The 144179-nt window shown below is 45.7% G+C and overlaps 1 pseudogene; it reads right to left on the bottom strand.

Moving 5' to 3' along the window:
* Positions 1–47386: 47386 nt before the first annotated feature.
* Positions 47387–124067, bottom strand: LOC142574967 (uncharacterized; annotated as a pseudogene).
* Between the last annotated feature and the right edge of the window lie 20112 nt (positions 124068–144179).

Raw genomic sequence — 144179 nt, 5'->3', positions numbered from 1 at the left:
AACAAGAAATAAGACTGGATCCAACACAGACCCTTGTGGAACACCCGATGTGACGTCTAATAATTCTGATTTGGAGCCATTAATTTCTACGTACTGGGTTCTGCCTGTTAGGTATGCACGAATCCATTGTGTTACATTGTAGTTTATGCCAAGATGAACCAACTTATCAATGAGTTCTGAATGAGGGACTCTGTCGAAGGCTTTGGACATGTCAAGACAAATACAGTCAATTTGCCCCTTGTTATCCAAAGCCCTCGCAAAATCATCAATTGTTTCAACCAGTTGCGTCACTGTCGAAAGATTTCGCCTAAAACCATGCTGATTGGAATATAGAAGTTTTTTCTCTTCCAGGTAGATGTATATTGATTTGATATTACATGCTCGAGAAGTTTACAGCATACACAAGATAAGGAAATGGGACGGTAATTTTCAATTTTTTGCCGGTCTCCTGATTTGAAAACTGGGGCAACCTTGGTCATTAACCAGTCATTTGGACGCGTTTTTGTTCAAGTGACGCTTTAAAAATGATCGTAAGATAGTGTCCAATCCATTCCGCATATCTACGTAAAAAAGCATTTGGTATATCGTCGGGACCATTAGATTTCTTTATGTTAATGTTTAGCAGGAGGGAAACGACGCCTTCGTACGTTACGTTTACGTCCGGCATTTCCGAAGAACGATGACCAGGCATCTGATATTGCGACGCATCACCACCAGACCGCGGGGAAAAAACAGACTGAAAAAACGTGTTGTAATGTGACGCTATCGTTCCGTGACCGTGCAGAACCGAACCGTTCATGATAATGCTATGTGGGTTATTTTCGGGCTCTGATAAGTGACGCCAAAAACGGTGTGGGGAGGAGACCATAAAGTTGGACAAGGTTTCGGTGTAATACTTTTCTTTGGCTGTGTAAAGCTTAGTTCGTAATTGCCGTGATAACAGAGCTATTTTTTCGTGGTTCCTTTTTCTCTTCAGTCTTTGGCGGGCGATCTGTCTCTTTAAATGAATTATTTCTCTGGTTACCCGTGGATTTTGTTTCTTTTGTCTTTGTTTTCGCAACGGTACAAACGTTGAGATACAATACGAGACAATATCTTTAAACCGCAGCCACAAGTCATTGACGTCACTTTCCGCACTGAAACTGTCCAACGTAAATGATAAGTAGTCGATAATGCTCGTGTCATCGGCTCTGTCATACTGGCGAACAAATGTGGTCTTTTCTTTAATTCGGGCAGAAGTTAGATCGGTTTTAAGTTCAACAGAAATAAGTTTGTGATCAGATAGTCCACTTTGAATTTGTACTTTGTAATTATCCAAACATGCATCAAGAAAAACTAAGTCAAGCGTAGACTGTGCTGATCCTGCTATACGTGTGTTTTCACGAACAACCTGCGTCAAATCATGATTGAAGGCGATATCAAGAAGAACTTCGCAAGAAGCCCGCTCTTTTGCATCAATTGTCAAATTGTTCCAGTCAATACCCCCGAGGTTAAAATCACCCGCGACAATCAGCTTACATTTCGAGGGTTTAAGTCCCTCCAAGTGGCGTTGTAAATCTTCTAAATATGATACGTGCGCGCTTGGTGGCCTGTACAACGCTCCAATAATAAATGACGAATTTTCGAAGTTTATTTGACACCAAACACTCTCGTGATTCGGAATGCCTTGCATCTGTAGGCACTGAATATTTTCTTTCACTATGATGGCTACACCTCCTCCTCGCGGTTCTCGATCATTGCGAAATATTTTGTAGCCGGGGGGTATAATTTCATCATCTTTTATTTCGGGACGAAGCAATGTTTCACTAATAGTGACAATATGCGGATCGTAGCTAGCCAGTAAGTATTCTAGATCAGTAATTTTATTCGTAAGGCTCCTAGCATTGAAGTTAATTAATCGAAAATCAGAATACTTTAGGCTCACATGGCTTCATTCCGAGCCTTCGGCCGGTGGAGGGTTATTTCGGCGTATTCGTACTCGGCGGTTCTTAGAGTAATCTCAGACAAACACTTCGCTGTTTATTGTTAACTTGTCATAATTAAGGTGGACTCGTTTGCCATCATCACGTTCCTGTTTTGCCGAATTCCAGAGCAGCTTGCGTTTCGCCAGTGTTTCCTTGGAAAAGTCATCGCCAATCGAAATGCTGCTTCCTTTAAGTTTTTTGCAGTTTTGGTACAGTTTTGATTTTTCTCTGCAGTCATAAAGTCTCAAGATCACTGGTCGAGGGTGCTTACTATTTTTCTTGCCAATTCTGTGGATTCTTTCCAATGTGTTCAACGTCACACCAAGTTTTTCTTCAAAAACTTCACTTAGAACGTTTGTGTTAAGGTCATCAGCGGATTCTTTTTCGCTTTCTTTGATTCCAAAGACCACGAGGTTGTTTCGCCGGCTTCCGTCCTCTAAATTTATCAACCTCTCCTGTTGCTTCACGACGGCCTCGTTTAGTTCTTTAACAGTTTTTGTTAACTTAACGATGCTATTTGCTTGATCCCTAACAATTTGAATGCTCTTTTCTACACACTCGAGCCGCTTGCCGAGGCTATCTAGATCCTTTTGAATTGCTCTTTGCCCATCGCAAAGCTCCTTCAACAAAACCTTAGTGTCAGGCCCTGGATTTAGCTCTATATCACCCGACAACAAGAGGCACATAGATGCAAATTCGGAAAAAAGCACACTCGGGCACGGCAGCACTACAACAAAACGGTTGTCGTTTCTGTAACCAAATTTGGTATAGTAACTGACCTGCTCGAGGAACAAAAATCGCTGATTAGACGGCATGGCGGTTGCGGTGCTGCCGTGCCCACTGAAGCCGACTCCCAAAGGTGACAGCTTTATAGGCTTGTCCCAGACAGTAGTAGTCGTTCCATGGCATCCGGGTTTGAGGCTGTCCAACGTTCCAACGCTGATACCGGCCGCGCCAGCAGCCGATCCGACGATGCACATGTCCGGTGCGCAATCGAGGCGCAAAGCAGCAGTACCTGCTCGAGGAACAAAAATCGCTGATTAGACGGCATGGCGGTTGCGGTGCTGCCGTGCCCATAATAACGACCTACCGTCTTCGTCAACGTCTCAATTTATTTGTTTGCCGACGATTGCGTGATACGTTGTCGACTAATTACTAACGACAGCACTAGTGTGCTTTGATTTGGCTTAACTATGTCATTGATTGGTGCAACACCTGGGTAATGAAGCTCAATATTATGAAATGTAAAGTTATGAGTGTGCACAGGGACACCAGTACGCTTCCTACTTACAAACGGAACAAATTTGCCCGAGAACGCGCTTATAGAAATACTTAAGTATTATTAGAATGCAAATATAACTCGTACTTTTGAGATTGCGTATATAATAAATAAAGCTGATATAACGTCCGGTTACGTAGGTCGCTATTTTTACAAGGCACCATTAGCTATAAAATTGATACTTGCAAGTCATTAGTTCAATCTAAGTTAGAGTACCCTGCAGCTTTATGGGACCTATACCATAAAACCATATTTTTTCACTCGAGCTTGTTTAAAATAGTTCAGTCTTTTGTATCGTAGCCCGAGCATGACATCAATAAAAGACAATCTATGCCTTCCATCACTTGCATATCGTGGAACAATAGCACGTTTGACTCTGGTTCACCAATGTTATCACCATTCCTCCTTTCACAGAGACATAATTTTTAGTCTCATTATCTGTCTAGCCGCATCGATCATCTCCATAAAGTTCGAATTCAAACAGGTCACACTGGCACTTTCAGTCATGTCTTTTTCCAAGATCTTCACAGCAATGAAGCTCCCTTCTCGGTGATATTACCGCTCTTGTCGATAACAAAAGTTCCCGCAATGCATTGGCTCACATTGTACAAATAAAAATTATTATTAGGAGATTTCATTTACTTGGCGTTCTATTATTGCAGACATTAACTAGCATTGCAAACTATTTGCAACTAAGTGGGCAAAACTAAGTGGGCTTTTTCGAAAGATTTGTCCGAAAGTTTGTTTTTCATGCATCTTTATTCTACACAACATGGCTTTTTGATATTTTTGGCTTTTTGTGCCACGCATGCACGGCTTTTTATCTTTGTCAAGTTGACCAGTGTCTTTAATATCCCTGTCTTCAAAAATAAACTTTAGTTGAGTTGAGCACATTGAATACTTAGGAATCACTACTTGATACATTGTTTAGTTTAGTTTTTGTATTTCATTTTTATGCTTCTCGTTCTACCACTCCTCTTTGTGATGGCCTCGGGCCGTCATGGTAACATATATAAAAAATTACAAAAAATATTGCAGTGAAGTTTTAATGTAATGAAATAATGTTGGCTCCCCCGTTAACCTAATAATAAAGAGGATTCATTGCATTGAACTGATAGAAGACCCCCTAAATTGTGAGGAAGCCTTGCTCACAAACGTAACTGTACCTAGGCATCTTGCGTGTGCTGACGGAGTAGTGTGATCACTGCGATTCAGTCTTTCTTTTCAGGCTGGATATCAAGCACCCGAGATACTGCCATGAAATGCAGTTACATTCTTGGCGATAACGAAAGCCTTGTCACTGAAGGCCAATGTGATGTTTAGAGGCTGTCATGTCCTCCGAAAGTATGCCAAAAAAATTACCGCCCCTTCCAGCCCATCAAGATGGTCGAACAGCGAAGCTGTGTTAATTAAAGCTAGTGTTACACCATGCAAGTCAAACTTCGCAAGCATATTGTAAATATTTTATTTCACCATTTTTTGGCTCATTTTCGCCTTTGCGTGCTTCGCGTGGTGAGCATGCTTTAGTAGCGCTGCAGTTTAAACTCGGCGTCTCTGAAGCGCAGCTCCGGGTTGGCCCTAGGACGACTAGCCCTTTCACGAGTCAACTCTCGCTGGCGTTCGTGCTAATGAGCTACCTCCTCAGGAGTACGCACTACTCGTGGTCTTCCCACAGTTGTAGCTGGGATGAAATGGGCGGAACCAGTAATCCAAAGCTTCATATATTGGGCGCTAGGCCCACCACACTAGATGCGGACACTACAGTAGTTTTGATGATTGGTTTGACGTTTGACGTTAGGCGTGGCGGCCGGCACGGCACTGCTGGGAAGCCACGCGCTGCTATTATCGCGTTTGAATCGCTGCACACTGTTCGTTCGCCCCAAACCGCCAGCATAACATTTCTTTCCTTCGTTTCAGGGTCGAATCAATCGTCGATAAATTCGATGCCTATCTAGCTCAGTCGCAGAAAATCCACCGTTTCACAACCATATAAGCTTCGCGTATGAGACAGCATTCTCAAATGGGTCACTCCAAACCCTTTCCCCGTATTCAGATGTTCTTTCCCTTTCCCGCTAGGTCACGTGGCCCCTTTTTAGTGGTGTCAAACAACCACGGCAATGGTCCGCATAAACATCTTCGCTGTAAATAAGTTGCTTGCCTATAGTCAAGCGACATTTTTAGTTTTGACATCATGCACATTCTGTTTTAGCCGCTTTTGAAATTGCATCGTTTGTTGATGCAAATGCAGTCGCAGATTCCACATGGTATGTATATATACCACGGCGTCGAAGTATTTCTTCTGGAGCCTGTCCCCCACATGCACCAGTGCATACTGCAACTTGCGAGTGGAAACTTGCGCCTAGATGAATTCATAGGTTTTCAAAACATGTGCGAAGACCTCACCAGTGCGACATAGTGAACAGTAACATCAAGGACGCGCGGCCAAGTGAGACTATTGGCCTTCCTGGACGAGGTTCTATGCAAGGAATGAAACTTTGGGGGTATCCGCACTCGGGAAGTTCGCGGCGTACTCTGATGTCCTGATTAGACCAAATTTTAGCGGTCATATCTCTGACCAAGAGTAAGCCCGAGAGAGCACAACCCAAAATTTTTATTCCTTCCATAGAATCTCGTTTAGGGAGTCCTGTGACCTCGCAATGCCACGCGCTCTCAAGGCCACGCCACCATTTGCAATCTCACTTAACTGAGTGATGCCTTGCCACAAGTTATGAAAACCTATGAAGTTAGGTAGCCCAGACTTGCACCCCTAGTTGCACTATAGACTGGAAGGTGTGAAGATCAAGAAGATGAAGACGCTGCCAGGCATTCTAAAAAAATTACGCTGTGCGAATGGCGACTAATTTACATGGGCGAAAACAATACTTTTGAAAGCGCTTGAGGCAACGTTTGTATGATGTCAAAGAGATGAATTAAAACTGAATTAGAAGCGCAAAATGAAGATTGTGTTTCCAATGGCCTTATCAACATCAACTTTGGTGACAGCCGCATTCAGCAGCTCGCCAATTCCCAGAACAGTAGTACCGAGGTCCTCATCAGCAAGCTTCGGTATTCTCTTAATGCAAACGTTACATTTGCGATTGTATTGTTGGGATGCAGTGATTCTCTGCTCTTGTTGGGACAAATTCTTTTTTCAAAACTTGACAGTCGGTTGCTAGCCTTCTATTTACGCTCCTGAGCGACATGTTATCTCCCACAACATAGGAATTATCTCCCCTTATTTTCTCAACTTCGTCATTTATAAAGCTCACACCGTGTATTAGGTCTCTTAGTTCCTGTATTAGTTCTCCCTCAATTGCAGATTTGAATTCAAACATCTCCTTGCTCATCTCTTCTATAAACATTCCTAAATCCCTCATGACTACAGAAATCTGTCAGACACGAGAGCTCCACTTTGGCAGCATAGAGGTAGCTATCCTAATGATTGTCGTGTAGTAACAAAAGGGATGCTAACCTGCAATGAACGCAAAGCGGCTTCTGACGGACGCTGTCCCTGCCCTCTTTGCTGTCAAATCTGATGGTTAAAGCATTATGCATTAATTAGGAATGAATCACATTGCGATAATACTGTATTTTTCTACTCGACTGAATACCTCAAAACGCATTTGTAATGCAGCTCAATGTGCAGATTCAGGCACAAAAGGAAAACCCTTGTGAGGAGGCTGAACCGGAATGGTGATAAAAACTCCGGATGTAACTATAGTGGTTAGCGGCGTTTTTTTCCGGATTAAACATTGCTGGAAGTGGCAGCCTGTGTGTGTGTATGGTCCTTCTCCGTCCACCGTCGCTGTCGCGCCTTCACCTCAAATCATCCGGCTGTAACATCCTGCGGAAAGACGGCCAGATACAAACCCGCGTGACTGCGCGCGACCTACTGCGATAAGATATATAACTGCGTATCGGTGTGCCTGAAACTAGCGTTCACACTAAATATTGCACAACTGCTCTACGAAAGCACATACCTTCTGTTACCTGCCGCTGTAGCTTATTGCCTGAGCATCGCGCTGCTCAGCTCGAGGTTGGGTCTGCGATTGGAGTGAAATGTAAAAAAAGCTCGTGTACTTGCATTGAAGTGCATGCTAGGAAACGCAGCGGTCACAAACGATCCGTAGTCTCCATGAACAGTGTTCCTGAGAATTAGATTGTGCTTTCGGCACTTAATACTAATGAATTTATTTTTCAGATTTTACATTTTCTGAATTACCGAGGTTATAGGCCTTGAGTCATGTGTGTAAGCTCACATACGCTTTGTCACTCAAGCCTAGCGCTACTTTTTACGTTTGCGTTGTGTATTATTTCCGTCAAATACGTAGAGACGCTATGACTCAAAAGACTGCGCAACTCAATTTGTGCAGCTAATGAGAACGTGCGCCTTGAAGGATAGGAAAATGAGGCACCGAAGGAAAGCAGGTGCATCTAAGTGTTATTCAAGTGCAGCTTCTGCGGCTGTTTAGGCTGTTAAACATCTAACAGTTGTTTACAGGAGTGGAAAGCTCCGAAACGTACGTTTTGTACTTTCATCCGAATAAGTGTCAGCACATAAACCTCCTAAAGGATTCCACAAGCGTTTTCTGGCCTTCTTAGCAACAAAAACAGTTTGACAAGACGTGCTTTACCCGTCTTTGATAGTTTCAGATGTTTTGCAATATTTGTCTTGTACAAGACGTCTTCAGAACGCCTTTCCTCAGGGGCACAGGAAGAGTCGGGCAGGGTTCACGAACGCATTAAGTTGTGCGGCTCCCAGGAGATGTGTCTCTGAGGTAGTTAGCTTCGGATATGGCTAAGTTATTCTCAGAACCGAGTGTCGAAGTTGAGCGCGATGTTGTGTCGGTGTATTTTTGAAAACGTGCGTGTGTATTTAGTGAATTATGTGCTCTTGGTGGCGAATGATAGACTCAACCTAGAAATCTCCATTCGTACGCAGTACAGCAAAGCCCGTCGGATATTTGGATCGCTCCATCACCGATCTGCGTTGTTGATGTTCAACGTCCACCTGGGGGACGTCAGGAAGAGATGCGGCGTCGACGCTTTCAGCGCCATTAGATGGATCTGCCATGACTTCTTAGGCCAGCTAAGTTGCGGCTGAAACGCCTTCCCATCGTCTCAGCTGCACCTAGTCCTCATTCCGATGTCGGCGGAGTGTAGAATAATGCAGTAATTTATTTTGTATTTCGTCACTAAAAGCAACTACTGCTTTTCGTTCTGAACGCTCAACTTACGTGGAGGTCATGCTTCTGAACCGAATAAAGAAATGGCCCTGATAACTAAGCGCCAGTGTAAATATAAGAAATATATGTCGTTCCATTGGCTCAGTTGTGGCGTTTCGCTGCGGGGCTAAAGGTCGTCACTCGAATAACCACTTTGCTGCGGCGAACGCATATTAGTCTTGGGGAAAGAAAAGAAAGCGTTCATCTGCTAATCTTTAGTGGCACCCTAAATAACCACTGGCAGTTAAATACGAAGCCATCTGCTCCGCCATCGCTCATATGAAGGCACCCCCCCCAACTTTGGGCCGTGCATTCCTCCCACACAAGCAAATAAGTCATTTTCGAGCATTCCAGCCATAGTACCCCAAGATGCCAAACACATATGCGCGTGTGCTTAGCACGCCCAACGAACTGTTAAGAGGCATGCCATACGATGGCTACTGCAGAAGGAAAGAATGCTTGTAAAATGCAATAATACTGTAGGGCTTCCCAATGTGGTTTCAATGTCTTCCTTACAGATGGAGCTCCAAACAAGACAAATTCCCAGAAAGACGGAGGCTTCAAATAAAAAGCAGTGGTCGAAGAAAAAGGAATGTCGTTTCAGCGGCCTTTCTTCTTTCACTATTACAGATAAACTCAGGAATTACAGATATTTCGTTGTTTCCTTTTTCTCGACCACGTGGCGTATCAACCTTAAAAAACTCGAAATTCGCCCCATGACGCATTCTAAGACGCGCAGCTAAACAAAGTTCAATCGAAAGTCGCACACACCGACGCTGTCACTTCACCTCGTCACCTGGAAACGAGAGTGCGTATGCATCGGCCTTTTCTTGAAGATGGCCAGCTACATGCTCGAATCGCATTGGTTCGATGATTTGGCTGGACATCTGACCATAAAATTGTCGGTATTGCGGATGAGATGTCTGGCGGAGATAAGCTTCCGGCAAATATTTGCTTTTCTTGAATTCCTTTATTTCGTATATCTGTGCCGCCGTATACACCATCGTTTCGATCATGGATTTCCTATAAAACTTGCATGAAGCGCTGCTTAGCAGGAAGCCTTAAGCTCGGGTATATCTCTCATTCCAGCTGCTCAGTGTATGTAAAACACAGTAATATTCTATATGAGAGCCGCTGAAGATTCTGGGATGAAATTTCTCGCATTTAAGACAAAGTTAAATTACAAGGACTGCAGCAAGCAAAATTTTGATTTAGGCCATGGAAGGTTTCACAAGACTTCGCGGAAATCGGTAAATCTGAAAAAAAAAATGGAGGCATGAAGTTTAGTCTATAGCTCACAATCAAAATAAAACATGGCATTTTTATCAATTGTATCCGTTAGAACATATAATGCGAAGAAAAAGTCTGTCTGAATTTCTGACCTATGTTTATTTCAGGTAATGTTTGCATGTAGTATTCACAAATTAGTAGTATATTTCTAGGAGCCGCATATTACAACATTTTTGTCCGGTTTAGCTGTAACATTTGGTACAGTTTACAGAATTGTATATCGCTTTTTTTAATCGTGCGATACAGAGATATATACTTGATTTCTTTTTCAGATGTTGCAATGTTTATCAACTTTTGTGAAAAGTTGACAGCCTAAAGAAATCGCTTTCTGAAATCACTGCATTGCAAGTTTTTCTTTTAATGAAACAAACTTTCTCAAATTTGGCGCAGTGTTTAAGCAGCAAAAGCATTGTCGATTTGCTATATATTGAGATAGGAGGCAGCTGAAGATTGAGTTAGCACACGATATTTGTCGGTAGGATATATTTGTAAAGTTGCGCAGAAATGGAGAGTAAATAAAGAATGGAGAAGGCAGGGTTGTTAAATAAATGAGCGACTGCTTGGGTAAAAATAATTAAATCGTTACTTCTATTATTCTATAACGGTTGGCGTAAATTATTTGCAAGATGTTAGAGCTGCGTGCACCGGGATATTTTAAGGCGTCTCAGTTGAATGCGCATTGCAGGAGTCATTTTGCGATGTAATACTGTTCATCAAGTGGCTGAAAAGTTATCAAGGTGTAACCTGACAATCTGAAGAATCCGAGGACCCCTAAATATTTCTTATAATTCGGTAATTGCGAGAGCAGTAATATCCAATTGAAAGTTGCTGACCGGTCGCTTGTGTAACAAAAACGGAAGACACTTTGTGGAGGCTAAAGTGTGAAACGGCGGAAGCCTGAAACCATTGCCAATGGCTATTTGTTGCGTCGGAAACACCATGGAGGCACACAAATCGTACACTGTAATGTGAATGTTTGTTTTGCTCAGTGGCTATGGTGTTGGGCTGCTGAGCACTTACGCTGACGACATAGCTGTTTTCTGTACCGATAGAGAAAGTGCAACAAATGCGATGAAAGATGCCACAGCTTTCTGTCAATACAAAGGGAGTAGAATAAACTGGAATAAATGTCAGGGTTGCTGGCATGGTGAATCGGATAGTGTACCAGTCACGTACGCCAACATTCAGTGGACGACTACTCCAAGTAAATACCTTGGCGTACCACTACAACATTACAAGGATACCCAAGAATACTGGAAAGAACAGACAGACAAGGCTCGAGAGAAAACACAAAAATGGGGAGGACGAGACCTATCAATTTTTTCCCGTGCCACAGTGTGTAACATTTTTATTATTGCTCGAGTATGGTATGTTTTGCAAGCGTTGCACATGTCGCGCATAACTATTCAACGACTGCATAGAGTGTTGGCTGTTTTCGTATGGAACTCATCATGGGAAAGGGTGAGCCGCACAAATTTGTTCCTTCCAGTGAGATCGGGAGGACTGGGTCTGATTCATTTGTTCGTGAGACAAATTGTCTCTGGGTTCGTATATTATCGCAATCAAAGAAATCCTTTTTTAAGAAGTGTTATGCAAGTGAGATTGGCGAACGCATTGCCAGATGTCATTGTGTCATCATGCGCCCATATGCAACGCAACGTCCGCGGATACATGCATGAAATTGTTGCAGCTGTCCAGTTTCTAAAAGTAAGATTTTCCATGGAATATCTCAGCGAGGTCAGGAGAAAACGCCTCTACAAAGACCTAATTGATGTGATGATGCCTGTTCCCTTGTATCGAAGGATGTACAATCCTGGGCCAGGCAGCAATGTGTTAAAAAGGGTTAAAAGTATGACTATCCGATCGTCAGTAAAAAATTTCTTTTTCATGCTCCATAGTGGCACACTTTCTACAATACCGTGGCTAAAGGAAAAATGGTTGCTGGTACCATGGTCGGTAGACTGTGTAATATGCAAAAGGCCTGAAACAATCGAGCACATGTTTATCGATTGTTGCGATGCCGTATTCTTATGGGGCATCTTGCAAAGAACCCTGAAAAAGGAACTGCCGCTTACACCCTACGGCATTTGTTTTCTTCCCGTCGAAAGCGAAGGTGTGCCGTACGATATGCTAATGATTCTAGTAATGCACAGTGTTTGGAAAACCAGAATGTCAGTGCGTAATGCGGACGTCAACGCGAGGTCAGCCAGGGACAACTTCAACGAAAGCATCGCATATTTACGAGATGTGTAGAAACAGAAGGAAGAAAAGCCAGATTGGTGTGTTTATCTGGATGAACTCCTGACCGTAAAGCGTTTTTTTACCCACTTATGCTAGCCAGACAAAAGCTAGCATTTTTAATGTGATGTTATGATGTTATTTTTTTCACTGTATTGTGCCAAATTGGCAATAAAGAAAAAAAAAGAGGTCCCGGGATCGAATCCCGGCCACGGCGGCCGCATTTAGATGGGGGCGAAATGCGAAAACACCCGTGTACTTAGATTTAGGTGCACGTTAAAGAACCCCAGGTGGTCGAAATTTCCGTAGCCCTCCACTACGGCGTGCCTCATAATCAGAAAGGGTTTTGGCACGTAAAACCCCAAAATTTAATTTTTTAAAATGTTTTTTTGTTTAATAAATGCCTGCAACGTCATTCTGCACGAAATGTCTGTTAAAGTAGTTTGTGGCCATCTGGAACTGTTGCAGCGTCGTTTCTGATTAAGGAGGAGACGCGTCTTCCCTGGCAGTGTCGGGGTGTAGTTGGCCATCCTCATCATCTGCTTCGCTCGATTGACTCGCATTTGCTTGGCTTGCCATGGCGCGGCAACATGACGGTCACGGCGCTTCCGAGCTTCATTTGCCTTGGTACCCGGAGTTGCAGCGAGTCGATTCAAACGCATTGCCTCTCTTGCGTTTGCCCGTCACGTCCCAGGACTTTGTGGTGTCGTACGCGCCTCGCCGCCCTGATGCATGCGACCTATACGCTCAGCCTCTCTTGAGCGCCGTTTGCGTTCAGCGGCTGCCGCCCGTTGCGTGTTGGGAGACACTGGTTTGGCGAGACGAGGCATCCTTCCCACACGATACCGCAAAGTAAATTGCCGCCACTGCCACGTCCACACCACACCCAAGCAGACGGTTGCCACGCGCGCCTCGCGACAGTAACGTCAGGCCACACAGCGCCCAATCGGGAGGCCACCTCAAGCGCCTGGCGATAGTAACGTGCGGGCGCACGGTCGAACACACGGCCGCCACGCGTGCCGATGTGATGAGACATCCCGCGCGGTGCTGAACGACCCCGACACCCGCGCTTGGCGACAGTGACGTCATGCACGCGAGCCAATCAGGAGGCGTACACCTGCGCCTAGCGACACTGACGCCACGACACAGAGGAGACCAATCAGGAGGCCGGAAAGCTGTGACAGTTAATGGCAGATGACCTTGACAATGCGCACCCCATTAAAGGATCCCGCCTTAATAAACTACTCGCGGGCAGGCGATCGCGTTTTGATTTGGCCTTACCGATGCGCAGTTCATACTGCGAGAACGAGGCTGACGTGACGTCGCGGCCATAACTTCTCCCGTGACGCAAAACCTGTCGCGTCAACGCTGCAGCAGGCGCTTCCTTTCTCCGGCTCTTCTCCGCCCAGGCGCGTTCGTGACGTGGCGTCGCGGCCAATGCTACTTTAGGCGCCTTTTCGCTGCTAGCGACGACAGACGCCGAATTTTTCGTTCAATGGGCCATTGACGCTTTCGCCGCAAGAACGCTCATTGTATTTGCGATTTTACAGAATTCGACACAACTTCCACCGATGGTGTTTCTGTCACGAAGTTGCAGTAGCAATTTTAATTGCTTGTAAAATTAACACAGTGTAAAACGTCGCCCCCATGCAATTTTTCAAGGTATACCCACTTCAGCCCCCTCTTCTTCACATTGAAAGGCAGTGTGAGGTCTCGTTCCCCAAAAATGCATCAAAACAGAAGTATAACGCTTGTATGAAATCTCAATTAACCGACACCAATGAAACCATGCACGCACATCTGACATGATGTACGCCATTTAGAAATGCACGAAGTCTTGTTCAGCTGACCGAGGACAATGGTGAAGCCTAATATATCCTGTATTGCACATTTACATAGAAATAAAGCAATATTAACTACTTATGTGCAGAGCTCCTGAATAACGCACTAAATGTCGCGTTGGTTCTGCAGGCAGCCAGCTGCTATTTCCTCTGCCGTGATGATGTCATCAGGACCCACCTTTTGAACCAATATCGATTGAGCGCGTAATTTAAACTTGAAAGGAGACAGAATTTTAAGTATCTCTGCTCATTTTCTTCTTTAAGAAACGAAGGAACATGCCAATGTGACGACTAATTGTCGAACGTAGTAAGTGCTAAAAACAGGTTTAAATTACGAAGTTTTTAATCATTCCGAACCCGTCAATTTTGATTAATTAGTGGAGTTCTCTGTGAGTATGATGCCGTAACTAATTGCTGTAGCAAATGCCTCGTGGAAATAAACGCCTAATAATGTATATTTATGTGCTTGTCTATATATATGTGAAATTTCTCGACGTACTTACTTGCCCAGACTGCGTTAGAACCTTTAGATTCGTATAAGTATTTAGGGGTTCATATTACCGCTATTCCACATGGTCAAGCTATAGTACCTCACAAAGAATGCGAATTAATATTTGGGTTTTTTGCCCCAGTACCTTTATACGGCACCATCACCTCTGATATTGCTACTAAACCAAACTGAAGTACAAAGGGAATTCGAATATCTATTCGCCGCATCAGATACCATTTAGCTTTAGCGTAATAAAACCTTCTCAATATTACTTGTTACTTGCTACTCTAACCGCACGTAGAAATAAGCTTGAATGTCTACGTCCGTATTGATATTGCCACGTAGTAGTGACGGTTAATAACAACGCGGCAAAACAGTGAATGACGAAACCAACTTTTTATTGGTTGAACTTCTGCCCACAAGAGCTAGTTCATGCTGAAAGAGCAGCGATAGCAGTGAATACGCTCGGCGATCGTCGGAATCTATTCAGCGGGTCAAGCGCGTCGGCTTTGACACATCACTCATCGAAGGTTCTAGAGTAATCGCATGGTTTCCAGAAACTATTACACAATTCGTGTCGCGCGTGAAATCTGATAATACAGTGTTAGCAGAGGACATACACAATAGATAGAATGAACGGCAACCTTCGCGTAACTTCAAAAACATGCAGGCGCGTCATGCGCTGAGCTATAACGTTCAACATTTGTTAGCCGGTGAACAGCGCTCACAGAAGACAGATAAACAAGTACATGTGTGAATATCTCATCGCAACAAACATCCCACCGCATCGATGAATTTTATAAAGCAGGCATCGAATCTTGTCACAATAATGTTTGTTAGCCTTTTTTACTCGCACACCCCTTGAATGGTACTTGTATGTTATCGACTTCACCCAGAAATCGCAAGCAGTATTTATAATTTTATGTTTCGTGGAACATTAACAACCATTGTGTAACCTGAATTTGTTGATGATAGAGTACGTTCTCTTTGAATACTTTTCAATTACAGGTAATACTGTAAATAAAATTGACTTCCTGTTGTGCACTGAAAATTTTTGGTAATTTCCCGCCAGCTAACAATGTATATTTAGAAAGTTACTTTTTTGCTGACTGTATCATTTATTTATCTTGTTCAACCCACTACCCTCGATAATATGTTTCAGCCCTGATGAGTAAGTAACTGAATATAAACTACAAAAGGCGTTTCCTGGAACTGGGGCGGTGACTTCCGACGTGTATAACAATCTGCGAAACATTTAAAGCTACACAGTTAAACTCTACATAGGTAAAATTATATTTCTTATTTCCAAGTTAACCAATAAAGTGTCGCTTTTCATCGTTTATTTTGCTTGCGGATGAAAGATTCTCGTATTCTTTCGGGGGGACCACGTTTCAGACTTGCATCGCACTTGCCAATTATCTGTGAAGATAAATACGTCATTTATTTTTAGTCAGATGTTTTAAAAAATATCGCGTGCCTTTTACAAATGCGGTGCATGAAGTGTTCTAACAAAAAAAGATGGGCAATATATTTCAGATTTTCACTTACTGCAATAGCCAGGAAGTTTATGCGCACAAACTTTTGAGTATTATTACATGAAGTGATGTAGTGCCAGTGATGGCGTAGAGGCAGAGCATCCGCCTCGCGTGCAAGAGGACCGTGGTTCATATCCCGGTGCCGCGCAATTTTCCACCTGATTAAAGAAAACAAATCTGCCTCTTGATAAAACTGCACGAACAGGCATGCAGTGCGGCTTGATCCCGGTGACCAGAACCGGTAACGCACTCCCTCACCAGAGCAGGATTGGCAGCCCTGGTTCAGTACTTGGCCAGAACCTCCTATGCGAATACAACAATCAAACGCCGGTCATCAGTCTCCAGCGGCTGCGAACCAACTGACCACGGAGGCGGTCGGAGCTGCGACCACACCAGACGGTGCTAGAGAGAGAGAGAGACAACTTCATGTAGTCGCCTGCAGAACGACACCATGACTAAATGGCGCCGTGACGCGGGCCCTGACGTCTTCTCAGCGGGTCGTCTCTACTCAACTCCAGCGCATGTTACTCCCGCGGTCGCTCGCCGTGAGGGGCAACGTTCCGTCGGTTTCGCTCGGCCTTTGTCGGTGCTAAGAATCTCTAGATCCGGACAGGCCGCCATTGGAATCTGAACCTAGCAGCGTTTCACGCTAGAACGTTATCTAGTGAGCCGAGTCTAGCTGTGCTTTTGGAGGAACTAGCGTGCAGTAAATGGGATATAATATGGCTCTGTGAGGTTAGGACGAAAAAAAAAGCATATATAGTGCTAAAAATCGGCCACGTCCTGTGCTACCGGGGCTTAGAGGAGAGATGAGAACTAGGAGTTGGATTCTTGATTAATAAGGATATGGCTGGTAACATACAGGAACACTATAGCATTAATGAGAGGGTGGCAGGTCTTGTGAAACTTAAGAGGTACAAATTGAAAGTCGTACAGGCCTACGCGCCTACATCCAGTCATGACAACCAGGAAGTCGAAAGCTTCTATGAAGACGTGGAATCTGCGATGGGTAAAGTCAAAACAAAATACACTATACTGATGGGCGACTTCAATGCCAAGGAAGGCGAGAAGCAGGCTGGAGACAAGTCAGCGGGGGAATGTGGCATGGGTTATAGTAATAGGAGGGGAGATATATTAGTAGAGTTTGCATAACGGAATAATTTGGGGATAATGAATACCTTCTTCCGAAAGCGGGATAGCCGAAAGTGGATGTGGAGGAGCCCGAATGGCGAGACTAGAAATGAAGTAGACTTTATACTCTGCGCTAACCCTGACACCATACAAGATGTGGACGTGTGCGGCAAGATGCGCTGCACTGACCATATCACGGTAAGAACTCGAATTAGCCTCGACTTGAGCAGATAACGGAAGAAACTGGTACATAAGAAGCCGACCAATGAGTTAGCGGTAAGAGGGAAAATCTAGAAATTCCGGATCTAGCTGCAGAACAGGTATTCGGCTTTAACTCTAGAAGACAAGAACTTATCCAAGTCCAAACTTTATTAATAAGCTATATCCGGAAAGAGAGGTACCAATCAATTGCGAGAAGTGTAATGGCATCATTACTCTGGACCACATGCTTCGGCAGTGTCCCGTGACTTTCACAGACTGTGACAAAGCGAGAGACTGGTGGCGGCGAGTCCTACACAGTGGAGTTCTTTTCGATCAATTACAGGCCGTTCAGAAGGCCCACGATACGGCGGTAAGGTTAAACCTTACTGTCCCGACGTGAGAGCCGCCTGCGTCAACCTAAGGGTTAATCTTCAGGACATTAAATAAAGTTCATCATACCATACCATACCTTAGTGTTGAAGCAATGAACGACAATCTTATGGGCATCATTAACGAGTGTGCAATAGAAGTCGGTGGTACCTTCATTAGACAAAATACCGGTAAGCTATCGCAGGATACGAAAGATCTTATTAAGAAACGCCAAAATAAGAAACCCTCTTACCCTACAACTGGGAGAACTTTCCAAGTTAATCAACAAGCGTAAAATACCTGACATGAGGACGTTTAATATGGATAGAATTGAGCATGGTCTCAGGAAAGGAGGAAGCCTAAAAGCAGAGATGAAGAAACTCTCAATAGGCAAGAATCACATGTATGCGTTAAGAAACAAAGCCGGCAATATCATTACTAATATAGATAAGATAGTTCAAGTGGCTGAGGAGTTGTATAGTGATTGATACAATACCTGTGGCACCCACGAAGATAATGGAAGCGGAAATAGTCTTGTGGAATTTGACATCCCAGAAGTAACGCCGGAAGAAGTAAAGAAAGCCTTGGGAGCTATGCAAAAGGGGACGACAGCTGGGCATAAGAAAGGCGACGCCAAAGACTTGAAAAATTGTAGACCGATTAGCTTACTGTCCGTTACCTACAAAGCTTCCCTGAACGGCCCTATCATGTCTGTCTTCCCGAAATCAGCTTATGTCACCGCGGCTAGGTACAGAAATTTCACTATATTTTAAAACTCTGCAATATCCATTCCAACACCGTCTTCTGATTTCCACCATCTTGGCTTCCCATGGAATACTAATTGGTGTCCTTCAAGGCAATTGGAAGTTTCTTTTACAAAATTGAGAGGTCGCATACCTCCTCTAAATGTTTACTTACACAGGTCTGGTCGCGCAATGTCCCCTCTATGTTCTTTTTGCAGTGAACCTGAAACAATCGAACATTACTTTCTCTCGTGCCGCCGCTTTCGAAGACAAAGAAAACTATTAAAATACTCATTTACCAAGCTTGGCCTCTCGCTAACCTCGCCAACCATCCTTTCTTTTGGGGCGACTTCACTGGGATCCAGCCACTTGAATGCTTTTCTGGCAGTTTACAATTTTATTAGAGACACAAAAAGAGTACCTTGCTGAATTTCTAAAAAAAACCCATAATTTAAATTATTTAATTTCTTTACGTTTACTTATTTTATCGGAATTCCTAACAATATTTAATTACACTTCTAAATTGCAGTACTATCGTCCCACGCTCCACTATACAGATCTAGTTTCCCTCTACTTCTAACCATGCGGAAAACCGCCTGCTTTTAGGCCAATCCCACATAGTGGGTAGGCGCCACTGTCTGGGACACAAGACAAGACAATACAAGCTGGGCAGGTTCAGGTAACAACAGATTTGTTGAAGGATGGTGGGCAGATTCTTCTAGAAATACTGGCCACTCTGTATAAGCAATGCCTCATCACTTCGAGTGTACCGGAATCTTGGAAGAACGCCAATATAATGTTAATCCATAAGAAAGGCGACGCCAAAGACTTGAAAAATTATAGACCGATCAGCTTACTGCCCGTAACCTACAAAGTATTTACTAAGTAAATCGCAAACACCTTAAACTTCAGTCAACCAAATGACCAGGTAGGATTCCGTAAAGGCTACTCAACAATAGACCATATTCACACTATCAATCAGGTGTCAGAGAAATGTGCGGAATATAGCCAACCCTTATATATAGCTTTCATTGATTACGAGAAAGCGTTTGATTCATTCGAAGCCTCAGCAGCCATGCAAGCATTACGGAATCAAGGTGTAGACGCGCCGCATGTAAAAATACTAAAAGATATCTATAGCGGCTCCACAGCCGCCGTAGTCCGCCATAAAGAAAGCAACAAAATCCCAATAAAGAGGCGCATCAGGCAGGGAGATACAATCTATCTAACGCTATTCAAAGCGCGTTTACAGGAAGTATTCGGAACCCTGGATTGGGAAGAATTGGGGATAAGAGTTAATGGAGAATACCTTAATAACTTGAGATTCGCTAATGATATTGCCTTGGTTAGTAACCCAAGGGACCAATTGCAATGCATGCTCACTAACCTGGACAGGCAAAGCAGAAGGGTGGGTGTAAAAATTAATCTGCAGAAAACTAATGTTTAACAATCTCCGAAGAGAACCGCAGTTTACGATAGGTTGCCAGGCGCTGGAATTAGTAATAGAATACATCTGCTTAGGGTAGGTAGTGACAGCGGATCCGGATCATCCGACTGAAATAATCAGAAGAATAAGAAAGGGCTAGGGTGCGTTTGACATGCATTCTTAGATCATGAACAGCAGGTTGCCATTATCCCTCAAGAGAAAAGTGTATAACAGTTGTGCCTTATCAGTACTCACATACGGGGCAGAAACCTGGAGGCTTACGAAAAGGGTTCTACTTAAATTCAGGACGACGCAACGAGCTATGGAAAGAAGAATGATGGGTGTAACGTTAAGGGGATAAGAAGAGAGCAGATCGCGAGAGGGAACAAAGGCGAGGTAATGACAGCTTAGTTGAAATCAAGGAAAGAAAATGGGCATGGGCAGGGCATGTAATGAGGAGGGAATATAACCGGGTCAGTAAGGGTTACGGACTGGATTCCAAGGAGGAGAAGCGTAGTAGGGGGTGGTAGAAAGTTAGGTGGGCGGTGAGATTAAGAAGCTTGCAGGGACATGGCCACAATTAGTACATGACCGGGGTAGTTGGAGAAGTATGGGAGAGGCCTTTGGCCTGCAGTGGGCATAACCAGGCTGATGATGATGATGACATCAAGTGCTCAATACATTTTCGCATGCGGATTAGCCAGTGCAAGAGTCGAATTATTAACAGTTCGACGCACTTAAGCTTTGACGATGTATGTGATGGAAATAAATGTGCATGACCAAAAGGAACACTAGTTGAGGACAATATTATGAATACTTGCAAAATTAAACCCTGTGTCGTCATCTAAACAGCGTAATTGTACTCTCGAGCAGATAATGATTTGAAATGGAGGAATCGCATGCATCCAAGCTTTCCTTTACAATAATGTTACGATTCATTGCGTACTAACAGGCCGTTAAAGGACCGCTTCGCTCCACGAAGAGAAAGAAGACGGTCCATGTCGCGGGAGATGCTGTCAGACATTCTGCGGTAGCAGCTGCCTGCAATTATTGTAATATACGATTTCGTCTCTTCCTCGTGTACTCGTAAATCCCAGTGACAATTTGGTGGAGCTGCACCGTACCAGAAATGACGACACATCGTGGTCACGTGAGGCGCCATTGCAACAGTTGGGTGTCATCGTCCAAACGCGATGACATTGCTAGCCGATCCGACAGCTACAGCCATCTTCAGCCCACTCAACTATACAACAGTCATAGGTTTCGCCGCTTCTAGTCTTTTGAGCCGTACAACGTCGATGCCACCTCTACTCCTCACAGGCGCTCCCCGTTGCCCGGAGGTCACCAGACCCATTCGTCGCTGGCGCGTCCTCCGTCATCTCCTTCGCCTCTATGACGACGCCCGACATTCCCACCGAACATCCGACAGGGAAACGAAGGGATGCAGCTCTTAAAGGTTACGCTGTATCATGGAATATTACCTTATGTCCTCTCCTCGTAATGCGGATTCGACGAAACTTGATCAACGCTGCCGTTGACGGCTTAACTGTTTCCGCACTCGTCGATACTGGGGCAGAAATCTCCGTGAGGAGTAATCAACTTCGTCGTTGCGTCAAGAAAGCACTTGCCCCACCACTAGTGGTATTATTCTCTTCACGGATCTCGGCACTTTTATCTCGGCAGAAGAGACTTTCCCCTTCCACACAAGAAGTTAAATATAGCGCAGGCATTGACCCTCAGATTATTGCAAACAGGCTTATATCCCAGCCCGGCTTTATTCCACAAACTTTATCCCGACACCTATGCCACTAGTTCTTACAGGCACTGTAATGACTTCGCTAGCCTAGACCATATGCTCTGGCGTTGCCCCTCGTTGCGAGTAAGGGAGCAAATCAATGAGGACAAGTGGCTCTCCGCTATCAAGAGCCCCCAGCCGGGGCGCAACTATGGGCTGTCCAGAGGGCCCACGATGCGCGGTCGGTCATGGCCTGACTCTCCCAACGTGAGAGCGGCCCGCAGCGCGCTGAGTCGCTTACCTCAGGACCTTCATAAAAGTTTTGCATCCATCCATCCATCAGAATGTACGCAGCGCGTATCTCCATCGCTGGTCACCATACACTTGTTTACTGTTATCGAGCAATGCCCCAACGACGTCATTATCGGACTCAATTTCTTGTCGGCGCGTGCCGCCCTCAATGAATGTGCAGCCGGAGTCCTTCTACTTGAGCTTCCGCCACTGCCTGATGTTGCACCTTCACCGTCACACCGCTTATGCTTTATGGATTACGTTCGGTTCTCACCCAAGGCGCCTTGTGTGTTGCCTGGACGACAACATCACAAGCCCCCGACGACGACTTCGTAGTACCTCCACTAGCTGACGTGATTTGGACCTGAAATATTGCTGTGCCTCCCACACTGTGAATGTTGTCGGCAAGCCCGTTCAGCTCTCGCTTCTCAGCTTCAGCATCTCGACCCAAGCTGCCCCTCAAGGCATCTCAGTGGCCAACGTGTCAGCTCTTGATGCATGCGACATCGCTACATTAGACTCTGAAACTTGTTCGTTTTTTTTTGTCGCAACCGGCTTGGCGAGTCCAGTCCCAGACGAAATTACCAAGATGATTGACCCTGACCTGCCGACTTGTCAAGCCGCGGAACTCCACCACCTCCTAGCGACCTACAGGGAAATAGTCGTCTTCGATGACCGCCCTCTGGGTCAAACGTATGTCGTAAGTGATCGAATGCATACCGGAGATGCTATTCCTATCAGGCGGCGACTATATCTTGTTTGCCATTCCAAACACCAGGTCACAGAGCCGCAGGCCGATAAGATGCTTTCCAAAGCCGTGAAAAAGGCTCCCTTCTTCCAGTCTGTGGGCAGCACCTGTCGTCTTAGTCAAAAATGGGATCGCAGCTGGAGATTTGGCGTCGACTATCGTCCCTTAAATAAAATAACGTGCAAAGACGTACACTCGCTGCCAAGAATCGATGGCGCCCTTCAATGTCCGAAGGGTGCGAGATACTTCCCATCCATAGACCTTCGCTCGGGTTACCGGCAGATTTCTGTTGACGACTTGGATTGAGAAAAACTGCCTTTGTCACAACGGACGCCATCTATCAATTCAAAGTTATGACCTTTGGGCTGTGCGAAGCCTCCGCAACCATCGAACGCATGATGGACTCTGTCCTTCGTGGTTACAAATGGTCCGCCCGTCTCTGCTGCCTAAACGACGTCATTGTTTTCCCCAAATGTTTGAAAGTCACCTTACTCGTTTAGGGACCATTCTACCTGTATTTCGTCGCGCGCGACTCCAGCTAATCTCCAAGAAATGTAATTTCGGCAGACAACAAATACCTGCACTTGGTCATCTTGTAAGGGCTACAGGTGTCCGACCTAATTATAAGAAGCTTAGTGCTGTCAAGAACTTCCTGGTGCCATCGTCTACTAAAGATGTTCGGAGTTCTATGGGAATATGTTCGTTCTTCTGCAGTTTTATATGTGATCTGGCCATCATAGCTTCCTTTTCCGGGTGTCTGCTATAGCACCGAAAAGCGCAACCGCGCTCGCCCGTTCGCCGCACCGTATTAGAAAGCGGTGATTGAACGCGACTAAATGCCTTTATTTCGATACTAATTACGAAAATCAAAAAGAAGGCTCCATAATATACAGTCGGCATGGCTTCAACCCAAGAAGCCAAGCACCCGTGCGTTCACTGACATGGTATGTGATAACGCTGCACAGAGTTGCAGGAGCGGTTTGAACGCCGCGCATAAACTGAATATCAGCTCCTTCAGCAGCCGCTACCGTCTAGGGTGCTGGTCTACCATGTGGTCGAGCGCCGACTGCGGAAAAAAGACGCGCTCCGTTCGCATAGGATGACTGTCGAGTGCACGCAGAACTATTTAGGCAGCCCTAAAAAGAAATACAGAAGGAATCCGTGGATACCTACACTTACGGCTTATAACAGAAAACTTCCCTACATCCAGACTTGAGAGTTTCGCTGCCAATCACACTTTGACATCGTATCAGCGCCCATTGCTTCTTCTTGGCTTCTCCACAACTGATAAAGCACGACGGTGCCTCGCACCAAGTTAGGAGTTTGTTTTGCAGGTTCAGCAGGCCGCATTAAGACAGAGGCCAAATGCACAAAGGCACGTGCACATCAATTTTGAATACCGGTAATAAATCGCAGGTCGGTGATGTCAGTGTCTGGAGATCCTGACTACACTGTCTGCCATAGCCCAAGTGGCACCTCAGAGAAATCAAGCTCATCTGTCAACATCAACACGATTCTCAGCGTCAACGTTGCCATAAATTTACCAGCCTCGTAAGAACACGTGCTCTAGCGCATGTCAGAAATACGGCCCAGCAACGTAGACGAAACACACAGCAGTTCAGCGTTATAGCTGATTTTGTATGAAATTGATTCAAGTCGTTCATCTTGCGACAGCGACGCAATTTGTTCAGGACCATCGCTGCACGTATAGTACGCGGCCAAGGTGGGTATGGTGTTATCCAAGCGCCGCTTGCCGCCGTTCTGTAACAATGCGAATGGGGCTTTGTAATTCAAAGCGAACTGCGACTGAAGAGCCACCGTCCTATTCAATTCTGGAAGAATTTCGCGTGCAGTAAAACGTCATCAGCGCCCTCTTGTATTCACTGCAGCACGAATCTCGCTCCCAGTGATCTCTAATTACCCATAACCTGTGCTAGCTTATTCCACCTATTGACTGCCAGTTTCGTGATTTCCTTACTCCAAGTAATTCACCACCGTCCACGACAGAGCTTTCTTTCTCCTTGCCCCACTCTGTAATTGTAGTACACGACTTAAAAATAAATGGGCATGGGCAGGGCATGTAATGACGAGGGAAGATAACCGGTGGTCATTGCGGGTTACGGAGTGGATTCGAAGTGAATGGAAGCGTAGCAGGGCGCGGCAGAAAGTCAGGTGGACAGATGGGATTAAGAAGTTTGCAGGGACAACATGGCCACAATTAGCACATGCCCAGGGTAATAGTTGCAGAAATATGGGAGAGGCCTTTGCCCTGCAGTGCACGTAGCGAGGCTGCTGCTGTTGCTGCCGCCGCCGCCACCGAGGATGATGATATCTGTCCTATGAATTACGTGGCCTGCCCAGTTCCTGTTCTTCCTCTTGATTTCAAATACATGCTACCCTCGCTTGCTCTCCGATCCACACCGGTCTCTTCCTCTCTCTTAAGGTTGGGCTTAAGGTTTTTTTGTACCAGCGCTTGTCTGAGCGGTCTTTCACTTATTCCCAAGCTTCATTGCCGACATCTAAGTTTCTGCCCCATATTATAGTAGTTGAAGAATGGAGTGATTGTACTCTTCTTTCCAACTACCGTTGTGAGCTCCCAGGGACTATTTTGTGATGCCCACGGTAGGCACTACCACCCATATTCGTTCTTCTGTAAATTTCCGTCTTATGATCACGGCTCCGTGTGTCTAACTGACCTCGGTGATCTTAGTCTTGTACAAACTCTAGAGGCTGATTGCAGATCGTGAATTCTTGTTCGCTTGAAAGGTTATGCAACGTTACCTTTGTTTTCTGCATATAATTCTTTAGCCCCATCATCCTACCCAACGCCTTTTTATTCGCACTGATAGCCAATATCCATGCTGCATGTTTTGCGACAACCGGCTACCTTGGCATATAAAGTCTACTTTAATGTCACTTGGATGCACACCCATCGCTATGTACAACCTTGCAGTGGAAACCTGGGCACCAAGGCATAGGGGGGAACTCCACAGCTCACGAGAGCACCCGCGTAGTTAGTTTTCCGGGTTCCTGCCTGCTTATGGTCCTCTGAATTCATTCCAAGGGAACACAGAAAGATTTTGCACAACAGACGCGCATCGCTCCTAAAATTACTTCGCGCCAGGGCCGTAGCCTTTATTACTCCTCTTGCTAACCTCTCGCGAGAAGACAGCGCTATTCTCTGAAGACTTCAAACAAACTCAAGAGTGACTCCTCTTTTCGGTCCCTATATTCAAGGCCCACCTGGGCGACCAAAATGCCCGAAATGCAGGGAATATCCGTCCCTAGAGCATTGCTCATGGCATTACCCTCACATTCAACCCAAGCTGCAGTCAACCTTCTCCACCATTCGCACTAACATCCAGGCACGGTCTTGAACGCACAGGCTCACTGCACCACTCCATGCAATTAACATTCATCGGCCGGTGCTTATCCAGCACGTCAAGTGCGTGTTGGGTCAGGACTCGTAGCTGACCCACCAGGGGTGAGCACCGGACGATGACGTTCAAAAAAAAAAGAGAAAACATTTTTTCTCCTTCGCTTTCGGCAAACGTGACCAAGGGCAGCTTGTACAAACATTTATTAGCGAATAGAATAACGAGCTTATGAATGCGGTCTTAAATGCCCCCTAGACAACCCCTAACCTAGACTAGAACTAGTTATTAGTTCTAGTACTAGCATTAGAACTAGTATTAGACTAGACTATTAGTACTAGTATTAGAACTAGTATTGACTAGAAATTAGTTGTTATTTTCCGGAATTCAATGTTCGTGCAAGCCGCCCAAGATCCCTGGCAACGCAGGCAGTGCGTGGGCCGGCCAGGCGAGACCACAAAGGCTAGCTCGCCACCAAACTGGTGATGGTGCGGCAGGTCGCAAACGTTTAGACCTGTCTTAAGCTTCAGGAGCGCGGTCCTGGGGGCAAACGCTTTGTCGCTGACGCCTTCGACCCGCCAGCGCTCGTCCATCGATGACCTTAACGAAACCAGCCAATGCGGTCGAAGTTTCCCCCCATGGCGCTGCCCCCTCCCCCCGATCAATGAAAAGGCAGTGGTGATTATGTACCTGAAGTTTCTTCAGATTAGCGAGCCTCTTCGTCGCCGCCGGGTAGCATCGTGTCACGTCCAGACGTGGTTAATTTGATGCGCCCCCAACTTCACGACATCTGGGAGCACACGAACCTTGCACAGGGCGTCTCAGAAATCTTTCACACGAAAGGGCCTCACGCGCAAATCTCCATGCCAAGATATCGCGTTAAAATCAACATGATCTGTTGGCAGATTCTGCAAAATAATCTCGTAATCCTCATCTTTTGCGTCAACAATCGTGTTTCCGCGTCTAAATGTCGTCGATGCCACTCAGACGAAGCTCGCAATTCCGTGATCGCCCATTTGCACAACCGGGAGTAATGTGCATTATGCCACGTTCGCATGGCTCCTTACCACCGTTAAGAATTTCTCGCGGGCAGACCAGCGCGTACAGCAGCTTTGCTGCTTTACATTCGGCCACCCCGATAGACCGAAGCGCTGAAATAATAGCGATCAGACTTGCGTGTAGTAAAGCAGAGATGATTAATTCTTTTATTGTGCTAAATTTCTTCGTAATCTTGTAATTTCACCTTTATATATTTCACCAGGTAGCACTCACTGTAATTCAGTTACATTTTTCAGTAACCAAATACATGTAATTCGTTACATTACTGGTGAGACAAGCTGCAACGGGTGATGCAATTTTGGAGACATGAATTTGGCGGGAACTATAGATTTAGAGACTTAATGTTCATGAATGCGCGTCTTCAAACAGACAAAGCCGGGAGCTCAATATTTGTTTCATCTCAACGGCTCCACCAGATGTTGACTGACCAATTGAACCAGTGCTAATATGCCTCGATAGCGAAGGCCACTTAGCATGGTTATGCCAAGATATAACTTAGGGCCCACTTTTAGCGATTTTCATTGGCAAAATGGAGGGTGTTTTTCAAAGTTCTAGCAACAATAAACACTAGGCTTTGCAGAGAAACCAGGCGCTGAGTAAGGACAATCTTGTGCGCAAAATTTACCTAAATTATAAAACCGTCCTGCTTCCGGTCCTGCCCATCAAGCAAGTTTTCAGTGTCGCTGCTGCTGTCTTCGCGATCGAAACGAGGGAAGATAACCGATGAAAATTTTTAAAGCAACAGGAAATATGGAATTTCTGGAAGTGCACTTATCGGCTCACCTTGTTTTATGTAACAACTATGGTGAACCTGGGGCTATGTGTTGGCTATATCTTCTTTCATATCATAAAAAGAAACAGTTACGAGGGGAAATACTAGGGATGCTCACGACCGGAGCCACGAGACTTTCAACATAGCTATTTATACCCCGATTACGGCTTTACCTAAGCAAGCGGTACCTTTAGGATATACATCGGCAATCGAGATTTTGACAAGTACAAATATTTTCTTTAATTTCCGATGCCTCACATTTATGAAATATTTGATAAGACAGGTGGGCTGCAGGACCCATGTGGGGGAGCGTTTTTTTTTTTTTTTGAAGCGAAGATACTCTTAGCGACATCACACGACTTTGGTATACGTGGAGTTTGAGTGTCTACATGGCATCATGGTAAGAAAACGGGTCTTTCGCACCTGCAGATTGTCGTAACTAATCGTAAATTGTCGCGAGATTGGGGGCTCATCAGGACAAGAAGGTGGAATTAGTCGCAGTATAGGTAACTTTAACACTACGGGAGTAATTAGCACCAATAAAGTAAAAAAATGTACCACTTTGTACCATAGACTGAGCTATACCCAGGATCAGCCTACTTTGTCTCTAGGTAAAAGAATTAAGCAAGGTGTGTCTCACAGCTGACGCGAAAGAACACAAGTTCTACATAGATGCGCTTAAATAAAGTCAATGAGAACAATTGACGTGAATAAAAATAAAGGGTCTCAAAAACTGCAATGTCTCACATTGTGACGTACAAAATATTGAGAATATATGGTGCCATTATCCAACATTTCATTACCTTTATTGCCACAGTTGCAGTACATATACATGCATATGCCACGTACGTCGACTTTCTGTTCTTTTGCATCGACTTAGGTTGACGTGCCGTTTTAGTGAAGTGCTGCTAAATATTTCAGCGTCCCCCAGGAGGTTCTTGACGTGAATTTTTCCTTGTAAAACAACATTTTATGTCTTTGAATTCAATAGTACTAAACTCATGATGATGAAGTAATTTGTGCGGCCTTTAGGGAACATTTGAAATCTGTTGTAATCTAGAACAACGATTTGTTCCCAAGCGGTCATGCATCGTATCATCCTTTCAATGATTTGTTATCGGCGAGAATGCTTATTTACCTGCTGCTGAAAGCTTAGTTAAAGAAATCTCAAGTCCGGAAGACATTCCCTACGCTTTTTTAGGTGCTATGCCGATTGGTGTCCTAACTACAATTGCGTAATATTTTATGAATCTCTATTTGCTTGCAAGATACCGAGCGACTGGAGAACTGCTATAGTAAAGCCACTTTACAGGAGTGGTGACAGAAAGTTGTTGATAACCATCGCCCAATGTCCCTAGCTTGAACACCACACAAATGATAGAGCCCATATTTCAAAAATCTTACTTTGTCCATCCTCAATCAATTGCGATATACTCAGTTCGTGCCAATGTGTTTTTAGAAAGTGCCTACGCTTATCACACAGTTTGGCCATACACTTCATAATTTCGCTATTAATTTAATGAAGTTACGCTGATTGACGCCGTTTTCATGGTCTTCATGACCCTGAAGACTCGCTCAACAAAGTGTCTTATGAACAAATGCCGTATTTATGAACTCGAAGTATTTAAAATAGATTGCAGCCCATCTACAAAGGGGCAACGGCACGTGTCATTTAATGAGCACAGATCAAACAAGCTTTCTGTTCGCTCTGGTATTATTTGGGGCTTCGTTTCGATCCCACAGTTTGTCCCCTGGGGATTGCTGAGATTGAACAATATTTTCTAATCTAAATTAAGCTGTATGCTGACGACTGCGTCCTCTATACACATATAACTTCAGTTTCAGATAAGATAATACTGAATAACTTCTTCAAAATGTCATAACATGGTGCGAGGTATGGCAAATGTCAGTAACATTCCACAACTAGTATGTTTGAGGATATCTATCAAACGGAGCCCTGTGTATTTCCAATCCCACAGTGGCACTATATGACTTTGAAATGGTGCACCCTAAAGAAACCTAGGCTTACGGATTTCTAATAACGCAAAATACGACAGACACATTGGTTCTGTCGTCGCCAAAGCCAACTGCGGACTCTTCTTCCTGAGAAGATCAATAAAACTTTCCACACGAGCTTTTCGTGTACTGGCATTTTTGACGAATATCACACCAAGATTCAATTACGCTGCAATAACTTGAGATCCATTTACTAAATCTAACATGCAGAAGACACACGGTAGCCACCTTTCTTTTCAATACATTTGACTGCCCCTTTGCAACTTATATCCAACGCTGACTTAAAACTACTTCAAGAAAGAAATCGCGTGACCTGCTGGAAATAATTATTTCAGCTAAATAAATGATAGTAACAGGTGGATATTTCCGATACCATATGATTTTCGAGTGGATAAGCAACACGCTTAGCGACATAACTTTGCGATTACTTCCGTTCAGACTAAAGAACATGCATAAAAAGCTCTTTTTTTCCTTGAGGACTATATCTGACATGAATGTGTTTACTTATGATGTTCTGTTGCCGCCAACGCTAAACCTACTTTTAGTAATCTCTATTAGTACTTTCGTGTTTTGTTCTGGTGTGCATTTTCTTGCAACGCTGCCAATCTGTTGAATCTAGTAGCTTCATGCTAAAATTGCCCTTAGGGATAGTAATATTCGCTGTACCGATTGATGTGCCATGCATCGCTTGCAGCGATACACTTTATTAATGTTATTAGGATTGTGAGGACAGTTCACATACTTTGCGGGGCATAACTGTCTATCTACCCATCTGTGTGTGTACCTTCATATATGTATGTATGTATGCATGTATGTATGTATGTATGTATGTATGTATGTATGTATGTATGTATGTATGTATGTATGTATGTATGTATGTATGTATGTATGTATGTATGTATGTATGTATGTATGTATGTATGTATGTCGCCAGCCATTTTCCCGGCGAGCTCATTTTCTCTGTAGTCCATTGTAAACCAGATAGCTTATCGGGCTACCATTCTGAGGGAACGGGGTTCGAAACGAGCCATCGGACCAGCATTGGCCACTGGACATGTGCCAGTGTGCACATACTAGCTGCTCTTCAACGAACATTTTTTCACGCTGGCATGAATCACCGTAGATGCGAGACGGAATAAGCACCGCTATTCGAAGAAACTCTTTGACGCCGATTGCGTATGCGCAACATGGCCGTGCTTATTTTCATTTAGCCTCTTAGGTGCCAACTTAAGTCACTGCGTATGCAATAGTTGATGAGGGACACTCTCCCCTTTGGCGCAAACGTCTGTTACTAAGTTGCTGCGACTGGGGATGTACGCCGCTCTACAATGACGAAACAGATCCCGTAAATTTATTACGATGCTTAGCGGATTCTATCTGACGTCACAAAGGTTCCTCAAGGACAGCCACCCGAAGCAGTTGTAGGCTGCGGCATGAATGAACTAGCCATATGGCGCGCTTCAATTGACCTCTCGCCAATTTGGGTGACTGAGTAAGTGCTGCTGTATGTGCGGCCATTGAGGGAACAATTCTCATCGTTAGCAGGCACCGGCCAGCTCGTCTCGGAGGCCATGCTAGAACTTCTCGACGGGGCCACCAGATGGCGAAGCATGTCGAGAAACAAGCGCGCCTGGTTTGTGCATGACGCGTTTCTCATCGTTCGCATGCACGGGCACGCCATGCATTTCGGACGTCACGCACAGGCTTTTGCGGTGGCGACGCTAGATGGCGCCGAGTGTCCTTAGGCAAGCACGAAATAGAAATTCCGCCGCAGTACACGCTTCATACATAAATCAACTTTTGCGGACAACTTAACTGTAACTGCATAAAGGTTACTCTCTGTAACCTATATTTGTAAGCCCACCCCTTATGTAATGCCCCCTAACCGGGGTCTTTAAGGTAATAAAATGGTGTGAAGTGAATCGTTTCGGTGGCGGCAATGCGTTGTGTCACTATATTGATGCAACGCTAAACGCATTACCGCGAACAATCATCGTGAGATGGATTCCACGACTTTGTGATGCGAACGTATATCTGATGGTGAGGCGAAAAATACGACAATGGCAGCGCGACCAAGCGACGGTACGAAAAGGCTACGAACTGTCGACCTTTGGTATTAATAAAGCAGAAGTTAATCAAGGCACAGTTACTAAATATAGTGTTAATTATGGCATTCGAACCACTACCCTTGGTGGCAGTCAAGCCACCAAGGGTAGTGGCTTAATTGGTAGTGCCTAAATAAAACCTTTGATTTTATTAAGACGATAATAATTAAGGCACAGGTAATTAAGATATAGGTATTTACGCACTCGAACGCACGACCTCTCGTGGGAGTCGTACCCACGATCTTTGGTGTTAAGTGGAAGTTAATTAAGGCACGGGTAATTAATGTAGAGAAAATTAAGGCGCTTCATCCGTCCAAATTTGCTGGCAGTCGAGCCCACGGCCTTGCGTTGTTCCATAATGACTAAGTACCGCGCAGTGGTCGCAATGCTTTCGCATTCATCGACTTAGATACGCTTAAGTGCCGCTTGAGTTTGTGGACGAAGACAAACCAACCAGCCCCGGTTAGCACGTTCAGAACGACACATACATTGACATACACCAAGCGACACAAGTTGGCGTCAAACAGGTTTACTTAGGAGCAGCACATACGCGGCGGCACATGCGGAGCAGTCAAGGCTGGCATGAAAAACTTTCATTGATGAGTGGCACATACCTACTCTCATTTACCCTTTGACATAAGCTGGTCCAGCGATTGGTTTCCCTCCTGATACTCTCAGCATAGCCACCCGGCGCTTGACGCATTAAAGCATGAGTTACTAAGTGACCCATGTTTGTGGGAAAGTTGGACAACCTGTCCCTAGTTTTACATATAATTTGCTACAAATAATTTTGGAAATGGTTATCACATTTGGCACTTGGCAAAAGCTTTTCGTTGCTTACAGATGTACGTATATCTTCTGAGCGTTTAGGATTTCTTCTGGGAAGTTATCGCTAAAGCGAAACAGCTAAAACCGCTCTTTGGGTTTCGAACCCACGTCCCTCACCGCAGCAAAGCGATGCTTTAATCACTAGATCATGCACTGTTCATTGATCCAAGTTGGCGGGAAAATGGTTAGAGACAGAGGCAGGCAAACCAAAGCAAGGCAAGGCAGGCAAGCAGGCACGCAAGGAAAGTGCGGGAACTACACTAATAATGATATTCGCATTAAAATCATGTGGGGATTTTAATGCAATTAGTATTATTACTGCATTATTGGCATTATTATGACTGTCACCGTCCTTAACATTATCGCTTACCACAATTATTGGCGCGAAAACAACAGAACACGCCGACTGGACGAAAGCCGACCTGTGTTCTTCTGACTGCGTCTTTCGATCTTTTCGCGCTGATTATTAAGTATGCATCCTTTCCAACTCACCCACCTATCTACATTACCGCATTAAAATGGGTGGCAACAAAGCTGAAACAATATTGACGGCACCAGACAGAGAAATGTAAGGATTAAAAAATATTCAGGCGAAGCGTGGTATCTCCTCACGAACGAACACAAGAGATCAGTGTAAAAAAAACCTAGTTGCACACGGGGCATTACAATGGTGTAACACTAGCCGTGTAACAATACTTCCTGAATTATCTGGACATGGCTAACTAACATACGTATTGTGTAGCTTTAAGACTTATGCTTTCATATATAAACTTTCTAAAATCAATTCTACAGTCTGTCAACATTGATTGAACAAAGTCACAAAGAAGTTGACCATCTGAGTTGAGTAACTGTTTCCGAAGAACTCAATCTGAGCAGATATGACTTCTTTCAGCACACATTTTGGACCATTCTTAGATGCGAGCGACTTTTTCTCGACACATTTTCTGAACTTGTGAGGATAAACAGTTTTTCAATAAGCAGTGTAAAGTCTCTCATCAATAAAAATAAATGTAACAATACAAGCTTGGTCGAGGACTACGTGAGAGTATTTGTTTCTGTTACGGCAACGTGGGCGGTTAGTGCTTGATGAGTGTACGATTTTGCAGGGAAATTTAAACAGTCACGGGTCTCTACGAGTTTGTCTCATAAATACGTCACGAAACGTGCATCTGTTTGCCGATGTCTAATCCAGCGATAATCAAATATTAATGATATAGTTTAAAATAATCAGGGTCCTCTGACGTGGTTCCATTGGTAAATTGAGTTATATAATGGTAGTTCTGAAGCGCCGATTAGGAACCGTTCTGCCCCAACTATTTTTCAAATTGGTTCTAAGTTATAATTCACTGCAGAAATTTAGATTTGGCGTTGCTTTGCTGCCAGGAGGTGACCTTCACGGCCTACATAAACCCCCGCTACCTTAGCCTGGGAAGCGTTCGCGAGCGACGCTCCTTGGCTGTTTTCTCTCGTAGAGGAGAGGCTGGACCGCTTCGCATTTGCGTCGCAAGCACATGCTCCATTCTGCCTCACCCACACCCCTGCCCACACAAGCCTGGTGGCTCAATATTGGTGAGGGGCCCTCCAAGGCGCGTGCCAGTGCATCTTGCATTCCGTGTGCGATTGTTCTTCGCATCTTCTGGTACTCACGCAATGCACACGCAAAAGACATACTTCAGCCCTAAAAAGGCCGCACAGTTTTGATACGTTCACTAAGATAATTTATTACAACGTCATTTAGGGAATTAGGTAACGGTGAAAACAAAATTTTACTCTGTATTGCACCGTTACGCGACTATGAAAAATATGTGCCGCTTCAAAGCCTCGCTCGAACACAATTCTTGCACACAGTAAAGTGAAATTGTACCGTCCACGTTATCCCCTTTATTTGACAGGTCTATAAGATTACCTAAGAAATTGCTCCAGACTACTATAGATCGGGGCACCTGCTGCACGTACACTTCATGTAACCTGCGAAGTTCTGTGATCTTTTCTGCGTAACCTGTCAATAGAATGAGCGCTCCGTATTAATCGATGAATAATTTCATCTCCGTAATCTCCGCTCCGTAATTTCCATTGATGAATATTTACAGCCTATATATTGGTTGCAGGTTTGCGCGACAAGAAAATATGTTGACAGAAGGGAGTAGCTCCTGAAGAGCCCGTATATTATATATGGCACATTTCTCACTACAAGCACGAAAAGGCACGTTGCCTTTGCCGAGTACCACACCAGCGTCCAGGACAATGTCAGTGGGCCAGCGCTGTGCTTAACCAAGGTTTCTGATGAGCAAATGTCATGTGCAGATCGCACACTCAAGCATGTGCGAGAACCTAGAGGTCTGTTTTCACGTTTCACAACGATGTGGAAAAGCAGACAAACAAAGGCTCAAAGAATTATGGCTACTACCTGAACGAGGAAAAAAGAAACCTGTACATAATTCTTCAAAATTTCCTCCACACCACACCTCCATAAGCAAGAACATAAATAGTTCAAGGGATCCAACCAAGCATTCTTGCTTTACCTCTGTGGTTTCCTTTTGTAGCCTACTGCTATAGTTTCATGGGTATCACCGTTCTTAACATGGCTTACTACAATATTTGTCTTGTCAGAAAAAAAATGAACTCTATCTGTATGCATTTTGCCAGCGTACGGTCGACTTCATATGATGCAATTGCCGATGCTGCATGCATACTCGTGGGTGCTTTACAACTTATAAATTATAAAAAAGACGCTACGCTAGGTGCCTATGCGAGTTACTCAGCCAATATGGAAATGAAAGCGAAAACGTCGATTGACTCGCCGCGCACGACTCCCTCCTCATAGATTGAGAGAACCGTCAAATTTCATCATTAAGCATGCAGCACATACCGGTTTTATATGACGCGCTGATTGTCTAATGAAACCTTATCGAGCGTATACACCCATTCAAAGTAATTTGGGTCCAAGCTTAGGAATCTAGAAAAATTGCCGGGTTTTGCGTGCCGAAATCACGATTTATTATAACGCTCGCCGTAGTGAGGTGCAGATGATTACTTTAAACCACCTGTGCTTCTTTAACGTGCCCTAAGTGCATGTTAGTTAGTTAGTTAAATGGGGTTTAATGGCGCAAAAGCAGCTAGGGCTATGCTGCGCTAAACACGAGGTATTTTAAAATCCAGTTTGTGAAGGAAAAGGCTTTGTTAATAACCTATATTTTATGTAAAAATCCAGTGTCGTGTAGAAATTTACGGACGTCACATAATGGGACTAGCGGATCATCACCTAAAATCAGAGCAGGGTGTAAAGGTATGTGTAGTTGATATAATTTGTGCAAAAGTGTTCGTCTGTGTGTTTCAGTCTGCGTACATGTGAGTAATATGTGCATAACTGTTAGTGGCTGTTGACATTTCTCGCATGTTGGTGCGTCTTCTTTCGTAAGTAAGTAATTGTGTGTGAGGCGTGTGTGCCCAATGCGTAGCCGGCATAAAACTACTTCGATGAACCGCTCTTGATGATAACACGACTTCCACTCGCCAACTATGGGTTTCGTGAGATGTAGCTTGTTGTCAGCACAATGGTCCCATTCGCGTTGCCATTTTACCCTGAAGGCTTTTCTAATTGCACGGATGCTATCACTATATGGGAGTGTCGTGTTTGTAATATATTTGTGCGCTGCCATCAATGCACATCTATCATCTGCTTCGTTACCTGGTATCCCAACATGGCTCGGGACCCAGCAGAAACGAATTGACCTCCCGTATTCGTTAAGCACCAACATGTTTAAAATGTCTCCTATCAGGGGTTCACACTCACATTTCAGATGTAGAGCCTTCAGTGTACTTAAGCAATCAGTGTATATGACTGTGTTTTTGTGCTTGCCAGTGATAATCTTTTTAACTGCAACCCATACAGCATAAACTTCAGCAGTGAAAACAGAAGCATGTATTGGTAGACGGACACTTGTTTCCCAATTTTCTGTTACGGCCCCTACACCCACGTGTTCTTTTGTTTTGGAGCCATCCGTGTAGAATTCCATGTGATTTTGACACTTGTCTTGAAGAGCACGGAATTCTTGCATGATGTGTTCGAGTGGAGTGTTTCTTTTCTTTAAATGTGTTAATGTCCAGTCACACAACTGCGTGAAATTGTACCATGGGGCCAACCGTTGTGGTTTCTTGGCGACCTGGAGGACTTCGTGGGGGATGTCATAATCCTGACAGTATTTCTCATACCGCAGGAGAAGTGGCCTAATCATGTTCGGTTTATTTGTGTGGTGTAAGCGTGAGTTGCACTGTGTGAGGATGTTGTAGCATATGTGTTGCGGTGATGACTGAATTCTGAGTAGGTAAGAGAATGTTAATAAGGCTCTGCGCTGCTGTAATGAGGGTTCATTACACTCAACATATAAACTTTGAATGGGTGACGTTCTGTAGGCACCACTTACCAGTCGCAATCCAAGGTTATGTACGGGATCAAGGAGTTGGACGTAGGACTGCCTGGCTGAGCCGTAAACCACGGAGCCGTAGTCTAAAAGGCTACGCACAAGAGACCGGTAAATACGTAAAAGACAGGTTCGGTCGGAACCCCAGTGCTTATGAGCCAGAACTTTTAGGATATTCAATGCTTTATTTGTATTAATTTTTAGTGTTTTAATGTGGGCTAGGAAGTTTAGTTTTTTATCAAAGATTACTCCCAAGAATTTACATTCCTGTTTTACCGGCAGTGCGACATCATTCAATTTTAGAAGCGGGTCTAAGTACAATCCTCGTTTATGCGAGAATAGCACTGTAACGGTTTTTCGAGCAGAGAAGCAGAAGCCATTTTTCTCAGCCCACTCGGTTAGTTTATTAATTGTTATCTGGAGCTGTCTTTCACATGTTTGTAAGTTTGAGGCGCGGCACGCTATTTGCAGATCATCCACATATATGGAGTGCATAACAGAGGGGGGGATTGCTTTGTTAACAGAGTTCACTTTTATTATAAAGAGTGTTGTACTTAGTACGCATCCTTGTGGCACTCCATTTTCCTGGATGAATATACGTGACAGCGCCGTTCCTAAACACACCTGGAATGTTCGGTCCGACATGAAATCGGCTAGACATTTGAGCATTCTACCTCGGATTCCTAAATCTGCTAAGTCTCTTAAGATACCAAACCTCCATGTTGTGTCGTAGGCCTTTTCTAAATCAAAGAAAACAGTGAGACAGTATTGTTTCTGTAGAAAGGCCGCACGTATCTCGTCTTCTAGCCGGACTAGGTGATCTGTTGTGGAGCAACCTTTCTTGTATCCACACTGATGGTTATCTAGCATGTTCTCTGTTTCAAGGATGTATGTCAGTCTTATGTTGATGATGGCTTCATAGGACTTTGCAAGACAACTTGTGAGTGCTATGGGTCTATAACTGGTTGCTGTTGTGGGAGGTTTTCCAGCTTTGAAGAACGGGATTATGATAGCTTTCTTCCACTCTTTCGGCATTTTTCCCGTTTCCCAGATTTTATTAAAGAAACGAAGCAAGGTTTCAACTGCATTAGGAGGTAGATGAGCGAGCATCGCGTAATGTACTCTGTCCGGACCAGGTGCTGTTTTTTTGTCAGTTGTTAGTACTCTATTGATTTCCGGTAGTGTTAGAGCGGCATTATACGGTCTTTCTGAACTTCCTTTGGTCGGAAGGTTTAGTTTTTCTGCTAATTGCTTATGTTTTAGAAATGCAGCTGAATAGTATACCGAGCTTGATATAGTATGGAAGTGTTGTCCTAATATGTCTGCTTGTTCGTCTATATTTGTTTGCGTGCCTGGAGGTGATAGTATGGGGATAGTGTAAGAAGCGTAGTCGCCTCTAAACTTACGAACCTGATCCCACATTCGTTTGGATGTTATTGAACTATTTATAGACGAGACATAATTTTTCCAGGACTGTCTTTCGGCTTGTCTGCGTGTGTACCTGGCTTTCGCTTTTGCTTTTTTGAAGGAGAGTAGATTGTCTTGTGTTGGGTATCGCCGGAAGATACCCCACGCTTTGTTTTGTAGTTTTTTTGTTTGTGTACATTCCTTCGTCCACCAGGCTTTCAGATTTTTTCTTAATAGGCCAGAGGATTGTGGGATTGTTTCTGCTGCTGCAGCAAGTATACAGGCGGTGATCTTATCATTCATTTCATTTATGGTTAGCGCATCTGATATGTTATCTAGACTGGGCTTTTCAGTAAAGAGAGGCCAGTCTGCTAGGTGGAGCTTCCAACGGGGTGGTCTTAATGGTATGGTAGGAGAAGGAGATTTTCTTTTAATAATAGCAGGCATATGGTCACTACCATAGGGGTTGTCAATAACACTCCATTGAAAATCGTCAAAGAGAGATGGAGAGCATAGTGCCAGATCTAAGCAACTCATAGCGCCTGTGCTTGGGGAGTAGTAAGTTGCCGCACCGGTGTTTAAAAGGCATATGTTATTTGTTAGGATAAAATCTTCAAGCGTTTGACCCCTGGTGTCAGTTGTTTGACTACCCCACAACGTGTTATGTGAATTAAAATCATCGGCTAATAAAAATGGTTCGGGTAGCTGGTTTAAAATTAACTCTAGGTCTCTTACGGTAAAATGTAAATGCGGCGGAATGTATACTGAACAAATGGTGATGGTTTTGTGAGCTAAAACGGTGACAGCAACGGCTTCTATGTGAGTGTTAATGGGAACTTCTCTGGCTGCTATACCACCTGGCAGGACAATGGCTACACCACCTGACAGCCGGTTCGCCTGAGTACGGTCGCGCCGTACAACAGTGAAACCTTTCAAAATGTTTTTGTGTTTTTTGCCTAGGTTTGTTTCCTGTAAACACAGGGCTACAGGAGAGAAGTTTATTAATATGTCTTTAATGTCACCTAAGTTGTGTAAAAGCCCTCTGCAATTCCAGTGGGTAATCAAAGCCATCTTAAAATGGAAAGATAAGAAATGGCATTACGGAAAAATTAAGAGGTGTGGTATAGGTGACATGGATTTAAAAAGGCTAATACAAATGAGCGATAACCTTTAGGTTAACGCTTTCTTATTTTGAGTTGTTATTGGGATTTTGTCCCTCTTACCGCGCTCGAGAGAGCGCTTATCCTTCGGTGTCAATGACACCGGAGTTTTTGTGTCGACCTCCATCGCTCTCTCTGAGGCGCCGGAGGACCGAGAGTTAGGCGCCGAGACACGTGCCTCGGGCCTTGGGATTCGTTTGATTTTAGGGCCCTGTGGGGCTGGTGTCTGCAGGGCCGTCGTAGAGGGTGGAGCAGTATTGACTGCTTCCACCACGGGGGCGGGAGGAGTCACTGCGGCACCACTGCGCGTGGGCTCGGAGGACTCCGGAGGCCTCTTTGATGCTGCCCCTGCCTGCGTCACTTCGGCATAACTTCTTCGGGGAAGGTACGACAGTCTTTTTCTGGCTTCGAATAACGAGATTTTTTCTTTAACAGTTAGTGTAATGACTTCTTTTTTCTTTTTTCCAGCAAGGGCAGGACCGCGAATAAGCTGGGTGATCTCCCTTGCAGTTAACACAATGTGGCGAAGAAGTGCAATTCTCTGATTGGTGATCGTTGGAGCTGCATTTAGCACAAGTTGTTTGTCCTCGGCATGCATGTGAAGCATGTCCAAACCTTTGGCACTTAAAACACCGTCTGGGATTCGGGATATACGGTCTCACATTGACTTTGACATAACCTGCTTCGAGTGAAGTAGGCATTACGCTTGTTCCGAAGGTGAGTATAACATGTTTGGTGGGGATTTCTTGATCGTCTCTTCGGATTACTATTCTTTGTACTTTGGTGACATTTTGTTCCTGGAAACCTTCCAGCAGTTCCTCGTCGCTTAAATCAATGAAGTCTTCTTCAGATATTACTCCCCTGCTTGTATTAAGTGTTCTGTGGACTGAAACAGTCACTGTCGCTTCGCCAATACTGGTAAGTTCAGAGAGCTTATCTGCTTGATCTTTGTTATTCAGTTCTAGGAGGAGGTCCCCGCTAGACATTTTGGATGCTTTGTATGTTGGTCCGATTTTGTCTTTCAGACACTTCGCTACCAGGAAAGGAGAGAGTTTCCTTACCGGAATGTTGCTTTCACTATGCACTACATAGTACTTTGGAAATGTTGGGGCGTTGCTTTGAAAGGAAAATTGAAATGGTACTTCGGTGCGGCATCTCTTCAGACGCCGATCATAAACAACAGAGGCTTGCGCTGCCATAGGAAAATGTGTATGTTCGGCAACAGCGCCGACCGCCCACCACGGAGCCCAACGAGGGGACGCGGCACAGCTTGTGTACAAGCCTGCACGACGCCAGCCGTACGCCATCACTATAACCGAATATGGAGTACCCAAGGTAGGATATCCACACAAGGTTAACCCTTGCCGCCGTGGAGAAAGGAAGTAAATGGAAGAGAGAAGAAGACAGGAAAGATGTAAAGTGAGACATAAAGACGAAGGTTTGAGAAGAGAGAGACAAGAAAAGGCGACTACCGATTTCCCCCGGGTGGGTCAGTCCGGGGGTGCCGTCTACGTGAAGCAGAGGCCAAAGAGGCGTGTTGCCTCCGCCGGGGGGCCTTAAAGGTCCGAACACCCGGCATCGGCTCAACCCCCAGGATCCCCCTTTCCCCGGACACGGCTAAGCCGCGCACGGCTACACGCGGGAGGGTCGAACCCTCGTGTGCTCGGGTACGTGGTGTCGCAACACACCAAACGCCTGCTGACGCAGACGCCCCTGCGGGGCTAAGTGCATGTAACAAGGCCATCGTTACATTTAAGCCCCATGTAAATGCGGCCTCCGCCACCGAGATTTAATCGCGCACCCTCGTGCTTATCCACGCAAAGGCAGAGCCACTACGGGACCAGGGCGGGTGGCTTATGAATGACGAAGGTTGCCTTTAAGCTGACGCTTCACTATCTCTTGCAATGCCGTTAGAATACATTGTTAGGCGATTATTGCGTTTATTCCTGGCAAAGAAAGTATTTTCCGGGGTACGTAGGAATCTGAGAGAATTAGCCGACGCAGGTAACTCAGGTGGATATCTCAGCATTTCAATGATGGCGCCGAACTCAATTGTCTCCTGAACTTTTTCTCCCATGCTCCATCTCGTCATTTGCATTGTTTTGGCTCGTTCGCACTGTAATTGTATTGGTGTCATTTACCTATATTTTTCCTAGTATCTCATTATATCTCCAAATGAAGTGCCCTTTTCTAAGGTTACTTGATCTTACAGTACACTGCCGCTTAAGTATTGCAAGATATCTATGGTATCTTAACTTGCTTTTAGCGGCAACGCGCTTACGTTAATCTGAACCTCTAATCTCTGAACTACATCTGGGCGCACGCACCAAGTAAAGGGTCTCCAGGCACTTACTCTCAAAGGAAGGAATGAATGTGTCAGTTCATTAATCACGTTACTAAGCGTTACCGTACACTCTTTTGCGTACTGTAGCCAAGCGAATGTGCTCGAATGTAGCCAAGCGAATTCGCTGTAGCCAAGCGAATGTGCTCAGTTGAGGTAGTACGAGGACTCACTCAAATGTATAGAGGCAGTTTGCTTTTACAAAAGATGTCCGAACTACAACTGTTTTTAGAGGGAACACTAAATGAGAACGCGCGGCGTTTAGTCGGGTCTGTTTTGTTACGAATGTTTCATTTAACGGAGCAGTACAGATTCGAGCATAGTAACCAACACCCCGGGAAGAGTATGCATCCATGGCTGAGTACTAACGGCTTTTACGAATCGAGGTAGACGTGGCAAAACCATTGAAAAAACGAGGTGAAATCCCCTTTGGAGTGAGCGCTAAATGTAGTGTCTGTTTGTTCCATGACGCCGGTGCTCATTAGTGGCAAATGCTGGACCTAACCGAGCAATTGCCGTTCTCACGCAGTATACTGCGGCCCGTAGGAAGTTTGGCTCCCTGCGTAAACAAGCGGCGTTTATGATCTTCAACGTGCACCTTGGGGACGTGAGGACGAAGTGCGGGACCGACGCTTTCACCATCTTAAAATGGATCTGCGAAGACTTCAGAGGTGTTAAGAAGTGCAACTGAGCCAGCGTCTTTAATAATAATAAATAATAATAATAATAAAAATTTAATAATAAATAAAATTTGTTTTTTACAATTGCAAGGTCCTGCTGCCTTTCTCTCTGAGTGTTCTCCAACACCAATGCTAACCGTAGAGCGTGTTTCTCAAGCGTGTGCGTAAATGACAGAACCGTGAGAGCGTGTATTACGAAATGTTATGGACCTGTTCGGTGGCTGAGCTGCAGCGGCGCCTTTATTTTCTTGCTCCGCATGAGGTCGCGGCATGAGAATAGTTCGACGGTGGCGAACACATATTGATGTGCGCGTTATATCACATCTGTCACAATGACACATTTATGGCGCGCTGAATAACCTAAGATTGCATGTACAGGAAACCATTTATTACGCATTACGCATTACGCAAAGTCAAAGGCATTATGAATCGACTCACTCGGACTAAGGATGACCAACACTTATTACTGGGTTTTACTGACTTTCACTGACTCTAAAGGGCGTGAAGTCGACAGTAGTTTGATCCCGTGAGTTGCACAAAGAACTGCATCACGCATCTAATAAACAAACTGCGACAGTGGTTGCAACTTATTAAAAATTACGAGCAAATCGCAACTAACCTAGATTTTATTAACTTTCCATCAAGTGGTACACTCGATGCGGGATGAAAATTATCTTATTATTGTGCATACCGAACTCACGATTAAACCAGAGTTTTGGTCACAGATCTGAGATATGTGTTGTCATAAGCAACAGTGTTTCAGAATACTTTGACGCGTACTCGGGAGTACCCCAAGGCTTGGTTTTATCACCCATTTGATTCCTTCTTTACGTCAATAACATAGAATTTTGCATTCAATCACCTATACAAAGACGTCTTTTTGCAGACGACTGTGTAGTGTACACAACTGTAAAGAATCGGGATCAGGAAATTAGACTTCAAAATTCCCTAATAAACATACAAGCATGGAGCTTGAAAGAGGCTTTACGCCAATAAAACAAACTGTTTTAAATTCGCCAATAAAACAGAATCCTAAAACTCCACTTACAACTGGACGGAACTGTAATCACCCTGTACGATGAGGTCATATATTTAGGAGTCACACTGAGAAGTAATCTGAACGGGGAACAACACATTACTTCAATTTGTGAGCGAGCTCTTAGAAAACTGTCCTTCCCTAAAAGACGACTGCGCAACGCACCGCCGTCAGTTAAACTGAATGCCTGCAAGACACTGGTAAGACTGGTATTAGAATTTACAGACATAATATGGGACCCATTTCAAAAATACTTCAGTGACGAAATCGAAAATATCCAGAAATTAGCAGCACGCTTCATGTACTTGGAATACTCGCGATACAGTAGCGCAACTAGCTTTGTGACGAGAGCAAATCTTCAACCATTCAGCAAGCGCACAACAATTTCGAAAGTTAAATTTATATACCTTCTCTACCATGGGCATTACAAATGCTTTGTTCTCGCTACTTGCAAAACCCCGTTAACCACTTGACCAGAACTAACCACTAAAACCATCCGACAACCATTTAGTAAACTCCATAAATATTAGTATTTTCCCTAGAGATATTTTATGGGAACAAATTATCGAGCATTGTAGTGAAATGCACGGCCCTTGATTAATTTCTAAGAAACACAGATACAATGGAATTTCTCGAGATTTAATAGTTTACATTCCCGACTGAGTGTTTCTTTCTCTCGTTTCTTTGTTGTATTAATACTACTTCTATCGCGTTTGCGTATTTAAAGTGATTGCTTTTCTTTTAACTAATCTTTATGCTTTGTGCTGTTTTCATACTCACTGATCTACCCACTCCTGCTTGGGCCCGGGAAGGGTCTACAGTATCTGTAAATAAAATAAAAAATATGCCAAGGAATAATAATAATAATATTTGGGGTTTTACGTGCCAAAACCACTTTCTGATTATGAGGCACGCCGTAGAGGAGGACTCCGGAAATTTTGACCACCTGGGGTTCTTTAACGTGCACGTAATTCTAAGCACACGGGTGTTTTCGCATTTCGCCCCCATCGAAATGCGGCCGCCGTGGCCGGGATTCGATCCCGCGACCTCGTGCTCAGCAGCCCAACACCTTATGCCAAGGAAAGCTCAAATATCAAATGCAATGCCCATAACCACGACTAAGATAACTGCAGCTCCTACTGCGCTGCTTAAATCGGGAAAAAAATAATCCAACATCTTTCAGATCGTTATCTATCTGGAACAATAGAATTATGCTTCTAATGTCAAGCCAAACATTTCATAAACAATCAAACAACTGCCACATATTGAAGACACTACCTATGCCGATGTTGCACGGAAAAAGGCAGTTCTACAGAGGTCTCAGGATTCTATCGGAGTCAAGCATTTCGCCCGCCCCCTCGATCGCTGATGAATAACTGCTCGCTCCCCTCGATGGCAGCGGCCACTGTTGCTCCGTCATCTTCAAACGTCACGCATATCTCTCTTTGCCAGTGCCGTAGCTAGCTCGAACACTGATGCCTCAGGCGGGTGTTTCAAATCCCAATTCGCAGGCGTTTAGCGCCTCTCGGATAGCGATTACCGTAGACGGGACAACACTGGCACCGACGACGCCAAAAAATCTAAGTAATTGACGAGCTGCTACCAACCGCAACCGTACGATAGATTGAACTGCAAAAAAATGGATCTGCTTTACAGCAAACGGGTTCGTAATTTGGGAAAGATCATATTGTGGTGAATAAAGAGCGGCCATTTCCGTAAAATAGACAGTCCACAAAATGCTAGTCACAATAAAGAGTACAAGTACTTTCGCACTTACAAAACGTGTGGCTCTTTGTTGTATTGTTACTATGCGGTCGAACGCTTAAAGTGCCTGCGCTTCGCGCATTCAGAAAACGGGAGACCATGATGAGTCTGTACTATACGCCCCAACCGGTAAAATGTAGGTGCTTCGCGTACTGAGAAAAGGGAAGAAACTCTATTCTGAATCTATACTATTCGGTCTTTTATTTACAACAGAGACGTTTGCCTTATTGCGCTTTACAGAGCATATTGTTACGGAACAGTCTTTACAATGACGAAGTGGCGAGCAGTCAAAAGACGACGACGACGATTAGAGGCTAGCGCGGGCTGTTGCCTCTTGGCGAAGTGCGGCGTAATCCCTTGTAGATATACGTGTATATAGCTTTTTGTATGCGTCTTCCCGCGTAGAGTTATCTGGTGGAGGTGGACGTTCCCTGAAACTCATCACGGAGCATCGCAATGGACGGTACGTCGATACCGTACAAAAATGACTGTTGATTAACCATTGATATATTGTTGGCCAATTGTTGAAACAACTGACTTCAACAAATTCTCATGAGCAATTGAGTTCACTCAACCTTTGCACATTAAAATTGCCGTTGACTGTTCACAATAAACAATTTATTGGGTGATTTGCGTTCATTTTTCAAGTTGTTTTTTTTTGTTGTGTAGCAGTTGAGTCCAGTACACAATAATTAGGACTCGCATATGAAGACATTCCAAAAGTTTATTGCGAAGCGTTCCAACCTCATTCCTGACATTTTGCGGTAGGTAGGTTCCTTCTTTCGCCTCGCTTTCAATAAAAGAAAATAATGAGTGACCGATGGGGTGGAATCGAACGCCGGCCGTCGAGCCCGGTACTTTAACATATGGTTAGAGTACCGGGCTCCTCCTCTCATTCACCCTCCTCTAATTCGAAAGTCAGTAAGCTCTGAAGTGCTTGGCGCGTGCCACTTCCTCGTGCTGTCGCTACAGCTGGCGCTTTGAAGCGCCTATCTCCGGGACCACCCCACTTTCGTAGTTGTTTTCGCTACATAAAAACTGCAACGTTAGACTAGATTCATGACCGCCCAAGTTCACAACGATTGATTTCTTCGCCGGTGTACAAATGCCATTGTCGTTTTAACATACACTAAATGACATAGCCATTGGTACGATCCGAAATGAGCACGTTTCGGGGAGCTAAAGAATTCGAAGTTCACTTGCAAACACGGTGATTACGCGCATGTGGAGTTCCCGAAAAGTAGACACGGCGGCAGCGCGGCCGGCGATAATACAGGTGCCGACAGGCGACGACGCTACTTTCGAGCATCGGACGCGCTGTGGGAACCGTAGGATGCAAGCGCGCACACGCTACAAACATAAACGGGTGAGGTCTTCGAATTTCCTGCGACGTACCCTCTGTCCGTAAAGCAAATATAGTTTTTTTATCGAATGTCCGTGGTACTAGAGATCAAAGAACGAACGCGCTTTGAGATTGCAGCGCGCAGCCGCTATAACCATTGACTTCAAAGAGCTTCGGATTCAGCAACGGCCGCAACAGTATCACAGCTAATCGCTGTATCTGCGGCTGCTCCCGACTCTTGCCTTGCTAGAAGCACCAGATTTATTTGAGCCTCGCCGAATTATCGTCCTCTCATCTGCCAAGCCTGCAGATCTCGTATGTTCAGTCAAATAGAACACCAAAGGTAAATGAAATACAGGTAACGGACTCCTTTCATACCTTACTTATCACCTCGTCATCGGCAAAGCCGCTACAAGCTATTTCAGAAGCGCTACTTTTGTAGAAGTAGCAAAACTAGTAGTAATTTTCATTTCTAGGTGGCGCTACAAACGTCAAGGCAGTAAAACCCCTTAAACTTCGTAAAGTAGTGATGCTCTCGTCGTCCGCCTTCACTCCTCCTCATATCTCCTCTCTCTTCACGCTCCCTCCTCGACCACGGCGCCGCCTACGTTGCTCGAGCGCAGCAGACGACCTTTCGCAGAATGAATGCACGCATAGCAAGGCAGTACGCTTTAGGCGCTCGCGTTGGCTTTCCAGCTCCGCCTAACTTCGTATACAGCATATAATTCCTATTCGAACGGTTATACAAATTCAGTGACCGCAGCTTTTGCTTTATTTTTGGATAACTATTTCTTAAAGAAGTATCTGAAGGGGTGTTAATGCTGTGCGTTGACGACTGCGAATGTATCGCGTGCTCTACAAATAGGTACGCAACATTTGTTAAGCGCGTGACGCAAGATCTTGTTGTGAATGCTTGTAAATAACACGTTCACCATCGAATGCCAACATCTTGACTTCCAGCAAGCCCTCAGTAGCCTAAAGAATCCGCGCCGCCCATACCATGTGAATTCGCGGCGCGTATCAGCTATGACGTACAAAGGCTGACGCAGATCGCTGCTCTGAAGGTTCGAAAGTGTACTACAAGCTACAGTGCCGCTAACGTGCGTGCTTGCCAATCTAAGCGCGCGCAAAGGCTCAGAGGTGGGTGCTCGTGCTATTATGTTTCTCGTGTCTCAACGTCAACACAAATACCGCAGCCGATCATCGAGTCGGGACTCTGCGTACTTAAGAAAATAAAAGAAGTTTTTAGCATTCATGCGTGAAGCGGCAGCGCGATAACAATGCATAACTCACTCAAACAACACCATAGTGGGCTTGAGTAAATTTTTTCAGGTTAGTGACTTATCACGAATAACACTTCATCGTGGGTTGGTTCGTCCGCTCACTAAGTGACGTACTGATCGCGAACCGAGTTGCACTGAGATGAACGTATTGAGGACGGTTGCGCTCCATCCGAAGTAACATTTGCGAGACATGACTATATAGTGAAGTCATGATCGCGCAAAGAATCGCCCCGCCATGACGCGGCCAAAATCGCAGCATGTGAAATGATGTTTTATACAGGTCAATATGATGTGAAACGGCATTCGAGTTGTAAGTTAACAGTTTATTTTAAGCATAGGTGCATTACAGATTAGCCTTTGCAGTCACAAGTCCGTGTGCATGATTACACTTAGCAATAAGGGCATTATTCGAATGCGTGAGTTTAACAAGGGGAGTATGCTGTTTTATAAGTTTACTAAATCACATTAACTACTGAAATGCTTTCATTTAAAGCACAATAGACAACCCCTGAGCATTGCTTATAAAAAAAATTAACACAGCTGAATTTACAGCGAACGTCCGCATCTGAGAAAGGCAGCCCGTATTCAGAAAAATGTAAGATGCTTTTTTATCAATTCAAAGTGGGAGATCTTCAGGGAGTTCAACTAGGCACTATCTACAACATAACTCACAACAGCTACTTAATCACAAGATAAATATAATCAAAGAAAATATTACAATAAATAACCACTAGCAAAGAAATTTACAGTGAACTATAAAGGCTCCTGAGAGCAAGAAGCAATAAAAGAAACTACGCGACATTAACTAAACCCTTCTCACTTAACGCCAGTTGTTGCCACTTGCTTTCCCACACTACGACTGCCACACATATTGTTTGCACTTTTTGAAGCTGCGCGCTCATTTTCCTTCTTTAATATAATGTGCGACCGTGTCCTGAAAAACACGTTCAACACCTTCCTCTCAACATCATGACAAGACGGAAAACGCTTTACCGACTGAATATTGTTCAGAGCAGAGGCTTCTAGCTGTGCAAGAGGCACTTTATTGTGCACAAGGCTTCGGCTATTTGCACGAAACAAACTCTCTGCAGCTTCCATTAAATGTAGAACTGCTGGCGACGGCATCACCAGACTAATGTTGTTCGTGTGCGATTTCATCTGTGTCAGAATACTAGCACTGTTTGACTGTATTGCAGCCTTGCACTCGCTACAACTTACTGTGTTTTTCAGCACATTGTTCACAACGTACCCAGCTAGGTAGTCTAATGATTCGTGCTCTGCATTGCTCAGTGCAAGAATGTCGTCAGGAAGGGCGACAAACTCTACGCCTTCTGTCTTCGAACTGGCCTTTCTATCTGTTTTGTCTAGGCATACCAGAAAAAAATCCATCATCGCTGGCATAGCTGCTATCCTTGCTAGGTTTTAAAAACTGTGCCACTGTTGCAGCTCGAATGGAACACCGAAATTCAAGCGGCTTGGGCACTGGATTTCCCTAGCGCAATGTGGAAAACAGATTTTCTAATGCGTTTTGTCCGAATCTGCTTAGGAGCACAGAAAAAGTCCTTTTTGTTCAAGTAGTATTCTTGCAATTCGAGCACAACTGTTGTCGCTAGTACTACTCCTGTCTGTACCGGCTTCCAAGTATTTTTCCTTGCACTGCCAACTTGCACTCTTAGAAATAGGTCAATAACAACATTAAGGAATGAAACTGTCTCGCCGTACTTTTCCTCATAAAGCTTGCTGATGGCAAGCTTTGTTGTTCTCGATGTGATCAACTTAAACCACCTGAAAACAGTTTCAATGAACCAAACAGTTGTCAGAGCTTCCACGGGTAAATCTCCTTTCTGAACCAGGAAACGAACTGAAGCTGCACTGTCATGGTTAAAAAATGAATAGGCAAGGCTTACTTTCATTTTCACGAAATGTCCAGGATCTAAGCAAGCTGGCTTCAAGTGAGGTGCAAGATTCAGATCAAGCTTCGCATCAAGCTCTACAAGTATCTTTACGTGCTCAATCTTGACCTCGCTAGACGGTAAGTTATGGTCAGTTGCAATATCACTTGGTAAGAAAAATGACTGACCTCTTGTAAAATGATTGCGAAGGTTCTTTAAGAGATATGCTACATCGGCAACAAAATACAACCTTCGACTTGTATCGTAGGGGTGCGGACATGAGACGGAGGTTTTGCAGTATTTGCCGGCAATTATTCCAAATTCCCTCCAAACACCTTGGTTACCACCTCCCATATCACTGACCACTGCATCCACGTAGATGTTAATTTTTTCACACTGTTGAATTACCTCAAAGATTACATTCTTAACAGCACTAGAACTAAAGAATTCCCTGTGAAATGGTGTGCCACAGTCTGCTTCCACCGTGTGGTCACGCCACCTAACTTGAAAAGTAGCGCATGGGTAGCCAAGGCATCCTCTGACAGTGTCCCATCAGCTAACGGTAGGGTAGGCCCGCCAACTACAAGGCCGGTTGATTGATCAAGAGCTAGACTTAGTGTGAGTTGGATCTCGTCCAGCATTATGACTGCGTGCCGCTCGTGGTCATCCATAAGCTTAACCTGAAGAATAAAAGCAGAGCAGATATTAGAGAATACCATGACTATGTATCATGAACGTTGTCATACACACTTACTTTAAGAGCAAGACACAGCAGAATGTCGTTAAGCATGCCTGGAGAAAATTTGTTCTTTTCCAAGTGCCTACATAGGGTGCGCTCAGATGGTAGCGGTGTGCAAAGTTCCTTTACAGCAGAATACCCACGGGGACCACAGGACAGTCTAACCTTGGGAGCTTTTTGAATTGTTGCTGGTGACCAACGCACACATCTCGTAGATGACTTTTCCCTGCACTGGAGCTGGTCGCAAGCTACAAAGTGATCAATTTGTTTCTTCAGGTTGATGTTTTCCTGGACAGCTTTGTTGCTCTTTCGCTGTGTAAATGCCAGGCTTGGCTTCGTACTTTGCAGCTGGTTTTCTAATTGCCGTATCCTCTCCTGTAGAGCAGCTACATCATTCGGAGAAAGGTACTGGGCCTCTGTAGGAGCTCGTACAGGTAGACTGTTAGTCATGGCATTTGATAGAGCTGTAAATGAGACGTTAGATATCAGCAGTTACAACAATTCAGCGTGGAAGAAAAAGAAAGGAGGAGTGAGGCATACCGACGGTAGAATTGGCATTTTCACCGCCCATTTTTCTTAGCCTCTCCAAACTGTGACACTCCCCGTGCGAGGATTCAATAGTATATATAACAATTGGAGCAGCTGCAAATTGGAATGCATAAGAAAATCGGTGTGCTGGCTATTCATTGCAGGGATGCAAAATTCTAAGGAACAGAACCTACAGCTGCTGTCACACATTGTAGCCTGTGAGTCATGTCTGTTCAGGATACGTGCACTGGTCAAGGATGGCGTTGACCGAGAAAACTTGTAGTTTAGGCGTAGCTATACACAGGTGGCACAACACAATAAAAATTTAACCACAACAGGAGCTGCAACTTTCAGAAGGATGTAAGCACCCGCATTCTTGTTCATTAGTCAAGCTCCACAGTACACAAATAAATGTTTCCTAGACATTGCACACAACTATACCACTCGAAGGTTTTCACAGAAGATGTAGCACATGCCTTGTGAAGCGCAACTTCACATTGACACTATGAGATGCAGGAATAGCTGAAAGTGAGAATGAAATAGTTATGTGAAGCGAGCGTTCAGAAACCAAAGTTGCTGAAGACACCTACTTGAAGCATTATGTGCAGTGCGCTCAGGCAGTTCCTCATCGAGGACATCTGGGCTGTCTGGACTGGAAGCCAGCGCATGAATATAGCTACCTACAAGCACCACAGCAAAGCAAATATAGACTCACATTCACTGTCAACCAGAAGTGCCTGGTAGTTAAAGGGAGCCGCATCTTTTGAAGACACCTGTTGACCTGAAATGTTGCCATAAATTTGGAAAGTACAATGGCTTGTGCAGTAATACTGCAGCAATATTGTAACAAACTTGCAAAGAAATGCTTCATATGGTGTTATTGTTACCAAATGCAAAGCAATATAGCAGCATCTAGTTTTTTTAGCGCGTGATTTACAACTGCTGTGACGGTTGGTAGCTTCCAAACAGAGCTTGTTCTCGAAATATCAGCTGTTGCAGGATGCTGCTGACATAGGAAAGCATCCCACACAAATGGTAAGCCATACTTTATTGCAAAACACAGTGCCACTGGCACCCAGTGCGCCGGATTATGGGCCCAGTGCAGCGCGCTGGACGCTGGGAAGGCGCGGCGTACTGGGAGGCACTGGCTACCCGTGCGAAAACCAGCTCTAGCGCGTTAAATACGCGGTGCCTGGACACCGTATATATATTTTTTGAATACAGAACGCAAAAAAGAGCGTTTTAGTGCAATAAAAAACAAAAAAAGTAAAAACTGCTCCGACCAGGATTCGAACGTCCGACCTACAAATCCCAAGCACGGCACTTTACTACTACGCCACGGCATTTTTTTTTACCGGCTTGGCAAAAGAAAATACAACGTGAGGAATACATGGCCATAAAAGACAACTAGTCAATGCCGGATCAGTGCGGTGAGATAAGAACGATGTAGGCTAGTCACTTTGTCCAATGCACTTAGCCAATCAGGAGTATCACTCTGTGCACAGAAAAATTCGCGTATATATAACACACTTTCAATGAAGTATTCATGTGCTGGGGTCTGAACAATGCGCTCATGTCTAATATCTATACGCGTTCGCGACACACTGTGCATGCACAGAAGCATTAACAGATCGACAGGCGCTCACTCTGGTTCCGCGCATGGCAGGAAGCGTATCCCGAAAGCACTTAACGGCAATTCCTTTTTGAGGCTACGTTTTAGAATATCCCACAAAAACACTGCGTCAAGACAGTCCAAAAAGATTTGCTCAATCGTCTTCGTTTGACGCCATGGCATCAGACGAAGAAACGTGGATAATTTGCCATGTCAAAGCCGAGAAGCAGTTTGTTTCGCAGAGCTACGTCTCGTCAGACATGGTTGACGCGCTATCACCCAGCAACTAAAACTGACGCCTGTACCAGAAAGAAAAAGTTGCAGTCTGTATTCAGCAGTATGCTTGGAAGTGCCACGACATCACTTTTGTTTTTTAGTAGTTCGCACGTAACATATGACTGGGAGTTGTCGCCGTTGTCGCAGTGTTGAGTGGGCATGAAGTGGTCGTTCAGATGCGCGCGAACGGACCCCGAGTTTGAAGCCTATCGCTGACTGATATTATCGCACCGATAAGAAAGCTGAGGTGATTCGTGCGCTTCCACTTTCTCTATTGTACTAAAGAAAGTTCTGGGGCTCAAATACACACATTTTAGCTTTCGCTAGCTACCCGCGCCGAGATTGCTCCCCACCGAAGCTTAGGCCTAGCGTATCCGCCGAGTCCGTCCTCAAGCTATCGGCGTGTCTAGGCGCAGGAATCAAGAAATCTAACAAGGATAAATCACTCTATATTTCAGCTTTCGCATCGATGTTCTTAAGTAAACAATTTTTTCATGTCTACAGTGCCAGCACAAGAAGCGATGACCGCAGATGTGACGCGTCATAAACACAGGTATGTGTGCTATCGCCGAAGGCTCCCAGCACTAGCCTGCGCTTCTTTGACGAAGATCTATGACTAGACAGGCGTGTTGACTGAAAGGCATCGCTGAACTAAGGAAACGGTGCATATCCTTTGCGTGAAGAACAAGAAATGGCTATCGAAATCGGCAGTAACAGGCCATACACCATCCCGGGTCGGTAGTTCATTTAGGACTTTTTTTCGAAGTTAAAATACCAATGGCAAGTGAAAATCGATAGTGTGGCACTTCCAACCATACTGCTTAATACGGACAGCAACTTTTTCTTTCTGGTACAGGCATGAGTTTTAGTTGCTGGGCGATAGCGCATCAAAAATGTCTCTACGAGACGTAGCTCTGCGAAACAAACTGCTTCTCCGCTTTGACATGGCAAATTGTCCGCGCATTTCCGTCTGATGGCGTGGCGTAGTGGTAAAGTGGCGGGCTTGGGATCTGTAGGTCGGACGTTGGAATTTTTGTCGGGTAGTTTTATTGCTTACGTTTTTTTTTCCTTTTTATTGCACTAAAACGCTTACTTGCTTTCTGTATTCATAGAAATATATACGGTGTCCAGGCACCGCATATTTAACGCTCTAGAGCTGCTTTTCGCACGAGTAGCTAGTGCCTCCCAGTACGCCGCGCCTTCCCAGCGTCCAGCGCGCTGCACTGGGCCCATAATCCGGCGCACTGGGTCCCAGTGGCACTGGGTTTTGCAATAGGGCTGCAGACATGCGTAAAACATAAATGACAACTTACATTTAAGGTGAGCTGCAGCTGCCAGTACGAGGCATGCACCCACATTGTTGGCATTGGTTTCTCCAGCTGCATTTAGCACACAGAAATGGAGGAATCACAGTAATCGGCGTCCTATTTATAAATACGTTATTTCAAGTGTCATACATACCCTGCAATTTGCAACCATACATTTTATTGTCGTTGCCAGTAGAGGCAGCTGGGAATAGAAAATATGATACGAGAGCTTTAGGTGAGCAAAACAACAGCTATGCAATGTTTCTGAACTGCAATGAAGTTGCAAAGTTTAATCGGAAATATGTACACAAAGTAAATCCAAGAAACTAACAACTCACATTCAGTATCAGCCATAACTTCGAACGTGGGACTTGAGCCCGTATCTTGTACTGAATTTGAGGGACTGCATATGATGGATTGAGTAAGCATAAGCATCAATGATACCGCATTGCTGCCCAAAAAGTTGCTGTGCTTACTGCGCAAGGAGAGCCCTGACACGTCATGGCTGACTACTGCAGCTGAAAACCCCCCAAAATATATTGTTCGGTAAAATTAGTGGGATGTTAAGAAGCTAAAGGTAAGTTTTCGTTGAAACTACACGTCAAGGCTATGGTGATGAAATACCGTTCAATGAATGGAGGGCTCTCTGAAGAATTTGCATTGCTCGACAATAGGGCACCTGAACTGTAAAGAAATGGGTTAACCGTGATACAAAGTTGCCCCTATAGTGCAGCAAAACGAACAGAGTAAAATGACGGCGCTTTTTTTCTTTTTTGAGGGATTACCTCTGTTACGTTCTAGAGGGGGCTTCCTAGGATTTGGTAGCTTCCGATGTATGAAAATACTTGGTAGAGCGTTAGGTCGTAATTTCTTAATTCCGAGCTTACTCAAAAATAAAGGCTCGAATTGGTCCTCGGTAAAATGGTCCTTGTCTCTCCGCTAAGCCCCGGTAGCACAGGACGTGCCCACTTTTTAGCACTGTATATGCTTCTTTTGGCCTCCTAACTTCACTGAGCCCTATTATATCCCATTTACTGCCCTCTAATTCCTCCAATAGCACTGCTAGACTCGCCTCACTAGATAACATTCCAGCGTGAAACGTTGCCAGGTTTATATACCGATGGCGGCCTGTCCGGAGTCAGGGATTCTTAGCGGAGCTTATTAGCGGATTCTTAGCCAGGGCTTAGCGGAGAGACGAGAACTACGAGTCGGATTCCTGATTAATAAGAACATAGCTGGTAACATACAGGAATTCTATAGCATTAACGAGAGGGTGGCAGGTCTTGTGGTAAAACTTAATAAGAGGTACAAAATGAAGGTTGTACAGGTCTACGCCCCTACATCAAGTCATGATGACCAGGAAGTCGAAAGCTTCTATGAAGACGTGGAATCGGCGATGGGTAAAGTCAAAACAAAATACAGTATACTGATGGGCGACTTCAATGCCAAGGTAGGCAAGAAGCAGGCTGGAGACAAGGCAGTGGGGGAATATGGCATAGGCACTAGGAATAGCAGGGGAGAGTTATTAGTAGAGTTTGCGGAACAGAATAATATGCGGATAATGAATACCTTCTTCCGCAAGTGAGATAGCCGAAAGTGGACGTGGAGGAGCCCGAACGACGAGACTAGAAATGAAATAGACTTCATACTCTGCGCTAACCCAGGCATCATAGAAGATGTGGACGTGCTCAGCAAGGTGCGCTGCAGTGACCATAGGATGGTAAGAACTCGAATTAGCCTAAACCTGAGGAGGGAACGGAAGAAACTGGTACATAAGAAGCCGATCAATGAGTTAGCGGTAAGAGAGAAAATAGAGGAATTCCAGATCAAGCTACAGAACAGGTATTCGGCTTTGACTCAGGAAGAGGACCTTAGTGTTGAAGCAATGAACGACAATCTTGTGGGCATCATTAAGGAGTGTGCCATAGAAGTCGGTGGTAACTCTGTTAGACAGGATACCAGTAAGCTATCGCAGGAGACGAAAGATCTGATCAAGAAACACCAATGTATGAAAGCCTCTAACCCTACAGCTAGAATAGAACTGGCAGAACTTTCGAAGTTAATCAACAAGCGTAAGACAGCTGACATAAGGAAGTATAATATGGATAGAATTGAACGTGCTCTCAGGAACGGAGGAAGCCTAAAAGCAGTGAAGAAGAAACAAGAAATTGGCAAGAATCAAATGTATGCGTTAAGCGACAATGCAGGCAATATCATTACTAATATGGATGAGATAGTTCAAGTGGCGGAGGACTTCTATAGAGATTTATACAGTACCAGTGCCACCCACGACGATAATGAAAGAGAGAATAGTCTAGAGGAATTTGAAATCCCACAGGTAACACCGGAAGAAATAAAGAAAGCCTTGGGAGCTATGCAAAGGGGGAAGGCAGCTGGGGAGGATCAGGTAACAGCAGATTTGTTGAAGGATGGTGGGCAGATAGTTCTAGAGAAACTGGCCACCCTGTATACGAAATGCCTCATGACTTCGAGCGTACCGGAATCTTGGAAAAACGCTAACATAATCCTAATCCATAAGAAAGGGGACGCCAAAGACCTGAAAAATTATAGACCGATCAGTTTACTGTCCGTTGCCTACAAAGTATTTACTAAGGTAATTGCAAATAGAATCAGGAACACCTTAGACTTCCGTCAACCAAAGGACCAGGCAGGATTCCGTAAAGGCTACTCAACAATAGACCATATTCACACTATCAATCAGGTGATAGAAAAATGTGCCGAATATAACCAACCTTTATATATAGCTTTCATTGGTTACGAGAAAGCGCTTGATTCAGTCGAAACCTCAGCAGTCATGGAGGCATTGCGGAATCAGGGTGTAGACGAGCCGTATGTAAAAATACTGAAAGACATCTATAGCGGCTCCACAGCCACCGTAGTCCTTCATAAAGAAAGCAACAAAATTCCAATAAAGAAAGGCGTCACGCAGGGAGATACGATATCTCCGATGCTATTCACAGCGTGTTTACAGGAGGTATTCAGAGACCTGGATTGGGAATAATTGGGCATAAAAGTTCATGGAGAATACCTTAGTAACTTGCGATTCGCTGATGATATTGCCTTGCTTAGTAACTCAGGGGACCAACTGCAATGCATGCTCACTGACCTAGAGAGGCAAAGCCGAAGGGTGGGTCTAAAAATTAATCTGCAGAAAACTAAAGTAATGTTCAACAGTCTCGGAAGGGAACAGCAGTTTTCAATAGGTAGTGAGGCATTGGAAGTGGTAAGGGAATAGATCTACTTAGGACAGGTAGTGACTGCGGATCCGGATCATGAGACTGAAATAATCAGAAGAATAAGAATGGGATGGGGTGCGTTTGGCAGGCATTCTCAGATCATGAACAGCAGGATGCCATTATCCCTCAAGAGAAAAGTGTATGATAGCTGTGTCTTACCAGTACTCACCTACGGGGCAGAAACCTGGAGGCTTACGAAAAGGGTTCTACTAAAATTGAGGACGACGCAACGAGCTATGGAAAGAAGAATGATAGGTGTAACGTTAAGGGATAAGAAAAGAGCAGATTGGCTGAGGGAACAAACGCGAGTTAATGATATCTTAGTCGAAATCAAGAAAAAGAAATGGACATGGGCAGGACACGTAATGAGGAGGGAAGATAACCGATGGTCATTAAGAGTTACGGAATGCGTTCCAAGGGAAGGAAAGCGTAGCAGAGGGCGGCAGAAAGTTAGGTGGGCGGATGAAATTAAGAAGTTTGCAGGGGCAACATGGCCACAATTAGCACATGACCGGGGTAGTTGGAGAAGTATGGGAGAGGCCTTTGCCCTGCCGTGGGCATAACCAGGCTGATGATGATGATGAAATGGTCCTAAAGAAGGTTTTTCAGTTAGATAACTTCGAATAGAATTCGGCTGATACTAGTTGTTTGCACTGCACCTTAAAGTAAGCGAAACCGCGAGTGCAAGACCGTGTCTCGGCCAGTAGACGCGAAAGTTAAAAAGATATGCAGAAAATATTGACAATGATTGGCAATGTAAGCAGCAGCCGAAACCTTCGGGAAACCTCTTCGTTCTTATTGAAAGGAATGATGTGCTTGAAAGCGGACTTTTGTTACAGTCGTTGACATTTAGGCCCCATTTATTGTCTCATTGCGTAATAAAACGAAACAACCTAAGAGCCATACAGCAAGTGCGTCTCAATTAGACATAGTAACTGTAGAGCCTAATAGTGGAATGAACGAGCAAGCGAACGACTAAACGAGCGCGCGAACTAAAATAACGAACAAGCCGCTAAACGAACGACTGAACGAGCCTGTGAACGAATGAGCAAACGTCTAAGCACGAACGACGACTAACAAGCCGGGGAACGAGCGGGCGACCGCACGTTTTCTTTGCGAGCGCTCCACCGCCACATGTCAAGCTTCGCACACTTTAAAGCTCACGTGAATTACGCACATACGTCCCAATTGCCTATGATACTGTCGCTCGGCGACGAACGCACCGCGTAACACGGTTTTGGGAGAGCACGCACGCTTTTCATCGGTGCCTCTGTATCGCAAATCCACCGGGCGACCGCCAACGAGGAACACGAACAAATGAGGCAAACAAAGCTATTCTATCTAAAGAAGGCTAGTAAGTAACCACAAAAGGCTGGCAGCTGCTCGCCTAAGAGGAGCTTTCATGATCGAGACTGAAATTTTGTCCAAAGGACTGCGCTGAATCTTACAAATTTCGTAATTATGTTATCGCACGCAGCCTCGCTTGCCCGCAAACTCACGGCGGTTGGCGAACAAAACGATTAAGCGCACCAAATACGACCAACGTGACCACGTAGTGCGCATATAAACAAAGTAGACGTTGCGTAAAAATCGTGTCAAAGCGTGCAGACAAATGACAACAACCACAGTGAACTGTGCAATATCTACTATGTTACTGCCTGCAACAAAATACGCAAGCCTGGCACACACTATACTAAGAGAGACACAACTTACCTCGCATAGTCGCGTGGAGGATGTTGGTCGGAAGTTCTCCCTACCGATTCGGTGAAGCCATGTCTTCTGAACTTGTGGCGCTTACTGGACGGTATCTTTCTTTGCTAAATAGTTAAGGCAAGAATAGTTTCTTGCCTTTGCTAAAACTATTCTGGCATCCGAAGGCGCTGCAGGCCATGGTCACAGAAAATGACGTGAAGCGACGTCGCACTTGCCACAAAACTTCCTTCGAGGCGTTCACAAAATCGCAACAACGCAGAACAGGAACGGAAGGAATGCCGCCAACAAGCGCCGCTTCTCGAGCAAAGATGGCACTGAAGCGCGACTGCAAACAAACGAAGCCGGCGCAAGGGGCCACGTGATGCCATTAGGCCAATAGCGACGCGGCGTCGGCTTCGGCCAGAGCGCTGGAGGAGGAGACGGCATTCTGCGAAGCGTGGCACTACTTTACGAAGTTTAAGGGGTTTTACACGGTAGCGTTCGTGTGTGTGTGTGTGTGTGCGCGTGCACGCGTTTGCAACCCTTGTAGCTTCGTTTAGCGCAGACCTTTGCAACAGCACACATGGTTACCGCTAGTTTCGTAGTTGCTTATTTTGTTCGTGGTATTTATTGTTTATGCTACAAATTAGGTAGTTCTTAAACATTTACGAAGGTTAGTGGATGAAAAATTATTGCTTATTATTAAGCGGTTTACTGTGCCCTTATTTTTTGTTTGAAAGGATTTCATAACTCAATACGATAGTGAAGCTGTGAACGGCTTTCGGACTCATTAGCTTGGTTGCAGTAATGCGGTGGTTCACGCCATGTGCTATTTGATGAAGGTATTTTTTTTTCGGACATCATGACGCACATTTTAATGAAATGCTTTAACGACGATAAGTGGGACGTTTATCCGTTGAAGTAGTTGGCTCACCCAGCTACTAGTCTTCGACTGATGTGCGAGCCTGGTTGTTTTGATGAGTTGCGCGGCAGAGGTCATGATGCCTGTTGGAGAGAAGGCAACCCGAACTAGTCGCAGCCGAACTTCTGCAGATAGGTAAGTGATCTCGTTTTCTTGAGCACGTAGCCTTTTTTTCTATTTTGACATTGACAAGCGTGAGATGTTAAGCACACCGTTCACTTCCTTCAAGCAAGCCGCATGCCCCGGAGCGAAAGCGCGCGATACTAACTCTTGCTGCCGCCGTCACTTCGTTTGAGACAATGGTAGGCGAAGAGGCAGCGGCGCCCCACGTGCTTAAAATGGCATTGCTTCATTTGTTCCTGTCTAATAACGTTTCCTTAATTTGAATGAGAGAACACAATTGGAACATAAGGATCGGCTTCTCTGCGCTGTGATAATTTTGTACAGTGGCCACGTCATCTTTCATAGGGGCTCACGTGGGCTTGTCGCGTTCCGATACGTGAGAGGCGCGCTGCCTTTCAACGCATTTAGGCAGGCACTACGAACTTAGGAGAACCGCGACAAATAATTGTGCAGGAGGTGTGCAGCTGTGCTACGCTGGTACCACACTCGTACCGGAAGGCAGTGTTGCACTTCAAGCTTACCCATTTCGTAACTATGGCGGCCGCCGTGGCAATTCGGGGCTTTGCAGGGATCGTCGATACGATCCCTGCAGCGGCCGCATTCCAAAGGAGCGGAAGGCAAAAACGCTCGTGCATTGTGCATTGTATGCACGTAAACATTTCAAGGAAGTCAAAATTATAACGGAGTCCCCAACTACGACCTGCGTCATAATCAGATCGTTGGTTTGGCACGTAGGACATCAGAATTTTTTTTTAATCCGTAGTGGCTCATTGTATAGCATACGGTTAGCGTGATCACCTTTTTGCCGTAGCGGTTAAGCGCGCCTCGATTTAGGTTGCGGCGCACTGCAAAATATATTTCGCCTCTTTGGGATTTGCGGCGAACGGCCAACCGATTAATCGCAGCTTCCGTGTGGTGACTGCACACGGATACACAGCGCAAATGAAGAGAGGTGTGGTGACGACGTCGGCAAAGAACACAGCTGCCGACGGGCTCGCCTTATTGCCTATCACGGTCAAAGCTACCGCAGTAAGCATCTTTATCTAGCGCTGCGGGCTGCCGTTGAAGGCGTACTGTACAATTTTAATAGGCGATAACCTAAACATGCCACCGTTATCTGCTGACTCTGAGTTGGTCCGATCCGAATGTGCGTTGCTTGCGGGAGCGAAAGGAGCGCCAATAGGCGCGTTGTCGCCTCGAGCTAAGCGTCGCACTCAAGCACCGTTTGCGCGGCGATTGACGCGTGCATGAAGCTAGCTCACTGCGCAGACGTTAGCGCGCAAAACGCGCATGGGCGTGTACGCGACGTTCTGCACACAAATCGCGCGGGATGATCGGAGCCACGCCGGAGCGGCTAGCTTGAAAGAAGCGGTACATGTTCTCACTCGTACAGGCACGCTCACGCCCGCATCGGTCTCGGCGTATCTTTAGGCCATTCGTACTGCTGGACTTCTACCCAAAGATTCGATATCTGCTTGGTATCGGCTATGCACTGTCGCGTGGACTTTGGTTCTGCGAGAGAGCCGCGAATATTTTTCCCCGCTGTGAAACATCACTGTGCGTGTTTTAGCTAACATTAACCGTAGCAGCCCATTTCTTTCTTTTCTGGACGGAACTCGTAAAGAGTCGGAAATTTTTACTTGTCAGTACAGTGTGTGGTTCTATTTCGTCCGTAGTTATGTGCAGTGTGTGGCAGATTCTTAATCCGCGTAGTCTCATTTTCTGTCCGCATTCCCTTCTCACAGTTTACGCGTGCAGCCAGGTACTAAAGTGTTCTACGCCAAGCGCACCTTGGCGTCGTGCAAGAGACACCCGTTGATATGTGGCTGATTCACTAGCAAGCTCGCATCTCTGTTGCCACTCTCCATCAAGTGGGATTTTCGACTATTTCTGGTGCTGCTCTGTGGTGCACTAGCTGCCGCATGGATGCGGTGAAACCTTAGTTTCGATTTGCTCTGGCTTTTAGTAGTAAAGGATCGGCTACCTTTTGAGGGGAGGCATTTACTTTTGTTTGTGAGAATGTTTACCAGCCTAACCAAGTGATACGTGCGAAATGTAAAGAGCAGCACGAACGGAGGCGGACGAAAGACGACGAAATAGGTAGGAGCACACACGAGCGCAAGCTCATCTAAAAGTTTGCTTTTGATGAAAGAGGTATTAAAGACACTGGTCAACTTGACCAAGGTAAAAATCCGTGCATGCGTGGCAGAAACAGCCACGTGCGACCAGAAAAAAAATATGAAAAAGCCATGTCAGGTAGAATAAACGTGCGTGAAAAACGAGAACTATCAGACAAATCTTTCGAAAAAGCGATAGATTTGTCCGATAAGTGATACTACCCAAGGAGAAACACTCTTTTGAGAACTGCAAGTTTTTCCCACTAAGGAGAACAGATTACATGGTTATGCATTTGTTTCGTTTGTGATCAATAAATATTACTTCTGGGACTCCTCTGGTGTAGCGGTATAAAGCAGAAAGAAGGATTGTTTCATCACAAAGACCAGAACACAAGATGTCTTATGGAAGCATTATTTATTGATCACGAAGAAAAATTCATAAACAAGATTTCTGTGACCCTTAGTGGGAAAGAGTTGATGCAGTACTTCTCGTTATTATCACAGGACAAACCTTTCAGTTTTCATGTTTTTTTTAGTTTTTGATGCACATGTTTGTTCTACAGGACGTCTTCTGGTCCTTTTTTGTTGTGCCGGGCTGTGTCTGCTGCGCATCCATGGCTTTTTCTTTGTGAAGTTGGCTAGTGTGTTTGAAATCTTTGTCTTCACGAGTACACTTCTAGTTAAGTCAGCGTTCGTGAGTGTTCCTACTTTAATTGATCCTTCTCGTCTCTGTTTGGGTTGTTCTCAAATATAAATCTACACCGATTTGGCGAAGTGTCCATAGAATTGATACATGAAGTTATTTGCGCTGTTTATTTCAGGAAGAACGCTATAGTTTCTTTGTTTTTAACACTGATGTACATTTTTCTAGTTCAACTTCAAGGAGTCCCCTGAGGTAGCCAATAAGAGTGATGGTAACTTTCTTTGTGTGTAAGATTTATAATTTTCATCCATTCAAGGCATGTCACATGCCTGTTTGTAGGTATGCAAGCATTCGTAGTTCTTAAACATACTAAGCTCAACTTTTCGGTTCTCATGACACTGCTTTGTACTGTGCTGCAGTCTCCAGGTGCAGGAACCTTTCTTATGCGGTAAGTGCATGTGTTCTTTTTGTATATATTGGAGCAAAAATTGTGGTGAGCTTAAATATGCATGTATATCACTCGTAATATTTTTTTCAACACTAGTGCTGTATCTCCCTCCGTTTTTGTTGCTGCATTCTCCCAATTTTTATGCAACTTTTATGTATTTTATTTATTAATTTCTGGTAGCATTTTAATAACATTTTACCTGCGCAGTTAAGGACATTGGTGTTTCATATACGCATTTATTTGTGTTTTTCACAGTTTAACCAATGTGGCTGCCCAGTCATTGGAACCTTTTCTCATTCTTTATGACTATTTCTGGGGTACCTGATACTGCAAGTGCAGGTGACCGTTTATTTGGCTGTTTTGAATGGTGTTAGCCCTGCGTTACTACCAATTTTCTGTGCTAAATGATTATTTTTTCTCGTATCGTTCAAGGTATTAGCTTTGCCTTATCTCTTTATTGAGTATTGTACCACTTAGTTGCTGGGTATAGGGAAGAAGGCCCCAAAAAATGCTCTAATTAGCTTTGTGTGTGTCCAGAAAAATTACCTGAAAATGAGCTCGCTAAATTGAGGAATTGCAATCAACGCACTCTTCTTTACCCCAAATGAACATAATCAAATGGTGTACTGTTTGTTCTTGACTTGTGCCAGGGAGATAAGCTGTATTCATTACGCAACAGTTTTACAAGTTTGTTTCTGAAGAAAGCAAACCTGGCTCATCAGAAACATATGATTCAGGTGCTCACCATGCCCGATAACTTTCTAAATGATGTCTCGTCCATAGCTAAGTTGAGTGATGTTATTTTATAAAATAATTGGGCAACATGAAAATATATACATCTCGAAGACAAAAAGCTCAGGCAAATCTACATTGGTACTTCATTAAATTTTAATCGCTGTGAAAGACGTGTACTAAAGCTTGTATATATTTACGTGAAGTCATTTGTTTCAAGTCTTATTTTCCCTTCTCACAGTCAGCCGTAGCTCTTCCTGTGATGTGTTAGTGTGCGAAACATTTTAATGTAATATATTCAGATGTATTTTGTGTATTCACACGCAAGCAGCTTCAAGTGTTCATGTGTTCAAAGTTGGTCGTTACAAGGGTATGTTGAGCCCTGCCTTTTGAGTCGCTTTGCTTTGTAGTCATTAACCTAAGTCGAAAGTGAGGACCACAATGATAGTTTTGATTGAATTCATATGTATAGGTATTTTCACATGTATTTACCACTGCTAGAGTGCTGTAGGTACTAGCCTATGTCTCCAGGTTCGATGTAGTGGGGCCTTATGTACTGTAATAATGTTTCATGTGCACGCATCTTAAGTGTAAATAAAGGTACTTAAAATTGATCACTCTCTCCTTTGCTTTTGTTTGTGTTTGGGAAAGTTATGAGCAGGCACCGGGGCATGCAAGTGTGAACAGCAAAGCAATTTCAATATATGAATAAAAATCGCCTCGCCCAACAAAACGTCAATCATATTTCAATGGCGACTTCTGAAATCTCAATGTCATCTCAATTGGGCCACAGTGTACTTTTCAGTGCTGTGGGAATATTAACTCAACAGGTCAACAGAACTACCACAACCTCAGTTCAACGCAGAATCAATGGTTATCCAACAACCATACAACAAAATGAACAAAACAGGCCGCCTAAGCACAATGGACTTTCAACGGTAACTTAACAATTAGACATTCAGATACCCAATGGTGTTTGAATTAAATTTCACTGGCCAATATTCAAGAGCCCTCAACACTCAACCCAACAATTATCCAACATATTCTCAATAATTCCTCAATAAAAACTCAACATTGACCAACAATATTTCAATGCCTTCTGAATAATTTTTTTGTACGGGGAGCCTTCCTTCATGGCTCCGGGTGACGACAACTCGACTCCGCCCGCTCCGACACTTACTGCCACTTCAACGACCTACATCACTCTCCCCGCTCCCCGTGATCCTGGCGTATCCTCGGGCAAAGATGGAGAAGACGTACGAACACGTCAGCCGCAATAACCGGTGGGACCCTACTATCATGCTCGCCAACGTAGTCTTTTACCTTGGTGGCACACCTCGACTTTGGTTATGGACGCACGAAGATGAGCTCTCCAGTTGGCATTCGCTTAAGCAAAAGCTCCGAGACTTGTTCGGCAACCCCTACGGTCGCCAACTTGCCGCGCAGAAGGCGTTATCCGGCCGAGTGCAGACGTCAACGGAGCCCGACACACGTAGATTCAGGACGTCTTGGCTCTGTGCCGCAAAGTTGACACACGCATGACTGAGTCCGGCAAGGTCTCTCACATCATCAAAGGCATTGCCGATGATGCCTTCAACTTGCTCGTTTTTACCAGCGTGGCGACGGTGGATGCAGTTTTAAAAGAGTGCCGCCGCCTGGAACTCGTTAAAACCCGACGTATTGACCAGCAATTTGCCCGTCTGCCCAACACCCCAGCGACTTCTTCCTGTGCCGACGCTCCTCGTCCCACCAACACTGGCGATGTTACCCGGATCGTCCAGCGTGAGATCGAGGCCGCCTATCCGGCTGCCTTCGACTCCAGCCCCTCCAACGCACCTGCAGTCACGGTTTCCCTGATCCAGGCAATTGTCCGCCGGGAATTCGCAAAGACGGGTCTAAACACCATCAGCTTGGCCCGTCGCCCTGATACCCTACCGGATTCATCGATTCCGCCCCGTCCGGCGTCTTATTCCCACCACGTTTACGCAACCCATCTGAATGGCGCACTACTGACGACAAGCCCATTTGTTTTCGCTGCCGTCCAATCGGGCACATTTCTCGGCACTGTCGCAGCCAGTGGAGTTCCCCGACCGGTCTGCTTATACTGACCACTCTCGCCCTTCAGGTGGTCCTTCTCGTCCCGATGCCGCACGCTCGGATAATGCCGCCATTGATTCTCCTGCGCCGGACCGCCCGTATTTTCCTTCGCCTTCGCCCCAACAACGACAATCTCGCTCTCCCCAGCCCCGTCGCTCTTTTTCGCCGACTCCCTTCGGACGCCGCTCCCAGCCGGAAAACTAGATGATGCAGCGGTTAGAGGTGACGATCCATTGCTCCCTACGCCACCAAATCCTCTACTGACGTTGCCCACTCGTCTGAACCTTCTTGACATGCAAGTCGACGGTGTTTCTGTATGTGCTCTTATAGACACTGGGGCGCATTTGTCGGTAACGAGCGCTGACCCTCGTAACCGCCTGAAGAAGATAATCACGCCTGCTACGACGCCTGTTGTTCGTGTCGCCGATGGCGGAACAGCCCCTGTAATTGGTATGTGTGAGCCCGTGTCTCCTTCGCACATCGCTCCCCAATCGTGCTATTTACAGTCATCGCCCACTGACCGCACGACATCATCCTCGGCTTAGACTTCCTCTCCGCACATTCTGCTCTCATCGATTGTTCCGCCAGTACTCTGCGCCTTGGCCTGTCCATTCGGGATCCCGTTCAACCACACCCCAGTCGCCTCAGTTCTGTCGACTTCGTTCGCTTGCCACCTTCGGCACTGACTTACGTTGACTTAGTGTCATCCCCACCACTGCTCGACGGTCACTACATCGCGGCTCCTATGAAAGACGTCCTACTTACACATGGGATCACAGTAACTCATACAGTTTTATCTATCACGGCGAATTGCGTCTGCCTGCCAGTGGTCAATTTTGGCTTGACGACACAAGTGCTGCCACGCGGGATGTCTCTGGCCCAGCTTTGCTCATTCGAGGATCACTCATAGCATCTATTGTAGTAGATGACAATTCAGCGGATCCTCCTCTGCCATCGGAGTCGGCAACTTGTACTATGGTCGACTTACAGAAAATGATTGCGCCCGACTTGCCGTCCGAGCACGCTCGCGAGCTCTACCGCGTTCTGTTTTCCTACCACGATATTTTTGACTTTAACGATCGTCATTTGGCCCAAACTACAGCTGTTAAACATCGCATTAATACTGGCGATGCCCTCCTATTCATCGCCGCCCGTATCGAGTGTCACCGACTGAGCGTCAAGTTATTCACGCAGAAGTTAACAAAATGCTTGCCAAGAACATTATTGAACTGTCATGTAGTCCATGGGCCTCACCTGTTGTACTGGTAAAAAAGAAGGATGGCTCATGGCGCTTTTGCGTGGATTATCGGCACCTTAACAGTGTTACCAAAAAGGACGTGTATCCGCAACTTCGGATGGATGGCGCCCTTGACTGCCTCCACGGTGCTCGCTACTTCTTCTATATTGACCTTCGCTCCGGCTACTGGCAGATTGCCCTGGACGATCTCGACCGCGAGAAGACTGCTTTTTTAACACCAGACGGTCTTTACCAATTCCAAGTGATGCCGTTCGGTCTATGTAACGCTCCTGCCACTTTTGAACGCATGATGGACTCCCTTGTTCACGTTTTCAAATTCTCGACGTGCCTGTGCTACTTGGACGATGATATAGTATTCTTCCCAACGTTCGCTGCGCACCTCGAGCGCCTCTCAGGAGTCCTGGACGTTTTCCGTCTAGCCGGTCTGCAACTCAACGCATCTAAGTGCAAATTCGGCCGTCGCCACATTACCGTCCTTGGGCATCTCGTTGACGCGAATGGAGTGCAACCGGATCCAGGCAAGATCCATGCTGTTACGCACTTCCCTATTCCGAAGTGTGTCAAGGCTGTGCGCAGCTTCATCGGCCTTTGTTCGTACTTCCGCCGTTTCGTGCAAAATTTGGCGGCCATAGCACGACCACTAACCGAGCTTTTGAAGAAAGACGCCCCTTTCCAGTGGGGCGATAATGAGGCCTTCTCACAACTCCTCCCGGTCTCGCCCATTTCGATCCTTTTGCAACTACCGAAGCCCGTACTGATGCCAGCGGTCACGGCATTGGCGCAGTACTGGCCCAACGCCAGCGTGGCAACGACCGTGTTATCGCTTACGCCAGCATGCTCCTCTCACCCTCGGAGCGCAACTATTCCATCACTGAGCGTGAGTGTCTGGCCCTAGTTTGGGCGGTTGCGAAGTTACGCCGATACTTCTATGGCCGACCCTTTTCCGTTGTCACAGACCATCACGCGCTTTGCTGGTTATGCTCACCGAAAGATGCTGCAGGAAGACTTGGTCACTGGGCTTCACGCCTCCAAGAATATTCGTACACTGTCAACTACAAATATGGCTGACTACGCTGACTGCCTGTCTCGCTACCCCGTAGACGAGCCTGACGACGCCGACAGTAGTACCGCCAAAGGCATTTTCCCTGTGTCTGCCTTCGATAACATCGACGATGAGCAGTACCGAGACCTATCGCTGCGAGCACTCATCCAGCGTCTGCGCTCTACACCTACCGATGCATCCGTTCGCCGATATGTCGTTCAGGGCAGCATTCTGTCCCGAAGGAGCTTCCTCCCTGACGGATCTGATTTTCTTCTTGTCGTGCCAAAACATCTACGACAGACTGTGCTCTTTGAGATGCATGACGCAGCCACTGCAGGACATCTTGGGGTAACCCGCACGTACGACGGCGTCCACGGCCGCTCCTATTGGCCCGGTATCGCTCGCTCCATCCTATGCTATGTTGCTGCCTGTGATCCCTGCCAGCGTCGGAAAACACCTGCCGATCATCTGCAGCCGATCACTCTCCCTGTGGAACCGTTCTTTCGTTTTCGATTAGACCTCCTCGGTCTCTTTACCACGTCATCCTCTGGGAACGAATGGGTAGCCGTCGCAACTGATTACGCCACCCGATATGCTATCACACGGTCTCCGCCTACCAGTTGCGCCACTGACGTCGCGGATTTTCTCTTGCGTGACATTATCTTACTTCATGGCGCCCCACGACAGTTGCTTACTGATCGTGGTCGCAACTTCCTCTCGAAAGTTATCGCCCACATTCTGCGCTCCTGCTCCATTCAATACAAGCTGACTACCTCATACCATCCTCAAAACAATGGCCTGACAGAGCGGTTAAACCGCACTCTTACAGATATGCTTTCCAAGTACGTTTCCAAGGCCCACCACGACTGGAACATTGGCCTTCCTTACGTCACATTTGCGTACAATCCTTTCCGGCACGACAGCGCCGGATTTCCTAAATTTTACCCTGTACGGTCGCGAACCGACCTTGCCCCTTGACGCGGCACTTCCTCCTGCTGCGATCTCAAGAAGCGAGTATGCGCGCGAAGCCATCGCACTCGGCGACCATGCACGCCAGCTTGCCCGTGCTCGACTGACGGCCTCGCAAACCACACAGCGACATCAGTACAACGCCCGCCACCGTGGCGTACAGTTTTCGCCTGGTGCGCTCGTGCTCCTGTGGTTGCGCTCTCGTCACGTCTTACTATCACAAAAGCTCCTTTCGCGATGCACAGGACCCTACCGCGTGCTGCGCCAGGTGACGCCTGTGACGTTCAGTGTAAAAAAATGTCCGTCATTATACGGAGGATTTCCGTCATTATACGGAGAACTGCAGGTAAAAATACGGAAACTATGTCATATTTCAAAAATACGGCAAAATCTTTCGTTAATGTACGGAAAGTGCTCTCCGTTTTAAGCTTTACGGACATTTTCACTCTAATCATATAACGGCTATACACTGTTTTGGACGAAACAGACAGAATTCCGTATTTTTGTTATGCGAACATCCGTATTATTTTGAGAAAATTTAGGCTTTCTGAATGAGCGCTCGTACTCATAAAGTTTCAGCTAACAATATTTTATTGAACACGCAAACTGTAGGCATTATGAAGATGCGTACAAATTGTGAGAGCTAGCCTTATACCAAGAGCTGCAATAATAGATCGCATAAATATATATACGCATCTTCTATTGCGGTCGCAGTTTGCCGCGCATATGAGCCTTGTAACGCTGATCATATGCGCAAATATATGCGTGTTCTCACAATGTTATCAAATTAAGCGCTTTGTAGTTAATAACACAGCATATATGTTGAAGTGAATGAAGAGCCGTGGACATACGTGCATACGTAAAGAAGCTTGCAGCATTCAGGTGCTGGTGCACTGGGAATGACATGGGTGCTGTATACGCCAAAAATTCTGCGAACTCTAAATCAGTACCGAAACTCAGGGAGTGGTATAATGACCGTAACTGTGTTTACATTTTGCTCTCGAAGGGGACCGGCGGCCTATAGATCCAAGTACAACGGTCGGATTAAATTTTCGAATGCGGCAAGCAATTAACCCAAGTGTCAAAGGGCATTGCTGAACTGCAATGTAGTTGGTTTAAATAATTCCCATAATATTTACAAAATATCTCGTCTCTGACAATAACTGCCCATTCATTGAGACAAATCGATTACGCATAATCATCACTGTTCATGTGTTAATTCTTGCGATAAGATGTAATCGCAAACAATTGGCGCTTCATCTTGAAACAAGACCGGTAAGCGCGCTCATTCTTGTACGGTAGAATAAAGAACGCGAACATGCACCGACATGTGTGTAAACTACTGGAAGGTGACTGAAGATGAAGGACCTATTACCATGCTAGTACTGTGTTACTGTCAAAAAAAAGAAAAAAATAATACGGAAAGAAAGAATGCCCAGTGCGGAGATGTAACGATTCAAGCTTTATCTCTTTTTAACCTAGAATGCAACGCCATCAGTTCCATGTGCTTTATATATGGGTAATGTTACGACACAACTCATTATCTACCCGTTCATTACATGCACCAACCAGCCCAAATTATCACTATACTAGAGCTTATGGGCGCATCTCAGTGCATTGCTTTGCACTTCATTGCAGCACAGGGGTTTGCTATCACCAGTAGCGAACGCTTTGGTTGACCTCCCTGCCCTTCTGCTTCTTGCATTCTCTCTCCCTTTGTATAAAACGCACTAACTTATGGGAGAGGAAGCCTTCTCCTCTTTTAGAATTAAATTATTGTCAAGCAATAATATTGCAGTTTCAGGAACTAGAGCACAAATGCGAATACGAAACCGATTCTGTTCTGTTCTCCGCGCTCACAGAGTGCGGCACCAGGGGGCAGCGCGCGCTGCGCGTCCGTTAGGAGTGGTGGACGAACCGGCAGATGTGAAGTCAGCTGGCATTTATCATGGCGTGTTGTAAAAGTTGTTAATTTGCCGTAAATGTCTCTTGACTTGTACTCAAGAGTGGAGCATGACCCCAAGGAAGAGAGAGTGACGCATCGGGAGCGAAGAACAGAAACGATGGATGGTTACGCTGCTTGGGCCTCGGCACGTTCGAATTGACAAAGTTCCGAATTTGTCGCTGTGTTGTGTACGCTTGTGCGCCCGTCATTTGCCGTCATCGCGCGGAGATATTTGCGCTGGATGTCTTTCACTTCGTGTACAAAACTCTGCACGCTGCGGCATCGAAGAAGTTGTCCTGTGTTTGGGTGCACGTATGCGCTTGGACACGGATAGCCTGCTCGCTCTCAACGGGTGTTGAACAATCTACGCGCGCTCGTAACTTGCTCATGACATAAGCCCATTTTAATCTTATTCGGTTTGCATAACGTAGGTGTTAAAATGATGTGTGGTAAGCCGGTGTCGCGAACAGAAATATTGTTTCAAAAGACCACTATGCAACGCCTTAGGGCAAAAATGACGCATGAATGGGGAAAGGGATCACCCTATCTTTTCAGATCGATTCCAGTCGTAGCGTGATCGGCTCGATCGAAATTTCCGTGAGGTACTTCTAACCTTTCGCTCACTCGCGTTAAAAGCGTAGAATAAAACTGCGTTCAGTTGCGCACTTGTATTGACTCTTGTATTGGCTTGAGATGACGCTCTATTGGCTGTATCAGAAACAAGAACTGCTGTTAAAATACGGAAATGAACGTTCGAGGTTATAGCAGTTGCTCACTACCTGTGATCGTTACTTTCTTGCTTGGGTGCTCGTTTTAATTGTGACCAGAAAAAAGTTCTTTGCTCTGGCTGCTCTGCTGTGTTTCCTTGGTGCAACTTTTTGCGGTGCAGCAAGACGTGTTGCTTCGAATGATGTCTGGGCAGTCAAAGCATTCGTGTCAGCAAGCGAGCAGTAAACGGGGTATCAGTGCGAAAAAAATTGGACATACAAGAGAATCGAATGGTATCATCATAGATTCTTTTATTTTACGAATAATTCAGTTGTATTACTAAAGCGGAGAGTGGATATGCATGAAAGTCAGATTGCGTTGATACTCAGCAAAAACAAGGTAACTTATCATTACTAATCAATCCTTTTATTTTACTGAAAGGCAAGTTGCTGCTGTGCTGGAGCTGATAAGGGGTCTGCTGCCTGCAATGGGTCCATCTCTCTCAAGTTATCGCAGTATTGTAGCTCTCAAACTGAGTGGAATTTTTCTTCTCTTAGCTATTTGCCACCTCAATCATGACCGTCTACTTAGCTGTGTAGGTGATCACTGTTAGTGACATTGGAGTGCTGGTGGACGAGCACTCCTTCATGATTGCAACGCATATGACAGAGTGCAGCTGTGGCAGTATGCGAAGGTGTTAATCTATAAGCCAAATTATGTTCTTTGAGGAAATATGTTAATATATTGCTGACATTGGATTGTGGTGTAGCAGGCAAAAATGCTAAACAAGGAGATGTAATTTTAATTTGCACTTGGTAAGATGTTCAAGCAATTGAGGCTTGAATGCCGCTTAGACAATGGCACAAATGCATGGGTTATACTTGTGTACATAGACATTACATCACTATTGTTTAACCAAGTGGTGCCCCTGCATGCTAAATTTTACATGAAATGGGACATTTGTAGATGTCTTCTACAATGCTGCAATCCAGAATGGCTTCAGAGTTGAGCGATACCAGTATAATTTCTCTGTAAGCATGCAGCACAGTTTAGCATTGGGGGAGGCTGGCATCAACAGGCGTCTACTTACTGTGAAGTTCAAATGAGGTGTTACTGTTAGGGTGACTATATATAATTCATGATTTAATTCGAATCTTGTATGAGGCAGACATAGTTTACCCACTTGGTTAAACAATAGAGATGTAATATCTATGTATACAAGTATTACCCATTCATTTATGCCATTTGGACAATGGCACAAATGCATGGGTAATACTTGTGTACATAGACATTACATCACTATTGTTTAACCAAGTGGTGCCCCTGCATGCTAAATTTTACACGGCCATTATTAGGTACTGTCAAGTTTTGTTGTAACATTACGGCACCTTTTATATTATTACAGATTACCACCATTGTGTACCATCATAGTGTGATATTTACGCTAAATGTATTTGACTTTGCTATAAAACCCTGCACAGTGGTGCATCATGAATTTTTTTTGTATAGTTTCTGGCCTCAGAAGGCACTTCACATTATATTCTTGTTTGCAACACGACTATAATGCAGGTTTCTCTCCTATATTTTCCGGCACTTCAAACTGCGGCGAGCTAAACCACGGGACAGCAATACTGGAATCGCTACTGCGTGTGGAGCTGTCTTCAAACACACACAAGGAATACATAATTGCTTTTTAGCGCAAAACAATGGACACAAGAAAGATGACCCCCCCCCCCCCCCCGCCAAGAACAAGGCGCTACTCTCAACTGACATCACTTTATTGCGTCCCTCCTTTGTAGATAGCAGAATCTAGAAGAACATGCGCTGTGAACACCATGTGCAGTAACCACCAACATCTGATCACAAGAGCACACTCATGCGACAGAATACAAAAAACCATATTGAGCACTGTACAAGGTTAAAGAAAGCACACTAATGCACTGTGACCCCAATGACTGTATGAAGACAGCTTCAGATAACTCTCTGGCGGTGGTATCACGGCTCTTTTTCAAAATCGTAGTATCCCGAAACATTGCGAACATAAGCGATCCATACCAACAGGCACAGGTTCCCATTTGGCACAACATTGTAAAATATGAAAGTGCAAAGCCATGTTTCGTGATACTACGATTTTGAAAAAGTGCTGTGATACCACCGCCCGAGAGTTATCGGAAGCTTTCTTCATACAGTCATTGGGGTCACAGTGCATTGGTGTGCCTTCTTTAACCTTGTACAGTGCTCAATATGGTTTTTTGGATCCCGTGGCATGAGTGTGCTCTTGTGATCGGTTGTTGGTGGTTCCTGCGCATGGTGCTCACTGCACATGTTCTTCTAGATTCTACTATCTATAATGGAGTGACGCAATAAAGTGATGTCAATTGAGAGTAGCGCCTTTTGATGGGGGGGAGTCTTTCTTGTGTCCATTGTTTTGCGCTTAACAAAGTATTTATGGATTCACACCAACTAGCCCGCCAACACATTGTGTTGCGGGCACTTCTGAAGTACTGTCTCTCCAATAACCTTGGTGGCGGATTCACACCAACTAGCCCGCCAACACATTGTGTTGCGGGCACTTCTGAAGTACTGTCTCTCCAATAACCTTGGTGGCATGGAAGTGCCGTCCACTTCTATGCGTTGCATTCTGTTTCATTGTTTCATCACATCACTTTATAATCGTAATGTGTAGGTACTTTTTCCAAGAGATCCACGTATCTATCTTTGTGTTATATTTGCTGTCGCATTATTTATGTGCAAATGACCAGTGCTCCAAGCTACATTTTATCGCAATGTAATCTAGTGGTACCTAAACAGTTCTGTATATCAGAAAATCAAAGCCGAACTGCCGAACAGTACCAAGCAGCAGCCTTAGTGCAGTGTCAAGTAGTCAGATTTTATTGGTCATGCAGAGGTGTACAGCATACCTCTTTATTACTTGTTGAACAATTAGGCCTCTGAAAACTGAATATTTATGTAGCTTCAACAACATGCTATTGGCCATTGCTCCTGCCCTCAGCAAATGTGGATGATTATCACGGCATTTCTTTTTCTAACTCTTTCTCCTTAATACAGTGGGATTACTGCATGCGTAAGTAGGAAACGGATCACATAGGCAATCAAAAGCCAACAATGTGTCAACTTGGAACATTGATTGTACAGTTTGATGACCCAGAACAAGTAGAAATACACCATAAATGATTGACAATTAACTTTTACTTGACACAGGGCTAGAGCATGCAGTAAGCAGACTGTATGCTCATACGCTGTCACATCAATTTAAATTTTAGTGCAGCATTACAGTGTACGCTTGTATTGCATTCTGTCAGAGGGATGGTAATGTTTCGCGTGTCAAGCAACTAGACTGTCTATATACAGTAGTAAAATGTGCGAACTGTATTTTTTAATGATTTGATAGAATATGTAGAGCAATAAAGCCTTACTATGAACGCACAGTGATGTGACTTTCTCTGCACATGTTGCAGGTTCAAAAAAGTATGGTGGAAGCTGTTGCCAAGGTTCCGACCGGAAAAGAGAGCCAGTATAAAGGGGTACACACCACTGATCTCTACTACAGGGGATGGACAGCACATCGAGCGCCCTCGACTGAAGCCAACTTTGTCCCGGAAGTTGGTGCTTCACAACTTTGCAACAGCACTTCGTTTGCACGGGTGTGTGGCATTTCTTCCCCTAACATGCCTGCCTGATGTGCCATAAACTACCCAAGCAGTGTTTCGAGCAGTCCAAAATTTTTCCATTGCAGTTTCCACACTGTCGCTAACATAAGTGGCGTGCAATGGAAACACTGGTAAGTGAGAAAAAAACCTGATGTAAGAGAACACTATTGTATACGGGTTCAGATTGTCATAGAAATGCCTACCAGACATGTAGAGACCTCCTGAAATGGGAAAAACCACAAAGAAAAGTTTTTCAGCAGCACTATTATCTGATCGCACGCACTAGTTAGTCACCGTATGCCCTGCTTCCAGGACAAGCGAGCGCCTGCATGACACCGCATTTCCACTGGCTTCACCTGCATCCGGTGTGGTGTGCTGCATCCAGCAAAACATATGAGAAATAAATGGTGCACAGTGCTTTCTGTCCCCTTTCTCCACGCCTACTGAACACATGGTAAACTTTTCCAAAGCAGAAAAACAAAGGGAAAGGGCTCTGAATACATTGCATTTTAAGGTGGCTGGTACTGGGTAACGCAAGTACTGTGGCATAGTAGATTTGCACCAGGCAAACTAGGAACCCAAAAAGGCTGCTGTTTACTTGCAAATAGCCAACGTATTGTGAGAATGTTGAAGTTCTTTTTTTATTTTTTATTTAGCTAGTGGAGATAGCTTTCACAACTGGAGAAGAAGCCTTGAAAGCATGAAACACTTCACAAAACCAACTTCTATATATCGTGTCTGCATCACAATTTCATGGCTGCATGAGTGAACCCTCTGGTTAACATGTAAGAGTGTTGATGTTTGCCATGCATTATCCACTTTATTTACAGGTCAACCCTATCTTGAGATTTAAGCTGATGTTGCGTTTAGAGAAATTATGGCCGAGAGCCGGCTTTTGAGAATACAGATTGAGCTCGACAGATTAAACGCCAGAACAAGTCGTTGAGGATTTCAGATCAAGAATCTTCAAAGGCCAGTTCATTTAGTGGTATTAATATTCTGTTCAAATTTGTTGATTGTTAAGTTCATATGGTGCCCAAGCATTGCGGTAACAACTTCGCTTGGAGTACATAGCTAAGGTGCATTCGACGTAAGCTGCTGGCTTTTTTCGGTGTTTTCCAAAACTGGTTTCTTCTTGAGTTTAAATTTTCAAATTTTGCATTGTTTATTAGGTGTTGTATCCTGTTTCTTTTTCCTGCAGCTTCTTAGTTAAACATCTGAATAGTGAACACAAGTTGACATTTTGCTTGATTTTCTAGATTACATGCCCTCGATGCAAAACAGTTTCACTTCAAAACTGCTTGTATCGTACTGAAAGAATAACTTGAAGCAGCCATAGCCACGAATAACACGCAAGAGATGATTATGAAAATTGTTATATTGTTTTTTGATCTACAGGTTGTCTTAAGTATCGTGCACCAAGATTTAGAAATATGTAAATGCGATGTAAGTAGACAAAATGAAGGTAATGTTGTTTGCCATCGCTTGGAGATACTCTGATTATTTTTTGCATTCTGCCCAATTACATAATTCTTAATTAGTAAATAAATATCTCAAATAATTAAATGAAATGTGTCAATGAAAAGTTGTAGAGCAAAATGAAAGCCTCTTGATACACTTTTTTTGTTACTGTTACTCATTGTGTGCTACATAAAAGTGTATTTCCAAGGAATAAACCTGTGAATACAATTAAGTGTCTTGAGTGGCCAGTCATGTGTCAGTTTTGTGGTGCAAAGCCACGAATACAATTTAAATGGGTTCTTTTAGGAGAGAGACTTCGCGCAGAAAATTATCCTTCTTTATGCAGCCTGTGGATACAAGGTTTCTTAGACATGACCATGGCCCTCAAGGAAGATGCCGAGGCCACAGGCAGTTCCTCCAGTTACCTTGAAAAGGTCCCCTGGGGCACAAGTCTAATTTGGCACCCCTACCTTTCTCCTACAGCTTTTCTGTCTACTTAGCTAACTAGGTGGGTCAATGATGGCAAAGGGAAAAAAGAATCAACAGCTTCAAACATAGAACTTGCTCAAGCTCAATGCATTTTGGTGTGAAATTCTTTCCTTATCATTTATCAAAAAACGGGTAATAAGTCTATGATATGGTCTTCATACGGACACCTCTTTCCCACAGAGAATTAGCAGTAAAAGAAGCAGCTTATAAAGGCTTGAATATTAGCTAGGATGATGTGGCATAGATAGGATAATGATTATGAATGTTTCTGGTGAAGGTAGTGGTAGTAGAGTGAATCATCAGAGTTTATATATAGATTAAAAGACATTTCGTTTCAATGCCAGAATTTTAAATCATCCCAAATAATTCTTGCGTTTGATAGTCTATGAACATTGAGTGACAGTACTTCTTGATGCTTGCTTCTTGCTGACATCATTCTTACGCTGCATAATTCACCTGTTTCCATTCCCTATTTCTCCCGTTCAAGCAGCTTTACATTCGTCATAAGAAACCTCGTAGATGAGTTCCAGAAGCTTGCTGATGAGATTAGGGGGCGGCGTGCACCTTAGGCTTAGATATGCATTCAAGAGCCTCATATCTTGCAAATGTTAGAAATACTCCTGCTAAGCAATTTCTTGGTGTCATACAAGGTTATTTGTGAATCCGAACTCGCCTAAATTTAGGAAACAGTAAATCTAAAACATGCCAAGCGATATCGCTGACAATACACACACATTCCAACTGAACTAAATACAAATAAATATAGCACCAAATGCAGAATCATTGGCACGATGCCATTCTTTCAGGGGAATAAAATCTGTCCAGCGTTGTAAATCTGGAATCCTTTATAATCCAGACTACTAAATACCTGATGAAGGTTGTGATGAAAAATATGCATGTATCTATTCCTTGTTTTTTTTACTTGAAGACCCGATAATGCTTAACCAGCCGTCAAAGAACTGAGATCACAGTACTTAATACTTTATATTGCTCCAAAAATCCGTTTCTCTGCCGATCGCGGCATTTGACACTAACAGTGTTTGAGAAAAAAATGTGAGACAGAATGCACATAACACTTAGGGTGGTGCTATTCACTTTGATTGTTTGGGAAAGAAACTCGTAATGTACATGTTATGGCCCTACGTGTCATTACCTTTGAACAACAAAAAGGTAGGGGTTTTCGTTTTGCAAAACTGCACGGAGGTTTTTACTGTGTGCAATTAAAATTAGAAACCTTCACAGCTGATACTAAATGCATTATCCACAGCTTTAGGTTATACAGGTGCACTACTTTACACAGAACACACTCTTTTACCTCGTCACTGCCCACACTCTTAGGCAAAGTTACACCCTTTGGAGTGCCCCCTCTGCCACACAACGATAATCGTCATCTGCCTTGATGCGTTTCCTTTCTTTAACGCTGCGAGCCCTGTACTTCCCATTAACGAACGGCATGCGCGTTATCAGCATGATAGCATTCCCGACAGGAAAGTAGCGGGCGTGGCGTTTTCAAGCAAGGAAACACATCAACGCAGATAACGATTATTGTTGTGTGGCAGAAGGGGCACTCCAAAGGGTGTAACTGCCTAAGAGTGCAGGCGGTGATTCAGATTCTTCAAAGGTGTTTCATTGCGTGGGAATGCACATCGCTCTTCACTTATTTGCAGAATATTGCATTCCGATTGTTTCATATGAGATAAATCCATTAGAGAGCTTTAACTTGCCCTAAATTTATTACATGGTAAACTGGCAGCAGCTTGCAGTGCTTTTGCAACTGCCATATTTGCAACTGCCATATTATATGTAACTGCTAGTGCACAGGCATCGGCAGCAGCAATGGTTAGGGTACACTTGTTTCTTCTATTCTGGGGTATGCATCCGCCACCAGAAAGCAGTTTTTTCGTCTTCCTCTTCTACCACATTGGAATGTGAAATGGGGTGTATTTGTAGGGTATGCTCTTGCATAAACTTCATGAGCATTTATTCTTGTCTGTGTCACAGATCATTGTTGCTACGACTATAAAAGCAGGGTGCCTGTTTACTGCACTCGTAGGGAACAATCTGTGAATCTTTAACGAACAGTAAGGATAATTAATAATCGAATAATGTTTAGTCATTTTCAACAAATTTAGCACTCTTTGTATTCCACTGTGGTGTTTTTCAAACTCTAATGTTGGCACAAGGTTTGACTGCAGGATGTCATTTTTTGTGAAAGAGTGCACTTGTGCGCATAACACCTCATCGACAACATTCTGCTGCACAGAATGTCATTAGCTTTCGTATGCATTGGTCACTATCGGCTGCTCCTTTGTTAGTTGGAATGTAGCATTTATGTAAAGCACATTTGATATTCTAACAAAAAGCATTGCGCTCTCTTATCCCCTAATTCTCCTACTTGATGCCTAGTGTTATAATAGCATGGTTGACACCATGAGAGTCAGTGCGATGTATAATTGTGTCTATTGTGGGGTACATTTTTCGCCACGACCGCAAAAATGCACGTGGCGGGGGCGTACTCATCGCCACTAACAAAGAACTATCATGCTCTATAATCATTACATCTTCACAACTGGAATCGCTATCGGTAATGTGTCGTGCCCCTCCCGAAGCCATAATACTTGGGGTATGCTACAGGCCCCCTCGAACTGATCCAGATTTCGCCCTCGAACTTAATGAAATATTATCCCAGCTTACTAAAAAAACACCCCAATGCACACATCCTCTTTTATGGAGACTTCAACTTCCCTAGCATTGATTGGCTCAATCAGGCTTCACCAACTTCAGGAAATACCGAAGCAAGCGAGTTTATCAATGTTTGTCTCAACTTTCACCTCATCCAACAAGTAACAGAACCGACGCGCGTCACTTGTGAATCCTCAAACATTCTAGACCTTGTACTAACGAATAACCCCGAAAGCTTAAAATCTATCGCATATTTACGAGAAATCAGCGATCACAAAGTCATTCATACCACTTTTAACTTCGTCCCCAAAACACGTCCTGTCTTCCGCAAAACAATTCACTTATACGATAAGGCTAACTATGAAGCAATTAATAATGAATTACGAGATTTTCTGCCTGTTTTCCAATCCAATTTTGGTTCCTGTTCCCTCAATGATAACTGGCTAGTGATTAAAGACAAAATTACTGACCTGACTAATAAATTCATCCCCACGGCGAGCTTTCTTGCCAATAAAAATAAACCATGGTTCTGTAGAAATTTAAAAAGACTCCAAAATAAGAAAAAGCGCCTTTTTCGTACTGCCAAATGTGATGGAAGTCCGAGCGCATGGGACAGGTGCTGTTCTGCGGAAGACGCTTATTACACTGCAATTCGGAAAGCGCAAGAAACATTTTATCATAACGACTTAGCTAAAATTCTAAAAACTAACCCTAGAAAATTTTGGGAAGTCATAAACCCGCAACAAACACATGACGTCACACTTAAAAGCGATAAAGACGAAATTATGAGCGACGCTGTTTGTGCTGACACTTTTAACATCGCGTTCTCATCCGTATTCACTGAAGAGGCCGACTTGCCTATTCCTACGCCACCTACTGCGACACTGCCAATGATGGCCCCTGTTGAAATTTTTGTCGCTGGCATTTCATCACTCATTGACAAATCAAAACTTTCATCATCGGCTGGTGTCGACGATATTAACTCAAAACTGTTAAAAATACTAAAGAAATAATTGCAGTGTATTTTTCGATGCTCTTCTCACTTTCACTTGAAACAGGAACCTTACCAGACGACTGGAAAGAGGGCAAGGTCATTCCAATCCACAAATCACGTAACAAACAATCCCCCCTAAATTACCGCCCCATTTCTCTAACAAGCGTCCCATGTAAAATTATGGAACACATCATATACTCTCACATTATGCACTTCCTTGACACTAACAATTTTTTTCATCCTTCCCAGCACGGATTCCGTAAATCTTTATCTTGTGAAACCCAACTTGCCATATTTCTTCATGATCTACACTCTAATCTGGACCTCAACCTTCAGACCGATACAGTCTTTCTCGACTTCGCAAAAGCATTCCATACAGTATCAGACAAACGCCTTATACTAAAACTCTCCCAGCTGAATTTGCACCCTAACGTTTTTGCATGGATCGTAGCACTTCTCAGCAAACGCTCCCAGTTTGTTTCAATTAAAAGCAGCCGCTCCAGCGACCTCCCTGTAACATCCGGCGTCCCCCAAGAATCTGTACTCGCACCCCTCTTATTCCTCATATATATTAACGACCTGCCTGTAGATGCATCCTCCCATATCCGTTTATTTGCCGACGACTGTGTCATCTATCGCACAATTACAATGATTTCTGATCAAACTGCACTCCAACATCACCTTAACCTTGTACAACAGTGGCGTGATCTTTGGTTAATGAAGCTTAAGCCTACTAAATGCAAGCTCGTTTCCTTTCACCGCAAACTTAATCCCCTATCATTCTCATACATAATCTCCCACTCCACTGTCGAAACAGTTCAAACATACAAATATCTATGCGTCACCTTATCCTCTGACCTTTCATGGAACGCACACATCAGCAATATCATATCATCCGCGAACAGATCCCTCGGTTTTTTAAAGCGTCATTTGCGTCACGCACCATCGGACATAAAACTTCTCGCGTACAAATCACTCATCAGATCGAAACTAGAATATGCAGCGCCCATCTGGAGCCCGCACACAGGCATACTTAAGAAACGAACTAGAATCTGTACAAAATAGTGCCACTAGGTTCATCCATTCTTCATATTCATACGACGTAAGCATATCATCCCTAAAACGTAAAACTGATCTTGCCAATCTTTCTGTGCGTCGCCACATCACCAGTCTTTGTTTGTTCCACAAATTGTTTCACAGTCCGCTCAATCAAGCACCGTATATCATCCCACCGGCGCGCATATCCCCCCGTACGTCCCATCCTTACTCAATCGCACGCGCACGTGCTCGCACCACTACTTTTGCAGCCTCATTTTTTCTTCGCACAGCAGTGGACTGGAATGGCCTTCCCCGGAACATTGCAGCCATCACGTGTTCATCAACTTTTGCGGACAACTTAACTACATTTGTTTCTCATGAAGATCACTCTCTGTAACCTTGATTTGTAAACCCACCCCTTATGTAATACCCCCCTAACCGGGGTATTTAAGGTAATAAAGTTATGTGATGATGTGATGTGGGGGGTGTACAGTAACTTAAGCAACTTTTCCAGATGACTTGAATCAGTAATGCGGAATGGTGGATTTTTTTTTCACTCACTGTTACAAACTTTCACTTTAGTTGTGGCTACAAGTATAATGTAGTTCGCTAGCGCTCATGCCAACACATATAATGTGCAGGCATCTGTGTTGAGAAAAAGACCAGCTAGTGGTTTGCCAGGAGGTAAGGTCCACTTAGACCATTAAATTTAGAGCTTACACCTGTGGAAATAACTGGTGAATGAAAGCACACCGAGAAGAACTGCCCATAATATTTCCTTTCTTTATAATAATCCTGAAGCCCTGAACAACATTTGAACTGACTTGTTTAAAAAATGACCCATTTCCTTGTTCAAGTAAGACAAAGGTTCCACAGGAAGACAGAAACTTGAAGCCGTCAACAGCAGCATGAATATAAACAGCGCTCGATGTTTTGCAGTCTTGCACCTAGTTATAATATTATCCATCCCATTTTTTTTCCACAGGCTGTTCTTTACTGTTTTATGGTCATACAAAGTTTAATTTTATGGTCCCTATTTTTTAATATTTGGTTAATATATATTTTCTTCATCGGCTTTCAACAAAATATGTATTCATAATGTGCCTTCATTTACCATTTACAGTGACCTTAACCAGATGCATCTTGATATAAAGCTTATTTTCCTTAATTCTTCGTTTACTTTTTCCAAATGTGCAAACTGTTTATCTTAATACCTATTTTGTCTTCTGGGAAGATTAGGTCTACTGGATTAATGACTGCTTACATGTGTACATCGTTTTCTGTTATGGTCATCCCTATTCTTAGCAAGAACTGACAGCAGTACTCATACCCACTCCATCACAATCACCACTGCTACGCAAACCCTTCCTTCCTTTATTTTAACACTTTGGCTTCTTATGACCTAATATATGCATCAGCTTCGTCTCCCCCAATAAGGCTAGGGGCCAGTGATATGCACAATCCAAAGCAACACAGCCAAGGAAAACATTTGCTACCCTGATGACAAGCACCTATGTCGAAATGTTGGCTACAGCAACATCCCTTGATCCAACAATGTTGGTCTACTTACATGTTTTTCTAACACAGAAGTTACTGCTTTGTCGTGTTCTGTGGTTATACTTTTTTGTCGCTTTCTTTAGGATGGATATTCACGAATACTATTTGTTTCTCCTAATAGCAGCATGTTTATCCTTGCAAGCGTTTGTGGGCAAGAACAACTTTCACCAGAAAGAAGTGCAAGACGAGTGATTGAAGAAAATAAAGTTGCTTCTGTGATCTAAGAACTTGAGGACTGAAATGTTGCGCCTTTTTACATATATGCTGTGCAGTGCATTCATATCACAAAGTGCAAAGTGTTTTATCTCTGCAGCCATGTCAGTGTGCTGGCAAGACAACTTTCTCAATGGTGACCCGCTGCTTTGGCTATGAGATGCCTTCATGACATTTGCATTAAAAGAGTTGTACTATCGTGGACAAAAGTACCCTGGAAGTGCGAGAGTTGACCAAACTGCATTTCTGTTCCAGACCGCTGAAAACAGTGGGTCACGTATGCACATTCCGAACGCCGATGGTAGCACGGCTGATCCCAGCAAATAGTGCACCATAAAATTCGGTCGACTCTCGCACGTCCTGGGCAATATTGTCCCCGATGGCACCTTCTCCGAACAATGGATATGCTTTGCAAGATGAAATACGGCAAGCACCTGTACTTTAACGGTTATAGTACAGATTTAGCATACGGAGTCTTTCGGTTTCCGAATACGGCAAGCACCTGTATTTTAACGGTTATAGTACAAATTCAGCATACAGTGTGTTCCGTTTTTTAAATACGAGAAGCACCGGATTTCAACGGTTATAGAACAGATTCAGAATACAGAGTCTTCCGTTTCCTAGATACAGAAGCGCTCGTATCTTGTAATACGGTCTCTCTTTTACAGTTGTCCGTTCTACGGAAATGACAGTTCTTAATTTACGGAAGAGCGTTCGGTCACAAATTACCAGCAAATTTTCTGTAAAGTAAGGCAAATTTTTTTTACAGCGTAGGAAATTGCTCCTGTGAGCTAAAGCTCGTCCTCTAATCTGACCTCTAGTGATGTCGTGCACGTCAGGAGGCAAAGGCCTGCTACACTGCTTCCGAGTTCGGTCTTTAGTCGCTCCGGGAAGGCGCTCTTGCCGCCGGGGGTAGTGCTACGGAACAGTATTTGCGATGACGAAGAGGCGAGCAATGAGAAGAAGACGACGACGATTAGAGGCTAGCGCGGGCCGTTGCCTCTTGGCCATGTGCGGCGTAATCCCTTGTAAATATACTTGTATTTAGCTTTTTTTCTGCGTCTTCCTACGTAACAACATTAACGCGATGACATTAAGGGACCTGTGTCGCAGAAAATCTAGTGTCGGTGGCGTTTTCCGTCAGAAAAATCATCTCGATCGACAACTACGGAGGCACTCCGTGTGGCGGATAAGCGTTACAGAACTAATTGAATTTATAAAAGCAACATGCGTCAGGAAATGTGCACAGTCGCACTTACAGACAACCTACAGAATAAGTGTCTCGCATTATAATTTTAATATACGAGAAAATAATTTAAATATAGAAAAAAAACAATTCTCTTTCACGGAAACCCATACACAAACCCCTTTTGTTATGAGCCATTTAGTCACTGCATGTAGTCTGCTTTACGCGTCATCTCGCCTCCCTTCCTGCCGCTCGACCTCGTTCAGCGTTTAGCAAGATTATTGCCGCCAACCATGGAATTTTACCGTCAAACTTCAAGCCTGCAGCACGACCACCTCAACCGCTGTGGTGCCTCCATCCACTCCAGGCTCTTCTTGCTATTCCCGGTATCAAAAGGAAAACGGAGATGTCCACTTTCGCCCTCAAACAAACCGTGCTTTCAGTGCTACATGAACAGCACAGAGGACGCATCCATGTTTACACAGACGGTTCTGTATCCTCTAATAGTTCAGCTGGAGCAGTGGTGATTCCCGCAGAGTGCGTCACCCTCAAGTTCAAGACATCTCACATTACGTCATCGACGGCTGCAGAACTCGCAGCTATCCGTGCTGCTCTGGAGTTTATAGTTCACAAATCATCACATTCATGGTGCATCTTATGTGACTCAAAGGCAGCTCTTCAGTGTCTGATGTCTCCTTTCAACCATGGACCAAATGAGCACCTAGTCGCAGACATCCGACTGCTCCACCATCACGCAATCAACAAGGGACACAACATCATCTACCAGTGGATACCGGGACACTGTGGCATTTCAGGAAATGACAGTGCGGATGACGCTGCCCGGTCGGCTCATGATGGTGCCCAGATTATACCCATACCGCTGTCAAGAACAGATGCAGCCACAAGTCTTCGCTCCCTCGCCCGCGAGCTTACGCAGAATCTGTGGAACACCAGTGATTTCACGAACGCACGTCTCCACAAATTGGATCCACGTCTGCAACTCCGCTTACCACCAGGGTTGCCACGAGCGGAAGCAACACTTCTGTGCCGCCTGTGGCTCGGCGTGGCATTCACGAACTCATATTCATTCCGCATTGGCATGGCCGACAGCCCTACTTGTGACACCTGCGGCTGCGAGGAGACGATTCAACACCTCCTATGTGACTGTCCCCGTTACGCAGTGCGAAGAAAAGTGCTCGTGACCGCTCTCGCAAAACTGGACAATAGCCCCTTTACAGAGGAAAAATCTCTAGGACATTGGTCCAGACGGGCTTCGGCACTCAAGGCCTTAAGGGCTTTGTTGAAGTTTTTAAGGAACTGCGAATTGTGCGACCGCCTTTGAACGTTGTAGCGCGTAGTTTCGCGTTACTGTGTGAATTTTCTCTTTTTTTCCATTTTTTCCCTCTTCTTCTTTCTCCTTTTATTCCCTTTACACCTTTCCCCAGCACAGGGTAGCCAGCCGGTACTTACACTGGCTAACCTCCCTGTCTTTCCTCTCCTTTGTCTCCTCCTCCTGCTTTACGCGGGTACGTGTTATAGCTCTGTCGTGCACCGCCCCCTGGATTGGCCAACCGTTGTTTTCCATCGGCGCCGCGTTGCAGAGTATCTGGAGTCGGTGTAGGCGTCAACGGGACCGATAACGCTATCGCGTTCCAATCTTAAAGGCGGAGCTTGAGCAACTCTTTTTCGTCCTTTTATAATGTACATATTCTTTAATGCAACCGTCACAAAGACAGCGGCCGCGGCAGCAGGTTCATGTTAGAAAAAACTGCGGAACGAGCACTTTCATGTAGCTGAAAATATAGTAACAACATTTTCACTTTGTCATCTGAATTAAATACATGACTTATACAGAAGCTAGACCAACGATTCAGTCGACCTTTTCAGCATGCAGAAGCAAATTTACTTTCTTTACCAGGTCGCATTGCACTCTTCCCCTTGGAACGTTTTCCTTGACCCCACATGCCTTGCGAGCATACGTTTGCTGCTCCTAATAAGACCAAACAGGACTATTGGAGAAGTAGAAGTTTAAATTGATTTAGTTAAAATAGATTACAGGTTTTAAAAAAGCAATAATATAATAATAATGAGAAGAGGTTTCTTGGCGGCTCCTAATGCAAAGGCACAGCGACCGGGAACGGCGACGCAGCCCGAAGCACTGTCCATAAAGACGCCAGCAATCAACAGCGCGAGCCGAGCCGATCCGTGGATTGCGATGCGGCTGTGCCGCGAGGCGCGTCATCTCCACAATCTTCCCCTGGACAAAAGGAACCATCCTAGCGCCTTAAGAATCGGGTGGGAGAGCGCCGTGGTAGGGCTTGCGACGCGAGACGTGGAAAATGTCACGTCCACGCGGGTGCAAGTCTTCAGGTGGTTACAGTGGCTCAATGAGAAAATTCACCGGGGATGTTTGCTCCAAGACCCGGTACAGCCCTTAAAATTTTGGCACGAGTTTCGAGGAAAACCCCGGCAAAGGGACCGACAACCACACAATAAGGCGTGAAGCATAGGTGGTGTTTGGAAGCGTGTCGGTGCGGTTTTCTTTCTGGCGCTGCTGGTGCTCTGCCGTAAAGGAGCGCGCTAGCTGGCAGCCTTCTTCGGCTTGTCAGGCGACGTCGGACACAGGTAGACACTCGGAGGCGTCAGGACGGTATGGAAGGAGCGTGTCCATGGTATGCATAGGCTCGCGGCGATACAGAAGGAAGAAAGGTCAAAATCCCGTAGTGGCCTGGATCGCGGTGTTGTACGCGAACGTGATGAATGGAAGGATGCGGTCCCAGTTACCATGATCAGATGTCACGTACATAGAGAGCATAACACCAAGTGTGCGGTTAAATCGCACTGTGGGACCGTTTGTCTGTGGATGGTATGCCGTGCTTGTCGGACGAATACTGCAGCATTCCGAAAGCAAACTTTCGACCACTTCGGAGAGCAAAGCGCGACCTCGATCGCTGAGGAGCCGTGACGAAGCACGAAGCGATGTAGGACGAAAGAGGCTACATCCCGCGCTCTAGTACTTGGTAAAGCAGCAGTTTCGGCGTAGCGGGTCAAATGGTCAAGAGCAACAACGATCCACCGATTGCCGTCTGGCGTCATAGGAAGCGGGCCTTATAGGTCGATGCCGACGCAATCAAAGGGTGTGGCAGGGCACGGGAGCGGCTGCGAGGCACCAGACGGGCGCAAAGGCGGCGATTTGCGGCGTTGACAGTCAAGACAGTACCGAATAAACTTTTGCTCAAAATTGTACATGCCGGGCCAGCATTAGCGGTGGCGAATTCGTTCGTACGTTTTGAAGACTCCGGCGTGGCCACACTGTGGATCGTCTGGGAAAGAGGCACATATTTGAGAGCTTAAGCTGCGGGGAACCACCAGAAGCCACTGATGGCCTTCAGGAGTGTAATTGCGTCAGTGCAGCAGCGGGTCACGAATGGCGAAATGAACTGCTGGGCGTCGGAGCGTTCGGGATACAGGGACGGTCGATGATCAAGAAAGATAGTCGAAAAGGCAAGCGATCCACGGGTCACGACGTTGTGCGGTGGCAAAGGAGTCCATGTCGAGAGATGACACGGAGTGTGCGGAGGTTGTTCCGCAGGCCGAGTTTGGAGGTAAAGGTGAACGAGGCAGGGCATCTGCGTCGGAGTGTGTGTGCTCGCTGCGGTATACGACGCGAATATTGTACTCCTGGTTCCCTAGTGCTCAACGTGCTAGGCTTGCAGTGGGATCTTTCAAGTTGGCGAACCAACAAAGCGCGCGGTGATCTGTGACCAAGACGAACGGGCGCCCGTACATGTGTGGTCGGAACTTGCCAAGTGCCAATACTAAAGCCAAACACTCTTTTTCGGTCACGCTGTAATTGGCCTCAGGATACGTAATAGGCGACTACGTATTCGGGGTAGCCGGGCTTTCGTTGGGCGAGGACGGCGCCGGGACCGACCCCGCTGGCATCTGTATGTACCTCAGTTGCTGCTGACGGGTAAAAATGGCGAAGAATAGGTGGGGAGGTGAGACGACGACGCAGCGTAGCAAAGACGGAGTCACATGCAGGAGACCAGGAGGAGAGGGCGGCGTCACCGCGTAAAAGCTGAGTCAATGGCGGCACGATCGATGCGAAATTCCGAACAAAGCGCCGGAAATATGAGCATAAGCCCAGAAATCTTCGAAGTCCTTTGATGGTCTGAGGCTTCGAAAACCGAGCGACTGCTCGAAGTTTTGTAGGATGGGGTTGAACGCAGTGCTTGGACAAAACGCGGACTAATATGGTGAGCTCTCGCGTGGCGAAGCGGCACTTCTTGAGGTTGAGTTGGAGGCCAGTGTTCGTTAGACAGGTCAAAACATGCCTGAGGCGGAGCAGGTGAGTAGAGAAATCAGGCGAGCAAACCACGACATCGTCGAGGTAACACAGACGTATAGTCCACTTGAGGCCACGTAGCGTGTTTTCCATGAGTCGTTGAAAGGTAGCAGGGGCGTTACAAAGCCCGAAAGGCACCACGTTAAATTCATATAAGCCGTCACGCGTAATGAATGCGGTTTTCTGGCAATCGGCCGCAGCCATCAGGACCTGCCAGTATGCTTAACGCAAGTCAAGGGACGAGAAGAATTCTGCTCCCTGAAGACTGTCGAGGGTGTCGTCGGTGCGCGGCAAAGGATAGACGTCTTTGCGCGTTACCTTATTTAACCGATGGTAGTCGACGCAATAGCGAATAGACCCGTCCTTTTTGCGAACGAGAACGAGAGGAGATGCCCAGGCACTGTGCGAAGGTTGAAGAATATCACGGCGCAGCATGTCTTCGACTTGGGGGGTAATAGCACGACGCTTTTCGGCAGAGACGCGGTACGGTCGTTGACCTAAGGGCTGATGTGAACCGGTGTCAATGTAGTGCTGCACTTCCGACGAGCAGCCTAGGTGAGGTTGTGAAACGTCGAATGAACTTCTAACGTGGTGCAGGAGATCAAGAAGGCCGGCACGTTCGGCAGGTGTGAGTGTATCGGCGATGGCATTCGAGAACGCATCCGTGGACGTTTCCTCAAGCGCGGATATCGAGGATGGTTGGCCGGAGTCGACATCAGAAGTGTCTGCGGGGACGTCAACCAAAGAGGGAGAGTCGATGAGTTCCACAAAGCCAAGGCATTCACGAACGAGTAACGAAATAGGCGCACAGAGGGGATTGTGAAATTATATATTGCTGCAGCCGCCAGCCATATTAAGCGTCGCCAAGGGTAGTGAGAGAGATTTACGGCTCATGAAGGCGTCGGACGGTGTGAAGAGGACGGTTGCATCAGTGATGGCATCGCAAGAGACGGGTACGAGGGCGAAGGAGCCAGGTGGAATATCTGTGCCCTCGCGCACGGTAAGTTTAGAAGGGCGGTCATGATCTTCGTTACCCGCCGTGGTTGCTCAGTGGCTATGGTGTTGGGCTGCTGAGCACGAGGTCGCGGGATCGAATCCCGGCCACGGCGGCCGCATTTCGATGGGGGCGAAATGCGAAAACACCCATGTGCTTAGATTTAGGTGCACGTTAAAGAACCCCAGGTGGTCAAAATTTCCGGAGTCCTCCACTACGGCGTGCCTCATAATCAGAAAGTGGTTTTGGCACGTAAAACCCCAAATATTATTATTATTATGATCTTCGTCCAAGGGTGCGTCACAAGGGGAAAAATCAAATTCGGCGCATGCGCAGCCGATCACGGCTTTATGGCGGGATAAGAAATCCCTTCCGAGGATGACGTCATGCGAGAAGGTGGGAAGAACAATACACTCGACGATGTAAACAATGCAGTGGATAAGCACACGTACAGTACAGGTTGCGTGCGGAGTGACGCGCTGCGCACTTGGCGTACAAAGCGACAGTCCAGAAAGTGGCCTGGTCACTTTGTGCAGTGAACGGCACAGTTAGGCGGCTTTCACAGAAACGGCTGCGCCAGTATACACAAGAGCGAAAGCAGGAACACCGTCCACACAAATTTCCACCACCATAGCAGGACAGGCGCGAGGATTTAGACAGTTCGAATGGGGCGCAGCTCTTGCCTCTTGAACAGCGACGTTCAGTTTTCCTGGCCAGGTGGTGCGGGTCGCCGACGCATTGGGGAGAGCGAACGTCGGCGAGGGGATGGCGAGCGACGCGAAAGAAATTCCGGGAGGTCAGCACGAGCGTACAGTTGTGGGGGAAAGAGCGGCGTTCAGTTCAGTTCAGTTCAGTTCAGTTTATTTTCCTTAAAGACCCCCTATTGCAGGGGTATTACATAAGGGGTGGGAACAAGATTCGAATTAACACTAGTTCAAGTAAAGTTCAAGTATTGGCGAAAGGGCCGGCTGCCGTCCTGGAAGGGCCGAGAGGCGTCACCGAACGCTTGAGGGCGACGGCGGCAATATCGCGCGCCGTCTCCGGGAGTGGAGCAAGTATAACAGATGGGACGATTGTTAGGTGTCCTCCAAGGATTAGCTCTCGATGTGGTCCAAGATGCAGCATGGGCTTCGGTGGTACCGGTTGGGTCTGGGTCGCGAAAGACGCCGACGGAGGCCTGCGTACTACCTGCGCGTACGTAAGAGGCGCGGCCACAGGCAGGACTGGCTGCACATAGGTGAGAGGCATGGCGACAGGCTGCACTGCCAGCGCAGAGTTGAGAATCGCGGCTGCAGGCGGTGATGGTGTGCGGAAGGGACAACTTGAGCGACCTCTTCTGAAATGAGAGTGCGGGGCTTGTTTGGAAGACGGGAGGTGGGCTCCTGAGTGAAGGGGACTAAAGAAAGTTGGCGGGCAAATTCCTCACGCATGAAGTCCTTGACCTGCTGAAAGAATGAGGATGGGTGGTACATGCTGTCAAGACTCGCCAACAAGTCGTCGCTTCCCAGAGCACGCCGAGTCGAAGCGCGTTGCTTCCTTAACTCATCGTAACTTTGCCATAGGCTGACGACTTCGGACACAGTGCGTGGATTCCTGGCTAGGAGCATCTGCAATGCGCCATCATCGATACCTTTCAGTATATGGCGAATTCGCTCCCCTTCGGGCATTGCGGCGTTGACTCGTTTACAAAGGTCCACGACGTCTTCAATGTAGCTTGCGAACAGCAGGTCGGCCGAACACTTCCGTAAAAGTTGTCTTGAAGACTGACCATGTAGGTACGTCACTTTTGTTTTGTGGTGTTGGGCAACACCAGCCATATAGAAGGTGATGTGGGTCAACTTCACTGGATCATCCCACTTGTTGTGCGCGCTCACCCGTTGATATGACGCAAACCAGTCTTCTACGTCTTCACCGTCTGCAGCGCTGAAGATCTTGGCGTCCCGTTGTCGTGGAACGCCGGTGCAGGTGATGGACTGTGGCGTCGGCGCCGTTTGGGATGAGCTGTTGGTCAACGCGGGCGGTAGCGTTCTTGGTCGCAGCTCCAGGGTTTCGAGCGGTGGGGTTTGAGTCCCAGCACCTTCACCAATTGAGAAGAGCTTTATTGGCGGCTCCCAATATAAAGGCACAGCGACCTGGAACGGCGAGGCAGCCCGAAGCACTGTCCAAAAAGACGCCAGCAATCAACAGCGCGAGCCGAACCGAGCCGCGTGTTGGGGATGGGGCTGTGCCGCGAGGAGCGTCTTCTTTTTCACAATAACAATAATAATGACATAATAATAAAAGCTACAAAAATTGGGAAATCACTGCACGCAACAAAGTTGAAACTTATGTGCTAGAAAGACACGAACGTTCACAGCAGCGGCTGCTGCTTAGCCAGTGGCGAAGCTAGAAATATTTCTTCAAGGAAGCCACCCACTTAACCGGAGGCGGATGCGGAGAGTGGCAGAGGGGCTGGGCAGGCCGCATGCTCCCACATAATCTTTTGTTTTTGTTTTTCCTTTGGGGGGAGGGAGGGCGGTTGATGCATCTGCCCGGTGGGCGCCCGAGGCTACATCAGCAGCTGTGGCCAACGTTTTGACAACAGTACTAGTATACCTGTGAGCGCTCCCGCATTTTCGGTAAAAATTACCAATTTGGAACTCATCCTACGATTTCACAAATGTTGGGCGAGATATTATGAAAAATGCTGTTCGTGAAAAGGGTGCGCTCTTTGGTCTCCTTCGTATTCTTTGAAATTTCCTGATGGCGAAAGGCCACTATAGAGAGATCCGTCCTTCGAGCAAGTTCATTCAGACATGTTTCCTAGGCAGGCACATTTGGCAAAAGCAGTTTAGGTGCCAAAGTCACTCTTAAGCAGAAAACAGTGTGGTGCTCGCCTGTGTCTGCGCCCGAATTTCTCGTTGCTTTGGTGCCGTGTTCAATATGGCATAATTCTTAAAAAGCGCGAGTGTGTGCTACTAAGGGTGTGTGCTTGCGGCGAACGAAAAACGTCAGACTGCCCTCCACATGCAGTGGTGGGGGCGCGTCATGTCCGTAGATTTCTACGAGTTTTAAAGTTACAGTTGCAGAAATACCTGTGAGTGGTTTAAACAGATTTTTCATGAGGATAAGATATTTACTCTGCAAATGCATATGTGCGCTACCTGTGGACGAACATTCAGTAGTTCCAGCATTTTGTAATCCAAAGGTCTCATGCCATAACGCACACAAGTCCTTGGGCATGGCTTAATATAGAACTTCATCCAGACCTCCCCTTCACTCGCAGCATAAATATAGCGAGCTCATTGTCTTTCAACTACGAAAATAGTAGTCCCAAAAATGCAGCCTATTAGGCAAGTGGCGCAAGCTGACATTTATTGAAGCGGGAACTGCGCAGCGCCAGGCCTTTTCAGCCGCACCGCGCGTCGTCCGCTACACGGCGTCTCGAAGAAGCACAAAAGACAATCCTTGCTCCCTAAGCGGGGCGTGCGTAGTAAAGATAATTATTTCTTACGTGGCAACTGTATTAAGCAAGAAACTTTAGCTTCGGCTGTATTTTCGTAGAACTTATTTCGAGCGTACAACCGAAACTTCCGCTTTCAGAAGTGGGTTTTTAAAATGGATGGGGGCAAGTGCGGCTCCCCCATTCACCCCTGTAATTATGCCTATGACGAAGACCAATGGACAACTTCGCAAGTCGTGGCAGAAGGCAGCATACGTGTGGAGTGTGCTTTGGTTTCGCATGGCTAGAGGCCCTAGTGTAGTGTTTTAAACTGTTCTAAATTAGGTAGACCTGATGGCTACGATACAGAATCAAGTTGCAGGCAAAGTTTCATTCCTACGAGGGCGGGTGCGGCCGAGTATGTTCGGACAATATTCGGCTTCTTCTGGAAGTGCAGCATTCTATCGCAACCTGGAGCGCAGATTTTCGCCTGTTGAGTTAGCTGCGTCCGTCGTTATACGCACTAACCGTAGGAATAATCGCGCTGATCCAAACAACCTTCCTTATTGGTGTCAGCTATCGACCAACAGCAGCCGTTGATGCGGACGAGATATGGAAGTTCTCCGCAGCTTCGAAACTGGTGAGAAGGAGGCCTCTGTTTAAAAAGACGATTTTACTGAAACATTCACGCTGCGCTTATGTTCTGTAGGCGCCTCGTGCGACTACGAAATTTGGCTGATGCGATTGCGGCAGCGTTCCGTATCCCCTGAACGCGTTTATTTCACTAAGCCCAAAGGACGGTTGACAACGCCTGTAGGTTTTCGCTCCGCCATCCACTTTCCTCACCGGCCTCTTGGCTAATATTCCGTAGTGTGTAAGCGCCACGGAATGAGTAGCACGCGAGCAAACAAGCAAGCTTTGCGCCCTGCTAGATGATCGCCGTCTTTGAAGATTCATCAGCCGCCATCAACATGCCAGCGTCTATGGCCAGGCGGGCTCCGCATTTAGTGGGGCAGTGGGGCAGTGGGCTAGGTTAGGTTAGGTTAGGTTAGGCTCAGCTGGTACAAAGGACAAATATCGATACTTGGTGTGCATATATTACTCGATAGTGTCTTCCTTTACTCTTTAAATCCATTCCATGTTAGCTTCCTACAAGAGCGAAAATCATTCTGCTTGGATTTTTTTATTCGTGGGAGCACGTTTTTGTGAAAGCTTACCACTCGGTACATTCGCCGATCTGTTGCGTTGTGGAATAAGCAACCCTGCCTTCTATTGGTCGATGCGGCTTTAAGAAACAAAGTTTTCAGTGATTCTGCATCGTCATGGAAATCGATAGATCACTTACTACTGCATCTGTAGTACTACCACCGACGTTTCAGTTTATGTGAATGACAGTCCCTCGTAGGCATCTTTTTTTCGTTTTCCATAGTGTAAACAAGAAGCTTTATATAATCCAAGATTGTAAAAGGCTTGTTGAAATGACGTTGGTGCAAAATGTAAAGCCTTCGTTGTGAGATTTCTTTTATTTACCGTAAAAGCAATTAAGTTTTGGTTTCTCTAAAGTGACAGTAAAAGACGCACGCAGACAGTAAGCACCTAGCAATGCTATCAATTCTAACAAAATTATCCACGCATGATACATAGGGAAGCAAGAACATTGTTATTGTTTACTGAGCGCAAGAGAAATACCACATCAAAATAGGTGCTAACTGTCATCGACAGACAGACAGACAAAGAACTTTAATGACAAGGTCCTGAGAAGCTTTGCCCTAGAGCAAAGTAGGATATCCTACTTGAGCAAGAGAAGCATCTCTGTAGCAAAAACAAAAGCCTTTACAGCTCTGCAATAATTTGGAGTCACTTGCAGACATAATACTCCACAAATGTAGTTGTTCTTAACATAGCGTTGCTCGGTTATATGAGTTCAATTCACACACTATGTCGCATCTTATAGTAAAGGAGCTTTTGGGAACCACTTTTCATTTCGTATAATATCGCAAATGAAGACATTAGTACGGTAGCCCAACTATATCTAAATTACGGTCTTTCCATTCGGCCAGGTGAACAGATGCGCCTACAAATATTTCATTTACACAAGTGGCATATAGTTTGTATGCTGTCTTTGTGTTGTTATGTTTGCAATCTAAAAATAAAACTAGAGAAACTTTTGAGTAAACATTAGTTCACCAAACAGATACACCACGCTTTTCTTGAAGTATTAGCCAAACATTTCTAGAGGAAATTGTTTGGCTACCCCTTCAAGGACTATACTTTGAGGTGACATTGTCTGTGATTAAGAGACATTAATTGTTGCCGAGGCGGAGGCTAAGTTCCGATTTAAGTGCGTCCCGTGTTTTCAACCCTAATTATGTGAGTATGGGTTCGGTGGCGCTCAAACGGCATTCGTGTTGTTTTTGCGTCCTGAGCTATTGGCGCTTGTTTCACGACATTCTGTAAAACGCGTGTGCATTGTTCTTCGAGGTTATTGCTACACAAACTTTCCACATGTGAACGGAGTACGAATTCTTCTGTCACGACAAAACAAAAAAGGACACGAACACGTGCAGTTCTCCCAATGTTCTACTGCGATAACTTCGTTGTGTGCTGTACAAAGGGACTATCAGCCCCGGCCGCCGGCACGCGCTGTTCGCGTAAATTAATAAATATAGGAAATTTTTTGTTAGACTTGCTTTTCCTTGTCACTGCAAACGTTTGTGCTACACAAACAATCTTCTGCAACCCATTTTGATACACACTCACACGCAATTCTACTCGCTATCCGTAGCTATACGTAGATATAACATATACAGAGGATGCTGCTTTACTATTTCCTTGCTGCAAAATTGCGGAGCTGGTAACACACTGCACGCGGAAGTAAACAAGATTCTGCCACCGTAACCAATAAATGTTTTAGAATGAAAAAGTGTGTAAAAAGGGTGTATTCACGTTTTTGCAACCTTGCTTACAATTTTCCCCACAATTTTGTCATTATGTTGCAGTAGTACGCCCTTTCGGTAGGCTGCTTTCGTCTTTAGCTCCCTCTGAAAGGAGCCAAGGGTGTTTTTTATGCTTAAAAAAGTGTAAGCGACATAGATGCATCATCAAAGCAGTCGTGCTTTTCGAGTATACATTTGCGTCAGAACCCATCTTCTGTCTTGCCCGCATTTCCTTTCTTTACCGCTGTGACCCCGCTGCTTCCAACTCAGCAACGGCGTGCGCTTTACAAGCATGAGAGATCGTTCCCGTCAGGAAAGTACCGAGCGCAGCGTTTTCAAGAAAATAAACGCACGCAAGACAGATGACGATTATTCTTGCGAGCCAAATATACACCACGCAAGGTGCTGCTGCTCCAAGAGTGTGATACACAGTGATCGTTTTTCAAATTTATGGAATTTAAAAAATAGCCTACTGGAGATAGCGCAATTAAGAGTCCTTGAACAGCGTTGTACTGAGCGGTGGACATTACACGAGAAACGGAAACACGCGTTCAACTAATTAACGAAAACTCCACGAATTATCTTTTGAATCAATTACTATACAGCACATATTACAATTTACGAATTGTAGCCTGTGAGCTTGCAAGGCATATGCCTTCGAAATGAATTTCCACAATACCACATCAAACTTGCCGTTAGGCACGTTTGATGGCGTACATCTGATGGCGTGACGACAACGTGAACTTGTTTCACGTTCTCGTGACGCCTGCGGCAGAAAGGATGTTCCACATCCGCAGCCCAGGTCTCTGAGTGGTGGTGCTGGCTAACACTCCCAGGGGTCTACAAGGAAATATAAATACCCAAGAAAGTGGACGGGGAAACGGCACCGTGGTAGCCCAAATAGAGCATTGCATGCGAAATGCGAAAGTTGTGGGATCGTTCCCCACCTGCGGAAAGTTGTCTTTTCATCCCCTTTCGTTTCCATTTTTTTATCGTTTCTTTACTTCATTTATTAAGCACAATTAATTTCCCATATGTTGTCCTTGGTGTCAGTGTTTGTTGGCTTTTGATGATATGACTAATAAAAATTGGGCACCTTGGTAAACCCACTTTCTTCTCTATTTTCTCTTAGCGACAGCTGGGTGAGCATATTACGCGCCCAGGCATAACATCTCGCTATCCCCACCAAGTACATATGAGGATCTTGGGCGCTCGAAAAGGCACTTTGGGGTAAAAGTACCTAGAAACGTGGTATACGCGAACGGCGCATGGTGGCGCAGCGGTTGAGCATGGGGCTTGGGCGTAAATAGACACATGCGTCCGGCACGCCGTGTCGGGGTGTGATTCTGAGCGTGTATATTCTAGGAAGGAGCATGGCGGAGAAGAAAAGATACGCAAGGATCTCGTTTGGACCACATCGCGTCGAATGTGCACAGTGCCCTCTTGAGCCCCCGGGTCGTCGCCATTTTAGCGTCTTGACAAGCGCAATCATCCGTGACCCCGCGCAATCGCTTATCTTTCTACCAACGTGCAGAGGGAAGTTACATAGAATGCAGGAGAGGAGGGGGGAGAGAAGGTAGAGAATGGGTAACACCAACGCAGTCCCGAAAGGAGTGAATAACGGCCTTACCACTCTTCGCACGCAGTTACGATACAAATACAAGACTGTGGGGGCTAGGGAGGATGGAGAAAAGGTAACGTGAGAAGGGAAGAAAATGCTGGACAAACTTATATTCAAGGTACGGTACGGTTCGTTTCTCCTATTTCTGAAAAATAAAACCATGAAAGTATGTTTAGCGGACAACTTACGCAGGATGTGTAGAAGCAGAGCCGCATTAATTAAAGCGCACTACATGGCCTAGGCGAGAGAACGGAAGTGGTCGCACGTCAAAACAACACTTTTACGCCCGCCGCGATAGTTTTGCAGTAATGGCATTGCTCAAGGTCGCAGATTCGACCAAGGCAGCCGCATTTTCCCAGGGGCGAAATAAAAAATGCCCACGCATTTTGGTTTAGGGACACGTAAAAGAACACCATGGTGGCAAAATTAATCCGTAGTGCGCAACTTCGACCTTCCTCGTAATCCCATTCTCGTTTTGGCGCGTACAACCCCATAATCTAATTTTGGTTTAGTGTTTCTTCCGCGATGCGATGAGCCATGTGAGGCAATGACAATGCCCAACCCTCTCGGAGGGTATGAGATATGGTGCACAACAACGCCTCAAGCAAACACCTCTCTCTTTATATTTTGTGTACGAGGTAGAAAAACAGCGGTGGTGGACGCAAGGTAACGGTTAACGTCAATTCACCACTCTTGAGTCGAAAGAAATATTGAAGAAATTAAACAATCTCCGTCAACATCACCACTGATTATCGTGAATCGGAGCAAACAGCACATGAAATTCCGGTTACATCGATTCCCACAGTGTGTGGGAGCTGCTTAATTTTTCTTGCAGGTGTCTACACCCTTATTGATTGAAAGTGTAGTCTCTATAGTCTGTATCTAAGCTTATTAAAGCGAAGCTCTATATGGCTACATTCCGCGCATTTTTGTACTTCGTTAACAAAAAATATCATCATCAATGGCTCATACCCTCGTAAACATCCATGCTCCCCTGAGCAAGAAAGAATGTAATGACTCACAGCTCCGTAAGGCAGCGGCTACAAACAATCAGCAAAGAGAAGCGAACACTGCCTAAATTATTTCTAATCACACACATAATATACAGAGCAGCACGTCAAAAACTGTCTTCAGTGTCTCATACCCCCTTGCGCAATGGCTCATACCGCCATGAGCAATGGCCATACCCCCGTAAGCAAGCAAAAATGCAATGACTCATATTCCCGTAAGGTTCATGGCTACTCACTTTGCGTGAATTAGTTGCGATGACACTACCCCTGTCCGCGTTGTCGGTGATTTCAATATTGATGTGTCGGTCGCGAAAATGGAGCGGTTTACCCGTTCCGTGTTGTAGACATGCGATGCCCTTGCGATGCCACACCGATCTGGCCGAACCGATGACCCAGTGGCGTACGTACATTGATTTCAAATTACCAAAGAATGTGATTCCAGTTGCGAGTAATATAATGGCCACCGATCAAGACAATAAATGAGTGTGCGTGCCTTTCGTTACAATGACCACCCACCAAGAGAATAAATGAGTTCGTACTTTTGTTCAAAATTACGCGTCACCTTCATGTCGTGTGCTAAACAGCTTCGCTGGTCAACCACCTTCACAGACTGAAATGGCTCATAATTTTCACCTTATATCCTAAAACAAATTGTGTTTGGTTCCCACACGCTCAGTTGTCTGTCATCTAGTAGCTTCTCTTATAGGTGGAAGTGTGGAATCGTTGTCTTCCTAGATATATATTTTGCAATTCGCATTGACGTGCATTCGCGATTCATATGGCAATTTTTGCGATGACGTGAGCCGAGAGGGGAAGAGGGACAATTATCATCTTAGCCAATGCCTCTGCCCTGTTGTCAGACTAAACACCGCTCGCAACAGCCACGTGACATCAAGGAAAAATTTTGCGCCAATCCTACCTCTCTTGCATTCGTAATTATGCGAAGGACAATTCAAATTTCGAGTCGGGTATCTCGGAGCACAGACATTATAGAAGAATTATTCGAACTAATACTACACAGCACGTGATCGCTCAGCGAGGTTGCGAGCATACGCTCATCGAAATTCACAGCACAAGAGAGGGGGGTGACAAGAACATTTTCGTCCTGAATGCTTATTGCCGGCCGTCCAGCAGGGTCATTGACATTAAAGGCACCATATTGGACTGCATTAAAGAAGCAAGAACAAGACTGATCTTAGTGCTAGGAGATTTCAACGCGGCACATACGATGAGGGCTTACAAATATTCGTGCAAAAGAGGAAACCAATTGGTAAAACCTATAGAGGATCACGACATGGAGGTCGTTAACGAACCGGGCGTGCCGACCAGGACAGGCAGTAGCACGGTCAGAGACACCACTCCTGATTTCACGCTAGTTCGGGGGAACATCGACGTTACTTGGCGTAACACGGGGGAAAAATCTTGGCTCAGATCACATCATAATTTGTGTAACGCGCGGGGGGACCGACATCACGGCGAAACTCGGTCAAGCCAACATTACAGACTGGGACCGGCTACGTAGAAGCGCAGACAGTGAACGCGAGGACGAGGACCAAGACACCAAGATGTATGAGGCGTGGGCCAAAAAGCAACGGGAATTTATAAAGAAATTCACGCAGAAGAGTACTACGACTGCGCAAGTTCCCTTCGTAGACAGCAGGCTAAGCCACATGTGGGCGGCGAGGCACTGTCTTACTCGAAGGTGAAAGAGGCAAAGACATAGCAAGAAGCTTCGAAGACGTATACACGCGCTCAATAAGCAGGTGACCGAGTATGCGGAACAACTATGCAGGGAAAATTGGTTGAAGATGTGTGACGACTTACAAGGCACGCTGTCTACGAAGAGTTGGAAGCTGTTGCGGCACCTCATAGATCCGTTAAAGAGCAAGAGCGCATGTGCGCGAGACCTCACAAGAACGATCAACAGTTACGACGGGGACGGGGAGAAACTCATTCGTGAACTCACAAGTAAATACCTCAACACCGAGAAGAACGGTAACCCGACTCACGAGTATTAAAGGGATAGCAACCTTGAGTTGGACGAAACCTTCACCGAACTGGAGCTGGTTACGGCCATCGATGACAGTAATCAAGGCAGCGCACCGGGAATCGACGGCGTTACATACAAGATGCTAAAATTTATGAGCGACAAAAGCCGAGCTGAAGTGCTAAACCTCGCCAACGCGTCGTCGGAGAAGGGTTCGTTACGAAAAGAATGGAAAAAAGCGGAAGTGCGTATCATTCCCAAGCCGGGGATACCACCCCGCGTCGACAATCTGCGCCCCACCACCCTCACGTCGTGTGGGGGGAAGGTGGTCGAGGGTATGGTTTTCAAGAGACTACAGAGACATTTCGATGTCACAGATCAGATGCCACCGACCATGTACATGCGCCCAAATCTTTAACTGGTGTGCGCGAGCGGCGACTTTTCCGTGCGTCGGCGCCGTATGACGGGGCGAGGCACGGAAAACGATGCACTGACGCTCACCCAGGCCTTCGTGACGTCGCGCATCGTTTACGCGGCGCCGTACCTGAAGTTACTCAAGAAAAGACCGGGACGAGTTGAACATCATTATACGCAAGGCAACCAATATGACGCTGGGCATGCCGAAGCTTTCTTCCACCGACAAGATTTTCGGCACGGCCAAGCACAACGTCGTTGACGATTTCATAGAAGCTCACCTGTCTAATCAAAGAGTTCGACTGAGTCAAACTTCGGCGGGACGTCGCGTTCTTGCCAACTTGGGCAGGCAAGAAGCAGAGCGGAGGGAAACGGGGCCGTTGCCCAGGTTGTGGGCGCATAGGATCGACAGCACGCCGCTGCCTCGAAACATGAGGTCGGGTCGAAACGACGGCCGCCGAGCGGCTAAAATGGCAGCCTTGACGGAGACTTCAGATCAAATAGTAGCAGAGGAAGAGGGGGTCACTCTCTTCACAGACGCTTCGTTACCCAAGTTTTCATCGAAAGCTACGCTGGCAGTTACGACTAGGGATGTGCTCGTAACCTGCACCTATATGAAGTCGTCTTTTCCGGAGGCGGCAGATGAGGCCCTGACAGCGCTAGCGCTCACGCAGCCCAAGGTGGGAAGAGGTGTCACTCATTCTTCTCAATTCTCATTCTTCTGATTGTTTGAGTCTCATGATCCGGATCCGCGGTCACTCCCTGCCCAAAGTAGATGTATTCCCTTGCTAGTTCCAATGACTCGCAACCTATCGCAAACTGCTGTTCTCTCCGGAGGCTGTTATACATTACTTTAGTTTACTGCAGATTAAATTTTAGACTCACCTTTCTGCTTTGCCTCTTCAGGTCAGTGAGCATACATTGGAATTGTTCCATTGAGTTACTAGGCAAGGCAATATGATCAGCGAATCGCTATTTACTGATTGTCTATTATGATTGCAACATGATTGCCTCTAACATTTCAATACAAACATACGCAATTACTACAGTCAACAAAAAGTTAATAATTTTAGTTAATTAGGCTGCTCATAGCGATACTTATCATCTCACTTTATGTCCCCCTAGTACAAACTTATTTCCACAGGTCGTCTTGGTGTCCCTCCCAGTGCCTAATTTCATGAAAACCATACGGAATGCTAGCTCGAGCCAAAGCACTGCTCCGACAGGCAGCCGCCTCTGGGAAAGCATGCTGTTTTACGGACGCGGCTAAGTATCCTCGCAGACAAGCCTTTGAAATGGCGGTGGTCAACAAAGATGGCGCGGTCATCAACGCGTGCACGGTCCGAACTAATAGTCCTGAGGTGGCTGTGCAGGCGGTCATCAGCTTTACACTCCTAGAAGACCGTAAAAGCTTGGCCTTCTGCGACTCCAAGAGGGCAATTCTGTCCTTCGGAACAGGGTGCATATCCCCGACCGTCGGCAGAATACTTGGTATTCAGGACCTCACCCCACACTACATCAATTGGTTCCCGGCACACATGCAACCATTGTTGGGGCCTCTCCTTAACCTCAACCAGACGGAACACGAGGCCGCACGAGACCTAACTCACCGTGCGAGCCCGGACTCCCTCTAGGCAGGATGGGTGAGGAAGCGCGACCCTCTCGTCACTCACAATGATCTCACCAAGCAACATAGGTTAGTCAAGAGAATTAGGCCACTACCGCACAGAGTAGTCTATAAATCACAACAAGTCACGTACAGGCGGCTTCAGACGGGCACCCACCCATGCCCGGCCTTCCTGCACAATATCTTTCCGGACGCGCACCTTCACAATGCGTGTCGCTTTTGTAATGGTTTAGCTAGCCTTGCTCACATGCTCTGGGGTTGCCCCCTGGCGCCGGGGTCTAGGACCAGCAAGGTAGGGTGGGTCCGAGCTCTACGCACGGACCTTGAAGTACAGCTCTTGGAGGTCCATCGGGCCCGCGACGCGGCGGAGGGGCACGACCTCCCTGTCCGGACGTGGGAGCAGCCCGCTGCACGCTACTCGCGCGCACCGAGGGACCTCAATAAAGTTATTCTTCCATCCCTTCATATAGCTTTATTTTCAAAACACTGTTTACATTCCTCTGGTGTATCGGTGCGCAAAATGAAAAACAATTTTCAGCCCCCGAAGAAGCACCTTGATAAGTGTTCTTCCTCATTCGAAAAAGAATGTCACATTCTAAGGCACTTTGTGTCAGATATATTATTTGGTGCGGCAAATCTTGTACATGAATTGCCAAAAATGTTAACGATGAGGCATCAGATGTATAACTTAAGTAGGCCAACTCAAGAAGAAATAGGGTCATGAAAAAATTGCGAATCGCACTTTTGAGGACTTCAAAAGCGAACCATATTAACATATTTTTAAACGCCTCTCTTAAGAATGCCTGTATTTAGTTAAAGTAACGTTTTCAAAACATGCGCACACCATCTATATGTATTACAATAGCTTTTCAGCTGAATATTACTTCTTATACGTGCAGCTTATGCAGTCAGCCGGGTACCTGCTTAAGATAATATTAATAAATATTGTTGACGTTCCCTACGACCTGCAAGTTTTCATTGTCTCCGTGAACTTGACGTAGTCGAGTATTGGGAGCAGAGAACCTTGTAAGCCAATACTTCGGTAGCAGTTCACTGTCTTTAATAAAGAAAATGTCATTGAGTTGGTACTGCAGGTTCCCAAAAAGTAGAATTCCTACGCTTGACGCGTCATTTGACAGTCACTTTAGCATACGCTAAAGCGGACGAAGCCGAAAATCTGCGGGCTCATGATATATTTGTTAAATTACTTCACATTCTCAATCAAATGCATTGTTCTTCCTATTCCTTGTTTCATACCACCAAAGGTCGTGGCTTCTAGTGCCTTAACTGAGTCAATCTTAATTAAATGGGCCTCTGTAATATTCGCCCTGATTAAACCGAAAGGTCGTGGGTTCGACTCCCACCGATGGTCATGAGTTCGACCATCAATGGTGGCATCATCAATTTTGATGCCATTGAATTTTGGTCCCACCAAAGGTCGAGGGTGCGACTGCCTTAGTTATCTTTGCCTCAACGAAACGTCATGGGCTCGACTCCCACAAAGGGTCGTGGGTGGGACCATCATGTTTGGTGCTATAGAGCCGGGCGGTAAATTTTTAGATGACATCGGACAATGAATTTTTGAATCCATGAGGCACTTAGGGCTTTCGCTTTATTAGGCAGATGAAAGTCTGACACGAAATTGAAGTTCATTTTGAATAGATGAAGAGGAATGCCTCTTCGCTCGTGTTTATTGACAATGGGCGTTTGCGACTATCTCTCTGACACAATAAGGCTAACATAATAATTCACGGATTGAATAGTGGGATGACTCATTACATCGCTGATCGTCTGCTCAAAATTATTCTTATATCCCCCAAAAAAGCAGAAAAAGTTGTGTTACCACATAATTACTGCTTTTTATTTTATTTCTCTGTCTGCCATGTAAATCTGTTCCCTAATTCGGATAGAACTTTCACCTCACCCTGACTCACTTTTTCATTTCAGTTTTCCTCCCCTTTCCGTCTAACCTTTAACCGCCGGCTCCTTCGCGAATCCCGCGTAGTGGGTAAGCGCCACAAGTGAATGAAGAAGCAAACCGGCGGCCGAGGTGCTCCTGCAAGGGTCAGCCAGCTTTCCGTCCGGTTCGCGGGGTCCTCACCGGCACTGCTTTTTTGGAATTCCAAAAGAACCCCTCGGGCCTCTGAGGTGTTGACATCGCCAACGCGTCAGGTACATTTTCAACCGTTGCTGGCAAAATTCATGCTGGGGTGATCTCATTTCCATACCGTGCAGTCCGACTGTATCTCAACGCTAACCCTTCCCTTGCCGGCCCTTAAAGCTGCGAAAACTGCTCTTTATAACGGGTGCTCGGCACTATTCCTAAACGGGCACGACAGAAACAAATTCGTATTAGTAAGTTATCCTTCTGAATTTGTGAAGCGCCAAGCCATTAGGGGCCGGCGACCAATTTTTACGGCATCGGTTTTCTTTTACTGCATGTTAACTTTACCGATTAGTGCAGAATCCCCCTGTGTTAACCCACAAAATGTCGTGAACATTCTTTATGAAAATTTTTCAATCTGCAGTTGCAATCGTGCCTAGGAAGTCGTACGCCGGAAGCATGCTGGACACAGTGATGAGTGCCACTGCAATTCTGCGCCGGCATTCGTGGGGAGTAGTAGTAGGAAATGCCAGTAGTGCTATTTATCTAGTGCTGGCGCCCTTTTATTTTGCAGTTCCATGCTTTTTGTATCTCGCAGAGGAACCACAGTATTCTAGATACTCACTCGCAGAATCGCGCGCCTACAAAAGCACCCACGTCCACCGGAATGCAATAAGGGACGACATGGCTCCCGAAGGTCCTTTCGTTCTAGTCCCTGCAGCAAATGCAGTGCCGCTTGTCAGCTTTACCGTCCTTTAGCTCACAATACGTGTGAAATACAGCGCAAACGCTTATATGATATTCCCTTTATAACAGCAGACTTGGATACGATGATTCGCTGTGATGTGGTGAGCATCCAGTGCTAGTGTCAAGGCTTCGTCGCAAAATCACACGACATATCGTCTTTCGGCGGTTTCTGTGCCAACTTAAACTTACAATTCCTACATAAATCGCAAAGAGCATGCTTGATTCTGTCACAATCAACATTAGTCGTTTCATTTTCATCAGTATGTCAGGAGAAGCACTTGAATTTTAGTCCGTTCCTTTAACGCAAGACTAAAATATGTGTGTTTATTGGAGGGGGGAGAGAGTCAAAAACAGCTGCAAGAACAATACGAGCGAATTCACGCGTCTCACGGCTGGCGTCGTGAATTGCTGGCTCTAGCTGGCGTTGTTATCGCGAATTTTGGCAGCGTGTGCACGGCCATATTAAGTTTTTTGCGATAACAATTATATGGATAGTCTACTCTCGCTAGCGCCGTCGTCGGCATCGCAATGATGTTCAGTGTAAATTCCAAGTCTGATAACATACCGGCCGCGCCCCGTATGTTGTGGATGCGAGAAAATGCATCCATAAGTGAGCCGAGAGGAGGGGCGGCATGATCTCGCGCGTGCATCAAAGGAATCAGGGAAGGAAGCGCACCCTCTTGTATCCCTTGCAAGGCAGGAGGAGGGGGTAGGGGTGTTAAGGGTTTTACACCTGCGGCAGCTATGTGTTATGCGGCAAAGCGCAGCCGCGCGGGCCCTATCTCGGAAGTGATCTGGCGTCGGTACACAGTCTACGTGGGCGGAGGGCGTACGGCTTCGTATGCGCTGTGTTCTCGACGACTGGTTCGCGTTTGTAGCAATAGGCAGCACGAAGGACAATTTGCTCCCTGTTGCTGCCGCTCTCTTATCATTACGCATTTATGCACATACCTCACAGGTTCTGACTGGAGCATTGCGTGAAGGCGGCAATAAAACATGTAGCGAAAAGAGGCGAAATAAGTAGCAACAAATGAAACTGAAAAAAAAACGCAGTTTAACATCCCGCTCAAGCCGAAGTTGTGACAGCGAGTGTCCGCTTTCATCGGGTAAGATGTGTTTAAGTTTCCCTGTGCGCGTGAATACGCAATTAACGTTAATTTAGTTAATAGGCGATAGTTCAGAAGTTTATACGTCCAATAAAGCTATTATCCTTTCTTCGTATTGCTGTATAATTGCTATCCCATTCGGTGCCTCACGTTTTGGGAGTAACTACGGCAATTTTCGCTGATAATGAAGCACTCAGTTGTGTTCTGAAAGGGACAAAAACTAAAACCTACCCCATATCTTGAAGAATTTTCCAGCTCCAAAGCGGCTCACATACAGTTACGTACAGTGTAATCTATGACGTCCCTATAACGCACCAACGCTGAAGTCGATTTCGAAATTAGAAGGCAAGTTATGCCATAATTTCCTCCAGTATTAACCGCTTTTCCACCAAATGAGTGAACAATGATTTTTGAAAAATTTAACTACCATTTCAAACAAGTATAGCGTGACCCTAAATGGTGATTTAAATCCACACGGTAACATAAAGTGCAAAGGCTGTGTCTACTGCAGATATTACACTTATATGTATGAAACACGCATCTACTGAATGTGTATTTAGGCTCCAGTCGAAGGACAGCAAAATTTGGCGAGGCACCCAAGTAACAAAGTTATTCATCATGATATTAGGCGGTGGACGTCACAGTTGTCTATTCCTATACATATGTAGCAACCGTCCATCATTACACATTGCCCCCTGCTCTTTCTTGGAAGTCAGCTGGCAGCCCGACAGGGCGCCACCACATTCGCTCGGCAAACCTGATTTTACTGTGGAATAAAGCCAGTCGACCGGAAAACCTGAGTTATCAACCTGAAAGTCGACCTGAGTTATCAACCTGAAAAACGTGCATTCCTTTGCCTCCACTGAACAAGCTCCAAGCAAGTGTTGACCCAGGAACTTAACGTTGTTTTCAAAAACACTGGCCATGGAAGATGCTGCTCCTACTCTTGCCGACAGAGACGACGCTGCGATTACGTCTCCTGTCATCGCTGCCCAGCTTCCGCTTCCTAGCTTTTGGCACAGGAATCGTCGAGTTTGGTTTATGCAAGCAGAGGCCCGTTTCCAACTCCGGCGCATCACATAACACACAGCAAGGTACCCGCAAGTCGCCGCCGCACTATCCTCCGACATCGCCGACGCCCTAGATGGCTTGCTTGCGAGTAAGCCTTCGCCTACAGCATACGACGACCGGGGACGCACGGTCCTGCAGCGCCTCGAGCCTTCGCACCAGCGTAGGCTTCAACAGCTCCTCCCCGAGGTACACGGCGAACGACCGTAACAACTCCTGCATCGGTTGCCTCAATCGCTAGTTGGCCACTGTGCACACTCGAGCCAGCTTCCGATTTTGCGCGAGCTTTTCTTGCGGCGCCTCCCACAATCCGCAGGCATGGTGCTGGAGGGTTCCGACGAGACGAGTCTCGATCGGCTAGCAGCACTCGCTGACCACATATACGACTGCTCGTCTGTGTCACAGTTACCTATCACCACTGCGAGTCTCAAAGCCAGGAAACCGACCGTCGCGCTAGGAGGAAACAGTCGACCGCCTTACCAGTGCAATAGAGAAGCTGACGATGGGTGGCAACATTGGTGACCCAGTTCGGCGCAAGCGTTCGCTTTCACAGTCTCGCAGCGCACCTAGAGATTCACCGCGGCAGTTGTGCTGGTGTCACCGTCGCTTTCGCGAACAAGCAAGTTGCGGCACCCAGCCCTGTTTGTGGACGGGAAATGCACCGTCTTCTCACTAACGGCGGCATGCGACATCTGCCCCCGCGCAAGCCGCCCATTCTTCGTAGTCGACCGCATCACCGGCACGCACCTCCTCGTCGACAGAGGAGTCGAGTTTTCTCTCTATCCCGTTACGGCCGCAGATAGCCGACGCGGCAAGTCCACGCAGATGCTCCAAGCAGTCAAGAGCACTTCCATAGCGTCGTACGGGCTTCGGTCAATAACGCTAGACATCGGATTCTGACGCTTGACAAGAAGATTGTTTGTGGCCCCCGACGCCATCTTTACAAAGTGAAAGCGCACTTCCCCAGCCTATTCAACCTAGATGGAAGTGTTCGCGATCGGCGCCGAAATGTTAACGTCACATCCCTCGTTGTACATGTACTGCAGTCTAACCTCACCTCAAAATGGTATCCGTGCGTTTCGGCCGGTGTCAACGTATGGCAAGATGCTTGCTGAGTACCCGCAACTCACAAAACCCCTGAAACACAAGGTGATGCATTATATCAGCACCACCGGCCCACATGTCACTGCGCGGCCGCAGAGGCTCACTGGTCGGATGTCGGAAGTGGTCCGCCGTGAGTTTGAACAGACGCTTCAGCTCAGCGTCATTCGTCCTTCCTCCAGCAATTGGTCATCACTTCTCGATCTAGTTCCAGAGCAGGACAGTGGCGACTGGCCCGCTTGCGTTGATTACCGAGCTTTGAATGCAGTCACTATTTCGGATCAATATCCCATTCCGCAAATACATGACTTAGGCGCTCATCCCACGGAAACCAAAATATACACAAAGATGATGAGCGCGTACCACCGAATTGCTGTCGAAGCCAGCGACATTCCAAAGACAGCAACCACTACTCTATTTGGTCTATTTAAGTTTATCGGTACGCCTTACAGATTGAAGAATTTGGCGCAAACTTTTCTAAGGTTCATGAACGAGGTCACGCGTGCACCCCCGTTCATTTTCGTTATCCTTGATGACATTCTCGTTGCAAGTTACACAGACGAAGAGCGCAAAGAGCACTTTTTTCTGCTAGTTGAGTGACTCGATGAACACAGCTTGGTCCTAAAGCCCCAGAAATGCATTTTCGGAGCTGAAGCCCCTGCATTTTTATTGGCCATCGCATTGCATCCTAAGGTATCAAGCCACTGGGATCATGGGTGCGGGTAGTCGAGGACTTCCCCTGTGCAACCTCCTTCCGAAAGTTGCTCTAGTTTCTGGAGTCATAGGCACTTTATACCATCCTGTGCGCAAATTTTTCAACCGCTTACCGAACCTATGCGTCGCGACTCCGAAAAATCCCCAACCTTCCACTGGACCTTAGAGTACAAACACTCCTCCCAAGAAGCCAAAACTCGGTTGCCCACTGCAGTGTTGCTGATTGATCTGTTGCGCGACGCCCCAATTCGCCTTATGGTAGACGCATCGAACACGGCAGTGGGTGCAGTACTCCAGCAACACGATGTCACAGACTGGAGGCCGATTGGTCTCTTCTCAAAGCGCCTCAAACCCACAGAAGGTCACTACAGCACCTTCGGAAGGCAGGCGTTGGTCATCTATTGCGCTTAGAAGCATTTCGTTTTTTTTCTTGAAGGCTCTAACTTTTTAGATTCTGGCTGACCACAAGCCTTTAACCTTCATCTTCTAGAACTACAGTTCCTCGTACTTACGACGTGAGGTTCGGCAACTTTCCTTTACCTCCGAAATTTCTATACACATCCGCCATATCGGTCAGAGCGAAAATCAGGCAGCTGACGCACTGTCGCGGATAAGCGCTGTGCCTGCTGGCTCTGTCGATTTCCATGCTCTAGCCTCCGTCGAGCAATGCGACGCCGAGCTGCACCAATTGCGGGAAAAAGGCTCGTCGCTACAGCTTCCGCAGGGGACGCTTCCCGACACAAGAAGATTGGTCACGTGCAACATATCGCAGGCGGCTCCTCGACCGTTCGTGCCCCATCAGTTTCGCGGCCAATGTTTGATTCCCTGCGCGCGCTAAACGATCCAGCATCAGAGCAACACCAGGGCTTATAAGAGGCCGCTTCATCAGGCCAGGGTGTCAAGCAGTGAAAATGACCCGGCACACGGGTTCAGCGGTGCAGCCGTTTCGACCATCAGAGTGCCGTTTTGATCACGTGCATTTAGAATTGGTGGGGCCTTTCACGTCCTCCCAAGGTTTCAGGTACCTCCTCGCGTGTATCGACCGGTACTCAAGGTGGTATGAGGTGACAACTCTCCACGACATGACGGCTGAAACAGTGGCGGAAGCATTTTTTGCTACGTGGATGTAGCGGTACGGCTGTCCTTTTCGAATAACTACTGACCGAGGCCGACCATACCAAAGTTCTTTTTTTTTATGCCCTGGCAAGACAGCTTGGCACGCGCCTACATAACACCACGGATTACCATCCAAAGAGGAACGGCATGGTCCAGCTTCTGCAATGGCAACTGAAGGCATCGTTGACCGCTGCGCTCGGCAGACAGTACTGGTTGGAAAGGCTACCCTTAGTACCACTGGGGCTTCGAACAGGTATCAAATATGGCTTCGGAGTGAGAGCAGCCGAGATGCTCTGTGGATCAGCAATCCGCGTTCCAGGCCAGTTTTTCGGCACCCAACAAGGCCCTCTAGCGGCAGCAGCGCTGTGGTTAGGCTGCATTCTTGCCTCGACCAGCTTCGACGTACACACCCATGTATCGCCCGCCGCCAGCTTGTGTTTATTTTCGCAACAATAGACACAAGCACGTACGTTTATCTGTGGCGCTACTGTATCAAGCCACCATTGGCTCGCTCCCGTGAAGCCTCCCTTTGTGTGGTTTCACGTTCTGAGAAAACCTTTAAAATTTACGTGCGCTACAATTTCATGCCAGTAAGGTGGCTGCCCGACAGGGCCGACACCACCGCCATTCAGCAAACCTACTTTCACTTTGGAATAAAGCCAGTAGACTCTCCGTTTTTAACCTGTCAAAACATCTATTACTTGCTTCCGTTAAATCGGGCTCACAACACACATATAAACAAGCGATAGCACAATAAAGGCATTAATGTTAAAAAGAAATAACTTTATTATGCCAAAAGTTTCTACAGTGGACTTAGTTGATCATGCCAGTTCGAAGCTTCACAGAAACTTTTGAAACTGCCCCTGCGAGGAGCGCTCCTCTCGCAACTGTTGGCATAATAAATTTGAAATATTTCCAATAACGCCTTGGTGGTGCGCTCATTTCTTCACAGAATTACTGGAGCATTGACCTGCCGCCTTTCACTGATTTCACAGACACACATACACACACGCACGCACGCATATATATATATATATATATATATATATATATATATATATATATATATATATTTACCATAGTGACATACGAACACCAGCAAAAGGGGAAATAGCAGACTTGTTGCTCGCGCTCGCCCTGCTTCGCCGTTGATCCGAGTGCTTTCGTTTGCCCATCGCTGCGAAAAATGGAGACTACACCTAAGCGTCTACTTGCATTTAGTGGAGCTACTGCTTTCCCTCTTCATCCTGGAACTCCGCACCCGGACTCTACCTCCGGCCTCTACTACGGCTGACAGCAAGTCACCACAAGGGGATCGTCCGCCTCCTGCAGTCATATGGTTGGACGTTCCCAGACAGCGTTACCACGTTACATTCAGCGGTACCGACTACCACAACGTAGAGGACTGGCTGTCCTCCAACGATCAAGTGAGTGCGCACAACAATGGGATGATACCGCCAAAATAAACAACGTCACCTTCTTTTTGAGCTGTGTGGTCCATCTTTGGTTTCGCAACCGCGAAGTTGACACTACCAACTCGTCGTCATTTAAAAGGAGCTTCGAAGAAGCCTTCCGCAAACTCGCTGAGCGCAAGATCGGCTCAGAACAGCGCTTGCGTGGTCGCGCCCAGCAATCAGGCGAAAACTTCACCGTGTACACGGAAGATGTCGTTGATTCCTCCCGCCGCATCAAGTCCACTATATCGGAAGCTGACAAAAGCAGGCACATAATGAAGGGAATTGGGGACGACGTCTTCCACATGCCCGTTTCGAAAAACCACCAAACAGTCGCCAACGTCATTCAGCTCTGCCAAAGTTACGACGGGCTGCAGAAACAGCGCATTTCCACGAGGCGCTCAATCTTTGAACCGACAAGCATTTCCGTTCTCGCCTTTGGTGATGCTTGCGGTGACCACACTTCCTTACTGCAGCAAATACAGCAGTTTGTCTGCGACGAAGTGGCTCAACAATTATCCCTGGTACCCGTCTTCCCGGACCCTACGCAGTCGCTCGACCCAGTGCTTCGACAGGTAATCCATCAGCAAGTTTCCGAGCCACCGCCCAATCCACAAGGCCGAATGCCTAATACTCAACAGCATCGGCCTGTCTCCGCACGTCTGACCTGCGCTGAAATTGCTTCCAGACCTTGAGGTTCATTCGCCTCGGATCCCGGGCAGCCCCCCAGCGCCTCTTACGCCCAGCGGAGACCCCCATATCCGGCTCCGTTACCTTTTCTACGACCCACCCAGGGGCGTAGCCACGATGGTGGGGGGCTTATGGGGCTTCAGCCCCCCCCCCCGAAATGTTGTCGTGCTGTCCATGCACCGCCGACCAAAGCAACCCCCGGCGCCGGAAATCATTCTGGATTTTGTCTAGAACGTCTTTTTCACGCTCGAAACGCCATTTCACGACAAAAATTGCGAACTCGGGGTGGATTTCGTGGCCACGCCCATTCACCGGGAGTCACATAACCCAAGCATCCCCATCCGAGCACAAATTTTCAAGGACCTTTTGATGGCGAACGGGCTCGCCGCGGCATCTCTCGGAGGCCGCGGAATCTACACTCTATCATGGAATCTACGGAGCGTGTGGATGTCAATTCCAAAACTTTATGGGTATAAAGTTCCCATAAACTTTTCATGTGAAAAGTGGATTGACATTTCCAATCGTGTGCTTTGGATTTTCAATTGCGGAACTTTGTAAGTGTAATGTTCCCGTAAATATTTGACGCCAAAGGTTCATTATCTTTTCCAAAGTCGTACATCGGGCCATACGAAGAGACAAGCCAAATCAACACACTATCAGGCAAGTTGACAAAGCCAGCAGTAAGGCCCGATGAGTCGAAGCGTTGTGGTGGTTCATTCGTGCCGTCATGTCACATCAAAAAATATCGTCTTTTTCTTTTCACCTTCTCCAAAGCATCCAGTGAAGACACTAAAGCCAGCCAAGGTAACTACGTCCTTATTTATTTTTTCTACTTTGACTTTTAATCGCGACCACACATTGAGCCTCTTCAATTTTTTTGTTCTCGCTCCCCTACCCACGGGCTGCCAGAGCCAGCCAGAGCGCATACGTTTTTCTCGTGTTGCCCTGACCACCGCGCGGCGCATTTCGGTGCGCGTTCGGTTTGCTCTGGCCGAATGAATTTTCGCCTCGCAGAGTTTTGGACGCCTTCTAGCTAGCAGACGAGAAAAAGAAACAACGGTTGGTCGCCGCCATCACTGTGAGGACTCGACGGATTGCACCGCGTTCGCTTGAGCGCAACCTCTCCAGAAGGTCTTGTCTCGCCGGTGTAGGATACCGAGCAGTATGCGCATGGTTCTTGGTGGACCAAGCGACTCGTGTTTTCTACGATATTCCTTTAACAGCCACATTAGTTGCCCAATGTAGGCATTCGATTGTGAACAACATACTTTACTTTGCGTAGTTTCTTTCTTTAAATTACGGTGCCCCCGCCCCTCAAAAGGAAAAGAAATAACGTTGTTGCGACGCAGCGAATTGTCGTATGGTGAAAGTATTATTTTCTTACTTCTTTTACGGAAAGTAATGGGCCATGGGACGCTTCAGCTAAGGGATACTCTTATATTATTGCGATAGCAATTATGTGGACACTCTAGGCGCATTCCTGCCGTCGCCATCGCCCTCATCTTCCGCATAAAGTCCAAAGGCGATAATATCGCGACCGCGCCCCGCATGCTGTATGTGCGAGTGAAAGCGTGTGGGGGGTGGGGTGGAATGGGTGAGCCGACGATGGTGGCTCAGTCTTGTGTGAGCAAGGGCGAAAAGTGAGGAGCAAGCGCGCCGCCTTCCGTCGCGCGCGATACATCGCGGGGAGTGGATGGAATGGGGGAGGGATCTAGGATTCTGTGAATCTGTGATTGCCCAACATGATTATTTGCCTTGTTTGACCCATTATATACCGCGACTTTTTCTTAGGTACGTATATTTATTGGAGATACGCGGTGGTGGCGTAGAGGTAGAACACCCGCCTCGCGGGCAAGAGGCCCGTGGTTCGAATCCCGGTGCCGGCAATTTTCCACCGGATTTAAAAAAAAAGAAAGTCCGCGTGTTGATAAAATTGCATACACAGGCCTGGAGTGTGGCCTAGTCCCGGTGACCAGAACCGGTAACGCACTCCCTCACCAGAGCAGGGTTGGCCACCCTGGTGCAGTACTTGGCCACAACCTCCTATATGAACAACATAATCAAACCCCGGCCCTCAGTCCCCAGCAGCTGTGAAGCAACTGACCACGGCGGCGGTCAGGCCTGCGACGCAGCAGAGGGTGCTAAGAATCACTGGCTCCGGACAGGCCGCCATTGGAATATGAACCTGGCAACGTTTAACGCTAGAACGTTATCTAGTGAGGCGAGTCTAGCAGTGCTATTGGAGGAATTAGAGGGCAGTAAATGGGATATAATAGGGCTCAGTGAAGTTAGGAGGCCAAAAGAGGCATATACAGTGCTAAAAAACGGGCACGTCCTGTGCTACCGGGGCTTAGCGGAGAGAAGAGAACAAGGCGTCGGATTCCTGATTAATAAGAATATAGCTGGTAACATACAAGAATTCTATAGCATTAACGAGAGGGTGGCAGGTCTTGTTGTGAAACTTGATAAGAGGTACAAAATGAAGATTGTACAGGTCTACGCCCCTACATCCATTCATGATGACCAGGAAGTCGAAAGATTCTATGAAGACGTGGAATCAGCGATGGGTAGAGTGAAAACTAAATACACTATACTAATGGGCGACTTTAATGCCAAGGTAGGCAAGAAGCAGGATGGAGACAAGGCAGTGGGGGAATATGGCATAGGCACTAGGAATATCAGGGGAGAGTTATTAGTAGAGTTCGCGAAACAGAATAATATGAGGATAATGAATACCTTCTTCCTCAAGCGGGATAGCCGAAAGTGGACGTGGAGGAGCCCGAACGGTGAGACTAGAAGTGAAATAGATTTCATACTCTGCGCTAACCCTGGCATCATACAAGATGTGGACGTGCTCGGCAAGGTGCGCTGCAGTGACCACAGGATGGTAAGAACTCGAATTAGCCTAGACCTGAGAAGGGAACGGAAGAAACTGGTGCATAAGAAGCCGATCAATGAGTTAGCGGTAAGATGGAAAATAGAGGAATTCCAGATCAGGCTACAGAACAGGTATTCGGCTTTAACTCAGGAAGAGGACCTTAGTGTTGAAGCAATGAAGGACAATCTTGTGGGCATCATTAAGGAGTGTGCAATGGAAGTCGGTGGTAACTCCGTTAGGCAGGATACCAGTAAACTATCGCAGGAGACGAAAGATCTGATCAAGAAACGCCAATGTATGAAAGCCTCTAACCCTACAGCTAGAATAGAACTGGCAGAACTTTCGAAGTTAATCAACAAGCGTAAGACAGCAGACATAAGGAAGTATAATATGGATAGAATTGAACATGCTCTCAGGAACGGAGGAAGCCTAAAAACAGTGAAGAAGAAACTAGGAATTGGCAAGAATCAGATGTATGCCTTAAGAGACAAAACCGGCTATCATTACTAATATGGATGAGATAGTTCAAGTGGCTGAGGAGTTCTATAGAGATTTATACAGTACCAGTGGCACCCACGACGATAATGGAAGAGAAAATAGTCTAGAGGAACTCGAAATCCCACAGGTAACGCCGGAAGAAGTAAAGAAAGCCTTGGGAGATATGCAAAGGGGGAAGGCAGCCGGGGAGGATCAGGTAACAGCAGATTTTTTGAAGGATGGTGGGCCGATTGTTCTAGAGAAACTGGCCACCCTGTATACGCAATGCCTCATGACGTCGAGCGTACCGGAATCTTGGAAAAACGCTTACATAATCCTAATCCGTAAGAAAGGGGATGCCAAAGACTTGAAAAATTATAGACCGATCAGCTTACCGTCCGTTGCCTACAAACTATTTACTAAGGTAATAACAAATAGAATCAGGAACACATTAGACTTCTGCCAAGCAAAGGACCAGGCAGGATTCCGTAAAGGCTACTCAACAATAGATCATATTCACACTATCAATCAGGTGATAGAGAAATGTGCGGAATATAACCAACCCTTATATATAGCTTTCATTGATTACGAGAAAGCATTTGATTCTGTCGAAACCTCAGCAGTCATAAAGGCATTACGGAATCGGGGTGTAGACGAGCCGTATGTAAAAATACTGAAAGATATTATAGCGGCTCCACAGCCACCATAGTCCTCCATAAAGAAAGCAACAAAATCCCAATAAAGAAAGGCGTCAGGCAGGGAGATACGATCTCTCCAATGCTATTCACAGCATGTTTACAGGAGGTATTCAGAGACGTGGATTGGGAAGAAATGGGGATAAACGTTAATGGAGAATACCTTGGTAACTTGCGATTCGCTGATGATATTGCCTTACTTAGTAACTCAGGGGACCAACTGCAATGCATGCTCACTGACCTGGAGAGGCAAAGCAAAAGAGTGGGTCTAAAAATTAATCTGCAGGAAACTAAAGTAATGTTTAACAGTCTCGGAAGAGAACAGCAATTTACAATAGGCAGCGAGGCACTGGAAGTCGTAAGGGAATACATCTACTTAGGGCAGGTAGTGACTGCGGATCCGGATGATGAGACGGAAATAATCAGAAGAATAAGAATATGCTGGGCTGCGTTTGGCAGGCATTCTCAGATCATGAACAGCAAGTTGCCATTATCCCTCAAGAGAAAAGTGTATAATAGCTGTGTCTTACCAGTACTCACCTACGGGGCAGAAACATGGAGGCTTACGAAAAGGGTTCTACTCGAATTGAGGACGACGCAACGAGCTATGGAAAGAAGAATGATAGGTGTAACGTTAAGGGATAAGAAAAGAGCAGATTGGGTGAGGGAACAAACGCGAGTTAATGACATTTTAGTTGAAATCAAGTAAAAGAAATGGGCATGGGCAGGACATGTAATGAGGAGGGAAGATAACCGATGGTCATTAAGGATTACGGACTGGATTCCAAGGGAAGGGAAGCGTAGCAGGGGGCGGCAGAAAGTAAGGTGGGCGGATGAGATTAAGAAGTTTGCAGGGACGGCATGGCCCCAATTAGTACATGACCGGGGCTGTTGGAGAAATATGGGAGAGGCCTTTGCCCTGCAGTGGGCGCAACCAGGCTGATGATGATGATGATGATGATGATGATTTATTGGAGATTTACGTATACGCATGTTTAAATATCTTGCTGCGAGGTTTTGTGCATACGTGCAGTGAACTTTGTTTCTAATGGCACTTTTTGTCCTTTTTCAAGCTGTTTCTTCCTATTTGTATATTCCATTGCATCTTCGCATTTCTAATGTACGAGGGCGAGTCAAATGAAAGTGAGCCTACCCACCCTGCGCATTATGGTTCTGTTCAAGGCCTGCGCATAGCACACAGGCATCTCTCATTTAGAAAAGTGACACGCAGGTGTGAGGATAAATGTTCTTTAATGCGCTCATACACTGGGTTGAACATGGTTGTGTGACGTAATGGACCCTCGAGAAGTTGAGCAGCATGGTGCCGTGAGGTTTTTGACAGCTGAAGGTGTTTCCCCAAAAGAAATCAGTCACCGTATGGCTGCCGTGTACATTGAACATTGCATTTCACTGGCCACTGTGAAGCGTTAGAACAAACTGTTCAAAGAAGGACGTGATAGTTGCTAAGACGATCCCAGACCGGACCAAAGCCCATCGTGCAATCACCCCTAATAAAATTGCAAAGGTTGATGAGGTGATGACACAAGAACTGAGGATAAGCATCGATGAACTTGCACAGCGTGTGAACATCAGTCACGGATCGGTTCACCGTCACCGTTCATGCCATAATTCATAAACATGTCGGTTATCGGCTCTTGTGTGCGCAATGGATGTCCAAAATTTTGAACCACCGCCAGAATACGGAGAAGTTCGGCGCTGCCTTTACACATCTGATCCAGTATCAGAATAAGGGTGACGATTTCTTGTCTGCAATTGTGATCGGGGACGAACCATCATGCCACTACTACGAGCCTGAAACACGACGGCAAAGCTTACAATGGAAACATTAAAATTCACCACCCCTAAAGAAAGCAAAGGCCGTCACTTCCGCCGGAAAGGTGATGTTGAGTTTTATTTTTCGATCCTCAGGGGCCATTACTGATAGAATTTGCTAAATCTTCAGAGACTATCAATTGTTTCCGATATTGTGAAACGCCGGATCGGCTGTGTGTCGCAGTCAAGAACAAACTAAGTGAAAAATTGACGAATGGGGTCATCTTCCACGGCTATCCCCGTCCCCACGTCGCTGATGTGGTTAATACAAAACTGGCGAAGTTCAAGCGGGAAAGCTGCAAAATCCGCCATACAGCTCAGACTTGTCGCCTTGCGACTTCCACATTTTGGGGCAACCGAAAAAACAGCTCAAGGGAAGTACATTCGTCTCGGACGATGACGTGAAAGTCGGTTGCAGACGTTTTGAAGCAACAACCCAAGGAGCTTTATGAGACGGGAATTACGCGACTCGTTAGTCAATGGGACAAATGTCTATGGAGGCTACTTTTACCCTGTTTGACATATATTCGCAATGGCTCACTTTCATTTCACTTGCCCTCATATATTCTGCAGAACTCCAGCTTTTTATACGTGCTCTCTGTTGGGACTATAATTTCGGTGCAATTACTCACGATACACGACCGGTGAAAGCTGCTCCTGCGTAATACATTGGAATAAATGAGAGTGTCATAGATATTTTTCCCTGGCCGTTGCATATGTACAAAAAAGTAAACAAGCTTCTTGAATGACAAAGTTTCATTAACATATTTATCCTCAACTTGTTCATTTCATGGCCTTTACATTTTTCATATCACCGGCATGCACTGCTTTGCTGGTTTCGAACTGAGGTAGTTCTAAAGTTCGTGTAATATTTTCCTTATTTATTAAATAGACAAAAATGGAAGCATTGACATCAGTTATGTTGGACACAATTTTTGGAACATACGATTATATTATTTTATGAAAAAATACATATTATACTTGTACTGACAGTGCGAAGCGTTCAAGAATTCGTTTGCAGCATCTTTGTTATCTTTGGCAATGGCAATGCGGTTATTATTCATGTGTTTGATCCCTAGGGAAATTGCTTAAGAGGAAGTTTTAGCTCGGGCCCAACTTCGACGCGGCCTATTCAGATACATGTAAAATGCAGAAGCGCTTCTCTTAGATAACTCCTGAGTCGCTTTTAATGAAATTTCGTGCATTTAAGAGAGTCAGTTAAATTCTATTGTCTGTTGGAAGCAGAATTTCGATTTAGGGCCCGAACATTGTTTAAGATATTTTCAAAAATTAGAAACCTCGAAAAAAATAGAAGCAGGAACTTTACAAATTAATAGCTATGCATCAAGAACAGGTATTGCGGTTCTGTGAACGGCATCCATAACACCACTCAAAGCGGACAAATTTGATATGTCTATATGTATCTTATGTGAATTGGTTATGTATAAGGGTTCTGCAAAAGCTGTATTTCCATAATACTTAATTTTTTGAGACTCATGTGTAACATCAATGTTGTCCGCTATAGATGTACTATTATGTGCAATTCATAGAATTGTGATGTCAATTTTCATTACTGATTTACAGAGTTGTAAACTTCATTGTTTCGTTTTCTGAAAATTTTCGATTTTTGTCACTCTTCAATAAGAGATTGATGACCTAAATCGAAAATTTCAAACAATCACTAGAATTGAAGGGTTTCTTTTAAATGCAACAAACTTCATCAAACTTGGTGATGTTGGTGCCGAGAAAAACGAATACTTTTTCTGCATGTATTTAGATAGGAGCATGCGACCTAATGTTTCCTCTTAGGAAGAGGCCGAGCTGCATTGTGAGACCCCCTCCCCCCCCCGAAAGAAATTTCTGGCTACGCCATTGGTCCCACCCCAATGCCTGCCAACCCTTGGCGCACTGCAAACAGGCCCATTTGTTTTTTCTGCCATCTTCCTGGCACGCAGCATGCTTTTCTCATCCCCGTGACTTCCGCATCAGTAATGGCGCCTGAATTCAAGGCTGCGCTCATGCTGAACCCCCCACGCCTGGTTTTGTCTAGTCTAGCGCCTTAGTTCATCTCGTCGAGTCAACATGCGTTTGGCACACGCAGGTCGCCGACCCCACGTCGCCGTTCCGTTTCCCTTATGTTCCGTCGACCCCAGGGCGTCCAACCAGAAAACTGAGTGTCGTAGTTCTGGAGGCAAGAGCTGCGCTCGTGTCGAAAATTTCAAGACCTAACGAAACCAACGTGTATGTTGACGGTGTCACTGCACAAGCGCTTGTTGACACCGGTGCTGTTGTTTCTGTGCTGAATGGTCAGCTACGCCGCCAGTTAATTAACATTAGGACACCGCTTTGTTCCGTCTATCTGCGTAACGCAACAGCGCACCACGCCCAGCATTCTGTGTCGTGCATGGCTCGGCTTATCATTCAGGATGTTTTGTATGTCGTTGACTTTGCCTTTTCACCATGCTTACATGACATCATTCTGGGCTGGGACTTCCCTTCTACACATCAGGCCGTTGTTCACTGAGTGCGCCCCTAATTTCCATTATTGCTGATGTGTGATGTCCCAACTTAGCCGTGTTTCTCTCGTTTTCCCCGAGTGGTCATTCCTGCGGACACAGACATACCTCCTTTCTCTTCCGCTCTCCTGCCTCCCTTTTGCGACTCTATTACGTATTCGACTGCTCTGTTTTCACCCTACGACGCCTTCGCCTTTCGCAAAAACTTGCTCCTTCGTTTTGCTGTTCTCACCATTAAAAACTTTTGCAGAGCTACTTACGTTACGAATTGCTTATCTTCGTCAGCAACTTTATTACCTGGTGAATGTGTGCGTCGACTTGCGGACATTGGCTTCATGTATCCTCGTCAGATGCCTGATGACCCCTGTTAATCCATCATATTCCGATATGCTCGACCTATCAATTGATTCAGAACTCTCCGATAACCGGCGCACCCAACTGTTGGAGCTCCTCAACCGTTCTTCAACCGTTTTAAACCTTCATTTCATCATCAACAACCTTCTTGGAGCCGCACGTCGGCTTTCGTTCACCACATTGAGACCGGGGCCAAGGCAAGTCTGCGCCAGCGCCCGTAGCGAGTCTCGCAACCGGAACACAATGTCAATGATGACCAGGTGAACGATTTTGACACGCGGGCTTGTTTGTGCTTTTCGGGTGAGCATTTTTCCCCATCTAACAAATGTTATCTCCCAGCGCTGACGCGCCTGCATGTATCGGAAGTTCCTCGTTTGTTCTATCCGCTATCTGTTGTCACCGAATCTGGTGTGATCTGATTGCATGTATGCGCGACGCGAACGGTGTAGAACTTTCTCGAAGACATGGGGGCACCAGCGATTACTCTGGAACGTTCTACAGCTCGAGTATAAAAGCCAACGTGCTTGACCCACTGATCAGATTTCGACGACCGCCGACTTTCTTCGCCGCTATCGTTGTGTTTTAAGTGTAGCCTGTTTTTGTGGGCACAGGGTTTCCCAATAAAAGTTAGTTTCGTCTTTCACAGTACGGCTACTGTGTTCTATACCATCACTACCACGGGAGAATATTCTACACCGTGGTGTGATACTGCCCTCACACAGTCCTTGGGCCTGCCTTGTTGTACTCGCGAAGAAGAAAGATGCATCAGGTTCTGTGTGGACAGTCGGCACCTAAATAAAATCACCCGCCAAGATGTTAATCCACGGCCCCAAATCAATGAACAGAGTTTTTCTGCTCCTTGGATCTTTGACCTGGGCATTGGCAGGTTTCTGTGGCTGAAGCTGATCGCCATGAGGCTGTATTTGTAATTCCTGACTGGTTATACGAATTTAACATGATGTCATTCAACCATTGTAATGCGCCTGCCACTTTCGAACACCTCATGGACAACATACCTCGAATGTCAATTGGCCCACGTGTCTTTGTCATCTGGATGATGTCGTAGTCTTTTCGTGGGACTTGGACTTGCATCTCAGCCGCCTTGCAAGTGTCCTCACTTGTGTTGCAGATCTTGGACTGCAGCTTAATTGAAAGGAGTGCCATTTTGCTGCAAGCCGGCTCACCATTTTAGGTCACGTTCTGCGCAACGATTGTGCTCTTTCCAACTTTGCAAAGCTTTGAGCCGTCACCGAGTCTCCCAAGTCGACCATAACGAAGCAACTCCGCTGCTTCATGGGCCTTTGTTCTTATTTTCGCAGACTCGTCCGCAACTTTGCCTCCATCATCGCCCCATTAACACAACTTCTCGTCGACAACCAAGACGTTTCGGCTTGGTCTTCCGTTTCCCAAGACGCATTCACCACTTTACGCCATCTCCTAACCTCCCTTCCTGTTCTGCGTCATTTTCATTCGGGCGATCCCAAAAAATATGCACACGGACGCAAGTGGTGCCAGGCCTCCGCGCTATTTCTGCTCAACGCAAGTGCGGCAACGAAGAGTACGTCCTGTTTTATGCCAGCTGCACCCTCGCAAAAGCGGAAGCAAACTATTATGTTACGGAGAAAGAATGTCTGGCCATCGTTTGCGCGATCATAAAATTTCAACCACGTCTCTACGGCCGACCACGTGAGGTCGTGACTGATCACCATGCTCTGTGCAGGTTGTCTTCCCTCAAGGATCCATCTCGTCACCTGGCTTGGTGGTGGAACATTTGTTTCGTCCACAGGTCCGGTTGAAAACATACCGATGCCGACGCCCTTTCCCGCTCTCCTCTTCCTGATGAGCCTGATTTTTCGCCTGTCTTCAGCTACGGATTTCTGCCCCTTACCTATGCGGACATGGAATCCGAGAAGCTCGAGCGTCGTTGGATAGCCTCTCTACTAGAGTTCCTGTCGGCCCATCACCGAAATACCTAACCGCACACTTTGACGCACTGCTCGTCACTCTAGCGTCCACGATGGGCTTTTTTACAGCCGCACTTACTTACCTGATCACCTTAAATGGGTGCTGGTGATTCCACGTCGTCTACGTTCCGACTTCTGTGCCTCTTTTCATGCGGACCCACAATGTGCCTATGTAGGAGTATTAAAGAGCTACGCACGCCTGCGGGTTCGGTACTACAGGCGCGGAATGTGCCGCTTCGTCTGGCAGTACGTCCGCCTCTGCTCCGAACGTCACTGCCGCAAGAGCCCGCCTTATGCCAACGCAGAGCCACTGCGACCCCTGTCCTGTCCCACCAGGCCTTCAAACCGCGTCAGAATTGATCTGTACGGAACCCTTCCGAATACTTAAAGCGGCAACTGCTGGGTCATCGTTGCTGTGGATCCCCTCACGCGCTACTCTGAAGCTTCAGCGCTTCCGTCTACCACATCAAGTGAAGTCGCTTTGTGCATCCTTGATAACCTCGTTCTTCGTACGGTGCACCTCGTGATCTCCTGGGTGATCCCAGGCGTTCCTTCCTTTCTGAATTCCTAGAAGCCCTTCTACGCCAATGCAACATGGTCCATCGCACCACTTTGGCGTATCATCCGTTAACCAAGTGAATGAACGTATGTTTTAATCACGCAGAAGGTGACGTGCTTGCAACGTACGTTTCCGCTGACCATACTCATTGGCACCTATGAAAGGGTACCTACGCTGTTGTAAGCGTAGGTACCCTTCGTTACCTACGCTTACAACAGCGCCACTGAGCAGACCACAGGTTTCTCTCCTTTCTTGATTGTTTACGGCCGTGAACCTTCCTTCGTAATGGACAATGTCCACCCATATCGCCCTGATGAATCCGAAGCTACAGCATTGACTTAAGTATCCACCTATGCTGAGGTATGCCGCCACCTTGCGGCTCAATTACCTCGCAAGTTCAGGCCAGTCAGAAAGAATGTCAAGACCGTAGCTCCGCTTCGTTATATTTGCCTGGTACGTCGGCGGGGCTCCCCGTTCCCTCCTTCGCTCCCTGCCTTTCGACAAAGATGCTTCCTAAACATGATGGTCCTTGCCGGGTTCCACGTCATACGTCCCCTGTGCACTACGTCACTCAGCCCTTCCAGCCACCTACGCGCCAACGGCGCCGCGGCCACGGAGTGGTTCACGTCGAACGACTGAAACCGCACTACGAACCGCCAGTATCAAATTTTTCTTAGGTCGCCAGGCCGGCTGCTTTTTCACTGGGCGCTGATTGTAGCGATGTATACGAACGCCTGCAAAAGGCGAAAAAGAAGACTGTTGTTGATGCTCGCGGTCACCTGGTTTCGCCTTTGATGAGAGCGCTTTCGTTTTCACTTGACCGCTGCGATAAGTCGCGACTGCACCTAAACGTTTCCTTGCTTTATATATATATATATATATATATATATATATATTCATGCCAGATTGAAGGGTTGCACGCCAGACCCGAAGGTATAGCATTCCGAAAAGAAAGAAAGAAGAACGTTATATATCGCATAACACTCTTTCTTAATATCGTACGAAGCCAACAACCGAGGACAACACACGGGAAATTGCTTCATAATAATAGTAAAAATAATAATACTTCATTGACACAAGAATTCCGCAAGCACACGTACATCATAGGCCTGCCAAAGCCGCATTGGGATTGAAGGGCAGAGCCGACAGACAGCGTTTAACACAATGTAATATTACGGCTAACACAAGATATGCAGAAACATTGTTAACAGGCATGGACACAGAAGAGAAACAGAAACAGCAATGACCAGGCAGAAATGAAAACCAACCACGTATCCTGCGCTGAAAAGTAACATAATCCAGCATTCTTACTACAGAGCAAGAAAACATACATCAGGCGTTTGTATATCACTTAAATACCATCAATTATCCTATTGACAACAGACAACAAAAAACAATTGAAATATTAACCAAAAAAGAGGCAGGAATATACATATGCGATGTGCAGTGAGCAGGGCACTGAAACAAAACAAAAGTACTCTTTACACGCTCTATTCACACACATCAGTAGGTGTATAGTGAAACAAATAAATTGATGTATTTGCTTCAGTAGCCTAAAGTTATGTAGGGTTATGAAAGAACCAACCGTATAATGGATTAGAGGTTAATGCGACGAAGAATTTGTTTTAATTTATACTTTGATTTCGCGCGAAAGGCGCTTGCTGGTAGTTTATTGAGAGAGAAAGGGATGAAGGAATTACGAGTGCGCTTGGTAGAGCAGCGAGGCACTCGAAAACGGTCTTTCGGCCGGAGACAACGAGCAGGAACAAATTCGACCTTGTATTTGTGCGACCAGAAATGCCTCAGGATGTCTGTTTCCGTTAGAAGGGCGGTAAAATCTGGCAACCTTAAGGCTTTGTAAAGGTCAGTGCCGGTGGTTAAACCTATATCATAACGAATAATTTTCAGAATAGTACGAAGGATAGAGTTGACTCTATTTTTCCATCGAATCGCGCAGTGACCGTACACCGTAATCCCATAGCGAAGCATACCGTAACCCAAAGCTTGCAAAACCATTTTACGAACGGAGAGTGGCATGTAATATCTGATAGTGTATATTGTACCTGAAACTGCACGTAATCCTGAGCATATATGGGCCAGATGCGTGTTCCATGTGAAGTCACTGTGAAGAAAACGCCGAGGTATTTCACTGTTGAAACATATGGAACGGGTGAGCAGGTGCCGGGGGAGCAAAATGAAGAGTGTGCCAGTAATGGAAGGTTTACACTGACTTTCTTCAAAGGACTATGAAAACATATTAGCTGTGTTTTCCAAACGTTTACTTTAATGACATTGTTAGTGAACCAGTTCATAACGCTGATCGTTGCATCTTGTAAAAGGGAGGTTGCACCTGAAAAACGGGGAGCTTGAGACAAGATAACTGTGTCGTCTGCGTACTGAAATGTAAAAGTAGGGATAGCAGCGGCCAGGTCATTCACCTATAGATTAAAAAGAAGTGGACTTAACATAGATCCCTGAGGTACTCCGGGTTTTATTGAAGTTGTATTACTCCGGTACTGCCCAATGGAAACTCACTGCGTTCTATCCTCCAAAAAGTTAGAGAGTAGTTTGAGGAAAGGCCAACGAAATCCGATCAAGGAAGGTTTATATAAACAAAAGACTATGGCAAACACTGTCGAAAGCTTTGCTATCATCAAGAAAAACAGCACGTACGACCTGGTTAGCATCAAAAGCTGAATTTATAATGTTTGGAATATCCTCAAGGAGAGCTTGTGTGCCTCTGCCTAGAAGAAAACCGTACTGCGTACTTGAAATAATGCTACTGGCATCGAGGTACGTGGACATGACTTGCAGCAGGTGTTTATCTAATATTTGAGAGATACATGGCAGAATTGAAATTGGGCGATAATTTTAGTGTCTATTTCGTGCACCACTCTGGAAGAGCGGTATGACTATGGCCTTTTTTCATTTCTGTAGCTATAATACCACTGGTTAAAATGTTATTCAGCAGTGATAACAGCACATACTTAGCAGCGTCGAAATTTCTGCGTAACTCGTGCACTGAAATGCCATCAGCGCCCCGTGATTTACCAATTTTTAGGTTAAAAAGAATTTATCGGAGATCAAGTTCTGATAGAGAAGGAAGGTGTGCAGATTTGTATACGCTGTTCCTTAAAGTACAGTGATCAGGATGTGGTGTAGCAGTACCAGAAATGTGCGATTATATGTGTTTAATTCATTTGAAACAGTTGCACCGTCGCTAGAAAAATGGGACTCAAGTGGTAACAGGCGGCCATCACGTTTGAATCATCATCATCATAATCATCATCATCAGCCTGGTTACGCCCATTGCAGGGCAAAGGCCTCTCCCATACTTCTCCAACGACCCCGGTCATGTACTAATTGTGGCCATGCCGTCCCTGCAAACTTCTTAATCTCATCCGCCCACCTAACTTTCTGCCGCCCCCTGCTACGCTTCCCTTACCTTGGGATCCAGTCCGTAACCCTTAATGACCATCGGTTATCTTCCCTCATCATTACATGTCCTGCCCATGCCCATTTCTTTTTCTTGATTTCAACTAAGATGTCATTAACTCGCGTTTGTTCCCTCACTCAGTCTGCTCTTTTCTTATCCCTTAACGTTACACCTATCATTCTTCTTTCCATAGCTCGTTGTGTCGTCCTCAATTTGAGTAGAACCCTTTTAGTAAGCCTCCAGGTTTCTGCCCCGTAGGTGAGTACTGGTAAGACACAGCTATTATATACTTTTCTCTTGAGGGATAACGGCAACCTGCTGTTCATGATTTGGGAATGCCTGCCAAACGCACCCCAGCCCATTCTTATTCTTCTGATTATTTCCGTCTCATGATCCGGATCCGCCGTCACTACCTGCCCTAAGTAGATGTATTCCCTTACGACTTCCAGTGCCTCGCTGCCTATTGCAAATTGCTGTTCTCTCCCGAGACTGTTAAGCATTACTTTAGTTTTCGGCAGATTAATTTTTAGACCCACTCTTCTGCTTTGCCTCTCCAGGTCAGTGAGCATGCATTGCAATTGGTCCCCTGAGTTACTAAGCAAGGCAATACCATCAGCGAATCGCAAGTTACTAAGGTATTCTCCATTAACTTTTATCCCCAATTCTTCCCAATCCAGGTCTCTGAATACCTCCTGTAAACACGCTGTGAATAGCATTGGAGATATCGTATCTCCCTGCCTGACGCCTTTCTTTATTGGGATTTTGTTTCTTGCTTTATGGAGGACTACGGTGGCTGTGGAGCCGCTATAGATATCTTCCAGTATTTTTACATATGGCTCATCTACACCCTGGTTCCTAATGCCTCCATGCCTGCTGAGGTTTCGACTGAATCAAGCGCTTTCTCGTAATCAATGAAAACTATATATAAGGGTTGGTTATATTCTGCACATTTCTCTATCACTTGATTGATAGTGTGAATATGGTCTATTGTTGAGTAGCCTTTACGGAATCCTGCCTGGTCCTTTGGTTGACAGAAGTCTAAGGTGTTCCTGATTCTATTTGCAATTACCTTAGTAAATACTTTGTAGGCAACGGACAGTAAGCTGATCGGTCTATAATTTTTCAAGTCTTTGGCGTCCCCTTTCTTATGGATTAGGATTATGTTAGCGTTCTTCCAAGATTCCGGTACGCTCGAGGTCATGAGGCATTGCGTATACAGGGTGGCCAGTTTCTCTAGAACAATCTGTCCACCATCCTTCAACAAATCTGCTGTTACCTGATCCTCCCCAGCTGCCTTCCCCCTTTGCATATCTCCGAAGGCTTTCTTTACTTCTTCCACGTTTGAATATACCTCTCAATTCATTTGCAAGAGACCACGTCTTTTTCACGTCTTTCACGACCATGTCTTTTTCCAGTTCTTCACGCGTTGCTGGATGTATAATGCCTTCTAAGCCGCATTTGGATAATAGATCGAGATAGTCGGCGACCGGTGGCAGAGTGGGGCGGAGGGTGTCAATGTTTATATCGCCTAGCACACATACGTTTTCGTCAAGGGATAGGGATAATAGTGCTGTGTCAAGTTCTGATAAGAATAAGCGAACATTGCAACAAGGCGGCCGGTACACAGACAAAACAGCCAATGAAGTCTCAGAGGAGCATAGTCGCAGAGCAACAACTTCAGCTTGCGAAAATGAAAGCGGTAATTCTGATACAGACCACGTGTCTTTCGCAAATACGGCCACGCCCCCTCCTTTACGCAACGTGCGAGTGTATGAAAACAACTTGTGACCTCATATAGAATAAATAGGCGTGGCGTCCGCCGGAACATTAATTTCTATCAAAACAAAGACGTCACAGATAGACATGAAAGGCGAAGTTAAACCGCAAAAATGATTCCAGTGTTTACGGATGTTGCGGATATTAACATGGGTGGCAGTGAAGGCATTGCCGGTGTTAGCAATAAAAAAGTTATGAACGTCTGAGAAGCTATGAAACGAGAGTAATCTAGCTACACCCATATTTACACGAGTTTTTCGAGGTCAACTGAAGTATCAATGCGAATGAGAGGAGCACCCTGGCCAGCACCCTTCCGTTGCGTGTCCTGACAAACTTCTAATCCTTTTCCTTCCCTCTTAGACGAGCCTGACGGAATAAATCTCGGTTAGCGCGTGTCAGATTGTCGTTGCAATTTAGCCGAGGATTTGGAGCCACTCCACGGGGGCACGACACCGTTGCACGCAGGATGCTCATCGCTTTCCTAACCTTCCAGATGCTGGTGTACTGGCCTTGTGCTGGTACATGCCCTACCCCGGAACCCCTTCTGCAAACCGGATCACCTTCCCTGAAGCCACCCCAACCCTGGGCTACCCGTCCGCCTCTCGTCACCGAAGCCGTGAAGAGGAGTCCAGTTTCAGCGGCAGAAGCTTCTTTTGCCTGGCAACACCCTACGAAGGCGACGTCACCAGTCACATGGTCAAGCCAAGCCGTATATAATCGGCGTGGCAAAGCTGATCAGCTGGGGCACGACACCGTTGCACGCAGGATGCTCATCGCTTTCCTAACCTTCCAGATGCTGGTGTACTGGCCTTGTGCTGGTACATGCCCTACCCCGGAACCCCTTCTGCAAACCGGATCACCTTCCCTGAAGCCACCCCAACCCTGGGCTACCCGTCCGCCTCTCGTCACCGAAGCCGTGAAGACGAGTCCAGTTTCAGCGGCAGAAGCTTCTTTTGCCTGGCAACACCCTACGAAGGCGACGTCACCAGTCACATGGTCAAGCCAAGCCGTATATAATCGGCGTGGCAAAGCTGATCAGCTGGGGCACGACACCGTTGCACGCAGGATGCTCATCGCTTTCCTAACCTTCCAGGTTAGTTAGTTACAAAATACTAAAAAATTTCGTAGCGACAATCGTTGTGTCTTCGCGGTGTCGTGCCCCTGCGACTTGAAATGGTGTAGAGTTGTGCGTCTCTACTATGAAGCTGTTGCCTTTGCGTTTCTGTCCGATCTAATCCTCTTGCTCTCCGGAGATGCCGAACTAAACCCAGGTCCCGACAGAGACACAGTTTCTTCCCTTTCCCAGACGATCAAAGAACTAAAAGAAATAATTTCAGAAATACGTACCAATATAAATTAGCTCAGAGAAGCCAACGTTCTCAAAGACAACACAATTGCTGCACTGACAAAACGTATTTCTGTGCTAGAAAACGACCATCAGGACGAAGTAATTGCGACTCAACAGAATGATGTCATCAAAGAGATAGCGCTGCTAAAAGCCGAGAGCACTGACACAAACAACAGGATGCACCGTAATAACTTGCTTTTCCTCGGACTGGAAGACAATGAAAAAGAAACATGGAAAGAGTCTGAAGAAAAAATAATCAATTTCTGCGCTAGCCAGCTGGAACTGCATCTAGAACCAAGCGCTATTGAACGTGCTCATCGCATAGGCAAATACCGTCCTGAAAGAAAGCGCTCAATAATTGTCAAGTTAACTCACTTCAAGTCAAAGGAAAACATTCTGGCCTGTGGGCGGAAACTAAAGGCAACAAACTTCGCTATACGTGAAGATTTCGCTCCTGCTACTCGCATCGCACGTTCTAAATTGTTAGGTTTCATACGACCACAAAAATGTGCGTTCAAACTACACGTAGACAAGTTGCTAGTGAACAATAAGCGCTATCACTACGACCCTACTTCTGACAGTGTGATTGAGGCTACGAGACCATTGACAAAGGTGCATGGAAACAGCGCATCCCAAATAAGTCACGAAAACGTGCAATGACGGACAACGAAGCCTATCACTTCAACCTCACCCCGCAATCGTCCCTCATCTTTACCTCTCCTTAACATAGCCTTCACTAACATGCGCAGTTTGCTACCCAAACGCGAACAACTTCGCAGCTTCACTCACGACATCGATGCCGACATCATAGTACTAACTGAAACGTGGCTAAACGGAGACGTAAGAGAGAACGAAATTTTCCCTCCTAATTCCGGCTATGCTCTGTATCGCCATGATCGGAGCGACCGGAGAGGTGGGGGTGTTTTATTAGCTATCAGAAACACCTTCTCATCTTCCCTGATCAGTCGGGATGATAATCTCGAACTATTGTGGACTTGCGCTTACAACGATGCTGGAAAGAATTTTTGGCGTGTGCTACAGGCCGCCGGACAGCCATCCGTCATTCTGCGATTCACTCCGTAAAGCACTAACCGACATCACTGACAAATTCCCTAACGCACCTATTCACCTCTTTGGCGATTTCAATTACCCTAACATTAACTGGCCTCTGCTTTCTGTAACCAACAGGTCACCGTTATCCGAAGCTAAACAATTTATTAATCTTATGCTAGACTTCAACCTACATCAGGTAATATCATGTCCTACAAGAGGGGATAACACCCTTGACCTTATGCTCACATCTTGCCCCGATAGCTTAAGTAGCGTTACCACACTACCCGGTCTGAGCGATCACAACCTCATCCATATCTGCATGACAATAGCGCTTAAGAAAAAGTCACCCACAAGAAAAATAATAAAAGATTACAAAAGGGCGGACTTCGACGCCATAAATAACGAACTCCACAATTTTTTTAATGATTTTCAGCAGTCTTACTTATCAAGAACTGTCGATAGCAACTGGCAACTTTATAAGAATGTATTGCTCAACCTGGAAGCTAGATATATACCAACAGTTCTCGTGAAATCCGACTCTAACAATGAATGGTTTAATAAACGACTGAAAGCTCTCCTTGCTAAAAAAAAAGGCTTTACCGAAAAGCCAAACTAACAAATGACTCAGAAACATGGGAAAAATACGAACTGTGCGCAAACCAATATATTCAGGAGCTGACGATAGCCAAAGATAACTTCTTTAATCATGGCCTTCTGAAGATTCTACGATCAAACCCCAATAAATTCTGGCGCTTACTTTCAGTAAAGACATATTCTAGACAGATTCAACTAACAGATCCGGATGGTAATCTCATTAATTCTGAGAAATGCGCGTCAGCTCTTAACGACTACTTCATCTCAGTTTTCTCCAACACTAATGACACTCTCATTGAACCAATACCACCACTCCCAGTAAACTTAATGCCAGACATCGAGATCAACCCTGATGGCAATGTAGCCTCATTAATTCACTCAAACTAACCACCTCAGCCGGGTGTGATGGAATTAACGCGAAAATACTAGTTAACACCAGTACCATTTCTAGCCAGATACTACATCTAATATTTACGCAATCCTTAAAGACTGAAAGCTTGCCCGACGACTGGAAAAAGGCCCATGTCGTACCAATCTTCAAGACTGGCGACCGCTCCCGTGCTACAAATTATCGACCAATTTCTCTGACCAGCATTCCTTCTAAACTTCTAGAACATATAATCTCATCCAACCTAATGTCTCACCTGGAATCTATCAACTTCTTTACCCTCACCAGCACGGCTTCAGAAAACTATTTTCATGCGAGACTCAACTCGCCGAGTTCACCCATGACATTCTACATTTCATGGACCTTCATCTGCAGATTGATGCCATTTTCTTGGATTACTCAAAAGCATTCGACCGCGTTTCCCACAATCACCTACTTCAAAAACTTGCATCTATCGGAATCCCAAATAGCTTGCTCACCTGGCTTGAACACTTCTTAAAAGGACGCACACAGTTTACCTCTGCAAATAACCATAATTCATCTCTTAGCAGCGTAACATCGGGTGTGCCACAGGGCGCTGGTTTATCGCCTCTACTTTTCCTCATCTACATCAATGACTTGCCTGCTAACATTAAGAACAAATTACGTCTTTTCGCGGATGACTGTGTCCTATATTCCCCAATCAAAGGCCCGATTGAAATCGCCGCTCTACAACAGGATCTCGATTCCATCGCAGTATGGTGCGAGAAATGGTACATGCCGCTTAACCTTACTAAATGCAAAGCTCTGTCATTCACCCGTAACCACAGCTTAACCAGTCACACCTACACAATAAATTCAGCTCCTATCAATCATGCCGCGTCTTACAAATATCTCGGTGTTCACATGACATCGACACTATCATGGGCAACTCACATTGACACCATCTGTTCTAATGCTTCACGCACCCTTGGATACTTAAAACGCAACCTAAAAGCCGCATCACCAGAAATAAAAAAGCTAGCATATCTAACATTCGTACGTCCGCAGTTAGAATATGCGTCATCTATCTGGCACCCTTCCCAATCATATCTAACCTATGACATAGAATCAATACAAAATCGCGCTGCTCGGTTTATAACTTCCAATTACTCTCGTGATACCAGCATAACCGCACTAAAACGTTCACTTGAACTACCATCACTTGCTTCCCGCCGGATCACCTCTCGTCTCTGCTTGCTTCACACCTTTTATTACCATCCACACTCCAGGCATTCCCTGCTAAATCCACCCTTACGTACATCCTCTCGCTTAAGCCACAGTCGTCCCATAGCAAACATTAACACCCGATCATCTGCCATGAACACTTCATTCTTTCCCGACGCTATAACCCTTTGGAACCATCTTCCAGAAGATATCGTAACATGCACTGACCGTAAAACGTTCCGAGAAATGTTAAATAACCGCACTGCTTAATTGCCGATTCCACCAACCCTTACTCTAACACGATGTTCCCTTCTTTTTCACAATTGTTCCTGTGTTGTATTTGTTTATTGTTGTTCTTTACTGTTCTGTACATTTCTTCTAACATTGTTACAAAAATTAAAGCCCTCCCTTATGTAATGCCTCCGGGCCTTTAAGGTGAAAATAAATGAAATGAAATGAAATTAAAGACAAGACTTGGGAGACAACTGCGAGAATCGAGCCACTTTTGCTTGATCGCTACAGTTTGCGTTTGCACAAGAATAGCCGGGATGGAATCCTTGCGAGCTGGTAGCCTGTGTGCAACAGAAACATCTAAAGACTGAAACTCTATATCAAGCTTTCCCACCACTTGACCCAGTACAGATATCAGGTCCTCGTTATGCTGAACGGGGAAACTGTGTATCTCAAAATTACACCTTCTGGTGTACTGCTCAAGGGCATTGATTTCAGTGGTCATGCTGTGGAGGGCTGCAGCCTGACAAGAAACTGTGGATGACAACGTCTCGCACTGGGCACGAAGCTGGCCAAGTTCAGCTTGGCTATCCGACACCGCCGAATGTACGGAATCGTATTTTGAGGACAAAAACTCAATAGACTTCTGTATTTCCCCAGCAGACTCAGTCAGCTTCTCTCCCGAGGCTTTGAATTCCAGAACTTCTTCAATCTTAACTGCAAGTGCTTCTACAATTCTCGCAAGCTGATCCAGTTTGTTCTTGACTTCTGTTAACTGATGTGAGAACGAAACTTCGCTATTGGTGGATCCCGATTGCCGACATGTCTCGCAGGAGCAAGCTTCGCGTTTCTCGGACGTCATTTTAGCGTAGGTACCTTCGGCAACAACCGAACAAGTTTTTCCAAGATGATACCCCCGCTTGCTTAAAGAGCACTTTAAAAATTTACCATCTGCAGGTAACACCTGTGGGCAAACAGCACAAATATTCGGCATCTTGTTGCAGTCAGCGTTCAAATAGTTCATTAGTTCAAATACCAATTGAACTAAACAAATGATAAAGCAATGGAATTGAACGTGGATGAAAATTAACTTGCCGTCGATGGAACACGATGCTACGTCTCGCATTACGCGTGCGATGCTCTTACCAATTGAGATACTGCGGCGCGGTTTCCTCATCCACATTCTAGGGTACTTTTGTGTTACCACTAGAACTAACCCTGGGAATATAAGCCAGCGCTACCACTCGCAAACCATGGCGGCGGATGTGGAACATCCTTTCTGCCGCAGGCTTCATACGTACGTGATCTTTCTCGGTGAAGGCAACTACTCAATGGACTGACACAAGCTACCTAAAGGCATCACTGCTGCTGAAATCGAGACTCGTTATGTAATAAACGAGAAAAAAGGGGGTGAACCGAGGTGCCCAATCTTTAAGCGAGCTTGCATTGGCTCACAAGTTTCGGTGGCATCATGTTCACGCAAGAAAACCAGCTGTTCACGTAGAACAGCTGCAGGAAAAGGCGGTTTGATCAGATGACAACTGCGCCGGCGCTGAAGCGTGAGTAATTAGCAAAGGCTTCAGCTGCGTCGGCGCACGCTTATGCCACGCGCGTAATCACACAGAACCGTTTGGCTTCCGCCGGGGGAGAGACAGGGCAGAAAGGGCTGCACCGGCTTCGTCTCCATTCAGCGCCTTCTCGCGAAGCATACGTTACCCCGAAGACCTATATATATATATATATATATATATATATATATATATATATATATATATATATATATATATATATATATATATATATATATATATGTATGTATGTATGTATGTATGTATGTATATGTATATAAATGTCTGGGTGACTCGTGTCCTAACAACTCACCCCAGCCGATTTACCGGCCACGAAGTTGAAGACAAGTGCTTTCCTTCGCTATAATTAGCATTGGAAAAGCGGCAAAGGGTGGCGAAACGCATCTCAGTATGATTATCGACGATAATGCGTTCGGTATCGAATTAATATAGCGAGACAACTTATTGTCACCGCCGAAGCGAGTTATGTATGAGGCGTGTACTGGCAGCGGGATTTCTTTTTCGTGCTTCCATAAGAACATTTCGCACATCTAGCCCTGCAGGCGCGAATCCTGCGCATGGCTTCCGAAATTGTGGGTTCTGCGGCATGTGCGAACGCTGTCGAGAAATGCCTTATATGGCAACCGGGCTTCTTTCTCGCTCTTTCTTTATCGATACGTTGCGCCATCTAGTTATGGAGCCGAGCAATCCGTTCACGGCTTCCGAGATATGAAGTGCGATGCACCTATTCCTGCGAACGCTGACAATTGTTCCGTCGCTTGCCGCACACCCAGTGGCCCGTACACAATGACCCAGGATGGCGAGCGGTTCATTACACAGCATGGCAAACCTGCTGCATTCATGGCGTAGGTCGCTAAAGCGTTGGCGGGAAAGGCGTTCAGTGAAATCTTTCAATGAAATATACATATTGGTTGAGTGCGGTTGAGGGCTCTCCAATAGGATAGCGCATGAGCATTTTATTTCTTATTAAGCGGGCTTTATTTGAAAGCCTGAAGAAAAAAAGATAACGACGCCGCATGTACTTTGCCACAGAGTAATTGGATTTGTCACTTCTGAATCCCCTGTACAACTTAACGAAACGCAGTTGGCCCTAATGTGAACATTAACGATTATGTATAATTGATCTTAGGTACTTACTACTTAAGCAGAATATAAAAAAAACACTCTAAGGAGCGCCACAATACTGGAGCCCATATTTCGCTCGCTTCAATCAGCTGCAGTCCTTAGTTCAAGTTACGTGAAATACCTTGTATATCGTAGTCCGAATGCCGTGATGTAATGAATTGCATGAGCCGAAAGAAGGCTCCCGCGACCTTTATAAAACCAAGGACTCTTTTAGCTGTGGCTAATTACACCGTCGTCTCTGAGCTAGGCCAATTGTACGCGTGCGAATTTCCCTTCTGATTGCATCGCCCAATCCTCCTACCTCCTTCGCGTGCGTATCCGTATCCTTAGCACCATTCTGTTGGGATCATAAACCGGCTGACAAAAATTCTGCGATAACTGGCGGCTTCCCCTGGAGGCGAAGCACTGAGAGCTATATGAAAGTTTACTGCTGCACTTGAGCTTCTAGGACGACGTTTCAAACCAATGCGGAAGCGACATGCTGGTGCGACGCATCACGCGGACAACTGCTGCTGCGCCGCAGAAGCGACGCTCTGGCAGTTGCCAAGGGAGACACAACACTGGCGCAAAGAGGAACGCCGCCAGTGGATTTGGAGGCGTCACACCTCGATAGTGCACAAGCAGAGAGTGACGGACCGATGGAAGCGACATTCCCTCTCTGTTTCGCGCAGACCAGTGTGTACACCGTGCTATATGCATATAATGGCTGATGTGTGCCTACAACGCTCATGCCAAAAGTGAAAGGCAGATCGCTGTCACGGCTGCGTTGCAGAGCGAAACGAAGCCGCCATGTGCGTCACTTCCATTTACGTGCCACTGAAATAGTATAGTTAAGTCTGGCGCCTCAGAGTCTTCAACAAAGGCTTGTATAATATCCTCTGATTTGCGGTACATCGCCTTTGATAAAAAAAATAAAGGAAACGGTGGATTACTCTGACAGCGCGATTGACAAGCGGGAGAAGAACGGGGTATAGGCGGATGGGTAAATTTATGTTTAATAAATGCAGAATCCACCGCAATGGCTGCGTGATTGGCACTCGGTTGTGAAAAACGATGTCCTGGGTTACGTCAAAGTTTCCTACAATGTCAATGTTTCCTACCCCTTATGTAATACCCCGCAAGGGGTCTTTAAGGTAATAAAATGAAATGAAATTAAATGAAATTACTGGAGGAAACTCTGGTGCTACAATCGTTCAGCCTCCATGTGAGTGATGGGAAGTACATGCAGTTGTCTGATTTAAGTGCTTGTGGCTTCCAAAGTTCTTGCGACTTTGTTTATTGCCCTTTGCCTGTGTTTATTGTCCTAAATATGAGAGCAATCAATACTAAGGCTATTTTCCCCCTACACTTCATGAAGATTCATGTTAACGAGTGTAGTGCCGTGCAAAGGCTATGACGTCATGTGCTGCGCATGGCTCGCTGGTCTGTAGCCAATCACAACAGACTGCTGCATCAGCTGACGAAAAGCCATTCTCCATACGAAAAGCTCCTGACTCTGCAATTCGCCTGACTTCGCACTTACTGGCTGCGTATATGCCCTTGCCTCAAGTTAAACGCCGATGTAGGAGCTTCTTTTCATCAACAAATCTAAGCATACTACACCAAAATACGTCGAGAATAGGCCGTCCACGAAGACAACCTGCCAGTGCGTATAATACAGCGCGGAGTTTGAAACAGCCAGCACCATGCGCGAGTAATATAATTTTATTTTCTGGAAAGATTACTTCACCTTGCTGCGTGACACATGGTGACACCAGCACTTCGTTACCGTCCTTCTAGCAAATATTCACTATCGTCACAGTGTCAGCGCAATCACAGACAAAATGGCACCGGGCGTTTGCAACGCCAGCCTGCTTGTTTGTCGTCTGCTGCCTACACTCATCAAAACCGCCGTGTAGAAAGTGTAGTTTTTATGCTATACTACAGCTTTAAATAATCGCTTGGCGTAGGGAGGCGGAGCTACATATTGCTACGCGAAGTAAAAAAAATGGCGACTACCTACACTAGCTACATTTGTGTAGCAAGTGTAGGTAAAAAAAATAGTCCAATTATTTGGGTGCAGATACCCACATTTACTACTAATTGCTGCAGTATTGCCTGTCGAGGTGTGTCCCAATCGGACCGCGCTGACTTGACCGCGATTGTTTCACGAGGGCGTTCATTGGCTTGTCTGTGCAGGCATCCGTGGCGTAACGGTTTCAATATCAGGCTTTAGTTCTGGTAGTTCTGTGTTCGAGTCCTGCCATCGGGCAACTTTAAATAATTTTTCTTTAGTAGTCTATTAGCCAATACTTTGTTGAAGATATGAGTTTACAAGCCACGAAGCCGATTGAAGACAAAAGGACGATATTTTGGCAAATCTCTGACTGCCCATAATTCCTATACTGGCTGAGCCTGCCCGTTTTCTGTTCCGCTAAACGCTAATGAAAGAGTTCTTTCTAGTAATTATTGTATCAAACTCTATGGGTTACATTACTGACCGCAGCCATCACGCATCTTTATCTGCGTAAGTATCTATATACCTATGCACCCAGGAAAGCTGTCCGTCACGTAAGGCAAATCGCTATCAGTAAATTAATATGCAAAACAAAGAATTCGTAACAAAAAGAAAACGTTGGCGTGGGTGAGTTTCCAACCTACCAGTCCAAACTCAGAAGCCGAGTCTCTTACCAACTGGGCTAAACACCACGCTTACAGCAGGAGAGTATACCTGAACCATAAGAATGTGTTGTACCGGCAGTGCAAAACAAGTGTAAGAGGACGAGAGTGTTTATGAAGGCTTCGATGAAAGATTTGGTAATTGTGGAATAAAAGCCATGAGGAGCCGACCTGGATCATTGTAGACATTAGGAAAATTCCAATTTTGCGAAAATTTATTGCCAAACGCGCCACATCCCTAATGCATTTCGGTGGTCGCGGGATGCCCCTTCCGTTGGGGCGGTCCTTCACCGATCTACTTGCCGCCTATCTCAGAAATCGCGCAATACAGGTAAGCCGTGAATCACTTGGTAAGGAGTGATGAGGGGATGAGTCGCATGGCGGCTGAGAATGGCTCGAAGCGGATTGACCAGGTGCTAAAGAGCGATAAGAGCCTATAAGGGTGTGAGAAATTCTAATAACGTTGATAAGCACCGATAAGGGCGGGATTTATTTCGATAAGTTGATAACAATCGATAAGGGTTGATAAGTGCTTAGTGTTGGATCCAGTGTGATAAAATTGATACTAACAGTTGCGCAAGTTGCAAATTGCTTACGCATTTTTACACAACACCGGTGGAGTTTCTATGTTAATATTTTATTTGACCGCAGCAAATAAAAATGGTACCCAGCTTCGGACACGCGCGTAAGCACGCCAGGTGGTTTAATCTGTTATTGAATGCTTCAGTACGGCTTCCTTGCTAACTCATGTGCTACTTTGTGCCGTTGATCACCTGTAAATATAGAATCAGTAATTTTTAATGTTTGGGCTCTCCCACATGAACCTTGTTCACAGTGAGCTAATAATGTTCAATATGGCTAATTGTGAACAAAGCTGCCGCGTGTAGTCACTGAAAACGATTTTAAATCCTTCGTACGCTTGATGTCCTCACCCCGACTTTGAAGATAACGTCATCCCGATCAAACGGACTTCCTTCACGCACTCGCCTTTAAGAGGAAGCTTTAGCTCGGGCCCAACTCCGACGCGGCCTATTCAAATACATGTAAAACGCAAAAACGTTTTTATGAGATAACACCTGGACCGATTTTGATGAAATTTGTTGTATTTGAAAGAGAAAGTTACGTTCTAGTGACTGTTGGAAGCGGAATTTCGATTTAGGGCTTAAATTTTCTTAACACGATTTTCAAATATTTGACCGTTTGAAAAAAATAGAAGCACGAAGTTTACAAATTCATAGCTCTGCATCAAGAACTGATATCGCGGTTCTGTAAACGGCATCCATTAGATCATTGAAAGCGGAGAAATTCAATATGTCATTTTACATCTTACGTGAATTTGTTACGTTGGTTACAACGGTTTTGCAAACGTTGTATATCCCTATGAATAAATTTTTTTATATTCATGTGTAACATACCAATTTTGTCCGCTTTAGATGTACTATTAGATGCAATTCACAGAATTGTGATATCATCTTTCATTGCTGAGTTAGAGTTGTAAACTTGATAGTTTCGTTTTTTGAAAATTTTCGATTTTTGCCAATTTTTAATAAAAAATTCACGACCTAACTCAAAAATTCGAAACCAACAGTCACTAGATTTTGAGTTTTTCTTGTAAATGTAACAAACCTCGTCAAATTTGGTGCGGTGGTTGCTGAGACAAACGAATTCTCCTTTTACATGTATTTAGATAGGAGCCCCCGAGCTAAAGCTTCCTCTTAAAGGGACACCAAAGGCAAGTATTCAGTCAAGCTAAAGTGATAGATTAGAGCTCCAGAAAAAAAAGAAAGGAAAAAAAATTGACGAATGTATTCGGACTCTTCAGATCCCATTTTCACGTAAACTGAGTCTTTTCTTGACATGAAAGAAGCGTTGCGAGGTTTCTGGAGGGGTACTTACACAGTACACGTCGACTTAGTATTAGCTTTAGAGTCTAATGAATCAGATATTATTGACGTCTGCTTGGTGCTTCAGACGGGATCGAAATTAATTCTTCTGCGACAAAATATGTGCTGCTACATTGCCGCAGAGCAAGTGTATTTCTGACGTAATCTTGGAGAATACAGGCAAGTACTGGATTTAAGAACATAGCGAACTGTTTAGTGCCTTTGCGTAACATATTACCAACGGTGCGAGATAAGATACCTATTTCCGACGTAATATCCACCGAGGTGAACCACGACATTAAAGTTTTATCCAACATTCTCGCGCGAATCGGCCTGAGGTTTAGCCTCAAGGAACCGCCTACACCAGATTCGCGCCACGACGGAACATTCCGTATAGGGTTTTTCCAGGTGCCAGCGTGCGCTAACTTTGGAAGTTACCGTCCACGCATTTGGAGGGAAAGTACACCGGCTACCTCTACGCGCCTGCCGTCCCAGGAACCAGCTGACTGAGCAGCGGAAAGATGGGTAAACGCGTTTACATTTCTCGCACGGTCTAGATAGACACAAAACGAAGACGCAGTCGTTTTACTCTAGATACATCACGTAGACGCGAACGACTTGTTCTTAAGTTGTCTAAAAGTGACCATCCCTAAAACGTCTTGCACTAACTGCCTGTCTCCAAGGGACCCCCCAAAAATTGGTCCCCGTAATTTATACACAATACAGCCATTTTAGGTCTAGTACGCTGTTCTGAAAGGGCCTCCTCTCAAACATATAGTTTTGTGTATAGTTAAACCACGTGTATATATTTTGGAATTAAAATAATTACAAAGATTTGCAGTTCTTACGTTCCTGTTGTTGATTTACTAGTTTTACGAACTTGTTTTCGAGAACACATTTTATGCAACTTTTAAATCGCACTCCACAGTTTAAAGGCGCATGCATGGAGTATATACTCTTTCTTTTCGGTTGATCCAAAAAATACTATGTATAAAATATCGTGAGCACCACGATGCTTTGTGATTGTCCGCATATCATTTCATGGCATAGTTAAGTAATTCGAGCCTAACCAGGAAAGAAATTTCTCCGAAACATTTGTGGACAACGCTCGCTGTTCATTTCAGGAGACGACACGAACCTCTACTCGCTGCAAGGTACGTAAAGTAAACGTCCCCTTTAATAGAATAGCTTTTGCTCATTGTTTTTACTCACTATCCGAAAATGCTGTGTTTCTTGCGTACACGTATCTTCATTTTTACTTCTTTCTTGTGGGGGCAGGGGGGCTTTCTCACGGAATTGGGTGTACTTTTTAGGCCTTTATTTCCAGAAAAAAGTTCGTTTCCCTTTTTTAGGGGACTCAATTTTTGCAGATGAACGTTCGTAGGCTTCCTCCGGTGCATAATTATCGCATCAAGCTGATCAGTCTTTTTTTTTTCTGTTCGCCAAATCTCTGGTTAGTAACAGTAGTGACGGTCAATCATCAACAC

This window comes from Dermacentor variabilis, chromosome 3 (assembly GCF_050947875.1).
Source record: "Dermacentor variabilis isolate Ectoservices chromosome 3, ASM5094787v1, whole genome shotgun sequence".
Lineage (NCBI taxonomy): Eukaryota > Metazoa > Arthropoda > Arachnida > Ixodida > Ixodidae > Dermacentor > Dermacentor variabilis.
Note: the sequence above shows the minus strand (reverse complement) of the source record. Positions and strands in the feature narration are given on the sequence as shown.